Consider the following 144,179-nt stretch of genomic DNA (forward strand, 5'->3'; position numbering starts at 1 on the left):
CCTATTGTCCTTGTACTTGACCACCAGCAGGTCAAGTAGGGATTTGTAGAGTGGGACGCTGGTATAAAAGTTATCAGTGTAGAGGTGATGACCTTCATCCAGCAGTGGGTGCACCAAATCCCACACAATTTTCCCACTCACTCCCAGGACAAGAGGACACTCAGGGGGTTCAATCCTGGTGTCCTTTCCTTCGTAGACTCTTAACCTGTGGGTTTACCCCGAGGTACTCTCACACAGTTTGTGGAGTTTGATTCTCTACCTGGCCCTCTTACTGAGCAGGTATTGATGGAATCTGAACCTGCCCTGAAAATGGATTAAGGACTCATCCACGCTGATGTCCCTTTGGGGCACGTACACTTCAGTAAACTTTTTGTTGAAGTGTTTTATGACCGGCTGAACTTTGAACAAACTGTCAAAGTTTGGGTCATCTTGTGCGGGACATTGTGCATTATCGTTATAATGCAGGAATTTGTGGATGGCCTGAAAACGCGTCCAGACCATGACCATTTGGAACACTGGAGTGTTGTATAAAATATCAACTTTTTTGTGAGTATGGTGCTTGGTTGTACTTTATTTATAACTATGTGTATGTGTGGGGGAGACTAGTGATTGGTGCAAACTATTTTGAAAAGAAAAAGCTAAAAGGAAAAAAAGCAAATAGGGAGAAAAAATACCTGTGAAAAAAAAGTCTAAAACAGCAGGCCCTAGATCTGATAAGTGAATAGCGTCACTTATCAAAATTTGACAGCTGCTAGATGTGCGCACAGGGGTGGCGCAAAGGTGGGGGGGTGAAAAAGAAAAATGGAAAACATCCGGCCCGAGCTTTGATAAGTGAATTGCATCACTTATCAAAATTAGGCGGCTGCTAAATGTGCACACGGAGGTGGCGCAAAGGGGGGTGGAGGGAGGTAAAAAGAGTGGGAAGGGGGGATTGGGGTGGATGAAGAGAGATTGGGCAGGGATCAACAGTTAAGGGGGTTTTACACTAAGCGATATCGCTATCAATATCGCTAAAACGTCACTGGTTTTGTGACGTTATAGCGATATTGCTAGCGATATCGCTATGTGTGATACTTACCAGCGACCGGCTGTCCATCGCTGATCGCGCGAGAATGTCCGGCTCCATTTCTCGTCGGGCGCTTCCTGCTGGGCTTCCTGCTGTGATGTCCAGGGACGCGTGGAGGCGGGCGGGAGGACGTCTGGATCGCTGTGTGTAAATGGTAAGTATCGTGCGCTGCGTCGCTGCTGCATCGCTGTGAGGTCTTTCTGTATGAAAGCTCACTAGCGATCATTTAGCGATGCACCAGCGATCCTGACCGGGTCGGATCGCTGGTCGGATCGCTGGTGCATCCCTAAATGTAAAAGGGCCTTTAGGGTTGTAGTTAGGTGGCACAAAGGGGGGGTAAAAAAATGAAAAAAGGCAGGCACAAGCTCTGATAAGTGGCGCGCGTCACTTATCAAAGTTTTGCAGCTGCAGGATGTGTGTGCAGAGGTGGCGCAAAGGGGCTGGCGAAAAAAAAGTAAGCACAAGTGTTGATCGGTGTACTGCGTCACCAATCAACGCTCGGCGGTTGCGCACGTAGGCGGCACAAAAGGGGGGGTGGAGGAGGGTAAAAAGGCGGGAAGGGGGGATTGGGGTGGATGAAGAGAGATTGGGCAGGGATCAACAGTTAGGGTTGTAGTTAGGTGGCACAAAGGGGGGTGAAAAAAATGAAAAAAGGCAGGCACAAGCTCTGATAAGTGATGTGGGTCACTTATCAAAGTTTTGCGGCTGTAGGATGTGTGTACGGAGGTGGTGCAAAGGGGGCTGAGGAAAAAAGTGAGCACAAGTGTTGTTCGGTGAACTGCATCATCAATCAATGCTCGCCGGCTGTGCACGAAGGCGGCGCAAAAGGGGGTGGAGAGGGGTAAAAAGAGGGGGAAAGGGGAGATTGGGGGGATGAAGATAGATAGATTGTGGGTTGAAGATAGATTGGGCAGGGGATCAGGGATCAGGTAACAGTTACAGTTGTAGTGTATCTTTATTCTTTCTTCTTTTTTCTTTCTTCTGTATTCTGCAGGGATTGTGGTGCTACAGGCTGCTTTGGCACCACAATACCCGGCACAGGAGCTCTTAGCTAGAGTGAGGACCCCTGCAGAGAAGTCAGACAGGTCACCTACAGGTCAGAGGCAGGTAACAGAGTGGTCACACCACTGCTGTGACCTGTCATTGGTGGGATCGAATGATTACATCGAGCCCACCAATCCCTGCAGGCCCTGGTGACCATAGCAACTGCCTATGGGCCGCCCTCCCAGGGCTGTGGGGTACTCGGTACTGGGCCGGTCTCTCAGAGGGGGTTGTCACAGCAGCGGTGACCCGGTCCGTGGCCCTGGGCACCCATGTAAAAGGTGTTAAGTTAGGAATAGAGTTTATAAGTGATTCGTGACGCCACCTGTGGTGTTCGGCAAGGGAGGTGTTAAGCCGACGCTGTAGACAGATCCTCTAGGACAGATGGTGTAGTGCAGCAATGATGTTGTAGCCCTCCACAGGTAGGGCTGTTGTCCCAGGGCAGTGTAGATAAAGGGTTAGGAAGAAGGTGCAGTGTTTGGCACAGCGATGTAGTAGTGCTGAGGATGTTGCAGGAAGGAGGCAAGGACACAACAGGGGGCTGTTTCTTTACCTTTACATGGCAAACGCAGTCCAGGGTCCTGATTACAGATGGCACAAGAGCAGGCTAGCCTGGAAGCAACTCAGGGATCTCTCTATCAGATGGGTTGTGTAGACTCTTTCCTAGCGCTGGCTTGAGGTACATGCAGTACTTTGTTACACTGAAGTTCCTCCTTCTTATCTTCTCTTAGAACTACCTCGTATGGCAGACAACTGTAGCCCTCTAGCTCTCTTGGCTCACCCGTCGCTGTTGTGCCTCCGAGTCTTAGTTGGGAATAGAGCATTTACAGCTTCCTATTCCTCTGGTTTCTGTTGCAGGACCTTCAGTATCCGTACAACCGTGGAGACCAGACTCCAGATCATGCGCGCTCGCTGTGAGGGAGCTCTCTTTCCTCAGCTCAACCTCCAGCTTCTCTCCACACATCTACACTCGTTTCCCTCCTCACTCTAACTAACTATTTCCCCTCCTGGCCCTCAGAGCGCGCTCCTCCCCCAATCCTGGTTCAGAGCTCCCTCTGCTGGCCTGGAATGGGAACTGTGTTGAATGAAAATGATTAACTGTCAGAGAGACCCTTCCTTGCTTCCAAGCATGACATCACCCTCCCTGGAGGAAGGCAATGCCATTGTGGTGACCATACTCCTTGGGGTGCCACATTCCCCCCTAGTGCAAGTCAGCACTCCAGGGCCGATGAAAAACATATAAATAACATATAACAAATGACAAATAAACAATTATGGAGATTACTAGATTTTGAAAAATGAAAAATGTACAAAAACCACATGCTCCAAAAATAGTCCTATGATGATAAGTCCAAGCATCAATGTCCATGGGCCATTACTGGGCAAATGGTGAACTATTTACAAGGTTGGTGACCACACAAGTCCTGTGGTCCAATGTCCATAAAACAAAACTGGCAAATTCCAAAGGAAACTCTTACAGATTACCTGTAGGTACAAAACTTGAGAACAGTTACATATATACACAATTTCAACATTCACATAAACTTAGCTATATAGGATATCTGATGGGTGGTATACCTTGTGTAGTATGGGTAGACCTGTGTTACACTGGTTGTCTGGGGCTACCTACTGGTGTAGTGTGCAATGTACTGGATACACTACTGGTGGTTCTGCATGGCACAGGGATACTAGATTGTCTGTGAACTCTTAGACTCCCTATGGGTATAACAGATTCACCACTGGCAGGGAGAGGACTCTCCGGCTCCACTGCTGGTGTGGCATCTGTTGCCTGATTTTCCTGATCTTCAGGATTTTCTTGAGTCACTTCTTCCTGCGCTATCAGCTGGGGAAAGGTCAACATTGGCACTATTACTATACTATTGCATCATTTACTTTAGTCCAATTTGCAGGGAATTCTCCAAGTATGGTGCTGACCTTTTCTTCTTCTATGGGTTGGATGTTATCTTGTTCTTCCATTCTTTCTTTTAACTGATCAGGGCATAATTTCAAATGATCCCTTGATACTGCTGTTGAGGTTTCTCCTTCATCTTTACTATTAAGGCACACCTTGGTATTGTCAGAGTTTGAGGGTAGAATGGTGTAGGGTTCAGCTTCCCATTGATCGTCCAGCTTATGCAGTCTTCTTTTCCTCTTGAGGACTTGTTCTCCTGGTGACAAGGGAACTGCAGGTGCATGCTGATTGTAGTGCCTTTCTTGCTTTTGTCTTGCCTGGGCTAAACTCTTCTCCACACACTCTTGTACTCTTCTGTACTGTTGCTGCCTCTCTGTGTCCCAGTCAGCATCTGGTGACGTCACTTCAGGTGTCAGGACTCCCATGTCCAAATCAATAGGCAGTTTACCAGGCCTCGCTCTCATTAGGTAGGCTGGAGTACAGTTGGTGGAATTCACAGGAATGTGGTTGTAGAGATCTACCAGATCTGGCAACTTTTCTGGCCACAGATTCCTCTCCTCCAAAGGCAAGGTCTTCAGTAAGTCAATCACTACCTGGTTCATCTTCTCACACATGCCATTGGTCTGTGGGTGGTACGGTGTTGTCCAGATCTTCTTACAGCCATAACAGTTACAGAATTCCTTGAACACTTCTGCCTTAAAGGCGGGACCTTGATCTGTAAGCACTTGCTCAGGATATCCATGTGGTCTACAGAAGTGCTGTTGAAAGGCTCTGGCTGCTGTCCTGGCTGTTTGATCTTTGATAGGCACAACTACCAGGAATTTTGATTAGTGGTCCACGATAGTAAGAGCATAGATGTAGCCCAACTGGCTTGGGACCAACTTCACATGGTCCAGGGCAACCAACTCGAGTGGCTACTTGGTCACTATTGGCTGCAGAGGAGGCCTCTGGCTGTTTCGATCCTTTCTGCGCAGGTTATATTGTGCACACTCCCAGCACCACTTTTCAACGGCTTTCCTCATACCAGCCCAGTAGAACCTCTCCCGGAGCAAGACCTTCAACTTCTTCCATCCGAAGTGTCCAGTTCCATTGTGGTATGCTTCCAGGACCATTGATGCCTCTCTCTTTGGGACTATCACGTGCCAAACCAGCTCATGATTGCGGGCATTGATATTCCTCCGACACAGCTTTCCTGCATAGATGAACAGCCGACCTCTTTCCTTCCACAACTGCTGGGTTTCTTCAGGAGCATCCGACTCTGGGCGTGAGTCAGCTTGTGACAGTAGCTCCTTCACCAGGTGGACTGCGGGGTCATTATCCTGAGTTTCTGCCCAGTCATGATGGGGTAATGGATATAAGGTGACCTCTTTCAAGCCAGACCGTCTGTTTATCACTCCTTGGGCACGTTGGGCAGCGGTTGGCCGGTGGAAGGGAGGTAACTCTATTTCTTCAAGAGCCTCAGGGTCTTCTCCTCCATCTGGCAGATTAGGCATTCAGGACAGCGCATCGGCATTGCCATTCTTGTGCCTTGCTCGATACTTGATGGTAAACTCATAGTTAGACAGCCGAGCCATCCATCGCTGCTCCAGTGCACCCAGTTTTGCAGTGTCCAAGTGAGTCAACGGGTTGTTGTCCGTGAAGAAGGAAAACTTGGCTGAAGCTAAGTAATGCTTGAATCTTTCAGTCACAGCCCAGACTACGGCGAGGAACTCCAGCATGAAGGAACTGTAGTTGTCTGGGTTCCTTTCAGTGGGATGAAGCTTCCTGCTGGCGTAGCAGATCACCCTTTCTTTGCCATTCTGTACCTGCGACAGTACTACTCCCAGTCCCACGTTGCTGGCATCCGTATACAACACAAATGGTTTGCCATAATCTGGGTAGGCCAGAAATTCATCTCCTGTGAGAGCCATCTTCAGTCGAGTGAAGGACCTCTCCAGCTCCTCAGTCCATTCAAATTTGGAATTCTTCTGTTTGGCTTTCTTGGACTGCCCCACCAGAAGATTTTGCATAGGAGTGGCTATTTCAGTGAAGCCTTTGATAAACCTTCGGTAGTAGCCTACCAACCCGTGGAATTGGCGTACTTCATGGAGGTTGCTGGGCTTCAGCCAGTCCCGGATGACTGTGACTTTGTCCCGATCTGGTGCCACACCTTCTGCATTCACTACATGACCGAGGTACTGTACCTTGGGCTTCAGGAGGTGGCACTTGGAAGGCTTCACCTTTAGGCCAAAATTGGACAAGGCTTCAAACACCTCAGCCAGGTGCTCCAGATGGTCTTCATAAGTCTTGGAGAAAACAATGACATCATCAAGGTACAACAGGACTGTCTCAAAGTTCATGTGTCCCAGGCAGCACTCCATCAGCCGCTGAAATGTTCCTGGGGCGGTGCAGAGCCCAAATGGCATATAATTGAACTCACAGAGACCCATTGGGGTGGTAAATGCTATTTTCTCCTTGTCTGCCTCTGCCACGGGAACCTGCCAATACACACTAGTGAGATCTAAGGTGGAAAAGTAGTTAGCAGTTTTAAGTGCAGCTAAGGATTCTTCAATTCTGTGTAATGGGTAGGCATCTTTATGTGTAATGCTGTTAATTTTCCTGTAATTAACACACATTCTCATGGTACCATCCTTTTTCTTTACAAAAACTATTGGAGCGCCCAGAGGCTACAACTGTCTCTGATGACCCCAGCTTCCTTCATCTCTTTCAACATACCCTTAGCACATTGGTATTGTGTGGGGGGTATAGGCCGGTACCTTTCTTTAATGGATGGATGATCTCCAATGGGGATATGATGTTGAACCCCTTTTGCCTTCCCGAAATCTAGGGGTTGTTTACTGAATACCCATATTCCTGGGTCACCCTGTAAACCCCATTTTTCTGGTATGAAGGTGTAGAGTCAGTCCCCACCTGCAGTTGCTGGCACCACTCCTCCAGTTGCTTGACAGAGCCATTGTCCTCGACCTGGTCAGATGAGACCAAGGGCTCTGCTGCCAGCACTGCATTGTTACTGACAGTGATCAGCTTAGCAACTGTGGCATATCGAGGTATTGTGGCCTCCTCCTCCCCACAATTCAAAAGGCGTACAGGTACTCTCCCCTTTCGTACATCAACTACCCCTCTGGCTGTCAGGACAGTGGGCCTGCTATCAGAGTATACCGGCTCTACCAATGATTGGTAATCTTTTCCTCTGAGGCCTATGGCTGCCTGACACCAAATAAACATTTCACATCTGGGGGTATTGCAATGGGGAAAGCATCACTCACTCTGACACTGCCAATTTCTCCGCCAGAGAGTTCTACCTGCTGTCTTTGCATCAGGGCCTTGATCTCCTTCTGCTCCTTCTGCAGGACTCGTTGTTCACTGGAAACAGCAGTCTCAGACACCTGTTGCAAAAAGACAATAACCTCGGAAAGACAATTTTCAATTACATTTGTACCTAGAGTCATCATGGGATTACATTCACGTCGATCAATATCCACAACTATCAGACCTTGAGATTTTAACTCCACCCTCTCCACTTTAACAGTAATTTCTTTACATCCCACTTGTGGTAAAGACTGACCATTACTGGCAACTACTGTTGGTTCATCAGTTGGGCCACAGGTGAGTTCAGAGTCAGCCCAATACCGCTTGTAGAGGATATAGGGCATAGTGGTCACCTCGGAGCCAGTGTCCAGTAAAGCATTCATGGGGATGCCGTCAATCACCACAGGAAGAACCGGTCTCTCTCCAACATACTTGGCTCGCCAGTTCCTTGGGCCTTGTGGTCCTACTCCTGGGGGTAGGCCCTCTGCCAGAGGGGTTGCTCGTTTAAAGGACAAAATCTTGCAAGATGACCTGCCTTATAGCAGCGACGACAGATGGGACATCCGTCCTGGTCATAGCGATCTTTGTTCCTCCCTCGGAGTGGTGAGGTTATCCTCTTCCGGAGCCACGGGACATCCTCTGGACTGGAAGCAAGCTGGATGTTCTCTTTGGAGGACACCTGCAGAGACTGCATGGTTTTAGTAAGTGCAGCCATACCTTTGTTCAACTCCTGGACATGAAGACGCAGATCTTCTGTAGGATCTTTTTCCAGAGTCAGTGCATCAGCCTCCTCAAGGATGGAAGGGAAAGATGTTGCTTCCTGGTGGTAGGTGATCGCTGGGCGCCTAGGGGGCGCTGGATGGCTGACAATTGATTCCTGCAGCACCCTGATAGCCCTGTCCATGAAATCAGCAAAGTCCAGGTCAGGGTTTTGTAGGGTTATGATGCGCAGCTGCGCTCTGTGGGTGCTGGATAGGAGTCCTTCGATGAACTGCTCTTTTAACAGTTTGTCTTCCTTTTTCACACTGTCAGGATCAATTTGCTTGACAGCTCGCAGCGCCTCCTGCAGGTTAAGAGCATAGTCCCTTATACTGTTCTGTACTTTCTGTTTACATCCAAAGAACCTCATCTTGATTTCAGCGGCAGTGCAGGTGTCAAAGGTGCTCTTTAGCTTGGCCAAAAGCTTTTTAACAGTCACTTTGTCAGTATCCCGCCAGGCTTTTACTTCTCTCTGTGCTGTACCTGTTAGCTGCCCAATAAGGATGTTCACCTTCTGGCTTTCAGATAGATGATACACCTCAAACAAACTGCACAGTCTCTCTTTAAATTCACTCAGGATATGGGACTCACCCGAGTACTGCGGTAGCCAGGCCGCTCCCGGTATGTAGGGCATAGACAGCAACATTATGGGGACCGCTGCGGTGGGTGCTACCGGAGTCGCAGCCACTTTGGGCACTGCAGCTTGCGGCGCTGAGGGGCTGACGGGGGTGTTCGCCACTGCATCGGCGCTTGCCTGAGACATCCTCCTTCCCCCCTAGTTAACGGTTGCCAGGCCCCGGGGTTGAGCGACTTACCGGCTGTAGGCCTCAGCTCCTCCCCTTCTCGTGCACTGTCCCCTCTTCCCACGCGGCGCTTCACTTCTTTGCGCTCTGCGGCAGGTTCCGCCCACGAAGGCCTGCCCCTTTTCTTCCCGTGTGTGCCAATCAGCGGGATAATGGCAGCAATGGTGCCAATTTCGCACACAGTCTAGGCAAGGACACAACAGGGGGCAATGGAGGAAGGAAATGCCATTGTGGCGACAATACTCCTGGGGGTGCCACACCTAGGATCACAGCCAGGTCACTAGCAGGGCACAGAGAGGTCACAGCGTGACCACAGCTGTGCCCTGTGGTTGGCTCGATCGATGATGACATCAATCGCTTCAACCACCTCCTTCAGGCCCTGCTGGGTCTGTTCTAGGCCCCAGCCTAGGATTGGTGCTATTACAGCACCAATCTGGGCCGGTACTGAGAGGACACAGTGGCAGTATACCGCTGCTGTGCCCTGCGACTAGAGGGATCAATTAGATTGTCGATCACGCCAACCCGGGGTCTTTTCGCCAGTGCCTGGCGTTGCCAGGCACCGGCCCTAGGATAGAGTACTTTGGTACTCAATCTTAGCCTAGGACCTCATTGTTTCAGCCAATCTGATTGGCTGAAACAGTGAGAAGTGCTGTGATTGGCTGTTTGGAATTGAACATCCAATCACAGCACTCAGGGAGGCGGACCAGGGAGGAGACAGCCCGGGATGCCTAGGCCATCTACCCTGAGGTAAGATGGCATTGGCATTTTAATGCGATTGCCGGGACTTAAGTCGCGATGTCGCATTAAAAGAGGCATGACGTACTCTTCTGTCCATTGGACAGTAGGTCCCATGTCACATGGACGGAATAGTATGTCCAATGTAGGAAAGGGGTTAATAGAGGTAATTGTACATGTTTGGAAAACGTTCGCCATCTCAAATTCGGCATGAATATAGCACATTCAAATTTGTGTTTGCTTCCCCGAGCATTTTTACTAAAACCCGGCAAAATTCGGCAAACAATATCACTTCCAATAATGCTTTTATTATTACTTTGGCTAGGATAGCACTGCTGTATGATGAACGGGTGGGGATTGGGGGACATGTTTGATGAGGGGAGGGGGTGTGGACACATTAGAGGAGCATCTGAAGAGATTACAATAGTGGTGCACGCTGTTTTTTTTTTTCCCTTAACTTTATGTGTGTTGATTCCAGCAACTCTCATGGTGCAGAAATCATCCACAACGTCATGACACAAGGTCTTCTGTGATTGGCTGCCAAAGTCCCATGTCCCTGGCCATAAAAAAGCGGACATCTTGTTTTGCTGGCTCCATTGTCTCAATATCATAGTGCAGAGAGGTCAGCTCCTGCACTAGTGCTGCTGTTGAAAGTGAACTTGACAGTGAAATAGATAGGATCTTGTCCTATGTTAAATCGATCTTCCAGGATCGAATTAGATTGTGCAAAAACCGTGTGGCAGTCTCCGGAGGCCCCATTTGCTACTCCAAATCATTTGTGCTAAAACTAGTGTTGAGCGATACCACCCGATATTGAAAAATATCGAATCGGATTGGATCGGCCGATATGAAAAATATATCGGACATCGCCGATTCCGATCCCGGAAGTCCCATTCAAGTCAATGGAACAGAAATATCGGAATTAAAAAAAACCCTTTCTTTCCTTGTAGTTTAATTCTACATGAAGAAAAACAACTAAGAATAATGTAGAATGTATTGGTGGAGGTGGAGAAGACATTAAAGGCATAGAGGTTTAGCCCAATCAAATGGAATAGCAGGAATAAATTTTGTTTTTAAAGATGTTCGAAGTTACAAAGATATTGACTATGTTAAAGTCTTTAATATTTTGTCAGATATGTATGTTTCACTACTTCCATGCTCTTCACCTTTTTTACTTCTCCCACACTTTCTCCTTCATCATCCTCAGCAGCATCTTTTTCATCAACTTCTTCACATTATTCATCTTCTTCTTCTTCTTCACCTTCTTCCTATTATTCTTTTCTTTTACATTCTTCATATTCTACATATTTTTTCATACAGAATATGCATTTTTCAAGTGATTGTATTGGAAAAAAAAGTCTCTTTATGTGGCTTCATAAAATACTGAAACTTGATATACACTTCTTATCATACTGAAATAAACATGTAAGTGACAATCTTTTTTAACTGAAATGCCATGTAACATGTAAGTGATAATCTCCTGTGACTGAAATGCCAAGTGCGAAGAAGCACACAAAACAGAATCCAGCTATTGTGCTGGAAAACATCAGTAATTAATACAGACAATAGTGGAAATAAACTTGAATGCTTTAGTATTTCTCCATTATTATTTTTCTTCTACAATAAACTTTGACCATACGAGCAAACAAATGTCATGCTGGATTTTCTATATTGCATTGTATTGCAAAGAAGTATCCACTAGAGATAAGTGGATCTGAAGAGATACCAATTCACCAAATTGGACTGATTTTTTAATCAAATTTATTCTCCACCAATTGAATATCTTTTATTAGGCTTATTAGGCTTGGGTTCTGTAGAGACTCCAGGACATAATACACTTAAGATGTAGAAAAAAAAATGAAAACAATTAATACTTTCCTACCCACTTACCTCTACAGCCACCTACACTTTTCTCTGTCCATCATCCTCTGCACATCTTCTTAATGCTGCTCCATACTACATCTTCACACTATGCTACAATGTGCATGGTTGGTCCATGGCTAGTACAGCCTAGGGTAAAAATGCAGAGTATGACAGTGGTAAGAATGAGAACCCTATGGGAGAGAGGGAGCAGTGCAGATGGCCAGAGATGTGAGCGACAAGGTGGGTATTCGATTTGGGGGGGTTTGTAAACCTTTTGACAGCCCTCTATGGTTCATTAAAATGGTGGTCATTCGGCTGCCATTTTGATGAATTCACATGGAGCAAATTTCATAAAATTCAGCATGCTGGAGACTATGTAAAATTTGACTAGACTTAAATTTCACTATTAAATGTGCAAATCTCTAACATCTACTTATGCTGACAGTGAAACGCTTGGAAAAAATCATGCTGGAAATACCATGTAAATTATTACCAGGGGAGGAGTCCTGAGGAGAGAATTTGCATATTTGCATATTCACAGAGCATTCTGGGATAAGGGAAGAGTCTCCGCGAGCTCGAAGAACACTGGATATTGGCCATTGCAGCTGAAAGGAGGACGTAGGTAAACTTTTGGCACATTTTTCACCACTTTGATATCTCTTTAACCCCTTTCTGATATCAGATGTACTATCCTGACCACAGTACCCGGGTTTGCATGATCGGGGACGGGATAGTACATCAGCGCGATCAGCAGCGCTCACGAGGGGAGCGTCGCTGATCGCGGCCGGGTGTCAGTTGATTATCACAGCTGACAGTGCCAGGGGTGGTCACGAAAGGCCCCCGGCACATTATCGCAGTGTACCGGGAGCACAGGGAAGAATCACGCAGGGAGGGAGCACCCTGCATGCTTCCCTGAGACCCTCAGAGCATCGCGATGTGCTGATGCTGCTCCAAGGGTCTCCTCCCTGCAGGCCCCTGGATCCAATATGGCTGCAGGGGCCTTTCGGGTCCTGTAGGGAGGTGGCTTTCTCAGTGCCTGCTTATTTTTTGTAAATAAAAAACAATAAAAGTACACATATTTAGTATCGTCGCGTAAGTAATGACCCACCCTATAAAACTGTCCCACTAATTAACCCCTATAGTGAACGCCTTTAAAAAAAACTAAAAAGCAAAGCAAAAAACAATGTTTTATCATCATACTGCTGAACAAAAAAATGCAATAACGTGTGATCAAAAATACCAAAATAAATAACCATGTTACCGCTGAAAACGTCATCTTGTCCCGCAAAAAACAAGCTGCTATACAGCATTATCAGCGAAAAAAAATAAAAGTTATAGCTCTCAGAATAAAGCGATGCAAAAATAATTATTATTTATTTAAAATTACTTTTATTGTATAAAAGCGCCAAAACATAAAAAAATATAAATGAGGTATCGCTGTAATCGTACTGACCCAAAGAATAAAACCTCTTTATCAATTTTACCACACGCGGAACGGTGTAAACGCTCTCCCCCCAAAAGAAATTCATAACATGCTGGTTTTTGTTCATTCTGCGTCCCAAAAATCAAAATAAAAAGCAATCAAAAAATGTCACGTGCCCGAAAATAACATAGTAACATAGTAACATAGTTTTGAAGGCTGAAGGAAGACCTTATGTCCATCTAGTTCAGCCTATTTTTAGTGCAGCTGTTCTGCATTGTTGATCCTGGGGAAGGCAAAAAACCCACAGAGTAGAAGCCAATTTTCTCCATAGGGAAAAATATTCCTTCCCTTAAGCTGGGTCAACCATCTACCTATAATATTATGTTATTCGTAACCTTCTATACTGTTACTCACAAGAAAAGCATCCATTCCATTATTAAATTCATTCAGTGAGTTGGCCATCACCACTTCCTCAGGAAGAGAATTCCAGGGCCTCACTGCTCTTACCGTGAAGAACCCTCTTCTATGCTTTTGCAGAAGTTGTCTTTCTTCCAAACGAAGAGAATGCCCCCTTGTTCTTGTCATAGTCCTTGGAACAAACAGTTCATTGGAGAGATCTCTGTATTGCCCTCTGATATACTTGTACATATATATTAGCTCTCCCCTAAGTCTTCTCTTTTCTAGAGTAAATAGACCTAATTTTGATAACCTTTCTGGGTATTGTAGTGAACCAACTCCATTTATCATTTTAGTAGCCCGCCTTTGAACCCTTTCAAGTTCAGTAATGCCTTTCTTGAGCACCGGCATCCAAAATTGCACACAATACTCCAAGTGTGGTCTAACGAGTGATTTGTACAGAGGGAGAATTATGTTAAAAATGGTACCTATAAAAACGTCAACTCGTCCCGCAAAAAATAAGACCTCTCATGACGCCGTGGTCAAAATATGGAAAAATCATTGCTCTCAAAATGTGGGTTAGGGATAGGGTTAGGGCTATGGTTAGGGCTAGGGTTAGGGTTAGGGCTAGGGCTGGGTTAGGGCTAGGGTTAGGGCTGAAATTAGGGTTAGGGTGTGTTGGGGTTAGTGTTGGAGTTAGAATTGGGGGGTTTCCACTGTTTAGGCACATCAGGGTCTCTCCAAATGCAACATGGCATCTGATCTCAATTCCAGCCAATTCTGCATTGAAAAAGTCAAACAGTGCTACTTTCCTTCCAAGCTCTGCCATGCCCCAAAACAGTGGTTTACCCCCACATATGGGGTATCGGCCTACTCAGGAAAAATTGCACAACAACTTTTTTCTAATTTCTACTGTTACCCTTGAGAAAATAAATAATTGGGGGAAAAAATATAATTTTTGTCGAAAAAATATGATTTTTTTTATTTTTATGGCTCTACGTTATAAACTTCTGTGAAGCACTTGGGGGTTCAAAGTGCTCACCACACACATCAAGATAAGTTCCTTAGGGGATCTAGTTTGCAAAATGGGTTCATTTGTGGGGGGTTTCCACTGTTCAGGCACATCAGGGGATCTCTAAATGCGACATGGCGCCCAATCTCAATTTCAGCCAATTTTGCATCAAACGGTGCTCCTTCCCTTCCGAGCTCTGCCATGCACCCAAACAGTGGTTTACCCCCACATATGGGGTATCAGCGTACTCAGGACAAATTGCACAATAACTTTTGTGGTCCTGTTTCCCTTAGGAAAATAAAAATTGAGGGTGAAAAGATCATTTTTGTGGAAAAAAATATGATTTTTTATTTTTATGGCTCTACGTTATAAACTTCTGTGAAGCCTTTGGGGGTTCAACTTTCTCACCAAATATCTAGATAAGTTCCTTGGGGGGTCTAGTTTCCAAAATGGGGTTACTTGTGGGGGAGTTTCCACTGTTTAGGCACATCAGGGGCTCTCCAAATGTGACATGGCGTCCGATCTCAATTCCAGTCAATTTTGCTTTGAAAAAGTCAAACGGCACTCATTCCCTTTCTAGCTCTGCCATGCACTGAAACGGTGGTTCCCTTCCCATTCCTTTTCCTCCCTTCCTACCTTCCTTCCCTTACCCTGTTTAATTACTAAAAACCAATAAAATTATTTGAAAAGAAACAGTGGTTCCCCCCACATATCAGGTATCAGCGTACTCAGGACAAATTGCACAATAACTTTTGCTGTCCAATTTCTCCTGTTACCCTTAGTAAAATAAAAAAAATGGACCTGAAGTAATTTTTTTTGTGAAAAGAAGTTAACTGTTCATTTTTTTAAAACATTCAAAAAATTCCTGTGAAGCACCTGAAGGGTTAATGAACTTCTTGAATGTGGTTTTGAGTACCGTCAGGGGTGCAGTTTTTAGAATGGTATCACTTTTAGGGTATTTTCTATCATATAGACCTCTCAAAGTGACTTCAAATGTGATGTGGTCCCTAAAAAAAATGGTGTTGTAAAAATGAGAAATCGCTGGTCAACTTTTAACCCTTATAACTTCGTAGCAAAAAAAAATCCAAAATTGTGCTGATGTAAAGTAAACATGTGGGAAATGTTACTTATTAAGTTTTTTGTGTGCCATATCTCTGTCACTTAAGGGCATTAACCCCTTCACCCCCAAGGGTGGTTTGCACGTTCATGACCGGGCCAATTTTTACAATTCTGACCACTGTACATTTATGAGGTCATAACTCTGGAACGCTTCCATGGATCCCGGTGATTCTGACAATGTTTTCTCGTGACATATTGTACTTCATGTTAGTGGTAAAATTTCATTCAAATAACTTGTGTTTATTTGTGAAAAAAATGGAAATTTGGCAAAAATTTGAAAATTTCGCAATTTTCCAACTTTGAATTTTTATGCCCTTAAATCACAGAGATACGGCACACAAAACACTTGATAACTAACATTTCCCACATGTTTACTTTACATCAGCACAATTTTGGAACCAAAATTTTTTTTGTTAGGAAGTTATAAGGGTTAAAAGTTGACCAGCGATTTCTCATTTTTACAACACCATTTTATTTTTAGGACCACATCACATTTGAAGCCACTTTGAGGGGTCTATATGATAGAAAATACCCAAAAGTGACACCATTCTAAAAACTGCACCCCTTAAGGTGCTCAAAACCACATTCAAGAAGTTTATTAACCCATTAGGTGCGTCACAGGAATTTTTTTGAATATTTAAAAAGAAATGAACATCTAACTTTTTTTCACAAAAAAAATATTTCAGGTTCAATTCTTTTTATTTTACCAAGGGTAACAGGAGAAATTGGACTGCAAAAGTTATTGTGCAATTTGTCCTGAGTAAGCTGATACCTGATTTGTGGGGGGGAACGACTGTTTCAGCGCATGGCAGAGCTCAGAATGGAAGGAGCGCCGTTTGACTTTTTCAATGCAAAATTGGCTGGAATTCAGATCGGACGCCATGTCACGTTTGGAGAGTCCCTGATGTACCTAAACAGTGGAAACCCCCTACAAGTGACCCCATTTTGGAAACTAGACCCCCCAAGGAACTTATCTAGATATGTGGTGAGAACTTTGAACCCACAAGGGCTTTACAGAAGTTTATAACGTACAGCGGTACAATTAAAAAATCATATTTTTTCCACAAAAATGAACTTTTCACCCCAATTTTTATTTTCCCAAGGGTATCAGGACCCTAAAAGTTATTGTGCAATTTGTCCTGAGTATGCTGATACCCCACATGTGGGGGTAAACCACTATTTGGGCGCATGGCAGAGCTCGGAAGGGAAGCAGCGCCATTTGACGTTTTTGGCTGGAATTGAGATCTGACACCATGTCGCGATTGGAAAACCCCTGATGTACCTAAACAGTGGAAACCCCCCACAAATGACACCATTTTGGAAACTAGACCCCCTAAGGAGCTTATCTAGATGTGTGGTGAGAACTTTGAACCCCCAAGGGCTTCACAGAAGTTTATAACATAAAGCCGTACAATTAAAAAATCATATTTTTTCCACAAAAATGATCTTTTCACCCTCAATTCTTATTTTTCCAAGGGTAACAGCACCCTAAGAAGTTATTGTGCAATTTGTCCTGAGTACGCTGATACCCCACATGTGGGGGTAAACCACTATTTGGGCGCATGGCAGAGCTCTGAAGGGAAGCAGCGCCATTTGACGTTTTTGGCTGGAATTGAGATCGGACACCATGTCGCGATTGGAAAACCCCTGATGTACCTAAACAGTGGAAACCCCCCACAAATGACACCATTTTGTAAACTAGACCCCCCAAGGAACTTATCTAGATGTGTGGTGAGCACTTTGAACCCCCCCAGTGCTTCACAGAAGTTTATAACGCCCGGGCGTGAAAATAAAAAATTCGTATTTTTTCCACAAACAAGATCTTTTAGTCACCATTTTTTTTATTTTCCCAAGGGTAACAGGAGAAATTGGACCCCAAAAGTTGTTGTCCAATTTGTCCTGAGTATGCTGATACCCCATATGTGGGAGAAAACTACTGTATGGGCACACGTCGGGGCTCGGAAGGGAAGTAGTGACGTTTTGGAATGCAGACATTGATGGAATGGTCTGCGGGTGTCATGTTGCCTCTGGAGAGCCCCTAATGTACCTAAACAGTGGAAACCCCCCACAAATGACCCCATTTTGAAAACTAGACCCCCTAAGGAACTTATCTAGATGTGAGGTGAGCACTTTGAATCCCCAAGGGCTTCACAGAAGTTTATAATGCCAGGGCATGAAAATAAAAAAATCGTATTTTTTCCACAAACATGATCAATTAATCCCCAATTTTTTTATTTTCCCAAGGGTAACAGGAGAAATTGAACCCCAAAAGTTGTTGTCCAATTTGTCCTGAGTACGCTGACACCCCATATGTGGGAGAAAACTACTGTATGGACACACGTCGGGGCTCGGAAGGGAAGCATTGACGTTTTGGAATGCAGACTTTGATGGAATGGTCTGCGGGTGTCATGTGCGTTTGGAGAGCCCCTGATGTACCTAAACTATTGAAACTCCCCACAAGTGACACCATTTTGGACACTAGACCCCCCCACGGAACTTATCTAGATGTGTGGTGAGCACTTTGAACCCCCAAGTGCTTCACAGAAGTTTATAACGCTCGGACGTGAAAATAAAAAAATCATTTTTTTCCACAAAAATGATATTTTTGCCCCCAATTTTTTATTTTCCTAAGGGTAACAGGAGAAATTGGACACCAAAAATTGTTTTGCAATTTGTCCTGAGTAGGCTGATACCCTACATGTGGGGGTAAAACACTGTTTGAGCGCATGGCAGAGCTTGGAAGGGAATGACTTTTTCAACTCAGAATTGGCTGGAATTGAGATCAGATGCATTGTTGCATTTGGAGAGCCCCTGATGTGCCCAAACAGTGGAAACCCCCAAATCTAACTCCAACCCGAACCCCAACACACCCCTAACCCTAATCTCAGCCCTAACCCTAACCCTAGCCCTAACCCAAGCCCTAACCCTAGCCCTAACCCTAACCCTAGCCCTAACCCTAACCCTAGCCCTAACCCTAGCCCTAACCCTAACCCTAATGGAAAAATGGAAATAAATACATTTTTTTTTATTTTATTATTTTTCCCTAACTAAGGGGGTGATAATGGGGGGTTTGATTTACTATTTATGGCGGTTTTTATGTTTGGCAGCTGTCGCACGCTAAAAGACGCTTTTTATTGTAAAAATAGTTTTTGCATCACCACATATTGAGAGCTATAATTTTTCTGTATTTTGACCCACCGAGTCATGTGAGGTCTTATTTTTTGCAGGACGAGTTGACGTTTTTATCGGTACCATTTTCGGGCATGTGACATTTTTTGATCGCTTTTTATTCCGATTTTTGGGACGCAGAATGAACAAAAACCAGCGTTTCATGAATTTCTTTTGGGGGACTGCGTTTACACCATTCCGCGTGCGGTAAAATTGATAAAGCGGTTTTATTCTTCGGGTCAGTACGGTTACAGCGATACCTCATTTAGGTCGTTTTTTTATGTTTTGTCTGTTTTATGCAATGAAAACTATTTTATATAAAAAATTATTATTTTTGCATCGCTTTATTCTGCGAGCTATAACTTTTTTATTTTTTTGCTGATGATGCTGTATTGCGGCTTGTTTTTTGCGGGACAAGATGACGTTTTCAGTGGTACCATGGATATTTATATGCGTCTTTTTGATCGCGCGTTATTACACTTTTTGTTTGGCGGTATGATAAATCATTATTTTTTGCTTCGTTTTTTATTTTTATTTTTTAAGGGGTTCGCTAAAGGGGTTAACTAATGGGACAGTTTTATAGGGCGGGTCGTTACGGATGCGGCGATACCTAATATGTGTACTTTTATTGTTTTGTTTTTTTTATTTTCAAAAAATGAATTTATTGGGGAATATTTTTTTTTTTTTACTAATCTATTTGGCGATTTTTTTAAAATTATTTTTACACTTTTTTTTATTTTTCGCTGATCTGTCACATTACAGATCACTGTGACAGATCAGCGATCTGTCACAGGCAGTGCCGAAGGCTTCCTCATGCCTGCGCTTTGCAGGCACTGAGGAAGCCAGCTTCCTGCAGGCCCCCGAAGGCCCCCGTTGCCATCTTGGATTCGGGGGCCTGAAGGAAAGGAGCCCCCCGCAGCAGCGCTGCACATTGCGCTGCCGTGGGGGGCTCAGGGAAGCACGGAGGGAGCCCTCTCCCTGCCGATGCTTCCCTTTAACTCCCAGTACACTGCGATCATGTTTGATCGCGGTGTGCAAGGGGGTTAACGTGTTGGGGGTGGTCCTTGACCGCCCCTGACACATTGTGCCGGGTGTCAGCTGTGATAATCAGCTGACACCTGGCCGCGATCAGCGGCGCTCACCACGTGGTGAGCGCCGCAGATCGCTGAGATGTACTATCCCGTCCATGGGCATAGGGGCCCAGGTCCCATGGACGGGATAGTACGTCGGATGGCAGGAAGGGGTTAAAATTCAATCTTGGAAAATTGCGAAATTGTCAAAATTTTCATCAAATTTCCATTTTTTTCCACAAGTAAACGCAAGTTATATGAATGAAATTTTAACACTAACATAAAGTAAAATATGTCACGAGAAAAAAAATGCAGGAATCACCGGGATCCATGGAAGCGTTCTAGAGTTATTACCTCATAAAGGGACAGTGGTCAGAATTGTAAAAATTGGCCCGGTCATTAACGCACAAACCACCCTTGGGGGTAAAGGCGTTGACAGTAAGAACAATTAAGGAAGAAAACTAATAATGTAGGAATCACTAGTCAAAGTGAACATATAATCCCTGTAAAAAACAATTTTATTTAATAATATTAAAAAACACCATTTTCCCATTGAAAAAATAGTGGCTAATGCCACAATGTAGAAAAAAGACCTAAACTGAGATGCTGCACAACCCTAGATTAGGTCTCTCTCATACCTTCCTATCCGTGGAGGTTGGCACCCTAAAGATCACGATTTTTTGGCGCCCCAATTCAACGAGGACTGTCCCTCGCGCCCATATTGGTCCCTGATATCACAGGTGTGAAAACAATATCCGCATAGTAAAAGAGCCCTGGATATAATGCAAACAATCTCAGAAAAAATACACGCCAATAAAAACAGATTACCACATCATGATAATCAGAGGTCCACCATGTATCTGCATTAAATTAGACATGCCCTGACAATGGAGCATCCATAGAGAATAAAGATTAGAGAAGTGGCCACTTATCATGTATGGTGTCACCCCAACGTGTTTCCCCGCACCAGCGGTTCATCAGGAGGCATAGAGGATAGGTATGATGTCCGTCATGTCAGATACCATGATGCAAAGTGATGGCTACAGCGGTCAGGAGAGGCCAGACTTATAAAGCCCCCAGCAAATTGCTACAATGAGCCCCGCCTACCTAATCGCAGGCATTTTAATCACAGAAAAAAACTCATGGCTGATTCCACAACTGCCGAAATAATCACTCACATGGGTGTATCCGGATGTTCCATGCGGTCGGGACCCAGCGTGCGCTCCTTTGAGGAACGCAAACAAAAAGATGGCCGCGGGAGCTTCCTGTCACCAGGACACGTCACCTCCAGGTTGCGCATGCCCGGAAGCCAATACAATGTGCACATCACCATGAAGCGAGAAAAAAAGATGGCCGCGGAACTTCCGCTCCCGGATACATGTCATATCCAGACTGCGCATGCCCAAACACTTACAACTCATGCGCATTACGCAGAGCCTCTGATTCACCAGGCATAGATAGTGATATATATAGCTACCATAGATGGGCGTTTAAAACCGGCGCACACACCGTATAGTACTTATTAAATGTGTATGACCTTTCATAAAGGGCACACATATTATTATCAAGATAGACAATATGACTATGACGGAGTGAAAGTGGAACCATTAAATTAAAAAACAAAACAGATATTTAAGAACCAATATATAGATAACGCCATGCAATATGACACATGTATCAAACATGCTCTAACAAGCCATTGTGATCCCCCATATAACTCAAAGAATTTTTGGGCATAGTTAATCAATCAGGGAATATTATATGAAACAGGTATAAGACATGCACTCATTCATCCCATCTGGGGAAAGGGACTGTAATCTAAAGATCCATTCACATTCACGTCTCAAAATGATTTTATCCAAGTTCCCTCCCCTCACTCTTGGTTTGATTAACTCAATCAGATTGAAGGTGATCTCATTCAGGCGGCCCCCATGGACAGCGTTCATGTGTCGTGCAACCGGGGTATCCCGTTTGTTGTTGATGTCCCCCAGGTGCTCGCCCACCCTCGCTCTGAGCTCTCTGGTGGTTTTACCCACATAGTCCATAGGGCACGTGCATGTTGCTTTGTACACCAAACCTGTTGATCTACAGTTTCCAAAGTCCCTTATATAGAAGATCTTTCCATTGGTCGCACTGGTAAATGTTTTACACTGAGTCATTACATTACATCTGGAACAGTTGCCACATTTAAAGAAGCCCAATGGCTTCCTATCCAGCCAGGTACCTGCTCCAGTCGGCCTCTGACAGAGACTGTGCACAAGTCGATCTCCTATGGATCTTCCCTTTCTATAGGTGACACTTTGTTTCTGTGAGAAAAGGCCTCTCAGATTGCGATAAGCCAACAATATACCCCAATGTTTTTTGATAACCCGATGGACCCTGTCCGACTGGCCATCAAAAGTACCAATAAGTCTAACCAGACTATCATTGGCCAGATCCTGCGTCCCTTTCTTTTGAAGAAGGGAAGATCTCTCAACATGAAAGGCCTCATTGCGTGGTCCATTTAGAACATGTGCGGGGTAACCCCTCATTCTAAACTTGTCATAGAGGTCATTAGCCTGTCTCCTAAAGGTACCTAGGTCGGACCAATTTCTCCTGATCCTGAGAAATTGGCCCTTTGGTATTCCCTTTTTGAGTGGTACTGGGTGATGGCAAGTCCATCTCAGCAGGCTATTTGTTGCAGTTGGCTTCCTAAAAGTACACGTGCTAATACCACCATCAGGCCTCTTTGATATAGTCAAATCCAAAAAGTTTATATTCATTACCTGGCATTAAGACGTAAAACTCAGACCAATGGAATTAATGTTCATGCTCTCAATGAAACGGTGGAAGTCAGCCTCTGAGCCAGACCAAAAAATCAAGATGTCATCGATTTATCTGGCCCAGAGGCTTATATAAGGATTCCACCATTCCTCCTCTTCCCCAAAAATATAGGTTTCCTCCCACCAGCCCAGGAAGATATTTGCATATGAGGGGGCACAGGGGCTCCCCATCGCAGTCCACCTGAGCTGGTGGAAGTACTTAGAATCAAAGAGGAAATAGTTCCACGTTAGAACAAATGTAAGTAGTTTTACAACAAACTGATTATGTGCCCGACACGCCACTACTCTCGTTCATAGAAAATGGGTCACAGCTTTCAAGCCGTAATCATGTGGGATACAGCTATACAGTGCTTCCATGTCAATAGATGCCAATAGTGTGTTCCTTTTGACCGTAACCCCATCAAGGATACTCAATAGGTGTGAAGTGTCACACATATATGAGAGTAGCGAGATTACAAAGGGCCTCAAAATTTTATCCAAATAAATGCCACTGTTCTGGGTTAGGGAATCGATCCCACAGACGATGGGACGACCCTTCAGTGGTTCAAGCCCCTTGTGTACCTTGGGAAAAGAATAAAAAGTTGCTATAACCGGGAAATTTGGCATTAGAAAATAAAATTCATTGTCAGAAATTAGCTTGTCATCCCTCGCCCCATTCAGGGTTGACCACAATTCACCTTTGTATTCAACAGTTGGATCGCTACACAAAATTTCACATGTGTCCTTATGATTTAGAAGGGACTAACACATCCCACGATATTTTTCATGATCCATGAGCACTAGATTACTGCTCTCATCAGAGGCCTTAATAATAATGTTGGCATTTTTTTCTAGCCTCTCCAAAGCGAGTTTTTCACCGGGTGTGAGATTGGACTGACCATATGGATCAGCTCGCGGCATCTTACGCAAATCTTCCTCCACCATTTTGATTGAAAATATCCACGCTCGTAACCTCCTTAATGGGTGGCATTCTAGTTCTCTTATTCTTCAAATTTGTGAACGGGCCTATTCCCCGCTGTTGTTCATTCTCCCTCAGGAGACCAGTCAGGGCTTCCAGGCCCTCCATGTCTTCCTCTGATAACCCCAAACGGAGACATTGTTCGCGGTCATGTTGTTTAAAAAAGAGTTTCCACTTTAGATTACGTCCAAACAGGTTAACATCTTTGACCCATTATCATCCATTATCAGTTTATGCTTCGAACATACAACACTGCCCTTCACCTCTCCAAACAAACCTATTTCAACACCCTCATCACCTCACTGTCCAATAACCCGAAACGTCTCTTTGACACTTTTCATTCTCTACTCAACCCAAGAGTACAGGCCCCAACCACGGAGCTCCGAGCTGACGATCTGGCCAATTACTTCAAAGAAAAAATTGACCAGATCTGACAGGAAATTATCTCCCAATCACCTCATACCATGCACTGTCCTCTCTCCCCCACTGCATCTAGCTCACTCTCTGATTTTGAACCAGTCACAGAAGAAGAAGTAAGCAGGCTCCTTGCATCTTCTCGCCCAACCACTTGACCCATTTCGATCACATCTCCTCCAGTCCCTTTCCCCTGCTGTCACCACTCACCTAACTAAAATATGTAACCTCTCTCTCTTCTGGTATCTTTCCCTCCTCATTTAAGCATGCCATCATACATCCACTACTTAAAAAACCATCCCGCGACCAAAACTGTGCCGCTAACTATAGACCTGTCTCTAATCTTCCCTTCATCTCTAAACTCCTGGAACGCCTGGTCCACTCCCGTCTTATCCACTATCTCTCTGATAACTCTCTTCTCGACACTCTCCAATCCAGCTTCAGCGCCTTACACTCTACTGAAACTGCCCTCATTAAAGTCTCTAATGATCTACTAACAGCTAAATCTAATGGTCATTACTCCATGCTAATTCTCTTGGATCTCTCTGCAGCATTCGACACTGTGGATCATCAGCTCCTCCTCACTATGCTCCGTTCCATTGGCTTCAAGGACACCGTTCTCTCCTGGTTCTCCTCCTATCTCTTTGACCGCTCCTTTACTGTATCTTTTGCCAGTTCCTCCTCCTCTCACCTTCCCCTTACTGTTGGGGTTCATCAAGGATCAGTCCTAGGCCCCCTCCTCTTCTCCTTGTACACTGCCCCTATTGGTCAAACAATCAGTAGATTTGGTTTCCAGTACCATCTCTATGCTGATGACACCCAATTATACGCTTCTTCTCCTGACATCATGCCAGCCTTTCTAGAAAACACCAGCGATTGTCTAAACGCTGTGTCTAACATCATGTCCTCACTATACCTGAAACTGAACCTGTCAAAGACTGAACTCCTTGTGTTTCCTCCCTCTACTAATGTACCTATACCCGACATTGCCATTTCTGTGTGTGGCTCCACTATTACTCCCCAGCAACATGCCCGCTGTCTTGGGGTCATACTTGATTCCGAGCTTTCCTTTGCCCCCCACATTCGATCACTGGCTCGCTCTTGTCATCTGCACCTCAAAAACATTTCTAGAATTCGACCTTTTCTTACTTTTGAGTCTGCAACAACTCTTACTGTTTCTCTTATTCATTCTCGTCTCGACTATTGTAACTCTTCTAATCGGTCTCCCTCTTACCAAACTCTCCCCTCTCCAATCTGTCTTGAATGCTGCAGCCAGGATCATATTCCTCACCAATCGTTACACTGATGCCTCTACCTTGTGCCAGTCATTACACTGGCTACCCATCCACTCCAGAATTCAGTATAAACTTATTACCCTCACCCACAAAGCCCTCCATGGCTCAGCACCACCCTACATCTCCTCCCTTGTTTCAGTATACCACCCTACCCGTGCCCTCCGTTCTGCTGATGACCTGAGGTTAGCATCCTCAATAATCAGAACCTCCCACTCCTGTCTCCAAGACTTTACACGTGCTGTGCCAATTCTTTGGAATGCACTTCCCAGGTCCATACGATTAGTCCCCAATCCCCACAATTTTAAGCGTGCCCTGAAAACGCATTTATTCAGACTGGCCTATTGCCTCAACATATTAACCTAATCTATCCCTGTGTGGCACAGCCAAAAGTTTTACCATAACCAGGTTCCCCGCATCATGTTCCCACATGCTTTATGCATCCATTAGCCCTCTGTGTCTGTACTGATACCCACTTAACATTATGGCTGGTTCATACAACCAGGGCAACAGTTACCACCCACCTTTCGTGTCACACCTTTTTTTTTTTTCCTCATAGATTGTAAGCTTGCGAGCAGGGCCCTCATTCCTCTTGGTATTTGTTATAATCTATGTGATTATTGTTATGCTGTAATATCTATTGTCTGTACAAATCCCCTCCGAAATGTAAAGTGCTGCGGAATATGTCGGCGCTATAGAAATAAAATGTATTATTATTATTTGACCCAATTAAAGCAGTTATAATCATTAGTGGGCACAAAATTAAGCCCCTTCTGTAAGATGAGATATTCATCCCCAGATAGCACATGTGATGATAAATTAATTAATTGTCCTTGGTCTATCACTGCCTTTTCCTTAGGTCATACCCCACCGTTGGACCCTTGTCCAAAAAAGATTGTTGCACTGATGAGGAAGGACCCGGGGATGATTGTTGAGCACCCCTTCCAGCACCCTTTTGCCTGTACTGATTTCTCTGTGGGTGCCATCTCGTTCTATTATGCCCACCTCTCCCCCGAAAAACACTTGGATTATCAGTGCGTTCAGTATCAGAGGTGTCGATGTCAAAAGAAGACACCTCTGTAGAATATCCCACGTGATATTCGTATGCTCTGTTGTCTTTAAACTCAGCAAGGTCTCGAGTAAACTGAGAATGCTTTCTGTCCTTTAAATTGATCTGAAATTTCTCCACTGATGTTTGAAGATTGGTTTCCCTTTTCACAAACTCAGGGTCAGATTTAAATTTTTGGACTTTTTCAATCAAGCAGTTTAATCTTTTCGTGGAGTCCTCAAAAAGCTTTTTTTCTTCAATGAGAAGAAGTTGCATAAAACGGATAGATGATTCAATGGACTCTTTTGTCCAGGCCGTCAATAGGTGGGAGTTTGCAGTCCTAGGCGAGGGCTGTATATTAATATGTAGGCCTTTGGGTACTATTTTATTTTTAATGTAACTCTCTAGGCCTCGTATTTCCCACCAGGATTTAGCATTCTCCTTGTATACGAGATAAAGTTCCTTGACAAGACTATACCTACAAAGAACAACCTTTTACGTCCTCAGAGTCCTCCTGGATAGAGAAAGAAAAATGTTGTGAAGAAGAAACGGAGAGTTGTGGTCATGGGGGATTACCCGTTGAGAGGAACATAGGCTGCTATCTGGAGACCGGATATACAGTGGGGAAAAAATATTTACTTGAAAAAAAGGGCTGCGTGGCACTCCAATGGGAGGGGTGCACAAATAGGATACCACTCCAGAAATATAGAAAAAAGAATTTGGCACTCCCAGTTGAGAAGCAAAAAACAATATATTTTTATTGACGTAGGTGTATCCACAATTTATCCACAATTTTTGACGTTTCAGCCAATACTAGGCCTTTATCAGAATTACACTACATAGAAAATAGAAACTAAAGAAAAATATTCTTTCTATATACAATAGAAATGTAACAAGGGAATTACACCATATTATATACTAGTTACAACAATATACACTCACTGGCCACTTTATTAGGTACACCTGTCCAACTGTGTGTTAAGACTTAATTTCTAATCAGCCAATCACATGGCGGCAACTCAGTGCATTTAGGCATGTAGACATGGTCAAGACAATCTCCTGCAGTTCAAACCGAGCATCAGTATGGGGAAGAAAGGTGATTTGAGTGCCTTTGAACATGGCATGATTGTTGGTGCCAGAAGGGCTGGTCTGAGAATTTCAGAAACTGCTGATCTACTGGGATTTTCACGCACAACCATCTCTAGGGTTTACAGAGAATGGTCCGAAAAAGAAAAAAAATCCAGTGAGCGGCAGTTCTGTGGCCGGAAATGCCATGTTGATGCCAGAGGTCAGAGGAGAATGGGCAGACTGGTTCGAGCTGATAGAAAGGCAACAGTGACTCAAATTGCCACCCGTTACAACCAAGGTAGGCAGAAGAGCATCTCTGAACGCACAGTGCGTCGAACTTTGAGGCAGATGGGCTACAGCAGCAGAAGACCACACTGGGTACCACTCCTCTCAGCTAAGAACAGGAAACTGAGGCTACAATTTGCACAAGCTCATCGAAATTGGACAGTAGAAGATTGGAAAAACGTTGCCTGGTCTGATGAGTCTCGATTTCTGCTGCGACATTCGGATGGTAGGGTCAGAATTTGGCGTAAACAACATGAAAGCATGGATCCATCCTGCCTTGTATCAACGGTTCAGGCTGGTGGTGGTGGTGTCATGGTGTGGGGAATTTTTTCTGGGCACTCTTTGGGCCCCTTGGTACCAATTGAGCATCGTTGCAACGCCACAGCCTACCTGAGTATTGTTGCTGACCATGTCCATCCCTTTATGACCACAATGTACCCAACATCTGATGGCTACTTTCAGCAGGATAATGCGCCATGTCATAAAGCTCGAATCATCTCAGATTGGTTTCTTGAACATGACAATGAGTTTACTGTACTCAAATGGCCTCCTCAGTCACCAGATCTCAATCCAATAGAGCATCTTTGGGATGTGGTGGAACGGGAGATTCGCATCAGGGATGTGCAGCCGACAAATCTGCGCCAACTGTGTGATGCCATCATGTCAATATGGTCCAAAATCTCTGAGGAATGCTTCCAGCACCTTGTTGAATCTCTGCCACGAAGAATTGAGGCAGTTCTGAAGGCAAAAGGGGGTCCAACCCCTTACTAGCATGGTGTACCTAATAAAGTGGCCAGTGAGTGTACATTGATATGAGAGATACAGTGATTAGGCTCTACCAGGTATGTGATCAATATAAAGAAATTTAGATAGGACATCATAGGTAGACCACAACTATGAGACTCAAAATGAGAAAACAAATCCAGAAAATCACCTTGTCTGATTTGGCAAGATTTATTTTGCAAATTATGATGGACAATAAGTATTTAGTCATTAACAAAAACTCATCTCAATAATCTCTTGTTGTCAAATGTTTTCTGTAAGTTTTCACAAGGTTGGCACATACTGTTGGTGGTATGTTTGGCCCATTGCTCTATGCAGATCTCCTCTAGAGCAGTGATGTTTTGGGCCTGTCGCTGGACAACATGGACTTTCAAATCCCTCCAAAGGTTTTCTATGGGATTGAGATCTGGAGACAGGCTAGGCCACTCCAAGACCTTCATATGCTTCTTACAAAGCTACTCCTTCGTGGCCCTCATGGTGTGCTTGGGATCATTATCATGCTGAAAAACCCATCCACGTTTCATCTTCAATGTCCTTGCTGATGCAAGGAGGTTTGCACTCAAAGTCTCACGATACATGGCCCCATTCATTCTTTCATGTACACGGATCAGTTGTCCTGGTCCCTTTGCAGAGAAGCAGCCCCAAAGCAAGATGTTGCCAACCCCATGCTTCACAGTAGGTATGGTGTTCTTTTGGGTGCAACTTAGCATTCTGTCTCCTCCAAATATAATGAGTTTTGCTTCTACCAAACAGTTCTACTTTCATTTCATCAGACCATATGACATTCTCCCAATACTCTTCTGGATAATCCAAATGCTTTCTAGCAAACTTCAAGCGGGACCGAACATCTACAGGCTTAAGCAGGGGGACACGTCTGGCACTGCAAGATCAGAGTCCCTGGCGGCGTAGTATATGGGAAATCTTGAAAAATGAGATTCTCAAAGCACAATGATTAAGAATTCCAAAAAGAGGGAAGAATACGAAGCAGTTAAAGAAACCAACATGGATGAACACAGAACTTAAACACGTGAAAAAAGGAAGAAAGAAGTGTTTATTAAATGGAAAGAGGGAGGCGTATCTAAGAAGAATATAATGCTTTCTGTAGAACCTGCAGGGCATGATTCAGTTTAGCTAAAGCTGACAATGAATTAAGGCTTGCAAGAGATGTCAAAAGCAATAAAAAAGGATTTGATGATATGTCAAAGTAAAAGAAAAGTCAAAGATACTATAGGATTTTTACAGGATGAAAATGATGAAATGGTAAGAAAGGAAGTTTAGAAGGCCGAACTTTTAAATTCATATTTTGCATCTTTTTTCTCTCAGAAAGGAAATGTAACATCAACTGATCTTCACTGTCTATTAAAGGAATAGAAGAATCCAGGCTATTGATAAACATAAAAATCATGAGGAAACACTTAGCTAACATAAATGAATTCAAGTCTCCAGGTCCAGATTAATTACACCTCAGAGTACTGAAGGCGATAGCAGAAGAAATTTTTGAACCACTCTCCATAATCTTTGAAAATTCTTGGAGAACAGGAGAAATCCCAGAAGACTGGAGAAGACCAAATATTGTTCCTATCTTCAAAAAGGTGAAGAAGGTGGACCAAGGGAACTATAGGCCGGTAAGTCTGACTTCTATACCAGGAAAGATCTGTGATTAAATTATTAAACAACATGTATGTAAGTACCTGGATTAGAATTAAGTGTTTAACCAGAGTCAGTATGGGTTTGTAACTAATAAGTCATGTCAGACTAAGTTAATTTCCTTCTATGACAGAATCACTGACTAGTAGTGTTGAGTGATACCGTTCGATACCCAAAAATATCGTATCGGATGGTATCGCACGATACGAAAAAAATATCGAGTATCGCCGATTCCGACACCGGAAGTCCCATTCAAGTCAATGGGACTTCCGGTATCGGAATTTAAAAAAGCCCTTTATTTCCTTGTTGGCTAATTCTACATAATTGAAAACAAATAAGAATCATGTAGAATGTATTGTGAGAGGTGGAGGAGACATTAAAGGCATAGTGGTTTATTCAAATCACATGGCATAGCATTAATTCCAATTTTTTTTTCAAGACGTTCGGAGTTAAAAAGATATTGATTATGTTAACTTTTTTATATTTTGTCAGATATGTATGTTTCACAACTTCCATGCTCTTCACCTTCTTTTGTACTTCTCCCACACTTTCTCCTTCATGATCCGCAGCAGTAGCATTTTTTTCATCAACTTTTTCTTCACCTTATTCATCTTCTTCTTCACCTTCTTCCCATTAATTTTTTTTTTCCATTCTTCATATTCTTCTTATTCAGCTATTATTAATTTTCATATGCTATTTCTTCATCTTCTTCCTATTCTTCTTTTTCTTCATTTTCTTATGGTGACAGGCATTCCTGTAGTACTTATCTATAAAAGTTATAAGATTACACCTTACGTTCTGCCTGCCACAAAAGATTTACAACAGGATTTGTCCGCGTTCAGTTTGGCCTGCAGCAGCAGGCATTTTCCAGGGGCACCACGAGGAGGAACGGACTCACCTCCATTTACTGCTTAGTCTTCTTCTGCTTATAATTTTGATTTCTTCTATGATGATTTTTAGTCTTATGCTTAATGTTCTTCTGCTTCTTGTTCTTCTGTCTTTTGTTCTGTATCTTGGTGGTTGTCTTCATGTTCTTTGTCCACTTGGTCATATCATTTAGGGTCATATTTCTGGTCTTCTTTGGTGTGGTCTTCAGGGTTGTCGTCATCAGGGTCGTCGTCATGGAGATCAATAAGGATTACCAAAGACAATTTCAAAAAGCTTGATCTTGGAAATGTAGCAGAAGGTACAAGAAGGCTGAGAAACTGGCGAGAACCAGCTGACAGTACTGGAACCCCTAGTGGCGGCAGAAGGAACAATAGCCAATGGCACTGCTGAGGACCAAATGACGGTGCTGGACCACGGTTACTAAGCAGAAGGTACCTGTGCTAAAAAGCACTACCAAGGACCAGCTGACAGTGCTGGACTTCGGATACCGAGATGGAGGCACCTAGGCCAAAGGCTCTGGCGAGAACCAGCTGACAGTGCTGGAACCCGGATGGGTAGCAGAAGGAACAAGAGACAATGGCACTACCGAGGACCAACTGACGGTGCTGGACCACGGTTACTAAGCAGACCTGTGCTAAAAAGCACTACCAAGGACCAGCTGACGGTGCTGGACCTCGGATACCGAGATGGAGGCACCTAGGCCAAAGGCTGTGGCGAGAACCAGCAGACAGTGCTGGAACCCGGATGGGTAGCAGAAGGAACAAGAGCCAATGGCACTACCGAGGACCAACTGACGGCGCTGGACCACGGTTACTAAGCAGAAGGTACGTACACTCACCTTGAGGAAGACACCTTGTGTGTCGGAACGCGTGGGTTTCTTTATGCCACCTGATGGGCTGCCTGTCTGACTGCTGACTGGGATGACTGGGTGACCGGACTCTGATACTTACCCTGATAGGGAAATGGTGATGTATAGCTATACTTTAATCAGGGCTAGTGCATCTCTCAGTATTTCACTTTTGATCTGCTAGAGCCACTGACTACTAGGATTAAACATTTTCTTTGTGTGGTCATTTATTCAGGTATTATGCTTGATATGATATTACACTCTACCTGAGTATACTATAACCACTGTGTATCAGGTTTTGTTTTACACAACCTATGGTCTTACCTAAATGGAACAACCAGCAGCATACAACTACTAAATAGTAATTTATATGTGATTTGTATACTGTCCAGGCAGTTGGTGGACATATTGTGGACTATGGGACCTCTTGTTTGTTATAGTCCCTTGCCTTGTTTTTAAATGTTTTTATTGTGTGTAGTGTTTCATGACCTGATGTACAATAAAAATTCATGATTTTTTCACAATTACTAGTTATTAGTGTGGTGATCCTAAATTATTTCTTTGCATAGTCTTTCAACTATTTAGAAACTACCGAGGAACAGCTGACGGTGCTGGACCACGGTTACTAGGCAGGAGGTACCTGTGCTAGAAAGCACTACCAAGGACCAGCTGATGGTGCTGGACCTTCGGATACCGAGATGGAGGCACCTAGGCCAAAGGCTCTGGCGAGAACCAGCTGACAGTGCTGGAACCCGGGTGGGTAGCAGAAGGTACCCATCCAAAGCAAAGTAGCCAGGCCGCAAGCTGGCCGCAGTTACCGAAACCCACAGTCCTACAGGGGGTCCATGTCCGATTGGCACTACGGATCCAGCCTTCAGTGCCAGTTCCTGCAGCCCACATAGGAGTCACCTAAACTGCAGGCACCGTAGAGTCGGCTAACCCGGCCGCAAGACAACAGGACAATGGATTGGTGGCATAGTGACCTTGACACTACCCGGAAACAGCAGGCGTGCTGAAAACAGGCTGGGCAACAGGGAGTACCCGTGCCAAAGACACTGCCGAGAACCAGCTGACGGTGCTGGAACCCAGATGGGTAGCAAAAGCTACAAGAGCCAATGGCACTACCGAGGAACAGCTGACGGTGCTGGACCACGGTTACTAGGCAGGAGGTACCTGTGCTAGAAAGCACTACCAAGGACCAGCTGACGGTGCTGGACCTTCGGATACCGAGATGGAGGCACCAAGGCCAAAGGCTCTGGCGAGAACCAGCTGACAGTGCTGGAACCCGGGTGGGTAGCAGAAGGTACCCATCCAAAGCAAAGTAGCCAGGCCGCAAGCCGGCCGCAGTTACCGAAACCCACAGTCCTACAGGGGGTCCATGTCCGATTGGCACTACGGATCCAGCCTTCAGTGCCAGTTCCCGCAGCCCACATTGGAGTCACCTAAACTGCAGGCACCATAGAGTTGTCTAACCCGGCCGCAAGACGACAGGACAAAGGATTGGTGGCATAGTGACCTTGACACTACCCGGAAACAGCAGGCGTGCTGAAAACAGGCTGGGCAACAGGGAGTACCCGTGCCAAAGACACTGCCGAGAACCAGCTGACGGTGCTGGAACCCAGATGTGTAGCAAAAGCTACAAGAGCCAATGGCACTACTGAGGAACAGCTGACGGTGCTGGACCACGGTTACTAGGCAGGAGGTACCTGTGCTAGAAAGCACTACCAAGGGCCAGCTGACGGTGCTGGACCTTCGGATACCGAGATGGAGGCACCTAGGCCAAAGGCTCTGGCGAGAACCAGCTGACAGTGCTGGAACCCGGGTGGGTAGCAGAAGGTACCCATCCAAAGCAAAGAAGCCAGGCCGCAAGCCGGCCGCAGTTACTGAAACCCACAGTCCTACAGGGGGTCCATGTCCCATTGGCACTATGGATCCAGCCTTCAGTGGAAGTTCCCGCAGCCCACATAGGAGTCACCTAAACTGCAGGCACCGTAGAGTCGGCTAACCCGGCCGCAAGACGACAGGACAACGGATTGGTGGCATAGTGACCTTGACACTACCCGGAAACAGCTGGCGTGCTGGAACCAGGCTGGGCAACAGGGTGTACCCGTGCCAAAGACACTGCCGAGCACCAACTGACGTTGTTGGAGCCCAGGGACAATCATGGTGTAGGCCGAGGCCTACTTGGTGGTAGTTTTACATTGTTTGTAGGCTACAACAGACTGTCAACGTGCTCCAACTTGGCATCTGTCTCCACTCTGTTTCCAGGATTTCACCTGACCACCAACACCGCCAGTTTATGCGTACAGTAGCCGTCTGCCCAATCCACACGTGTTTCTGTGTTACTGGGGTTCTGTAATGTCAGCAGATCCCCTGATGTGTGTCTGGCAATGTCTCCTGCTCTGTCCACATTCCCACCACTTGTAGTGGGAAGGTGGACAGCGCAGGAGACAGTGCCGGACACACATTGGGGGATCAGCTCACGTAACAGAAAACCAGGAACACAGGAACAAGTGTGGAATGCGTGGATTGCAACTTTGAGCAGGAACTGGCGGTGTTGGAGGTCAGGGGAAATACTAGAGACAGAGTGGAGACAGAGGCCAAATCAGAGAATGTTTAAATCTGAAGTAGTTACAATTTGGAGGCAGCAGCAGTTTGCCCTCCACACAGCAGGGGATCAGCTGACGTTACCGAACCCCACTTTCACATGAACGAGTGTTTTTTTCTGTACGGACAGCACTTCCGAGCACCAACTGGCGTTGTTGGAGCCTAGAGACAATCATGGTGCAGGCCGAGGTCTACTAGGAGCCAGGTGTAAATCGGAGGTATTTTGACTTTGGAGGGAGCAGGATACTTTGCCCTCCACACAGCAGGGGATCAGCTGACGTTACCGATCCCCACTTTCACATGAACAAGTGTTTTTTTCTGTGTGGACAGCACTTCTGAGCACCAACTGGCGTTGTCGGAGCCCAGGGAAAATCAGGTAGTAGGCCGAGGCCTACTTGGAGCCAGGTGTAAATCAGAGGTACTTTGAGTTTGGAGGGAGCAGGACACTTTGCCATACACACAGCAGGGGATCAGCTGACGTTACTGAACCCCACTTTCACATGAGCAAGTGTTTTTTTCTGTGTGGACAGCACTTCTGAGCACCAACTGGCGTTGTTGGAGCCCAGGGACAATCATGGTGTAGGCCGAGGCCTACTTGGTGGCAGTTTTAGCTTGTTTGTAGGCTACAACAGACTGTCAACGTGCTCCAATTAGGCATCTGTCTCCACTCTGTTTCCTGGATTTCACGTGACCACCAACACCGCCAGTTTATGCGTACAGTTGCCGTCTGCCCAATCCACACATGTTCCTGTGTTACTGGGGTTCTGTAATGTCAGCAGATCCCCTGATGTGTGTCTGCCACTGTGTCCTACTCTGTCCACATTCACACCACTTGTAGTAGGAAGGTGGACAGCGCAGGAGACAGTGCCGGACACACTTTGGGGGATCTGCTCACGTAACAGAACACCAGGAACACAGGAACAAGTGTGGAATGCGTGGACAGCAACTGTGAGCAGGAACTGGCGGTGTTGGAGGTCAGGGGAAATACTAGAGACAGAGTGGAGACAGAGGCCAAATCAGAGAATGTTTAAATCTGAAGTAGTTACAATTTGGAGGCAGCAGCAGTTTGCCCTCCACACAGCAGGGGATCAGCTGACGTTACCGACCCCCACTTTCACATGAACGAGTGTTTTTTTCTGTGCGGACAGCACTTCTGAGCACCAACTGGCATTGTCGGAGCCCAGGGAAAATCAGGTAGTAGGCCGAGGCCTACTTGGAGCCTGGTGTAAATCAGAGGTACTTTGAGTTTGGAGGGAGCAGGACAGTTTGCCATACACACAGCAGGGGATCAGCTGACGTTACCAAACCCCACTTACACATGAACAAGTGTTTTTTCTGTGCGGACAGCACTTCTGAGCGCCAACTGGCGGTTTCGGAGCCCAGGGAAAATCAGGTAGTAGGCTGAGGCCTACTTGGTGGCAGTTTTCGATTGTTTCTACACTACTACTAACTGTCAACGTACTCCAATTAGGCCTCTGGCTTCACTCTGTTGCGAGTATTTCCTCTGGCTTCCAACCACGCCAGTTGCTGCTCTGAAATGCCGTCTGCACAACCAACACTTGTTCCTGTGTTACTGGGGTTCTGTAACAGCAGCTTCTCCCTAGAGGTGAGTCAGGCAATGTCTCCTGCTCTGTCCACATTTCCACTACAAGTAGTGGGAATGTAGACAAAGCAGGAGACATTGCCGGACTCACCTCTGGAGATGAGCAGATGTTACAGGACCCAGGTAACACAGGAACAAGTGTTGATTGTGCAGACGGCACTTGAGAGCAGAAACAGGCGGTGTTGTAGGCCGGAGCATCCTTTATTATTTTTTAAACCCATTTCCTCTATACTAAAAAATAACTTTATATTTATTTTTTTAGAATTTAACTAAAATTATATATTTTTTATTGGTAAAGAATTAAAATTATGTTTTTACTTTTTTCCCCTTTTTTATAAAGATTGCAATGCTTTCAATGAAAAAAAGCGGTTTGCTGTTTCCATACGATAGTCCACTTGTAAGGTATCCACCTCTAAACAGGAATAAACTCCCCCCTTCCCTTTTTTTTTTTTTGTTTAAATCGTAAATTTGACTTTATTATCTGTTTTGTAAACGAAAATTTAATCAAAAAATCTTTTAAAATACGTATTCTTTTGTAATATATCTTAGGTTAACTGTTAATCATGTGGTGTCATTGAACTTTGACACTGCATCATCTGACTTGTTGGCACTCATTTTTTTGAAATCCAGCATCCTTTCAAACCTATTTATGTCTGTGATACCTGTATGTATTTGTGGTATTTCCTGATGAAGGGGGCATGAGACCCCTGAAACGCGTAGAATAAAACCACTGCAATCATACAGCATTCTCCTGGAATTTGTCTAAAGCGGCAGCGCAGAATATAGCTACATACTCCCTTTGGATTCATGATTTCTTTGGTCGCTGAAGACCTGTGGATCTGCAGCAGCCGCTACCTACACGCTCTTATCTCATCCTAACCAGGTGAGCATATTTCATGATATACTGTCTTTTGTAACGTGGATAAGACCCTATTGCGCTTTTTTGTCTCCCCCTTTTTTTTTGCAATAGTTATCAACTAGCAGGATCTGGGAAAATCCTCCTGGTTCAAGACTGCACAGCAGCAGAGGGTCCGTTACTTTCTCACCTTTTTTTGACTATGGAATACTTTCAGAATCGACTGGCCTCTAGAGAACACCTGATTAAACAGACAATTGGTTGTGTTGAACCCAGCTCTGCTGTGGATCTAAATCAACACATATTTACTGATGAAGAAACTAGAAATCTTCGTAAAACATTTTATAGTTTCAAGGAAGCACTTAAAGAAGAACTTCACTTTCATCTGGATGCTCATTTTCTCTCGATTTATTTGAGAGAAAATATCTGCCCCAGAGGTCTCAGAATAATGCAAGAATCACCTTTTCCGGATGACTGTGAGTTCACAAATGACTGGAATAATATTGTAAATAATTGCATGTCAGAAATGTTAACTGCCCTCTTTAAAAAGAGGTCCCAGCTTTGCGATATAGCAACAATTAAGATCAAACAAATCTACAATAATCTTTTACCGTTTATAGCGCACCCAGAATATAGGAAAATAAATTCAAATGTGACAACATTTATTATGCAGCTAGAAAATGACACGATAATGAAGAAATCCAAAAAATTACAGAGGGACAGGGAAGATTATAAACGAAAAAACAATAATGAGAATAAGAACTTAAAGAGCAATTGTTTAATTGCCTCTACTAAAAATGATTCTGCTTCACTACAGCCTATTAATAAACAGACCTATACTGTATCTCTTACAGAAATAAAGAAATCAAATGGTGATTCGGGTGGATCTAGCCCACAACCCCTCCATACCAAAACTCCTATTACTAATCTGGACAATAATTCTGTCTCCAGTATCCCCCCAGATAATATGAGTACTCCAAAATCCTCTGGCAAAGCTCTTAATAAGAGTTTTCTTAATCACTCCCAAACCCTGCTTGAAGCAAGGGAACACCTTGAAAAGATTAAAATTCAGATTAACAAAAACATTGCTGATAAGGAAATGGAAAAAGTAAAAATGTCCTCCACCTTCAAAAATTCTTGTCCACCCACGAAAGGGGGCAATGTTTCCCTATCGGTATCTTCCCCCCTCCCCATTTCATTACTGGATTTATCTATACATGATACTACACCAAGCATGCTTTTACCCTCTCAACCTTTCAATACTAATGAGCTTGATACTGTGAATATTGCCACAACAAGTGCTATTACTTCCTCAGAAATTATTAATACCATTATACTGGATAACTCTAATGTTTCCAAAAATGGTATTGTGCCTTTTTTACCCTGTGCTCTCAAGAGCACACCTCAAATAGATCAGTTCTTTCTTCCAAAAAAAGGAAAAAGAAAAAATGCTTTAGAGGAACAAGAGGTGGGAGAAAAAAAGAAAGGCAAAATACTACCTTAACAAGTAGTGAGGAGTGTCATGCTTCTAATATTTCTAATATTTTTAATTTATCAGATTATGATCTTACCAGTAGTGAGACAGCCCTTCTCTCCAAAGGATTATCCTTCTGCCCTAATAAGAAATCAAAGGATTTTGACCTCTTTTTGGACTTGCAGATTTTTATCAGAAAATTAACTCTCAAAAGACATTTTGCTAAAAACACCACAAAGGATTCTGCTGAAATGGATGAAGATGTTCATGATCTTTTTCATCTCGATGTACCTTATAAAACTAATTTTTATCCCCTTGAGGACAAAAGTCATCAGATTAATGCCTTCAGCGATATTGTACAAAAAGAGTTTGAAAAAATAACACGGAGGGGCATTAAGGGGGTTTTACACTAAGCGATATCGCTAGCAATATCGCTAAAACGTCACCGGTTTTGTGACGTTATAGCGATATTGCTAGCGATATCGCTATGTGTGATACTTACCAGCGACCGGCTCCCCCGCTGTCCATCGCTGATCGCGCGAGAATGTCCGGCTCCATTTCTCGTCGGGCGCTTCCTGCTGAGACTTCCTGCTGTGACGACGAGCGACGCTGGACGCGGGCGGGAGGACGCAGGATCGCTGTGTGTGAATGGTAAGTATCGTGCGCTGTGTCGCTGCTGCATCGCTGTGAGGTCTTTCTGTATGAAAGCTCACTAGCGATCATTTAGCGATGCACCAGCGATCCTGACCGGGTCGGATCGCTGGTCGGATCGCTGGTGCATCGCTAAATGTAAAAGGGCCTTTAGTAAAAGGAAGAAACCTAATCTTAATAGACAAGAGAAACAAGCATTGAAATCCCTTTCTCTTAACAGTTTGATTGTGATTAGACAGGCTGACAAAGGTGGTGGGATTGTAATCCAAAATCGATGTGACTACATTAATGAAGCTCATAGAATTTTATCTGATACTAGCTACTACATTAAAAGCTCATTTAGCGATTATTCTAAATCTATTACAGCCTATAATGCTTTAATCATCGAGGGTCTTTCCCAGAATATTTTCAATTATAAAGAAAAAAAGTTTTTAAGCATTAAAAACCCAAGCATTCCTTTTTTTTATCACTTACCTAAAGTACATAAAGGTCTTTGCAATCCTCCTGGCAGACCGATAATTGCGGGTATTAACTCTCTAACCTCTAATCTAGCTCATTACATTGATAGGATTATGTTACCACATGTATTTGAATTAAAAAGTCACCTCAGAGACTCAACTCATCTATTGTATCTACTCCAAGAAATCACTTGAAAACCACAATATGTTTTCATTACTATGGATGTGACTGCACTTTATTCTAATATTCCACATGATGTAGGTGTGAATTGTTTTCATCATTTTTTAAAATCTGACATTAGACTTTCTTTGGCTCAAAAGGATTTTATTTTAAAAGGTATTGATTTTATATTGAAAAATAATTTTTTTACCTTTGAAAAAATATTTTATCAACAAGTTAAGGGGACCGCAATGGGCTCAAAGGTAGCACCTACTTTCACTAACCTTTTCATGGGGATTTTTGAAAATTCCTTTATTTTGAATGAAAATTGGAGCAAAAATATTATTTTTTATAAAAGATTCATTGATGATTTATTTTTTATCTGGGACAACTCCACTAACAATGTTGAAACTTTTATTCAGACAATAAATTGTAATGACTGGGATCTTTCTTTTACAGCAGCTTACAGCAGTCTTTTAATTAATTTTTTAGATATTAACCTTTTTATTAAAGAAGACAGAATATGTAGCAAAACGTTTTTTAAAAAAGTAGACACCAATGGCTACATTCATTTTAATAGTGGGCACTACAACAAATGGTTGAATAACATTCCTAACAATCAATTTCACCGGATTAGAAAAAACTGCTCATTGGATACTGACTTTAAAGATCAGTCCATTATTTTAAAGAAAAGATTTTTTTGCCCAAAAATACCCTTCACACTTAATTAAGAATGCCTTTAAAAACTCTCTCAAAGTAAATCAGAGAGCATTGCTGGAGCCTAAAGAGCAAGTAATTACTGATAAGAACTTTTCAATGAATTTTATAACGCAATTCTCCATTGAACATAATGAAATCCGTAGAATTTTTCATAAGAATTGGCATATATTACTGAACGATCCCATTCTGAACAATATCCTTCCTAGGAATCCCGGGGTTACATTCCGTAGAGCCCCCACAATCAAGGATCTAATAGCCCCTAGCCGCCTGAGAGATCATGCTAGCCCCATTAACGGTTACACCCTGAATTCAACTAAAGGAATCTTTAAATGTGGCACGAGGAACTGCTTATGCTGTTCTAATATAAATCATAAAGCTAATTATATAATTTCATTTTCTACTAAAGAGAAATTTATGATCCCTTTTGTTCTAAATTGTAACTCTGACTTTGTCATTTATGTCATTGAATGTCCCTGTGGTAAGCAATATGTAGGGAGGACCACACAACCCCTACACCTCAGATTGAACTCCCATCGGCATAATATTAAAAAAGGCCTGCTTACTCATGGGCTGTCCAGACATTACGCTTTGGTACATGATAAGAATTCGAAATTATTAAAAATTAGCCCTATCGATCATATACCTAAATGTGCACCGAACAGATCAACGAAATTAAATAGAAAGGAAGCCTATTGGATCTACAAATTAGGGAGTCTGAAACCACAGGGTTTAAATGAAATAACTGAGGTTTTTACCTAGACAGTGGAATTTTTGTTCACACCCATATTCACATGCTCTGTAACAAAAAAAAAAAAAAAAAAAACCCTCATGTGTATAGATGGCTTCTGAGTTCTTTGCGATAATTTCTCTTTGTTCTATTTAAATTTAAAATTTTATATGCACTATTTGTGTCAGTTTCCCTTGTTGATAATGTTAACCTAGTTATGCAGTCCCCGCCTTGTGGTTTTTATATATTTTTTAAAGATTTGTTTGCACTTAATGCAATACCTAATTGCAATTTTATATTTATATTTATAATTAATTTTACAATACTGTGCCTCCTTGGTCTAATGAAAAAAATTATTTATGTATTTACTTAAATATTGCTTGTGCGTTAGCTCTAAAAGAGTGTTATATATATGAAAATCCTGTATAGCCTCCTATCAGGTTTAGCTCCTTTTGCCCTTGGGAGCAATCACTTTCATACCTCTGTCTTAAACATTATCTCTGTTAGTTGCATTTTTTGAAGAATTTTTTGAAGAGTTTTTTTTTTTTTTTTTTTTCTTCTTTAATTAAGCCCGGGTAAGCTCTACTAATTCTACTAGTCTGACATGAAAGAATGACCCCGGCTGATAATAGTATCTCATTTCTCCTTTAACTCAGCTCCCACGCATATATTGCCTAGCCATAGAGATTAGTGAACAGTGCAAGAATGTTACTGCCACTCCTTCACAGTGGAAAGACTTATGTGTCACGTGTTGAACACAAAAGCTGCCTGCGATCTTATCTATTAATGAAGCCACCCATTCACTCTGCCACTTTATCCTGCGTTTTTACTTTGAGCAGTAGTGAGCTCCTGCACAGTGTCCTGTGTGTTGCTGCATCTGATATTAACCCCCTTTTTTTATGTGCTTCATGTTAAATCTAAAATTTGCCCATGATCTTTGTTTCAGTGAAGTAATGAATCCATGCTGTCTGTGTTCTCATTCTGAGCAGCGCTGACTGCTGTGCAGCTTCTCGTGTGTTGCTGCTTTTAGCATCCTTTATTATTTTTTAAACCCATTTCCTCTATACTAAAAAATAACTTTATATTTATTTTTTTAGAATTTAACTAAAATTATATATTTTTTATTGGTAAAGAATTAAAATTATGTTTTTACTTTTTTCCCCTTTTTGTATAAAGATTGCAATGCTTTCAATGAAAAAAAGCGGTTTGCTGTCTCCATACGATAGTCCACTTGTAAGGTATCCACCTCTAAACAGGAATAAACTCCCCCCTTCCCTTTTTTTTTTTTTTTTGTTTAAATCGTAAATTTGACTTTATTATCTGTTTTGTAAACGAAAATTTAATCAAAAAATCTTTTAAAATACGTATTCTTTTGTAATATATCTTAGGTTAACTGTTAATCATGTGGTGTCATTGAACTTTGACACTGCACCATCTGACTTGTTGGCACTCATTTTTTTGAAATCCAGCATCCTTTCAAACCTATTTATGTATGTGATACCTGTATGTATTTGTGGTATTTCCTGATGAAGGGGGCATGAGACCCCTGAAACGCGTAGAATAAAACCACTGCAATCATACAGCATTCTCCTGGAATTTGTCTAAAGCGGCAGCGCGGAATATAGCTACAAACTCCCTTTGGATTCAAAACAGAGTGGAGACAGAGGGCAAATCAGAGAACATATTAAATCAGAGGTAGTCAGAAGTTGTAGGCAGCAGGAGAGCTTGCCGTACACACAGCAGGAGATCAGCTGACGTTACCGAACCCCACTTACACATGAGCGAGTGTTTTGTCTGTGCATACAGCACTTCTGAGCACCAACTGGCAGTGTCGGAGCCCAGGGAAAATCAGGTAGTAGTCCGAGGCCTACTTGGAGCCAGGTGTAAATCTTCGGTACTTTGAGTTTGGAGGGAGCAGGACAGTTTGCCATACACACAGCAGGGGATCAGCAGACGTTACCAAACCCCACTTACACATGAACAAGTGTTTTGTCTCTGCGTACAGCACTTCTGAGCACCAACTGGCGGTGTCGGAGCCCAGGGAAAATCAGGTAGCAGGCTGAGGCCTACTTGGTGGCAGTTTTCGATTGTTTCTACACTACTACTAACTGTCAACGTACTCCAATTAGGCCTCTGGCTTCACTCTGTTTCGAGTATTTCCTCTGGCTTCCAACCACGCCAGTTGCTGCTCTGAAATGCCGTCTGCACAACCAACACTTGTTCCTGTGTTACTGGGGTTCTGTAACAGCAGCTTCTCCCTAGAGGTGAGTCAGGTAATGTCTCCTGCTCTGTCCACTTTTCCACTACAAGTAGTGGGAATGTAGACAAAGCAGGAGACATTGCCAGACTCACCTCTGGAGATGAGCAGATGTTACAGGACCCAGGTAACACAGGAACAAGTGTTGATTGTGCAGACGGCACTTGAGAGCAGAAACAGGCGGTGTTGTAGGCCAGAGGAAATACTCAAAACAGAGTGGAGACAGAGGGCAAATCAGAGAACATATTAAATCAGAGGTAGTCAGAAGTTGTAGGCAGCAGGAGAGTTTGCCGTACACACAGCAGGGGATCAGCTGACGTTACCGAACCCCACTTACACATGAGCGAGTGTTTTGTCTGTGCGTACAGCACTTCTGAGCACCAACTGGCAGTGTCGGAGCCCAGGGAAAATCAGGTAGTAGGCCGAGGCCTACTTGGAGCCAGGTGTAATCTGAGGTACTTTGAGTTTGGAGGGAGCAGGACACTTTGCCATTCACACAGCAGGGGATCAGCAGACGTTACCAAACCCCACTTACACATGAGCGAGTGTTTTGTCTGTGTGGACAGCACTTCTGAGCAACAACGGGCATTGCTGTAGCCCAGGAAATAAAGTTCAGGTCATAGAAACATGAACACAACAGGAGACCTGGATCCTGTTGCCAGCCAATTATTTATTCTGGAAGAGGACTGGCAAATTCAGGTGAGATCCAGGCCTTGTTCATTTTCACAAAAGTAAGCCAGTCAACATTATCGGCGGATAGTCGCGTGCGACAGTCTGTTACCACACCACCTGCAGCACTAAAGACATGTTCCGATAATACACTGGCAGCAGGGCAAGCCAGCACCTCCAATGCATACTGGCTAAGCTCTGGCCATGTATCCAGCTTAGAGACCCAATACTTGAACGGGGAAGAGCCGTCTGGGAGTTCACTAACAGGGCAAGACATGTAGTCTGTCACCATCTGACGGAAACGTTGCCTCCTGCTGACTGGAGCCGTCTGTGATGATGTAGCCGTTTGTGGCGGTCCCACAAAACTTTTCCACATTTGGGCCATACTGGCCTTGCCTTGTCCTGCGGCACTGCCTCTGCTACCTCTTTGTGCAGAGCTTCCTCCACTGCCTCTACCCACATGGCAGCTTTGAAAAGCACTACCAGCAACACTTGCGGGGGGAATGGAGAACATGATGGCCTGCACAAGTGTTTCTTGGTACTCCCGCATTTTACGCTCCCGGTTGAACTGTGGTACGAGGCTTTGTAAGTTGTCCCGGTAGCGAGGATCTAAGAGGGTGTACCCCCAATAATCGGACGTGTGGAGAATGTTAGCGATGCGGCGGTTATTTAACAAGCACTGCGGCATGAAATTAACCATGTGCTGCAGACTGCCAACTGGACCGGAAACGCTGTCCCCAGCTTGAGGCAGCATCTCAGCCTGCTCAGCATCACCCCACCCTCACTGTACACACTGACTACTAGAGCCTTGTGTACCTCCCTCCTCTGGAGAGATGTGTTCCTCCTCCTCCATTGACTCCTCGTCATCCTCCTCACTAAGTGTCCCCTGCCTGAGCCATTGTGTGGAAGCACGTTGTGCAGACTTGCCAGAAGCAGATGGCATTTCTGACTCCTCATCCTCGACCTCTTCAAAAACCTCCTCACTTAGTGCTTGTAAGGTTTTTTGAAGCAGACAGATAAGGGGGACAGTCATGCTGACTAGTGCATCATCTGCACTGGCCATCCGCGTGGAGTCATCGAAGGCACGCAAAACTTGGCAGATGTCCCTCATAGTGGCCCACTCAGTGGTGGTGAAGTGTGTCCAGCGCACAGTGCGACTTGTTTGCGCCTGATGCAGCTGGTACTCCATTACTGCTGCCTGCTGCTCACACAACCGCTCCAACATATGTAACGTTGAATTCCACCTGGTGGGGAGGTCAGATATGATGCAATGTTCTGGCAGGCGGAATCGGCGTTGCAGAGATGCAATGCGCGATCTTGCCATGCTGGAACGCCGCAAGTGAGCACACTCTAGGCGAACCTTGTGCAGCAGTGCATCAAGATCCGGATAGTCCCTCAGAAAGCTCTGCACAACCAAATTGAGGTTGCCTAGGCCCAGAGCTGCCACTAGATTTCGGCCATTGTCACTCACTACCAAACCTGGCTGGAGATTCGCTGGCACAAACCACACATCGCTCTCCTGCTTGATGGCATTCCAGAGCTCCTGTGCTGTGTGGCTCCGATTCCCCAAAGAAATTAATTTAAGGATGGCCTGTTGACGTTTGGCCACACATGTGCTCATATCTGGCCTAACAGGCTCATGCAGTGCTGATTCCGAGGAACTAGAGTAGGAGGAGGACTCAATATGTACAGACTGCATTCCTACAATCCTTGGAGTTGGCAAAATACGTACAGAGCCACTCTCCAGATCTGTACCCGGCTCCACAACATTGATCCAATGGGCAGTGAGGGAAAGGTAACGTCCCTGTCCATGGCTACTGGTCCACGCATCGGTGGTCAGGTGGACCTTGCTACTGATGGCGTTTAGTAGCGCATTTTTAATTTTTCCCTCCACATGCTTTTGCAGGGCAGGGACGGCTTGCCTGCTGAAATAAAAGTGGCTGGGCACATTGTATTGTGGAACTGCCAATGACATCAAGTTCCGGAAGGTGTCAGTCTCCACCAGCCTGAATCACAGCATCTCAAGGGCCAGTAGTTTGGCAATGCCGGCATTCAGAGCCAGTGCTCTGGGATGGTTTGCCGAGTATGGCCGCTTTTTCTCCCATGCCTGTGCTACCGATTGCTGGTGAGTGGCCTGGGAGTATGCTGATGACTGAGAATGTGGTTCAGTGGGTGGAATTTCACTGGGTCTCTGGACAACAGTGGCAGAGGTTCTTCCATGGCGTTCCAGTGAGGAAGCCGAACCAGCTGTATGTGAGCTGGAGGAAGAGGCCCCAACATGAGCTGAAGAGGTGGTAGGTGCTGCTGAAGGTTGGCCTACATCTTCAGTGTGTCTGTGTAACTCCACCTGGTGCTTGGTACGCACATGTTTCCACATATTTGTGGTATTGAGGTTGCTCACATTTTTCTCTCGTTTAACTTTCTGATGACGCAGCTTGCATTTGACAAAGCAAATGTCATCTGCAACTGTGTCAAAAAAAGACCACGCACTGCAAGTCCTGGGAGCGCCCATTTTGTGTTTTGGAAGAGAATTGCTCCTCACGGGTGCCAAAGTGGAGGCTACAGGCAACCAAGTCTGCCCCCGCCCTCTCCCTCCTCTTTTGGCCGTTCGGGGAATCTCTTCCACAGAGCTGCTCCCACCACCTTCCTGTGGCTGACGCCATGATGGGTCAAGGACCTCATCATCTCCACTCCCCTCTTCAAGCACCGGCTGGTCCTGGGTTTCTTGCCAGCACCGTACGCACCAGAAATTGGCAACTGAGTCTCATCATCATCAGATGAGTACTGACGTGTGCTGACAATAGGCACTGGCCCACCCGCCTCTTCAGATTCAGAGGGACAAAGCAGTTGCGCATCACTGCATACTCCCTCTTCTTCACGCTCTAGAATGCTGCTTGACTGGCCACCTCTTTCCAAGCCAACAGATTCTGAGAACAGAAGTAAAGATTGAGATGGCTCCTGTCCAGGGCTCTCAGACTGCCTGGGCAATTTGGCAGGTGGTGAAGAGACAGATGGTTGCTCTTCAGTGCTCTGGCCCTGGGAGGATGCGGAAGTCATTGAAGTGGATGCGTTAGCTGCCATCCATCCGACAACGGCTTCAATTTGCTCGTCACGCAGCAGTGGGGTACGGCGAGGTCCTACAAAGCTCCGCATGAAGGACTGTTGCCTGGTAAAAGTGGGGGATGCCGGGTCACTGGTGGCCGCAGCAGACACCGAATCCCCACGTCCTCTCCCTGCTGAATCCCCCCGTCCTCTCCCTGCTGAAACTCCACGGCCACGACCACGTGCCTTACTCCCTGCCTTCTTCATCTTGGTAGACTGATAAAGATAGGTAGAAAAGTAAAAAAGGGGTGGCTTAGTGTTCTTATTCCTGAACACCTGCTAACCAGTATAAGAAACACTAATTTGGCTAAGAGTGTGTGTACTACACTTTAATATGATCTAATGTGGCCTACACAACTCTAAAGTGGAGTGTTTGGTGAACTTTATTTCCTTTTTTTTGGGGGGGGGGGGAAATAAAAGGATGTGACCTAAGTTTGAAAGCTATAGTATCACAAACTTTTTGGAGCGATTACAATGCAGGAAGCTAACCTACAATGCAATTGATGAGGCTCCAAAAAATAGGGTGATACTAGTCTGGCTGGCCCTGAAGGGCACAAGCCAGCAAAAAGGCTCCTCTATCTAATCCTATATAGTGTTTGCAACCAACCAATGACAATGGATGCGGATGGAAGCACACTAATATAGGAGCAAAAATCTGGACAAATTAGCTGCAAAAAAAGGACTATGTATGAGGCAGTGACGCACGCTGAGCGGACTACAACCAGCGGTGGCTGTAAAACACACTGCAATGTGAGCTGCACTCACACACAGAGAGACCTATCAGACAGCCAAAAACAGTGCAGAGAAATGGGCTATAGCACTGAAAGGCTGCTGAAAGGCTCCGCTGTCCACTCCTTTAGTGTTTGCAACCAACATATATGGATACGTATGGAAGCACACTATACAGGAGAAAAAAAAAGCAGCAGTAAAAGAAAAATGTGTATGAGGCAGAGACACACGCTGGGCGGCCTACAAGCAGATGTGCCTGCAGGACACACTACACAGGGTGGGTCTGCACTCACACAGCCCTTGCAGACAGCTATTAAAACAGCACTGCTGGGCTAAAAAAAATGCTACAGTGGTGGATTATGTAGCTTGGGTAGAGCAATAGATTTGTTTGATGATCGCTATTTCTAACTGTCCCTCACAGTCTTCAACAGCAGCCTGTCGCTAACTGAATTCACAGCAGAGTGAACCCGAAATGGCGGCTGCTGCGGTTTTTATAGTGCATCATGACATCATTTCAGCAGCCAATCACAGCCATGCCAGTAGTTAACATGCCTACATGCCTAGCAGGATGTGCCCACACTTCTGAGGATCCCCATTGGCTGAATCAAATCGAGCGGGCTCCTAGCATTATGAGAACTTCTGATTCCAGTATTCGATATGAAAAAAGTATCGGAACTAAGTATCGGAATTCCGATACAGCGAATATCGGCCGATACCCGATACTTGCGGTATCGGAATGCTCAACACTACTGACTAGGTATATCAGGGAAATGCTGTAGATATAGTATATCTTGACTTCAGCAAAGCATTTGACAAAGTATCTCACACCATCCTTATTGAAAAAATGACTAAGTATGGAATGGACAAGGCAACTGTTAGGTGGATTCATTATTGGCTTAGTGATCGGACCCAAAGAGTGGTCGTAAATGGCTGCACATCCAGTTGGAAGAATATCTCAAATGGGGTACCACAAGGTTCTCTCCTGGGCCCTGTATTGTTCAACATCGTTATCAATGATTTAGATGATCGAATTGGGGGTACACCGATTAAATTTGTGGATGACACAAAGCTAGGAGGGATAGCTAATACTAGAGAAGAAAGAGGATTCAAAAAGATATAAATAAACTGGAGCAGTGGGCAGCAACTAACAAAATGGTTTTTAACAGGGAAAAATGCAAAGTACTACATCTGGGCAATAAAAATGAAAAAAGCATGTACAGAAGGAGAGGAATAGGGCTAAGCAAGAGCACACATGGAAAAGACTTGGGTATTCTAATAGATCATAAACTGAACATGAGTCAACAGTGTGATGCAGCAGCAAAAAAGGCAAATGCAATTCTGTGATGTATTAACATAAGCATATAGTCTAGATCAGTGAAGTCATTATTTCCCTCTACTCCTCCTTGGTCAGACCTCATCTGGAATGCAGTGTCCAGTTTTGGGCACCACATTTTAAAAAAGACATCAACAAACTGGAGTAAGTTCAAAGAAGAGCGACCAGAATAAAGACCAGTCTGCAACCCATGTCCTATGAGGAACAGTTACAGGATTTGGGAATGTTTAGCTTGAAAAAAAGAAGAACGAGAGAAGACATAATAGCTGTCTACAGATATCTCTAGGGCTGTCACATTCTAGAAGGATCATCTTTATTATCATTTGCACAAGGAAAGACTAGAAGCAATGGGATGAAATTGAATGGGAGGAAACACAGATTAGATATTAGAAAAAACTTTTTGACAGTTAGGGTGATCAATGAGTGGAACAGGCTGCTACAAGAGGTGGTGAGTTCTCCTTCCAAGGAAGTCTTCAAACAGAGGCTGAACAGACATCTGTCTGGGCTTATTGAGTGAATCCTGCTTTGAGCAGGGGGTTGGACCAGATGACCCAGGAGGTCCCATTCAACTCTATCATTCTATTATTCTATTGATAATTACTGCTATTTTTATATGAAACATGCTAAAAATAATTCCACCACATAGCTTAATAGAGCATACAAAATAACTGTAATTTCCAGTAAAAAAACAAACGTTTTTGATCACTCTGCACAGTACAAGCACCTGCAAACGGACCCCAACACAAGTGATCAGGGCGGATCTATAGTGGGTGCAAAGTTTCTAATTGCTCCCAGGGCCTGAAGTCTGAAAGTTCCTTTGGCCCATATGAGAATCACCGTTATTGTTAAAGACCCATAATAGTTGGGGCCCTGTTTGAAATGTTATATTTGGACCCACAAGCTTCAAGTTACACTATTTCTATTTTCTTATTTTATTGATCATTTTGATTGGCTTTCTTTTAATAAATCAATTGCTAATTTTGTATTGTGTCTTACAGATGACTAATAAGTGGATTTTTTTTAAGTGAGGCTAAAAAGCACTGCTTGATGGACCATGTAAAAAAATTCTATAATGCTTACATAAAAATAAAAAAAGAAATAAACACTGATCTTTTTGTCTAATTCATTTGTATCCATTTAGAAAATCTAAAGTATAAGCCTTATTGTACCGCTCAAAGCCAACAGCCATTTCTATAGGAAGAAATACGTTAAAAAGTCCAACAAGCAGCAGCTTTGTTGTATTATGTGATGCAAAATGTGTGTTTAGATATAAAAATCAAAACTCTCAACTGGACCTTTTATATACTGTAGTACATTTGATGCTCATTGCACATTGCTTCTTCTTTTGCCATCAAATGTTAGCCTCCAGTCTGAGGGCACACTACAAACAGGCAGCTAATACAGTTTTATAATTCCAACATAGTATGTGACAGCAGTATGATCCATGGGGTCCAGCTGTGGTGCAATTACACAGTTTCACAGCCCGTCAGCTCTGGATCAACTCTAATATTGCTGTCTTAATAGATTGCAATAGCTTCCAAATACTAACATTAATAATTCAAGAGGAAGCAATGCAACTTAGAATTTAGATAATCTACAATGGTTTGCTTTAAACCATGCAAGAAATAAAAAAGTCTGCTGTTGAAGTGAAAAGTTAAAACAAATAATAAAAATATAAAAAATGTAAATTGTGTCCCTATAAAATGATATTATAATAATAAGAGTAGCATGGTGGCTTAGTAGTTACCACTGCAGCCTTGCAGAACCGGGGTCCTTGGTTAAAATCCCACCAAGGACAATATCTGCAAGGAGTTTGTATGTTCTCCCCGTGTTTGTGTAGGTTTCCTCCAGGTACTCCAGTTTCCCCCACACTCCAAAGACATACTGATAGGGAATTTAGATTGTGAGCCCCATCGGGAACAGCGATGACAATGTCTGTAAAGCGCCGTGGAATTAATGGCGCTATATAAATGAGTAAAATAAATAAAAATTAAGAGCTATGTTTTGTATTTAAAATGTAGCCAAGGTAGTATGCCAATTTCGGCACAGTCTGGAACTCATTTGCCAAAGTCTCTTAGTTGAATTTAACACATAGCAAGATCTCCTATAAAAGGTATGTGTCATACATGCAGGATTTGATTAATAGCCACAGCAGCTTCCTAGGGATCTGTGTTCATAAGGGGGAAAGAAAAGAAGAGCAACTATGCTCAGGACTTCCACCCACTATTGCACACAGGAGCTGTCAGAGTGGATGGGCACACCATGAGGCTCTGGTCATGAGTGAGGGGATATCAGTGCTGGATAGGTGTCTTATAGAGCTATAGCGCTTGTCACTTTTGTGGTAGAGTGGCCATTCTATTGCTTAGAGTAAGCTGAGCCTGCAGTCTGACCTACTTCTTGAGCCTGGCGCCTCACAAATTAGTGTTTCCTGATTTCAGACTTACATCGCATCATGGCAGCAGAAGCTAATCAGAGGACTACTTTGCAGGGCCTGGTGTTGGCCCACTGGAGGGGACAAGATGGTGGGATGTTATAACAGGCAGCACAGCTGAAGGGCTGATCAGTGATTAACATGGAATTGGGGGAAGTTCAAAACTTTGCTACGTGCCCTGGCTTTTCTAATTATAGCAATGGCGGCATGCTGCGAATGCATCCAATAGTCTGATCACGCGCACCCATACAAGTCTATAGGTGTGTGTGAAACATCATCTGAGTGTAGTCTGATGTAAAAGCAGAAAGACGATGGAAAAGATGAATAAATTAAGTTTTCCATCTTCTCCGCGCCTCTGACAAAGTTTAAGCCAAGTGTCATTAGTATAATCTGACTGCTTCTCTCGCATGAGAGAATATATGCCAAGTGTGAGCAAACCCTAAATCACATTAGTTCTTGAAGGATGATCAATTCGGAATAACGCTTCTTATATTGGTGCATCTTAGGCCACTCCGTTTCTCATTAGGTCACGCCCTGTTTTTGTATTAATTGCAAAGCATTTTGAATAGAATATATGCCACAATGTGTTAATCAAGCACAAACGTATTATCACAATAGTATGTCTCATTCAGGCGTCCGTATAGCATGTACATGTTCTATCCATTTTTTTTTTATATCTAGAAAAATATGGTTCTTTTCACATGTTCATGATTTTACCACCAATCAAAATACTGGATGTTTGTGCCCCCATTAAAGTGAATGGGTTCCAGGTTCGGGTCTGGGTACTCTTCTGGTACCCAAACCAGAAGTTTTTTTTTACTGTTCGGCCGAACCCACCGGACCCCAACATCCAATGATCCGCCTATCTCTACTGATGGCATACTGAAAGTAAAAATGGACACACAAATGATACACTGGTGATAAAAACAGACACACCAAAGATGCACCGATGAAACACTGATGACAAAAATGTACGTATGGATGACACATTGTGAATCATTGCTTAATGTCGATATTGACTTTACATAAAATTGTGGAATAGTCTCTCTTGTTTATAGGATTTATTCATTATTTAGGATTAAAAAATAATTTTCTTTTGCTTTGACCTATGTGATGATTGCATTATATAGGTGGTAAAATCTTCAATATATTTCCTACCTGTATGATGCCTGTATCAAATCTTAAAGTGTTTTGTTTTTCCAAAATTATAAAAATGTTATAAACACCAGGGATTGTGTTACAGAACTATTCCATTAGAATGGCCCATAGGCTTGCCATAGTGAAAAAAAATAAAATCAGAATTACTTACCCTTCTAAGCTCTCCATTTCTAATTCCAGCCTTGGTTAGTAGGCTGCAATGCTGATATCCTAGCTACAAGGTATATGAACCACAGAATACAGATAATCACAATTATATTTAAAAACAAATAAAATACAGTCAGAAAAATTTTTTTTGCTAAGTTTGCCAATAAATTACAAATAAAAACTTGTTTGCAATGCAAAAAGTAAGCCCTTCATTCTGCTCACAAATATAAAATTGCTAAATGTGTGATCTTCAGAATATGGCTACACAAAAGATAATGATTGTAAGTAGAGTTGAGCTAATGTGTTCAGATTTGGTTCAGAATAAGATCGGCAGCGAATTTTGTTTTTACAATATTCATCAAAAACTGCCGAACGTCATTAGAGTCAATGGGATTAGAAATTACCGAATATGTTTGGAACCAGGGTTGTCATTTAAACAAAGTATACATTATAATCAATAGATCTTGGAAGACTAATAAATTTCACTACTTGATGTGTTAAAAGAAAGTGTCTGTGCTGAGGTAATCTTATATATGTGCCCCTGCTGAGTACTAATGGCAGGATCTGACAATGCAACTGCTCCAGGTTTATGTTCTGCACATACCACAGCTCTGATCAACAGATTGGAGGGTATCAGTCAGCTATGATAAGCGAGTATACAGATAAAAGAGCAGAGGCTTGAAGCTACGACTTTCTGGGGTAATTCATTTCCCTGCCTAAGGTAACACAGGAGTGAGTGCTGCATCGTTGAGCTCATCATAAATCAATTAATTCATGTTGAAACTGAGCTTATATGTCTTAGGACCCAGTCACACATAGCGACTCACCAGCGATCCCGACAACGATACGAACGTGTCAGGATTGCTGGTGTGTCGCTACATGATCGCTGGTGAGCTGCCAAACAGGCAGATCTCAGCAGCGATCAGGACAGCGACACGCGGGTGACAAGCGATGCACGTCGCTTAGTTACCCGCAGTGTACATTACACCAGCGCACAGATGCAGGGAGCTGGTAACCAAGGTAAACATTGGGTTTCTAAGCGCAGTGCGGCGCTTAGAAACTCAATGTTTACCTTGGTTACCAGCTCCCTGCACCAGCGCGCTGGTATCGAACCTACACATCAGGTTTCTAAGCACCGCGCGGCACTTAGAAACCCAATTTTTACCTTGGCTACCAGCTCCAGCTCGCTGATCACTGGTCTCCCACCTGTCACATGCAGCAATGCGTGCTGGCCAGCGGGAGACCAGCGATCAAAAAAATGTCCAGGCCATTCGAGCACGATTAGCGATACCCGGCAGGGGGGCCGGTCGCTGATAAGTGTCACACACAGCGATCTCGCTGGTGAGATCGCTGTTGCATCACAAAACTTGTGACTCAGCAGGGATCTCCCTAGAGAGATCGCTGTGTGTGATGGGGGCTTGTGAATGAATTGGGAGGGTGAAAGGACAAAACAGTGTCTTGTAATAAATAGGGGAAATAAGAGGAGAGGACAATGCAGGTCATTTAATGAATTATAGGATGATAGAGGACAAATGACAGGCACTGATAATATATTTAGGGAGGGTCAAAATAGCTAATTAATATGTATATATTGTGTCGTGGAAAAGTAACTAAATATAGTCAATGGCTCATTTCTAATTTTGGGCTCCATATTTGTTTTCAGGAGCAAAAATGTGAAGGATTTTCAATACTGGAGGCAAATGTAAATACATATGAGTTGTGGCTGAAAGATGTCAACATGAAGGTCTGACCAGGTGAAGAAGAAGCAAAGGAAAATGAGATGAGTCTTGTTAGGCGTCGGATTCCTAGGACTGCACAACAGGAATCCAGAGTCGTACATCCAGCGGTCTCCCATTCCACTCCAACCGCTCAGGGACCTGCTCAGCAATCCTGGCGTCCTGCTCAGACTCGCTCTGTGAGCCTGGATGTTGCTGTCACCTCTGGTGCAGCAATGGTAGCGCAACCTGCTCTGCAGGGAACCGCTCCAGAGGCTAAGTCCTCTCGCCGTGCTGCTGGGCATGCCCGCAAGATGACCTCTCAGTGGAGAGCAGGGGTCACATGCTCAGGTTCTGTGTCGGTTCTGATTGGTCCTTCCCAGAGTACTAGAAGGTCCCGAAAGCGCATGGCTATAAAAAGCCCGCATGGCGGCTCGTCCATGCGTTAGTGTAGACTATTATGCTGTGTGTGTAAGGTGATGGATGCATGTGTCAGGTGACTGACTTATTTGAAACCCCCTTCCCTCTGATAATACGAATGGTGACAGAGTGTTGGTTAGAGTCAGCTCCAGTTAGTGGCAAGCTAAGCGCCACTGTGCTTCCCGCACTGTACACTAGCGTCCGACGGTGTCCGGCTTTCCGGCGCCGTCGTCTAGCGGCTATTGTTACCGCAGCGCTGCAGTAACAGCATTGATTGGCGTTTGTGACTGCGACGCCACACGCCAGCTGGTCCTGTGGAGTTAACAGGCCCAGCACTCATTCCTAATTTATATTAGGGCATCTCTTTGGCTTAACAGAGTCCTCCTTCACGCCTCGGGTGACATTAACCTGAGTGCATCACTTCACCTGCTAGCGAGTCTGCCATTGTCCAGCAGCGGTCTTGTCACCTACCGCACGGTGGACCCCGGGCGGCAAACGCACCTCCTATTATTTATATTTGGTGCGTTCCGTCGTCCCTAACAAGTCTAATCAGATGAGACATCTTTGGAAAGTTACTGGATGTGAATATTTATTCCGCAGCTATACTTGAAAGAGATTATTTAAGTAATGCTCTTGCTTGTAAAATAATCTTTCTTATTATGTACAGTTGTGGCCAAAAGTATTAATACTTTTGTCTGGCCCATTTTTGGAGTTTTGTGTGAAATGATCAATGTTTTGCATTTTGCTTCATTCTCTTTTGTGTTTTTTCATTGAAGACAAATTAAATGAAGATAATAATACCATAGAATTTGTGTTTGCAATCATTTTCAGGAAGAAACTGAGTATTATCTGACAGAATTGCAGGGGTGTCAATACTTTTGGCCACAACTGTATACAGGGTGGGCCATTTATATGGATACATAGTAACATAGTAACATAGTTTTGAAGGCTCAAGGAAGACCTTATGTTCATCTAGTTCAGCCTATTTTAGTGCAGCTGTTCTGCATTGTTGATCCTGGAGAAGGCAAAAAACCCACAGAGTAGAAGCCAATTTTCTCCATAGGGAAAAAAATTCCTTCCCCTAAGCTGGGTCAACCATCTCCCTATAATATTCTGTTATTCGTAACCTTCTATACTGTTACTCACAAGAAAAGCATCCATTCCTTTCTTAAATTCATTCAGTGAGTTGGCCATCACCACTTCCTCAGGAAGAGAATTCCAGAGCCTCACTGCTCTTACCATGAAGAACTCTCTTCTATGCCGGTGCAGAAATTGTCTTTCCTCCAAACGAAGAGAATGCCCCCTTGTTCTTGTCACAGTCCTTGGCTCAAACAGTTCATTGGAGAGATCTCTGTATTGCCATCTAATACACCTAAATAAAATCGGAATGGTTGGTGATATCAACTTCCTGTTTGTGGCACATTAGTATATGGGAGGGGGAAAACTAAACAAGATGGGTGGTGATCATGGTGGCCATTTTGAAGACAGCCATTTTGGACCCAACTTTATAAATGGCCCACCCAGGTGCATCCATATATACACAGTTGTGTGAAAAAGTGTTTGCCCCTTCCTGATTTCCTATTATTTTGCATGTTTAGCACAATTAAATATTTCAGATCACAAAGTTTAAGTGTTAAACAAAGATAACACAAGTAAATTTTTAAATGAAAGTCTTTATTATTAAGGGAAACAGAAATCCAAACCTATAGGACCCATTGTGAAAAACCTAATAACTGGTTGGGCCACCCTTAGCAGCAGCAACTGCCAACAAGCGCTTGTGATAACTGCCAATTTTACAACGTTCTGGAGGAATTGACCCATTGATCTTTGCAGAATTGTTGTAATTCTGCTACTTTGGAGGGTTTCCGAGCATGAACTGCCTTCACAGCATCTCAATCAGATTAAGGTCAGGATTTTGACTTCAAAATTCCAAAGTCTTAACTTTGCTTTTCTTAAGCCATTTAGAAGTGGACATGCCAGTGTGTTTTGGACCATTTTCTTGCTGCATAAACCAAGTGCACTTCAGCTTGAGGTCACAAATTCATGGTTCCATTTACCTCAGCAAGTCTTCCAGGTCCTGAAGCAGCAAAACAGCCCAAGACCATCACCCTACCACCAAATTTTACTGTTGGTATGATATTCCTTTTCTGAATTGCTGTATTACTTCTAGGCAAGATGTAGTGGGACATACGCTTTCCCAAAAGTTATACTTTTATCAGTACACAGAGCATTCCCCCAAAAGTCTTGGGATCATCAAGATGTTTTCCTGCAAAACTGAGGTAAGCCTTTATGTTCTTATTGCTCAACCATGGTTTTTGCCTTGGGACTCTGCCATGCAGGCCATTTTTGCCCAGTCTCTTTTTTATATATATAACCTTGCAGTGCTAGGGTTCCGGTTTCATATAACATCAAGTATAATGTCTCCAAGAAATATGTATTCTTTTTCCATGTGTACGTGGGATACTCTTGGTACTTGTCCAACAATCCAAAGATATATGGGTAACTAATGGCAAAATATCTATCTATCTATCTATCTAGAAAAAAAGGAAACAGCACAGTACTTAGCTTCGGGTGCCCAGCCCCTGGCAGAAAGTCCTATTTTCAGCCACAATTTCAATATTCATTCCAAAAAAAGGCAGCACTCCATAGTAACTTTTTTCAAAGTGGTAGGTGAGTTTTATTCAGCCCACATATCAAGGCCTTGATATGTGGGCTGAATAAAACTCACCTACCACTTTGAAAAAAGTTACTATGGAGTGCTGCCTTTTTTGGAATGAATATCTATCTGTCTGTCTGTCTGTCTGTCTGTCTGTCTGTCTATCACAAGCGATCTCTGGAACAGGAGCCAAGACATGAGCTCAATGATGTCAGTATCTACTTCTGTGCCAGTGAGCTGATTGTGAAATTGATAATACAATGTTTAGATCTAAAAATTCATTTCAAGAGGCAAAATATTGGATTTTCAATGTTGTGCACAAGAATGGACTAATTCAGGATAGAGCATACGCTCTTTTCTTCACATTATACTGTCTTTAAAGGCTTTTGCTAGGTTAATAACACCTTGTTTTGCCAAAAATTCCACTCCACTGGAGCATGTTTCTGAAGTGCTTTGATTTGAATGAGGATTGATATAGTTCCTGAAAGGAAAGCATCAGCAAAATGAAACATTTATAACAAAGTAGCAAGCTGAATGTTAAATTCTAAAAGTCACCTGAAAAGAGTTTGAACTCAGCAGAACCCTACAGAACAGATTTCTTTTATAAATTCAGACTGAATAGAACACAAATTTCCACTACAGACACCTCCTGTCTTAAACACTATAATTACAGACTAACATTTTAAGCTTATTTATTTTACAGTTGTAAGTTAATTTAATGTCACTGTTAATTTGTATTTGTACATTAGTTGTCAATTGCTTTTTATTTTAGGTACTGTTTTCTAAGATATCTTAAAAGAAATCAGTCACCAGGTATGTACTAAATCATCTAAGTGCAGCATAAAGTAGGGGTAGAGATCTTGATTCTTGATCTGTGTGTTGTCTGTTAAATACAATTTATAAAATCATTGTTTTACCTGCCTATGGCACTGATTGACACTTAGACAGAAAGCTGCTAATCAGTAGTAGGGGCTAGGTTATACAGAACTCATGAATATGGAGGACTAAGTGGCAGCAAGTTACTAGTCCTCTAGTGGCAATTGTGGCGCCCCTGAGGCTCAGTCGCCACAGAGGTACTGCACCTCCTCCAGAGGTGTAGTATCCCACCATCCAGGTAAGGTGGAGACTCCTGACCACACTCCAACACCTGCACCTCACACCACAAAATAGTGTAGCAAAGCACCTTCGGCGGCTCCCTGCTTGGAGTATAGCAAAGCACCCATTGGTGGCTCCCTGCTTGGAACACGAAACATGCTGGGAGGTGGGTGGAGTTAGTTTACATTACAAGGAGCTGGAAGAGTTTAGGATTAGAGGTCTGTTGGTTAGAGAGTTGGAGAGGAGAAGATCCCCGGAGAGAGGGATGGAAGGATGGAGGTGCTGCAGCAGATCCCTGTGACCTGGGTGTGCTGGCACGGGAGAGGAAGAGAAACGTAGACTGAAAGCCTGATTCTCCATAGAAGGAAAGATTAGCATGGAACGTGAGGAGTAAGAGAAAACAGAGGACATGAGTTAGAAGAGCACCCTTCCTAGAAGTTCTAAGTGCAAGGCCAGGGCCCAGTCCCCGAGGTTGTATTGATACTAATGGTCCTGCAGAAGACACCGGAGGAATAGAAGTAGTGACCACTTTATTCCCACACAAGACTTGGGGGCACAACAGCAACTGGATAGTGAGCCGGGACTTACTAGCAAGGAGTCCCCGAAGCAGGCTACAGCTGTCTGCCGTACAAGTAGAGTTCATAAGAACATCGGACAGGAGGAACTCCAGTGTAACTCAGTACTAGGAGTACTTCATTTAAAGGCGCTATAAGAGGAGACATTCAGAAAGGCACATGTTGGCGGAGTGTTGGAAAGGAGTATTCCATCTGGCCGGGAGGTTGACTGAGTCCCTGATCCGGAGGACATGGCACGGAGGCAGGCACCTGCTTGTACAACAAACTGTGAGTAAAGCTTTGGAACTACATGCTCTGGTATCCTCCACTCATTCCTGCGAGAACCGGCCCAGCACTGCTGCATCCTCTGCGCCTGACCCTATACCATCTGCGTGTCACCTCACCTACACTGCCCTGGGACTACAGCCCTGCCTGTGGAGGGCTATAACATCATTGCTGCACCACACTCTTTGTCCCAGAGGAACTGTCTGCAGCGTCGGCTTACATTCACATTGCCGAACACCACAGGTGGCATCACGAATCACTTATAAACTTTCACTACCACAAGCACACTGAAACATCCCCCTTTTTACAATGGGTGCCCAGGGCCATGGGCCAGGTCACAGCTGCTGTGACATCTCCCATTGAAGCTCATAGGGCCCGGTACCGAGTACTCCACAGCCCTGGGAGGGCGACCCATTTTCTGGTGTTAGGAACAGGATGACGAGACCCAATGCCATCGGGTTCTGTGTGCCTAAGACTCAGACCTTTTGAAAATGTGCAGAAGACCCAATTTAATAGACTGTAAAATGAACGCTAAACATGGCCGCCCATGCAGTGAAGAAGGGAGTGACAACATGGGTGATCCTAAGAATAGAGCGTGGACTGTCATGGGCCTCCCCTGTCTGAACTTCTATGTGACAGCAACATGGCCCACCCCTGACGGGTTCGTATACTGGCTCGGTATGGAGGAGTAGGAAGAAGATGCCGCCCTCAGAAGGAGGGGCGAGAGCCAGTGGCGGGAAGAGAACCCAGGAAGGAGGAAGAATGCCAGAATGCCATAATGGAAGGAGAAGGGAAGAGGCCTGCGGAGCGCGAGGAGGTTGAGCTGAATCTCCCCGGCGCCATGACTGAAGGCTCTGACCCGGCTTCCAGGATGAAAAGCCAGCAGCTGGAGGAGGAAATAGGCCAGCTGATGCACCATTTACAACTGAGGCAGGAAGCCTTATGGACCTTGAATCTGTAGCGCGCCCAGGAGGGGCCTACACCCGCGGTACCCGCCACACCGTTACCTGCCACCACTGCAGCGGATCTCCCCCAGGAAAACACTGTAGCCCCTGAGACGGCGGCAATGACCCCGGCAGCGTCTATGGGCATCTCACCACCGCTGTGGGAAGTTTTGGGAGCTGAAGCAGAGGAAGGAGAGCTCCGTCTGGACCTGACACGGCTGCAAAGGGCCCACAGGACACTCCTGTGGACCAGACAACCACAACCACCACCGCTGCCACTCGGGCTCGCACCGTGCCTGTACCGGGAATGGGACTGCACCACCGGGAGACAACTGGTATAGATCTGGGCCCTCCTATTGGGTTACCCTCCGAATTTACCTTGTCGGAGGCTGGCTTGCTGCAGCTTGAAATGGGGGTGTTGGACAAGCCAGGCGGGGGCAGCAGACTGTCGAAAATGGGGAGGTGGAAGAGGTCCCTACTGAAAAGGGTCCGGCTGGAGCAGGCGCGCACGATTCGACACCTTCAGGGCTTGGAGGAGTCCGCGCTGCTTGGGGATATCAAAATCCCTTGGCCTCAAAGCCCCCGTGTAGCTGCCTACCAATGCCAACAGGCCGCAGTGTCCTTAGATGTCAGGCCACGCACCAGAGCAGCAGTACTAACCACAAGGGAGGAACGGTATCCATCAGTACCGGCTGCTACTCCTACTGAACTCCTGGCAGTAGAGACATCACCACCACTGCTGTACCTCAGGCAGCAGCCATGCCAGATGAGAATCGGCAATTCCTTAACCCAGCTGGACACCCAGAGCATCTCCCCAGGAAGCAGCCCAAGCAATCCGCTTCCAGAAACTCAGGAGGGGATAACCAGCCATAATGTTGATCTAGACTAACTTTTGTTGCCCAGGAGGGTATTAGCAAGTTCTAGTTTTTTTTCTATTTTGGATTATGATGTTTATTTGTTGATCCTGTTTTTGCCCAGTATTTATTGGCAGTGTTTTTCATACTTGAACTGTGGAGATCATGGACACTGAGTGATCCAAAACTGTTCTTGTAAATAGTTTGCACCTCTTTAGGTGCTCTCTCTTGCTTTTACATAGGAACCTTTCCCTTGGAACAAGGACTACCTCGTTATAAGGACATTTCCAGACGTGATGGCCGGCCCCATGTCTATTCTTTGCACTTAGGAATAATGCTTAGTATTTTTGAACAAGAAAATAGGAAATGATAATGTGTAGTGACAGTATTAATGACAGATTTTATAAGGTCCAATTGAGCAAGAAATATAGAGAATGTTTTAATAAAGATGTGAGAATTGAATAAAAGTATGCAGGTGACGGACCAGGTGTTGACGGTTGTCACTCCTTCAGAAAGTAGAAAATGAGACAGATAATAAAGAAAATAAATGTGATGATAGAAAATGTGTTACTCAAGCTGATAGTGAGCTTGCTTACATAGCACTTTAAATTAGGTAGCATAACTTTAGATACAGATAGACAGTTAAATTGTTTGTAACGTTCAAGAAACCATACCTCCCACATTGGGAAGTTTAGTATAAGATATGTTCATTATGCAATATAAAATATTGTATGTTCTTGTATTGCCAACTGTGTTTACCTTGCAGCCCGCGGACGTGTTGTGTTTAATGGGGTGGTATGTGGTACCCCTGAGGCTCAGTCGCCACAGAGGTACTGCACCTCCTCCTGAGGTGTAGTATCCCACCATCCAGGTAAGGTGGAGACTACTGACCACACTCCAACACCTGCACCTCACACCACAAAATAGTGTAGCAAAGCAACTTCGGCGGCTCCCTACTTGGAGTATAGCAAAGCACCCATTGGTGGCTCCCTGCTTGGAACACGAAACGTGCTGGGAGGTGGGTGGAGTTAGTTTACATTACAAGGAGCTGGAAGAGTTTAGGATTAGAGGTCAGTTGGTTAGAGAGTTGGAGAGGAGAAGATCCCCAGAGAGAGGGATGGAAGGATGGAGGTGCTGCAGCGGATCCCAGTGACTTGGGTCTGCTGGCACGGGAGAGGAAGAGAAACGTAGACTGAAAGCCTGATTCTCCATAGAAGGAAAGATTAGCATGGAACGTGAGGAGTAAGAGAGAACAGAGGACGTGGGTTAGAAGAGCACCCTTCCTTGAAGTTCTAAGCGCAAGGCCGGGGCCTGGTCCCCGAGGTTGTATGGATACTAATGGTCCTACAGCAGACACCAGAGGAATAGAAGTAGTGACCAATTTATTCCCACACAAGACTTGGGGGCACAACAGCAACTGGATAGTGAGCCGGGACTTAGTAGCAAGGAGTCCCCGAAGTCGGCTACATCTGTCTGCAGTACAAGTAGAGTTCATAGGACCATCGGACAGGAGGAACTCCAGCGTAACTCAGTACTAGGAGTGCTTCACTCAATGGCGCTATAAGAGGAGACATTCAGCAAGGCACATATTGGCGGAGTGTTAGAAAGGAGTATTCCATCTGGCCGGAAGGTTGACTGAGTCCCTGACCCGGAGGACACGGCACGGAGGCAGGCACCTGTTTGTACAGCAGACTGTGAGTAAAGCTTTGGAACTACATGCTCTGGTATCCTCCACTCATTCCTGCGAGAACCGGCCCAGCACTGCTGCATCCTCTGCGCCTGACCCTATAGCATATGCGTGTCACCTCACCTACACTGCCCTGGGACTACAGCCCTGCCTGTGGAGGGCTATAACATCATTGCTGCACCACACCATCTGTCCCAGAGGAACTGTCTGCAGCGTCGGCTTACATTCACATTGCCGAACACCACAGGTGGCGTCACGAATCACTTATAAACTTTCACTACCACAAGCACACTGAAACAACCCCCTTTTACAATGGGTGCCCAGGGCCACGGGCAAGGTCACAGCTGCCATGACATCTCCCATTGAAGCTCATAGGGCCCGGTACCGAGTACCCCACAGCCCTGGGAGGGTGACCCACAATCTCCTGCTTATAAGTTCCTGCAGTGAGTTTCCACTGCTGATAGTTGTGCAAAGTTGTTGAAATTCTTAATGCAAAATCATGCATATCAGGGGCATAGTCAGAGGAGAAAGGCTGAGCATTTGTTGGGTCGCAGTCGGCAGGGGGGTGCAGGCGGGCTTAGGCAGGTGAGAGCTCTCCCAAGTAACTACATTTTCTGCTCCTCAAAGTGGGATTCGGCCATTCTCTGACCCACATGTCAAGCTTACAGTTGTCTTGGATAAGGTGTAACACGCTGATTTGCTGAGATCCATTATACTTGATTCTTTCAGGTGACAATACAATTAAAGCTCTGTTCTCTGACACTTCTGGGTCAGGGCAACGTTAGCAGATTGATCAGGTCATCTAATCATGCAGCTGACATCACACTCCTGCATCACATACAGTAAGCAGTGAACATCGGTATGGTAAGTGCTCCAGTGGAGCTGAAGAAACTGAAGTTTTATGAGGAGACAGTATAAGGAAAGAGGACATATAGGAGACAGTATGGTTAGCTTGATATCTGTGTGGGTAAATTATGAAGTGCAGGAGCGGATGTATGAGGAAACAGTAAGGGGAATGGGGGAAGAATGTGTGAGAAAATGGTATGGGAAGCAGGGGGGATGTATGACGAGACAGTGTTGGGAGAGGGAGGAATTGTGAGGAAGCGGTATTGGGAGCGTAGAGGGTGGCATGTGTGAGGAAAGCGCTTGTGGAACAAGGTACAAGTGTGAGGAAACAGTAAGGCAAGCAGTGGGAGGGAAATGTGTGAGCCAATAGTATGAGGACTGGAGGGTCACATGTGAACAGACAGTAGAGTGAAGTGGAAATGTGTGAGGAGACAGCATGGTGAGTGTGGGATGGAGATGTGTGAGGAGGCAGTATGACAGTATTGGGAGTGGGAGAATGTCTGAGAAGACAATGTGGGGAGCAGTACAAATTCATGTACTGATGGTAGTTCTGATGATGTTTTCCTGTACTGATGGTGGTTCTGGTGATGTATTCGTGTACTGACAGTGATTCCTGTGCTAAAGTTGTGGCCAAAAGTATTGACACCCCTGGAAGTTTGTCAGATAATACTCAGTTTCTTCCTGAAAATGATTGCAAACACAAATTCTTTGTTAGTATTATCTTCATTTAATTTGTCTTAAATGAAAAAACACAAAAAGAATTGTCCTAAAGCCAAATTGGATATAATTCCACACCAAACATAAAAAAGAGGGTGGACAAAAGTATTGGCACTGTTCGAAAAATCATGTGATGCTTCTCTAATTTGTGTAATTAATCGCACCTGTAACTTACCTGTGGCACCTAACATGTGTAGGCAATAACTAAATCACACTTACAGGCAGTTGACATGGATTAAAGTTGAGTCATCCTCTGTCCTGTGTCCTTGTGTGTACCACATTGAGCATGGAGAAAGAAAGAAGACCAAAGAACTGTCTGAAGACTTGAGAAACCAAATTGTGAGGAAGCATGAGCAATCTCAAGGCCACAAGGCCATCTCCAAAGACCAGAATGTTCCTGTGTCTACCGTGCGCAGTGTCATCAAGTAGTTTAAAGCCCATGGCACTGTGGCTAACCTCCCTAGATATGGACAGAAAAGAAAAATTGACAAGAGATTTCAACACAAGATTGTGCGGATGTTGGATAAAGAACCTCGACTAACATCCAAACAAGTTCAAGCTGCCCTGCAGTCAGAGGGTACAGCAGTGTCAACCCATACTATCCGTCAGCGTCTGAATGAAAAGGAACTGTATGGTAGGAGACCCAGGAAGACCCCACTTCTTACCCCGAGACATAAAAAAGCCAGGCTGGAGTTTGCCAAAACTTGCCTGAAAAAGCCTAAAACGTTTTGGAAGAATGTTCTCTGGTCAGATGAGACAAAAGTAGAGCTTTTTGGGGAAAGGCATCAACATAGAGTTTACATGGTGACAGTTTATTAAATACCACTGTGTCTTACGCTAGAGATTTGCAGCGAGCTGGCCAAGTATTGATCATCTTTGGTCCTGCCTGGCTATAGCTGTGTTTTTTCTGTCAAAACAGAAAGACCAATTCCATTAAAGCACGCTGCTTTTCCCACACTAACCCACTTAGTAATGTCTCAGAAAAGATGAGAGGTCTGTCAAATACTGAAGGTATTGCATACCCCTGCCTTTGCAACAATTTATGTTATCATAAATTCTTAACCCTTTAACCTCATAGTTGCTGCTGTCAATACTATCAGTGCAATCTAGATGGTTAACCCCAACGTTACTCTCGGTTTCCAATGATTATCATTGCAACCCCAAAGCCAGGTAATTCCCTTGGGATGTGACTGCTATTTTACATTGTAAATGTAGCAAAACATAAAAAAATTTAATTTGGTATTGCTGTGCTCACACTGACCCTATAAATAAAGCCATTTAATTAGTGTTATGGGCTTGCGGAACGCACCAAATAATAAAGATGGAATAAGGTGCATTCGCAGCTCGTGGTCCACGGTGCAGAGATGACAAACTGCTGCTCAGCAATGGCGGACGCTATAGGGAGTAGTACTAACTAACACCGGCAGGTAACCACTGGCCCTGTGTGAAAGGAAGCGAGCTCTGTTACCTCACAGAGCCGCACTACCACTCAACGTAAGTGCTAGAGCCTGTTAACCTCACATGACTCGGCAAGGTGAACACTAGTTAAGAGACACAGGACTCTGCCCCAAGGACACAGGGTTAGAGTCCCTCTAGTCCCACTAGCATTCCACACCGCAGGAAACTCTGCAGCTGCAGAGGAATGGGAGACCGCAAAGGACATGGCTTGAGATTCCACCTGTGCAGTGTGGGAAACTTGATGCCTAACAATTAGCTATACCGCATGGTGAATTAAAAAAAAAAATTTAAAATAAAAGCTATTCTTGTATTTCTGTTTATTTGCTCATTCTTTCTACCAAAAATCATTATAAGTCTCTTTTCACATTTATCCTGTGCTCTCTGTTGAGTACTTATCTGGAATTTTCCCCAAAAAACATGACTCACACAAAACTCCTGACAAAACCATTCACTACATTAAGGCAAATGCAGTCACTTTGGACTCCATATGGCATCTATTCCGGTGGTGTCCCATCATTTATTGTGGGTGTGTTTTTAACACAAAAAGTGTCATTGGTTGCATTTTAATGCACCTGTAATAGGACAAGACACCACTAGAACAAAATCAAGACAGAGTCCAAAGTGACTTCATCTGCCTCACTATAAAGAGTTCAGGCAGGGGTTTAATCAGAATGTCATTTTCTTTTGAATTAGACAGAAAACCTGATATAAGAGTTTGACGTAGAGAACATGATAAATATGAACCTAGCTGTGGAGACACTGGGGTCGGTACACACCCCAGTCCGCTAGTCGAAACCGCATGGACCAGGGATCGTTCCACCACATGCCTGCTTTCTCTTTAAGCATGGGCATAACGCTACTCAGACAGCACAGGGTGAGGGTAAAATAGTGTGGCAATGTGTTACTGAACTACAAAACAGGCAGATAATATGTAGAAAAGTTCCAGCAAAATACCCCAAAATGGTGAACAATACAGAGTCTTACCCTTGCGCTGACTAATCAGGAAAATGACAACTGTTACTTCAGAGCTTCCAGGGTTGACTACTCCACCTATGGTGCACACACAGAGAGGAGGTAATGACAAACTTAGGAAGATGACAGTCCACTGAGGTACAAGGCCAGTTCACCTGAGGGTCACAAAATTGGCTTCTCCAAACATCTCCATGGAGCCAGGGGACCGATGGGTCCAAATCCTTTCTTCAAACGTATCCATGGTTCAGCGATCATCAATGGAGCAGATCTGTATTCTTCCAACCAGGGCCAAGGTTTCCTAGGTTGTTTTCTGTAGAATGATAAATCCAAGTTCCTTGTGATGTAGCCATGATGTCTTGGCTGTTGTCCTGTCTCTGGTCCTCTGGTCTCTGGACTTTTGGATGTTTTGATGTCTTGGCATGAATCTCTGTCTCATTGTCTCTCTCTCTCTGTCTCTCTATACAGAGTACAGAGGCATGTAACCTATTTTTATATTTAACATGTGTCCTTCATTCAGTATTTGCATAAAGGGTAACAATGGATATGAGATCAAGTAGCTTTGCTTGATTATTTTATCTGATTGCATAGTTTTTCCTCCTCTCTTTTTGAAGTCAACAATCTGGCCTACAAGATGCATAATTAGCATATCAGTAAACATCACTAGTCATCAAGGATAAAAGCACAATATGTTATATCAAATATCAGCTTACAAGTCAATATTAAAGGCTTAAACAAGCAAAAGTCTATTTTCTTGACCAACCAGAAATCAACACTTAAATTTAAAAGTCAATAGTTGACTTTAGATAAATAATAGTCTATTCTTCCTGGCTTGCTAAAAAATAGTCATCTGGTTAATTAAGATACAATGCTGTGTCTCCACACTATCCTTATACTGAAAGCAAACAAAAATGTTATGTACCCAAAATAGTACCCTTAAAAATGTCAAATAAACCCCCTAAAGCAAGCACCCACTCAAGTCCATCATCTATCAGCTGAAAAATAGGATGTTTCCACATTAGTGGCAGTGCTAGGGCTCTAGAAAAGCATCATTACTTGCCCCCCCAAAAAAAACAATCCAGCAGAATCTGTGCTCCCAAATCCAAATGTCCCCTTTCCTATTTTGCATCCACATGTGAAACATGGCATGACTGTAGTGAGAAGAACCCATTTTATTTACGGGGTTCATTTCTCTGGAATCACAAGCTGGACACAATAAAGTGGGCATTAAGCAGCCATATTGAATATGCAATTTTCAATTTGCATCATCTAGTCTATACATTTTACTGGAAAGCTACCATGAGAACAGAATAGTCATCCTTCAATAAATTTATTAAAGTGGGGTCATTTTGGGGTATTTTCTGGTGTTTTGGTATCTCGGGTTCAAATTTATACCTGGAATCTATTCTAGCAAAATCTGTGCTCCAAAAGTCAGATGGCACTTCCTCCCTTCCAAGCCCATCTATGTGGTCAAACAGTAGTTTCAACCAATTATGGGGTATCGCCACATTTAGAAGAGATTGTGAACCAAATTGTGGCGCCGCTATGAAAATTGTCCAAATAATATAATGTTTTAGTTATAAAAATGTATTTTTTATTGTCACAGCACAATGTTATAAAATTCAGTGAGGCACATGTGAATTCAAAATACTCATTACACTAATGTACGTCTTGTTTGTCGTAGTTTTCAAAATTTGGTCACTTCTGGTATTTTTTTTACTGTTCTGCACCTCATACGCTATGCTAATGTGACATGTTGTCATCAATCTATCTCGGCCAAAATTGCTCTTCAAAAGTCAAATAGTGGTCCTTCCCCTCCAAGCCCACCCTACAACCAAAAAGTTATATCAAGCTACTTATTGTGGTATCATTGTGTTCGGAAGAAATTGCATAACAAATTTTTGGGGTCCTCTTTTTACTACTATTTCTTTTGAGAATGAAAAAGTTTAGGAAAAAATTGACATTTTAATGGAAATAAGGTAATTTTTCATTTTCATAGCAAAACCATATACAATTCTGTGAAGTACCTGTGTGTTAAAAATGGTAGATGTATTTCTTGAGGTGTTTAGTTTATAAAATGCAGTCAAATGTTGAGATTTTCTGCTGTTTGGGCACCTCAGGGGCAAATGTTATGCGGTGTACATAATTTGCAATCTGCAAATTTTTAACCCCATATGGGATATTGCCACATTCAGAAGATATTGCGTAACAAATTAGGGTTCTAAGTTCTTCCATTATACTTGTGAAAATTAAAAAAAAGATGCAGAAAACCAATCTGGTGTCGGTGCTCCCGAAAATTATATCATGTGCTAAAAAGGCTTTTTGAAAAAAGTTTTTTAGTCTACATATACCAAATTAAAACAATGCATTTTGGCTTGAAAAGAGCAAAAACCTTCATCAGGTGAATTATACAACCATACTGAAAAGATAGTCATGTCTTTTTTAAAACCTTTTTTGCAAAGGTAAAGGGAGGGGGTTTTCTACCAGCACGAATACTCCACTTGATTGGCTTACTCCTCTTGATTGGTTTAATTCCTAAGTACAAGTGGATAAGGGGTGTAGTTCACATCGAGGCAAAAGGAATTTATATGCAAATATGAACCATATATCTTAAAAGGTTAAACTCTGGTAGAAGGTAATCATACATTATGGGGCCAATATGGTCTATCACAAAAAACATTAAAAAAAGAAATAAAATCATCATAAAGTGACTGAAAATACCTAATTAAATTTTAAATAAATAAAATTTTAAAATAAAAAGAAATATTTTTTTTTAATAAAAATAAATAAATAAATAAATGAAATAAAAACCAAGTGTCACAGGCAATATAGAATCAATATTGTAAGTACAACAGTTATAAAAACAAGAAAAATAAAAAGTATAAAAAATCTATCCGCTAAATTGATAGTTATAATGTCACTAAACTTTCTTAATCACATCATTCAATCCGTTCGGGTGCAGCATCTGTTAGCGAAATATCCAAAAAGATTCCTTCTTGTTTTATATTTGATTACGATTCAACACTCGAGAAGGTATATTTTCTACTTGTGTAACCATTATTTGAAATTTTTTAAGATACTTTAATAACATATGACGTGACAAGCTATGCTGATGGAAGACGATTTTTGTGTTGTGACAGTGTCCATTCATTCTAGGTCTGACTGTTTGTGTACTACGGCCAACATATTGGAAGACGCAGCAACACGTGACTACTAGTGTTGAGCATTCCGATACCGCAAGTATCGGGTATCGGCCGATACTTGCTGTATCGGAATTCCGATACCGACTTCCGATATTTTTTCAATATCGGAATTCGGCATCGGAATCGGAAGTTCAAAGTTGATTGACAGCCTGACATCATCATGATGCGCGGTGTGTGCGCATCATGATGCGCCGTCATTTCGGGCCTTCCGGGGGTCTCTGCCGGCCTGCCGGGGGCTGTGTGGACTGCCCGGGGTCTGTACCGGCCTGCCAGGGGGCTGTGCCGGCCTGCCGGTGATCTGTGCACCCTGTGGGGGTCTGTACCGGCCTGCCGGGGGGCTGTGCCAGCCTGCCGGTGGTCTGTGCACCCTGTGGGGGTCTGTACCGGCCTGCCGGGGGGCTGTGCCGGCCTGCCGGGGGGCTGTGCTGATGTCCGGGGGTCTGTGCAAGCATCGTCCGATGGGACTACAAGTCCCACCTGGCGATGCCTGCTACCATGACAGTGATTGACACATTAGCTAATGATGGGACAGTAGTAGTCCCATCATCCGGCTAATGTGTTAAATGTTAAAAAAAAAAAAAAAAAAAAAAAAAAAAAATACTACATTCATACTACATACATACTACATGCATGCTACATACATACTACATGCTACATACATACTACATATATACTACATGCATGCTACATACATACTACATGCTACATACATACTACATATATACTACATGCATGCTACATACATACTACATGCTACATACATACTACATGCTACATACATACTACATATATACTACATACATGCTACATACATGCTACATACATACTACATACATACTACATACATACTACATGCATGCTACATGCATGCTACATACATACTACATACATACTACATACATACTACATGCTACATACATACTACATATATACTACATACATGCTACATGCTACATACATACTACATATATAGTACATGCAATGCTACATACATACTACATATATACTACATGCATGCTACATACATACTGCATGCTACATGCATACTACATACATACTACATACATACAACATGCTACATACATACCACATATATACTACATACATGCTACATGCTACATACATACTACATACATACTACATACATGCTACATGCTACATACATACTACATATATACTACATGCATGCTACATACATACTACATATATACTACATGCATGCTACATACATACTGCATGCTACATGCATGCTACATACATACTACATACATACTACATGCTACATACATACCACATATATACTACATACATACAATACATTCATACAATACATACATAGACATACAGTACATATAACATAGAGTAACATACTTACCAATACTTGTCACATTGTTCCCCGAAGCCATTGTCTTTTCCGGAATAAATATTAACATAACAAACCACAAAAATACTCACCCACGATCCAAAGCAGTCCACGAGTGTGTCCCACGACGATCTTGGGTAGAGAACTGCAGCATCAGATGATGCTGCCGTTCTCTACGGGCTGCAGGAATCCAATGACGGAAGGTAGGTATCCTTCCGCACTGTATTCCTCCGCCACTTAAAAAAAAAAAAGTCCCTAGTCTCACTTTATGCCATTGCTGTGTGGGAAATTCCCACACAGCAATGGCTTAAAGTGAGACTAGGGACTTTTTTTTTTTTTTTTAAGTGGCGGAGGAATACAGTGCGGAAGGATACCTACCTTCCGTCATTGGATTCCTACAGCCCGTAGAGAACGGCAGCATCAGCTGATGCTGCAGTTCTCTACCCAAGATCGTCGTGGGACACACTCGTGGACTGCTTCGGATCGTGGGTGAGTATTTTTGTGGTTTGTTATGTTAATATTTATTCCGGAAAAGACAATGGCTTCGGGGAACAATGTGACAAGTATTGGTAAGTATGTTACTCTATGTTATATGTACTGTATGTCTATGTATGTATTGTATGAATGTATTGTATGTATGTAGTATATATGTGGTATGTATGTAGCATGTAGTATGTATGTAGTATGTATGTAGCATGCATGTAGCATGCAGTATGTATGTAGCATGCATGTAGTATATATGTAGTATGTATGTAGCATGTAGTATGTATGTAGCATGCATGTAGTATGTATGTAGTATGTATGTAGCATGCATGTAGTATATATGTAGTATGTATGTAGCATGTAGTATGTAGCATGCATGTAGTATATATGCAGTATGTATGTAGCATGCATGTAGTATATATGTAGTATGTATGTAGTATGTATGTAGCATGCATGTAGTATATATGTAGTATGTATGTAGCATGTAGTATGTATGTAGCATGCATGTAGTATATATGTAGTATGTATGTAGCATGTAGTATGTATGTAGCATGCATGTAGTATATATGTAGTATGTATGTAGCATGTAGTATGTATGTAGCATGCATGTAGTATATATGTAGTATGTATGTAGCATGTAGTATGTATGTAGCATGCATGTAGTATATATGTAGTATGTAGCATGTAGTATGTATGTAGCATGCATGTAGTATGTATGTAGCATGCATGTAGTATGTATGTAGTATGTATGTAGTATGTATGTGGTATGTATGTAGCATGCATGTAGTATGTATGTAGTATATATGTGGTATGTATGTAGCATGTAGTATGTATGTAGCATGCAGTATGTATGTAGCATGCATGTAGTATGTATGTAGTATATATGTAGTATGTATGTTGCATGTAGTATTTATGTAGTATGAATGTAGCATGTATGTAGTATGTAGTATGAATGTAGCATGTATGTAGTATGCATGTTGTATGTATGTAGCATGTATGTAGCATGTAATTTTTTTTTTTTTTTTTTACATTCAACACATTAGCCGGATGATGGGACTACTACTGTCCCATCATTGGCTAATGTGTCAATCACTGTCATGGTAGCAGGCATCGCCAGATGGGACTTGTAGTCCCATCGGACGATGCCTGCACAGACCCCCGAAGCCTGCACAGACCACCGGCAGGCCGGCACAGCCCCCCGGCAGGCCGGCACAGCCCCCCGGAGCCTGCACAGACCACCGGCAGGCCGGCACAGCCCCCCGGCAGGCCGGCACAGCCCCCCGGAGCCTGCACAGCCCCCCGGCAGGCCGGCACAGCCCCCCGGCAGGCCGGCACAGCCCACCGGAGCCTGCACAGACTACCGGCAGGCCGGCACAGCCCCCCGGCAGGCCGGCACAGACCACCGGAGCCTGCACAGACCCCCTGGCAGGCCGGCACAGCCCCCCGAAAGGCCCGTACAGACCCCAGAGAGGCTGTACAAGGCAAAAACAGGGTTTTTCTTATTCCGATACCGGAAGTCCCATAGACTTGAATGGGACTTCCGGTATCGGAATCGGCGATACCGATACTTTTTTTAAAGATCGGCCGATCCATTCCGATCCGATACTTTGAAGTATCGGACGGTATCGCTCAACTCTAGTGACTACGTAATTAACATAGTCACTGTCGCAAGACAGATGTTGCTTAATCTCAAAGGTCTCACCAGTACTGTACGAAGTGATCGAGCGAGCCCTATGTTGTATAATGTTACATTTGTAGCAATTTCTCATTCCACATTTGCACACGCCCAGGGGTGAATTTTTGGTGACAACTTTTAAAGACCCACAAATAAAATCTATGAGTTTTTTAAAATTATTGAGCGCTATCAAATTTCTTATGGTGCGACCCCTCTTAAAGATTATACCAGGTATTATCAGCAGCAAATTCTTTAAAATGTGGTCTTTAGGTAAAAGATACCAAAATTTTTCAAAAATGTCTCTAATTTTATGGTTGCCACTATTAAACTTGATGATAAAATTAAAACGACAGGGATTTGTTTTTATTGTTTGGTTCTTTCTCAAAGGACCACAAGATTTAGCCTCTCCCTTGCTCAGATTATTACTAGTCCCATTTTCTAGGGAGAATACTTTTTTCCGATTATTCAGTGATAAGTAGAGATGAGCATCTTTGCCTTTTTCAGAGTCGAGTCGGGTTTCATGAAACCCGACTTTATCAAAAGTCGAGTCGAATGAAATCGGACGACTATTGGGAAAAGTCGGAGATCCGACTCAAACACAAAATCCAATGCAAGTCAATGGGGAAGCAAAGTTGGCAGGGAGTGGAGGACAGTAAACACACCTACATGCCGGACCGCTTTTTTAAAGTGCGTGAAATCTCTCTCTCTCTCCCAGGACGCTGCATACGTCATCTCGTTGCCTGCAGTGTACGTCCTTGCTCAGTGGCTGAAAAAAGTCATGTGCAAGCATTCTGGGAAATCCAACTTTGGCACTCGTTTTGCCGACCGCATTGCTGACTTCAGGCTGTGATCGGGTTTCGGTCGGCGAAACCCGACTTTGCCATAAGTCGGCGACTTATGAATCTGGCCAACCTGTTTTGCTCAACTCTAGTGATAAGCAGTCAACCTGAGTTTTTATCAGATTCTTTTTGTATGTGCCTTGTACTAATTTTTAGGATATTATTTCCACAGGATCACTAAATCATCTATATAGCGTTTATAGAGCAAAATTTTTCTTTGAAAAAGGCTCGGATAACTCAGATAAGGACTCAAATTGCCCCATAAAAATATTAGCAAAACTCGGGGCGACCTGCGTCCCCATTGCGTTGCCGAACCTCTGTAAATAGAGTGAATCCTGAAAGGTAAGAAAATTATGTTTTAAAAAAATCCATACCCCTTAATAAAAACTCACACTGTAGAGGTATTCTTTTGTTTTCATGGAGGTAAAAATCCACAGCTGCCAGTCCCCATGTGTGACCAATGTTGGAATATAAACTTGTGAGGCATAGGGTTCCTGTCGCTGCACAGCGGGAATCCCGAGCCTTGCTTCCAGCGGTCTCCCATTCCTCTCCAGCCGCAGAGGAGGTTACTCAGCAGACTCGTCGGTCCCGGCGCTCTGCCCAGACTAGCTCTGTGGGTTTGGTTGCTGCTGTCACCTCTGGTCCAGCTATAGCAATGCATGCTGGTCAGCAGCGAGTTACTCCAGGGACTAAGTCCTCCTAAGCGTGCCTGTGGGACGATCTCTCATTGGAGATCGGAGGTCACATGCTCAGGTCCTTCTCCATCTCGGATTGGACCATCAGAAAGGTCAGGAAGGTCCCGGAAGGACACGGCTATAAAAAGTTCGCAAGGCCGCTCGGCCAAGCGCTAGTATAGACTGCATTACCAGACTATGAGGAGTGAGTGTCATATGCAAGTATGAATGTCTCTGGTGACTGACTAATTTGAAACCCCTACCCTTGTCACGCATTTGTTGTGCAGCCTAGCCTGTTAAGCGCCCAGGCTTAGGTGCAGGTAGAGGCAGAGTCTGAGACTAACATCAGTGTCCACCGGTGGCTCTGCACTCCACAGTGCACGTGCTCGACACTCCACCTTAGTCAGCAGCTATAGTGGCGTCTGCAGGTGTAACGCCGCATGCTCAGTAGGTCAAGAGGGACTCAGACCTCGTGTCCTTGGGGCTGAGTTCTGTGACCGCATACTGAGCGCTCTCTTGCCGAGTGCTGTGATTTTAACAGGCTCCGGCATTTATGTTCAGACGTGGCGCGGCTCTGTGTCGTAACAGAGTTCGCTTCTGTTCACACTGGGTGACGTTAACCCACGTGTGACCTCTTGTATACCGCTTTATACTTCCGCCATTACTAAGCAGCAGCTTACCACCCCTGCACGGTGGACCCCGGGCTGCGAACACACCTTAGTATTATTTTATTATTTGGTGCGTTCTGCCAACCCTAACATAAACCCACTACATGTAGAGTAATAAAAAGAATACCCTTATATGATTTGGAATATAAAAGGTAGCTAATACTTTTTGATATTTTAGTCTATTGATATTGCCTTCCACCTTGCAAATGTTTCGCACACCCCCATACTGAATGTAACCCCAGACCATGATCTTTCCACCACCAAATTGAACTGTTTTCTGGGTGTATTTTGGATCCATACAGGCTCCAGTACGTCTCCTGCAGTATTTGCGGTGGCTGTGGTGTAATTCTGCTGAAGATTTGTCAGAGAAATCCACCTTCTGCCACTTTTCCAGCATCCATCTGTTTAGCAGGCTGCGGGACTTTGCAAATGCCACACTTTTTTTATTTGCCTTTTGATAAGTGCTGGCTTCTGGGTGCTGATTCCACCATGGAGGCCATTTCGAGACAGAATCCTACAAACTGTTCTAGTTGACACAGGGACTTGTGGTGACCAGGCCTGTTGGAGCTCTGCTGCAGTGGAAGAGGGGCTTGCTTTGGATTTTCTAACCAACAAACGTTCCTCCTGAGCAGTTGTCTTGTGGGGTCTGCTGGACCTGGGCTTGTCAAACACATCTCCAGTCTCTTTGAATCTTTTTTAATTCTTTGTACTTGACGCTGAGACACATTAAAGATGCCAGCCACCTCTGCAGTGGATCTGGTCTTCAGCCTCTTGATAATCCAGGCTTTGGTCGCAGGGTGGATTTTTGGCATGTTGTCAGAGCTCAAGTTGCAGCTCAAGTGAAGGTCTGGGGTGCTGTTTTTTTTATACACACCAACTAATTAACCGATCATTTACTGAGCACAGGTGAGGACGTAAACTAGGTTTGGTTGCATTATATGACCAGGCGACAAAACTTTTGTTTTGCCAAAATCTGACCATTCTGTGTCCATTAAATTATCAATATCACTGCATTGATGTCAATTTATTTTCTTAACTTAAACAACATTTCGGAGGGTTTCAGCTTTCAAAAGAATAATTTATACAACCAATGGATGAATTTAATGTCAGGTTATAAGCTTTTATCTGCATAACATGGATAAGCGACATAACTTCTGTCAGGGAGTGTATTTTGCATGTGACAAGATGTGGAGTGCTTCATTTAAATAATCCTCTCTGTTCTGGATCATGACCTCACCCCCTTGTCTGCTTCCCTAATAGCCAAATCTCAATTTTTCCTCAGAGAATCCAGAGCCTTTTTCTCTGCATAGGTGATATTTGTCCAATTAGTCTTTTTATTAGCTTGATGTATATTTTTTCGGCTGATGTTAATATAATTGATGTTCCTGAATTCTTCTGCAACTAGTGCAAAGTGTGTATCTACCGTATGTGGTTCCCTCGATGGTGTATGGGATTCAACGTAGAAATTGAGACTACATCTTTATGGACAAACGGATCATTATCTGGTGGTACTAAAGGGGTTAAATGGACATTTGGCCCACAGGTAAGTTCTTGTAAGACAAAATGTCGACCAAGGGTTTATTTTCTTGTAAAGGAGTTGAGGTCCAGAAACAGTTGAAATGGATTAATGTTTTGTCTGTGTCGGACAGAAACTGAGGCCCTTAGAAAGGACCTTAATTTCAGTGGAAGACAGCACATGCTTAGATAAACTAAAGATTTTTATAGTAGACCCATTGGATAATCCCCCATTATCACCAGTGGGTATAATTTTGGAAGATGTATCTTTAATAGATAATAAAGAAACAGAATCTTGATTTATTGTATTTTTAAATTTTTTGCTGCCCGATTTTCTACCCCTCCCTCTTGTACCTTGGGGCCTCCTTTGCGTTTTCTAGTGGAGTCCTCCTGTAACCATGGAAAAAGTTGGTGATGACACTTTGCGACGGGGAACGCAATTGATTGGTAATTGGGGGAGGCTTTAACTGTGCAAACTGTGATTCTGTTGTTAAAGGTAATATGGTGATTTCCCCGGAAAGTGTCCTGGTGGGACGGATCGCTAAAAAAGAGATATTGGAAATGGTGGTTGGAGATAGAGATGAAGCTTGTAATACCTTAGTGAAAATAGAATCAGGTTCTGTAGTTTCATGTGTTATAAGTAAGCTGACATTTAATGAGCAGTCTGGAGACTCCCCTTTACTTTCGTTATTGTTGTTGAGGCATATAATGTCAACCTGGGGGTGACACTTACCGCTGTTACTTGCATCATCGTTTATGTCTAAAAGGGGTGGTAGAATGCGGTTAGTTGTTAGTAATGATTGAATCCCCTTTTCCATCTCAAGTTTTCCCTCCTTTGAGAGTGAATATCCTTTGTTGAAAGAGGGTCACCTGAGTTTTGCTAATCTTTTTATTGTTCAATTAGAGTCCCTATCAGCGTTATCCGAGCCTTTTTTCAAAGAAAAAATTTTGCTCTATAAGCGCTATATAGATGATTTAGCGTGATCCTGTGGAAAGGGTCCACAGAACAAGCATGGGAACTGATAAATAAACTAAATGCTAATGAATGGGGGATCACTTTTACTGCAAATTTAGACAAAAATGGAATCACTTTTCTAGACCTTGAAGTTAGCCACAAAGACAGTCGCATAGTGACAAAGTTATTTTTCCAAAAAGTGGATTGTAATGGCTTTTTGGATTTCCATAGTGCATACTATTGCAAACGGAAGCAAAATATCCTGCAAAGTCAATTTCTGTGCATTCAAAAGAATTCAAATAGAAATAGAGAGAAATAGCCAGCTCACCAGAGATCAAGCGCAGAAACTCGGAGCTCCGTGCGGACCAACGTCATAAACCATGGAAGGAAAGTTCTGCTCCAGCTGCTATTAAAATCTTCTTTAATGAAAAGCCATTAAAACATACAATGGTGAAGACTCTCCATGTAACCACACCACAACAGAGATGACAGGCTACGCGTTTCGACCAGACGGTCTTTGTCAAAGCCATGTTTGAAATTTGCCTTAGATTAGACATACAGTATATATGTAGCTTAGCGAATAAAACATCATATAAAAATCACATGATCACATGAGCCAATCCAATTGGACACATGTAATTAAATACAAAATCTACATAGAAGGAAAGAAAAAAAAAAAAAAAAAAACAAAGTTTTTTTTCCTCTTTTGAGAAAAAAAAAAAAAAGAAATTCAACAATAGTGCAACAATAGATCGTGTCTCTTATTGAGACCGTTTGGATGTCTAGTATTTAAATGGTATATCCAAAATGCTTCCCGAGTAAGGAGACATCGCCTGATGTCTCCCCCACAGGATGACAGGTTTACTTTTTCTATTCCCTGAACTTTAAGGTGCGATGTATTGCAGGCATGGCAATCAATAAAATGTTTTGAAACTGCTGAAACATTCCGTATAAAATTATTTGTATTGCTAATATCATTTAAATGTTCCCTTATTCTTATTTTTAGCTGCCTCGAGGTGCAACCAACATAGGATAAATCACATTGTTCACAATTAATTTTATACACTATGTTGCTAGAATTGCAATTGATATAATTTTTTATTTTAAAACATGAAGTATGATCATTATTAGTGAATTCCTGAGAAATTTGGGCATATTTGCATATTTTACAAATGTTAGCACCACATTTGTAAAAGCATTCACCGTTAACCATTTTTCTTTAGGCTTGTGATGTGTTAGTGAAAACATGCTGGGGGATAATATACTCCCTAAAGACGGTGCCTTTCTTGATACCACATTGATTCCTGATGATAAAATTTTAACCAATTCATTATCCTGGTGCAGAATGGGTAGAAACTTGTGAACAATATTTTTTATAGATGTGAATTGCGGGCTATACTGGAAACATATATAGGGTTTTTTTCCCATAGTTATTGCCTTTTTTTTCCCTTCTGTGCTTGATGCCAGCAAGTCATTTCGATCTTTGGTTTGCACTATTTTTTGTGCTCTAGTTAGGGTCCATTTTGGATAATTGGGATTTGTCAATTTATTGGTAACATGTGCAAATTCCTCTTGCAAGGATTCTTCTGAGCTGCAATTACGTTTAACTCTGGTGTATTCACCAACAGGGACTGACCTGATTGTATGTTTTGAATGACTGCTCCTTGCATGTAGCACCGTGTTCCCACTGTATGGTTTATGGTGCGTTTTGGTATGAATGACCGCACCATCTGTGCCACTCAAATACCAAATCCAGAAATGCAATACTGTTAGAACTGTAGTTATATGTGAATTTGATATTGTAGTTATTAGAATTAATATATTTTATGAAATCTGGTATGGCAGAAATATCTCCACCCCAAATGATGAGGGTATCATCGATATATCTACCATACCAGATTAATTGCTTAGAAAAAGGGTTGGCAATGGAATATATATATTCCATTTCCCAAAATGACATTACAAGATTTGCAAGGGAGGGTGAGAATTTAGCTCCCATTGCAACTCCTCTAAGTTGCAAAAAAAATTCTCCATTGAACGTGAAGAAATTATGTGACATAAGAAATGCAACTACTTGTAGAATATAATTTTGCAGCTCAGATGAAAAATTGCTATATTTGACAAAATGGAATAGTAATGCTTGTATGGCTATATCATGGAAAATGCACGTGTATATTGAAATTACATCACAAGTTAGCCAACTATATTTGGATGACCAAGTTTTTTTGGAGAATGCCCCCAAAACCTGTTTGGAGTCCCTGATGTATCCCGGGGTGCGCTGCACTAAAGGTTGTAACAGCGAATCTACCCACTAACATAAATGCTCATTATTTGAGCCAATGCCCGATACTATTGGGCACAAAGGTGGAATACCCTCAGATTTATGGATTTTGGGGACCCCATGTATTATTGGCAAAATGGGATTTTTTACCTCCAAGTATTCTGCTTGACTAGCTGTTAAAATCCCCAAACTGGAACCTTCCTTTATTAGAGCACTACTTATTTCCTTAAATCTTATTGACGGGTTATGCGGTAGTTTTTTTATAGATGGTACTATCTGATAATAATTCCATCATTTTTTGATAATAATCAGTGGCATTCAATACCACTACCACTCCTCCCTTGTCTGAGATTTTAATGACTAAATCAGCATTGTTTTTCAAATCCTGCAGGATTTTGTGCTGATAATTTGAAAAAATTTTTTTGTTGTTTAATTTGTCTGGATTTCATTTGATCATATAAATAGAGCAAATCCCTCTCTACCATATCCTGAAATTGTTCCATGCAACTAGATCTCGTTTGCACTGGGTAAAAATACGGATTTTTTGTCTCAAAAGCATGTGTCTGTTCACATTGATCATTGCTGGAAAGGGAATGTTCATCTAGATCCTGCAGAGTAACCAGTGCTAACTGTTCCTCAAAATTCATGTCCACAAACTCATTGTTAGCATCTGAGGGGTGACTAGATAGAGGGGCACAATCTGAATTATCAATGTCAAAAAAATGTTTTTTAACTGTCAAGTTGCGAATAAATTTATTAACGTCCATAATGGTGGAAAACAGATCAAAATCTCGATCAGGGACAAAATTGAGACCCAATGATAATATTTGGGTTTGTTCTTTGGTTAGGATAATTGAAGATAAATTGAGGACATTATTGCAGCTTTTTATTGGTGCCAATATTTTTTTCTCCGAGTTGTAATTCCTTGTGTTCCTCCGGTGTTTTCTGCCTCCACGCCTCTGACTTTTTTGAATAATGAAGATTACGTCTGGACGCACCTGGAGTGATCTCATTAGACGAGACATCAGATATGCTTGAAAAATTGTCAGAAGAATCCAACTCTGATGAAGTAAAGGAAACATGAGATCTTGAAATTCTGGTGGAGTTTCTGTGCTTATTGTGAACATGGCTTTGCTTCAAGATAGATTTTGGGGTTCTATTTAGACCCTTCCATTTTCCCCATTCATACACCATATTGGTAGAATAGTCATTCAAGTCTCTTGTGAACTTTTTTTTCTTTCTATCCATAATTTCATCTTCCAATGTTGACACATTTTTGTTCACAGCGGTCACTAAAGAGTCAAATTGTGGTAATGTTTTGTATTCCACCATTGAAATGTTCAATAGACTCAATTCCTCTTGTATTTCCTTCAATTTCTGATCTTCATATTTTATTATTAATTTCATTAAATTTGCCGAACAATTGCTCAATATAGCATTCCATTCATTTTTAAACTCATCTGAGTAAACAGTAGTAGGCAGTTTTCTTATACGTAAACCTCTTGGTATCATGTCCTTTGCAATATAGTTATTTAAGGTGGCATGATCCCACCAGATTTTAGTTTCCAATATAAGCAGCTTATCAAATTTGTTGAGACTCTTGTCTAAGTCTGCCACCCCCTGATTAGATGGATCAGAGAACACCTGCGCAACCTTTCTGGATCGGTCTCTAGCAACATCCATGTCTATGTTGCATAAGAATATAGCACATATAATCTGTGAGTGGTGGGTTGTAAATATTTCTCAATCAGAGTGGAGATAATCAATGGGAGCACGGCAGTCCAAAACTGTCCAAATAGAAATAGAGAGAAATAGCCAGCTCACCAGAGATCAAGCGCAGAAACTCGGAGCTCCGTGCGGACCAACGTCATAAACCATGGAAGGAAAGTTCTGCTCCAGCTGCTATTAAAATCTTCTTTAATGAAAAGCCATTAAAACATACAATGGTGAAGACTCTCCATGTAACCACACCACAACAGAGATGACAGGCTACGCGTTTCGACCAAACGGTCTTTGTCAAAGCCATGTTTGAAATTTGCCTTAGATTAGACATATATATGTAGCTTAGCGAATAAAACATCATATAAAAATCACATGATCACATGAGCCAATCCAATTGGACACATGTAATTAAATACAAAATCTACATAGAAGGAAAAAAGAAAAAAAAAAAACCCAAAGTTTTTTTTCCTCTTTTGAGAAAAAAAAAAAAAAGAAATTCAACAATAGTGCAACAATAGATCGTGTCTCTTATTGAGACCGTTTGGATGTCTAGTATTTAAATGGTATATCCAAAATGCTTCCCGAGTAAGGAGACATCGCCTGATGTCTCCCCCACGGGATGACAGGTTTACTTTTTCTATTCCCTGAACTTTAAGGTGTGATGTATTGCGGGCATGGCAATCAATAAAATGTTTGGAAACTGCTGAAACATTCCGTATAAAATTATTTGTATTGCTAATATCATTTAAATGTTCCCTTATTCTTATTTTTAGCTGCCTTGAGGTGCAACCAACATAGGATAAATCACATTGTTCACAATTAATTTTATACACTATATTGCTAGAATTGCAATTGATATAATTTTTTATTTTAAAACATGAAGTATGATCATTATTAGTGAATTCCTGAGAAATTTGGGCATATTTGCATATTTTACAAATGTTAGCACCACATTTGTAAAAGCCCTTCACCGTTAACCATTTTTCTTTAGGCTTGTGATGTGTTAGTGAAAACATGCTGGGGGATAATATACTCCCTAAAGACGGTGCTTTTCTTGATACCACATTGATTCCTGATGATAAAATTTTAACCAATTCATTATCCTTCTTTTCATTAAAGAAGATTTTAATAGCAGCTGGAGCAGAACTTTCCTTCCATTCAAAAGAATTGCACCAGTGAAGCTGACTAAGTGGAACAATTAAAGATTCTAAAGGCCAGATTTCTGGAGAAAAAATATCCTGAAAAATGAATACAGGCCGCATACAAAAAGAGTCTGATAAAAGCTCAGGTTGACTGCTTATCACTGAATATTCGGAAAAAAGTCTTCTCCCTAGAAAATGGGACTAAAGGTACTGTCACACTTAGCGATGTACCAGCGATCCCGACCAGCGATATGACGCGGTCAGGATCGCTGGTACATCGCTAAGTGGTCGCTAGTGAGCTGCCACACAGGCAGATCTCACCAGCGACATCGCTGGGGACGGGGGTCGCTACTTACCTGTCACACCGGGCGATCCTGCGTCCTCCCGCCCGGCTCCACGCGTCGCTCGTCACCACAGCAGGAAGCACCGCAGGAAGCTGACGATGAGAAACAGTCCAGCCTGTTCTCGCGCGATCAGCGATAACCAGCGGGGGAGCCGGTCGGAGGTAAGTATCAGACAGCGATATTGCTAGCGATATCACTTAGTGTAACATGCCCTTAACAATAATCTGAACAAGGGAGGGGATAAATCTTGTCGTCCTTTGAGAAAGAAAGAAACAAACAAACAATAAAAACAAATCCCTGGTGTTTTAATTTCGCCACCCAGTTTAATAGTAGCAACCATAAAATAGGAGACATTCTTGAAAAATGTTAGTATCGTTTAACTAAAGACCCCATTTTAAAGAATTTGCTACTGAAAAAATCTGGTAGGGGTTGCACCATAAGAAATATGATTGCGCCCAGTAATTAAAAAAAACACAGATTTTATTTGCTTGTCTTTAAAAGTCATCTCCAAAAATTCACCCCTGGGCGTGTACAAAGGTGGATTGAGGATTTGCTACACATGTAACATTATACAACATACGGCTCGCTCGATCACATTGTGCAGTACTGGGGGGACCTTTGAGATTAAACAATCTCTTTCTTGTATCAGTGACTGTTATTTACGTAGTCACGTGCTGCTGCGGCCTCAAATTTGTTGGCCGTACTACCCAGTCAGAGCTAGATTGAATGGACACCGTCACAACACAAAAATCGTCTTCCTTCAGCATAGCTTGTCATGTCATGTGTTATTAAAGCATAACAAAAAATTTCAAACAATGGTTACACCAGTAGAAAATATACCTTCTCGAGTGCTGAATCACTTTAAATGATGTGATTGAGAAAGTTTATTGATATTATAACTATCATTCTAGCAGTTAGATTTCTTATACTTTTTATTTTTCTTGTTTTTATAACTGTTGTACTTAGAATCAATATTATATGTTGCCTGTGACACTTGGTTTTTATTTTTTTTATTTTTTTTTTTATTTCAATTTTTTAATTTTTTAAATTTTTTTTATTTTTTATTACATTTTTATTACATTTTTTAAATTTTTTATTTATTTATTTTTAAATTCAGTGATGTATTTTTGGTCACTTTATGTTGGTTTTATTTCAGTTTTTTAAGTTTTTTGCAATAGACCATATTGGCCCCATAATGTATGATTACCTTCTACCAGAGTTTAACCTTTAAAGATATATGGTTCATATTTGCATTTAAATTCCTTTTTCCTCAATGTGAACAACACCCCTTATCCACCTGTACTAAGGAATTAAGCTAATCAAGAGGAGTAAGCAAATCAAGTGGAGTATTGGTGCTGGTAGTAAACATCCCTCCCTTTGCCTTTGCAAAAAAATGGTTTAAAAAAAAATATGGCTATCTTTTCAGTATGGTTTATAATTTACCTGACGAAGGCTTTTGTTCTTTTCAAGCCGAAATACGCTGTTTTTACTTTTATCAATAAGCCTTTTTAGCACATGATAAAATTTTCGGGAGCGCCGGCATCAGACTGGTTTTCTGCATCTTTATTCTCCCACCTGTGGACGATTGAGGATCGCCTCATGGACCAGGAGCAGTGTAGTATAACCTGGACCTTGGTTGGGATTCTCCCCAGGTTCAATACGATGTTCCATAAACCTAAATCTGGTGAGCGCATCAGATTTTCACTTTTATTTGTGGTATTTTTAATTTTGTGCTTAGATCCTGTGCGGCGCTATCCCCTTTATAGTTCCTATCCTCCGTGTATTATATGAATAACTTGTGAAAATGGAAAAGTTTTAGGCTAAAGCAAAAATGTGGAAAATATTTAATTTTTCATTCCTTGAGAGGTATAGGTTCCAAATAAGGTAATTTGTAAGGGATCCTATTGATACCTCAGGGATTCTGGAAATGCAACATTGCATCTGCACTTTATTGCATCCAAAACTTTTCTCCAAAAAAAGCGAATGGTGATCCTTCTCTTCTGAGCCTTACCTCGTGCCAAAATAGTAGTTTACAACCCCATATATTTCTGCAATTGAGAGAAATTTCAAAAGATTTTTTTGGTTAATTTTGTCCTATTGCCGCTTGTTAAAATTAAAAATGTGTTAGTGGAGTTCATTGTAGTGTTAGCCATCAGCCATTAATCATTAAGTTATACCCTATCAATCAAATTGAAGATAGCTTCTTTTTTTTAGCGGGATAACCTTTTAAGTAGGTGAGAGAAAGAACAATTAAATTGCAGCATTTACCATATTTTTCAGACTATAAGATGCGCGGGACCAAAAGACGCACCCCAAATTTTGGGGTGGAAAATAGCAGAAAAAATTATTTTTATAAGATGGGGGTCCGTTTTATTGTCCGAATTTAAGGTATCTTGCCTGAGGGCTGGCGTTGGTACAGCAGGATCACAGGAGGCATGGTCCCTTCCTCAGGATAAGAGAAGTGGGGCAATGCTGCAGTCCCAGGGTCCGGTGTTGGCGGTGCGGCAATGCTGATGTTCGGTGTGGGCAGCGTGGAGTGCACCTTAGCAGGGTCATTTTTTTTGGAAGCCAGAAATGTGGCAATGCCACAGCCTGGTGTCCACAGGGGGTTGTGGCAGTGGTGTGACAGTGGCAGAGGTTTGTTGATGCTGAGGCATGGTGGGCGGTACAGCATGCACCTGGGCAGGTTCCCATCCTCACTCTGCGAATTCGGCTTCAGGAAAATGGCCGAAGCATTCTCAATCTGCGAACACGTAGCCTCCTGCGGCCATTTTCCTGAAGCCCCGGGAAGCAGAGAACTCAATCTGCGCACGTGCAGCCTCTCAGGAAGATGGCCACCGCTACCGAGAAACCCATGATTCACCTGGCTCTGCTCTCCGTGTACACCGGACCGTGGCATCACCTCACTTAAGGAAGGGACCGTGTTCAGGTGCACGCCATACCACCCACTGTGCCTCATCATCACCGCACCACTGCCGCAACCCCCCGGTAAGCCTGAATTTGCACTATATGATGCACACCCCATTTTCCTGACAATTTTTTTGGGGAAAAAGTGCGTTCTATAGTCTGAAAAATATGGTAAATAGTGGTATGGGAGATAATCTGAATATCATGTGTCCACTATTTATCCTATCACAAGCTTTACAGTAATTACAAAGGTGTCCACCGTTACTGTCGATTAAATTTGGCTAAGGTGTCTAATTTCTCATTAAATAAATTATTTTCTAGAGAAGGGCGGAAATCTGGATATTCTGGTCCGGAGAGTTTAGCTGAACAGTTACAAAGAGTTTGGGTTCGGGTACCAAAACAGTACCTGGACCTAAACCCGAACCCGGACCCCATTCACTTCCATAACAGCATGGCAAACACCGCTTCTGATTGGCGGCAAAATCATCACTGCCGGTCAGACAGCCATGGATCCCAGCACGCATCTGTGATCGGAGGTATAAAGTTTACCTCTGGTCAAATGTGTCAGCTGATGGTACTACTGCTTCCATCAGCCGATGCCTGCTACCGCTAATAACAGCGAAAGCCGGCAGCGTCTGATGACAGTATTCACCAGTTTTGCACCGTAAATACATAATAAGAAAAAATGGTGTGTGATCCCCTGTATTTTTGATAACCAGCCAGGCAAAACTCACAGCTGGGTGCTGAAGCCCTCAGCTGTCAGCATTAGCAAGGTTGGTTATCAAGAATAGAGGGGTCCTCACTCCAATTTTTTTAAGCACCAGCCTAAAAGTGGCATCCCGCAGCTGCCCAGAAAAGGTGCATCTTTTAGATGCACCAAGAATAGAGGGGTCCTCACTCCAATTTTTTTAACCACCAGCCTAAAAGTGGCAGCCCGCAGCTGCCCAGAAAAGGTGCATCTTTTAGATGCACCAATTCTGGCGCTTTGCCTGGCTTTTGCCACTTGCCCTGTAGCGGTGACAAGTGGGGTTCATATTTGTGAGGTTGATGTCACCTTTGTATTGTCTTGTGACAGTAAAGGAGAGGCTGGTTAGTAAAGGAGATGCGTCTATAAAACACCTATCCATTACTAATTCTATAGTTGTATTGTAAATAAACACACAGCCAGAGTAAAGTCCTTTCTTTGAAATAAAACAAAATACACTTTTCCAATTTAATTTATTAATAACAAACACAGTTATAGTCACTTAACGCCCACTACATTGAAGCCCTTGTCTTCTGTAATAAAACAAAAATAAAAAACAACCATATTCATTACCTGCCGTCACTCTATACCACAGGATAATCCATGTGGGATTCATGAAGTCTGGGAGGCTTTAAAGTCTGTATCTGGGCATAGACAGACTGTCTCCAGGATGGTTGTAGATAAAGAGGGGCTTAATGAACTTAGTCTATTCTTTAACAGATTTAATCACACACTGGCTGCTCCTGCCCCTGCATACCATTCACACCTCTCTGCTACAATAACCTCACCCCCTGCTGCAACTTGTCAACTGAGCCAGGGTCTGTTCTTCACAAGTACCCAGGTTGCAAAAGAACTGGATAAGATCAAAGTTTTGAAGGCTGCAGGTCCTGACGGCATCAGTGCAAGGCTAATCAGAACCTGCAGGCACCAGCTGAGTGAGATCATTACATATCTGTTCAATATGAGCCAGAGAATAGGTATAGTACCACAACTGTGTAAATTATCGTGTGTGGTACCAGTTCCGAAGAAACCTTATCTGAAAGACCTTAATGACTATAGACCTGTAGCATTGATATCACACCTGATGAAGGTACTAGAGAGATTGGCTCTCACACGTCTCCGTCCTCTAGTGAGCTTGGATATGGACCCTCTCCAGTTTGCCTACAGGCCGGGCATTGGTGTGGATGATGCCATTATCCACCTTCTAGATGGGACTCTCTCTCACCTGGAGAAACCTGGGAACACTGTGAGAATAATGTTCTTCGATTTCTCTAGTGCTTTTAATACCATACAGCCAGGTCTACTGAGAGACAAGCTGGGCCTTGTTGGCGTGGACCTCCAACTCTCCACCTGGATCCTTAACTACCTCACGAACCAACCTCAGTTTGTAAAGGTTCGGGACAGTGTGTCAGACACGGTGATCTGCAATACAGGGGCACCTCAAGGTACAGTTCTTGCCTCTTTTCTCTTCACACTGCGGATTTTAAGTGCAACTCATCTAGCTGCTACTTGCAGAAGTATTCTGATGACTCTGCAATAGTAGGCCTCACCACAGGAGGAGATGAAAGAGAGTACAGAGATACTAACCAAGCTTTTGTGGAGTGGTGTCAGAGGAACCACCTTAGGATTAATTCCGGGAAGACCAAGGAGTTGGTGGTGGACTTTCGCAAGGGAAAAAATCCACCAGTAGTGGTGAACATTCAGGGAAATGACATTGAGATAGTCGACACCTATAAGTACCTTGGTGTGATCCTCAATAATAAGCTTGACTGGGCCCATCACTTGGATGCAATGTACAGGAAGGGCCACAGTAGGCTTTATCTGCTCAGAAGGCTGAGAGCCTTCGGAGTTAGGGGGGCACTCCTTGCATCCTTCTTCAACTCTGTTGTGGCATCAGTCATCTTCTTTGGTGTGGCGTGCTGGGGTAGTGGCATATCAACCAGGGACAGGAATAGGCTGGACAAACTGATTAGAAGGGCCAGCTCTGTCCTGGGATGCCACCTTGATCCAGTTCAGGAAGTAGGCGACAGGAGGATACTGGCCAAGGTGAGCTACATGGTGCAGAATGATTCCCATCCCATGCATGAGACCGTGACAAAGATGTGCAGTACTGTCAGTGACCGGCTACTTCATCCTAAATGTGAGAGGGAGTGCTATCGAAAGTCCTTCCTTCCTGCTGCAGTTAGGCTGTATAACCAGCACTGTCCAAAACGGAGAACGACCCAAACAGTGAACTGATAGATCCAAAGTTGTGATAGTCCGGTTATATCTTTTTTTTTTTTTTCGTATAGGTACCTACCTACTGTCAATGTAATGCCTTTATGCATCTGTATCTGTACTTGTTCCTGCCTTGCTGCTCTAATGCTTTGAATTTCCCCATGGTGGGACGATTAAAGGATTATCTTATCTTATCTTATGTCTGGGGGCTAAAGAGCTTTCAACCTGACAACCACAAACTGAGAACAACTGGGGAATGAACTGCTGCAAGCTCAGCTTCAATGACTAGCGGTGATATAATCGAGGTTACTGCTGGTCACAGAGGCTACGTTCCCAGCCAGCATATGAGCTGCGGTGACTTCGGTGAGATCACCTCTACCACAGTGAGAAAAAGGGAACATATAGCAAGAGGTGCTCATAGATCTGAATAAAAGACAATACTTTTTTTCAAATTTAAATAAAAAATAAAAGCTTATGGGCCAAAAAGATACATGGTGGTGAGCCAGAACCTAAGTGATTTGGAACCTATGAAATACAAACACTGAAACTAAATATAGGTAGTGATGAGTGCATGTCCTTAACTCATTTTAAAGGGCATAGTGCTTGTAAAGAGAATAGGACGTAAATAGTGCTGCAATAGGAATAACAGGATGTTTACCTGACCATGTAATGCTGCCACTGCCCCTACGTGCATTTGGGCAATGTGCCTTTGTCAAGGGGAGTTCACTGCTGTTCACGGGGAGAATTTAACTGTGGTGATTTTAAACTGAGGTGAACTTGACTCTGTAACATGAGACTTTTCCTCATTGTGCTATCAGTAACCTCACCAAGGTCACTGCAGTTCATTTGCCGGCTGGGAATGCAGCCTCAGTGACCTGCAGGAACCTTGATGACGTCACCACTAGTCACTGACACTGAGTTCAGAGCATCTCATTCCCCTTAACTGTTAAGGTTCCCCCATCTCTATTCATTACAATATCGCAATGTGCTAGTGAAACTATACACAAGACATAACTCACAATTAAACTTGCAGCCTAGCACAGACAGATATATCATAAACATCTTGTGACAAAGCACCGAGCAATCATGTTTATCTTACCCCAGTCATATCTAGAAATATTCGAGCCAATAGAAAATACAATTTAATCCAGGATGACTTGTAAAAATTTTTGTGTTTGCATGTGATGATTCAAGCACCTGTTTTGCAGTAAGATGGCAGATGTTTTCAAGTGAATGTTGTTGAATTAAGTATATAAGTTCAAAGCGATTTACACTATACTTACACTATACTACATCTAAATTATGAAAAGCCTGTACATGAATCCTTTTATAGTCTTTCCAGGATTTTAAACATATAGTATAATTAGAAATAAGCAAATTTCTTCAAAACAAATTGCATTTGCCTCAAACTTTCCCTTGAAACAATGTTTTATCATTCATTTTAAGTAAAATAAACAAAATGGCTGCCAGTGGAGTGCCATTTTGATGAATTGTAGATGGCCAGGAAAGGGATAAAAAGCATAAATTAATACTCACTTAGACACTTACCTGTCTCGATCAGCCCAGTAATCGGTTATCAACTTGATCTGGACTCCTCTTTCATCCATCTCAGACACACCACCTCCTCATTGTTCATCTACACCAAGTCGGTGCTGCAAGCCTCAGGTGGTGCACTTCATTACATTTTGAGATCTATTTGCTGTCAGAAGCTCTGGAACCAAGCAAAAGTTGTCCAAATAGGATATCCCAAGCTGAAGAAAAAGGACCCATACAGAGCAAAAGGACAAATGGCAGGCAGCAGATGATGGAAGGACAGGTAAGCGGCAATATGATTTTTTTTTTTCACTTTATTATGGACTGGGATTTGGTTTTACCCAAGAGAATAATAAGGACCATTTGATTCAAATGGAATAACTTTGATGTGAGTCACATTTCTTTGCCAAATTATTGAGATTATTGAGTTCAAATCTTGGCATATAGGTTCATCTTTTCATTTTATATAATTCATGGTTTGGTAGGAATACATGCAGATATTAAAACTCCTCTTTTTCCTGATCTACAAGTAACAAAATGAATGGATAAGTGTACAACTACAATTATGCCTAGATCTAGGTCCTCATTTAGCAAGTAATTTTGTCTGTAAGGCTGGATTTACACATCCATGTAATGCACTGGTGGCAGGTTTCCTGACCAAACTTGACAGCCTTAATGTTGTCAATGAGACTGTTGAGCTTGGATTGAGAGACCAGAGGAAGGTTCAAGATTCATAAACCATGACACTAGGATGACTGAATGCTGCCTAAGTCCTCATTGACATGTCCATGTTTGTTCACGTACGCCAAAATATTGTACAAGTTGCCTCAGTGTTCTTATCAGTGTTTATTCAGTGTCAATTTTAACCATCAGTGTTTCATCAGTGATTTTCATGTATAAATAAATTGCGAAGCTTCTCCTATCCTTTGTAAGGTTAATCATGGACTGCACATGACCTTCATATGGCTAGCGTCTGTGTGCTTCAGAGCCCCATTCTCAGAATCAGAGGGGATCTCAAAAGTACAACTCAGCATGATCAGCAAGTTATTACCACTTATTGAAAAAACAGTAGTATTAATAACATGTATGTAGTGTACTACATTAGTTATCCGCTATAATTCCGAAACACGTTGGACAATTTTGGCTCCCATTGTACTCCGTAACTGCCTTCTGGGCACCACGTGACCGTGCGAGTCACGTAACCTGAATATGTCACGAAGGTCCTGTCAACGTTCATCGCGGGCACCCATGCTTCTGCGTCTGGCAGAGTGAGTGCATGTCACTGGCCAGGACAGCGCTCCAGGATTCACCCTAACCTCGGAGAACTTACAGACTTGATTTAAGCTAAGTACCAATTACCCACCACATCGATTGGACTCAAATCAGTTAATTTTGCTATAGGCATCAGGCTTTTTTTGAGTACTCTCACTTTAACAGACCACGTCTATAGTCATATTCAGCACCAACTTCTAGCACCTCAGTGTGATCAATATATGCTTATTTGGACAGCTCTCTCTATGTACTTAGTTAGTTATTATATTCACTTACCCCATTAAGGAACTTTTTACTTAGAGCGCAAACTCTTATAAATGTGCTTTATTAATCCCCTCCTCTTTTTAATCTAGTTCACCAACTAGACCTTACATCTGATTTATCAACCTGCACTACGTATATGAAAATCACCCACTCTCCAACAGGTACTTAATACTGATCAGTATTGAATCCATATGTCTGAATCATAGCACGAGTGCACTACATATATGTATATTTGCTATAACTTGAATACCCCCTAGTGGTAGGGGATTGTACTTGCAGCTGATTCAGCTTTTATATACAAATGCCGCTATATCATACCTTATTAGTATTAATAATATGTCATGTAAATATCATGTGATATCACATCAAAGAGCCCTACTATAGAGTTTGTATTGGAACCCAGGAACCTTTTGCGCAGTTGGTCAATAGTATAACAGCCTAAGACAAAATTTAGAATGTATAGTACAAATTGATAGAGGAAACTCTGCTGGATGTAAAATAGCTTTGTGTTTGGAATTGCAAAAAAAAATTCCAAATGAGAAAAAGCTGTTAAATAAAAATGTTTAAGAACATTCTGAATTTGTTTGTGACATGTAGAATTCACTGCATAAACTAATGCAAAATCAAATCAAACTAGGCAATATTTTAAAAAATTCTGAAAGTTAAAACTAATGAACTGTGTTCTTAGCTTGCAGTGAAATGGGCTTTGATAGGATGTTTTTCGATATTCCAACAAAAGTATTTTTAGACTCACAAGGTGTACTAAAATCTTCTTCCATCTGACAATTTAGATACTATTCCTGCTGTAATGCATGCATAAATGTTTTGCTTAAAGCATACTAATCATTCCTTTTATTTTGTCTAAATATTTTCAAAATTTGGTTTTGCATTTTCATTTTTTGCTCCTCTTCTTCTCAGAGCCATAACTTTCTTATTTTTTTATCAAAATGGCTATATGAAAGCTTCTTTTTTGCAGGATGAGTTGTACTTTTGAACAACACCATTGGTTTTACCATGTTGCTTAACATAAAATGGGAAAAAAATTCCAAGTGCGATGAAATTGCAAAATAAAGTGCAATCTCACACTAATTTTTTGTTTGGCTTTTTTACTAAGTACACTAAATGCTAACACTGAGCTGCTATTATGATTCTCCAGGTCATTATGAGTTCATAGACATGAAACATATCTAGGAAAAAAAATTCCAAACTTTGAAAAAAAATAAGTTGCCATTTTCCAGACCCGTAGCATCATTTTTTGGGATCTAGGCTTGGGTGAGGGCTTATTTTTTGCCTGCCGATCTGATGTTTTTATTGATACCATTTGGTGCAGATATGTTGTTTTGATCGCCCATTATTGCAATGTTGCAGCGACAAAAAAAACTAATTCTGTCATTTTGATTTTTTTTCTCGCTATGCTGTTTACCGATTGGATTAATTATTTTTATATATTGATAGATCGGGTGATTCTGAATGTGGCAATGCCAAATATGTGTATGTTTGATTTTTTTTTATTGTTTTATTTCGAATGGGGCGACAGGGGGATGATTTGAACTTTTATTTTTTTTAATTTTTTTTAATATTTTTAAAACTTGCTTTTAACTTTTTACTTGCTTCAATAGTCTCCATGGGAGACTTGAAGCTGCACTGGTCTGATCACCTGCGCTACATAGAGCAGAGCTGCAGTCCTGCTCTATGTAGCAGATATTCTCACTTGCTATGAGCGCCAACCACCAGGCAGCACTCATAGCGATCCAGTAATGACAACCACAGAGGTCTTCTCCTGACCCCAAGTTGTCATGCCAACCCATCGGCGACCCGAGGTCATGTGACACAGCACCGATGGTAGGAGGTAATGACACACTTCCTGCTTTTGCATGTTAAATGCCGCTGTCAGAGTTTGACAGCGGCATTTATCATGTTGACAGCCGCGGGTGAATCGTCTTTTCCGGGCACATGTCAGCTGATCAGATTGCTGGAATCTGCACCAAACAGGGGGAGGTGTCCAATGACAGGTGATTTAAAGCGATGACATGAAAGACTAGGCTCTGATAGATTCAAATGGGTTTGAAAGAAACAAGGGAAAAATGGGCTAATGGATTGAGAAATTAAAGAAAATTTCAAGTTCAGTGGAGGAAGCCTGATGATATGGGGATGTTTTACTGCCAAAGGCTTTGGACACTTGACCAGGGTCGATGGTGGTCTCAATGTTGATCTATATGTGAGTATCCTACAAGATGAGTTACTTTGTACATTCAAGTACTATGAGCTTGAAAAGGATGACAAAGTGATCCAACAGGACAAAAACTAGAAGCATACATCAAGTTTGTTGGAGAAATGGTTCAATGATAATGAAGTAGAGGAGCTGGAATGGCATGCAATGTCCCCATACCTCAATCTAATCAAACACTTGTGGGTAGAATTGAAGAAAAAGCTCTATACATACCCAAGTGAGTCAACCAGTATGCACCAACTTTGAGAAAGTGTAGAAGAGACTTAGGCTGGGGTCACACTTGCAAGAGACTCGCATGAGTCTCGTGTCTCAATACCTGGCACTGCCACCGTCACTCGGACCGGAGTGCTCAGCTGCATAGAAATACATGCAGCCACACACTCCGGTCCCAAGTGCCAGCGGCAGTGCCGGGTATTGAGATGCAAGACTCGTGTGAGTTTCTCGCAAGTGTGACCCCGACCATAAGTTCAAATTTCGGTTTGAATCCGACTGAGAGCATGCCCAGAAGGATTCAGGCAATGTTGTAAGCCGAAGGTCCATTTCCAAATGACTAACAAAATAATAAAAATTAAAATTTAGATTTTTTGGAGAAAAATAGTAATAATGCAGTGACATGACAAGAATCTGCATAACTAATCATATGCTATTTGTAAGTCAAATTTAAGTATGAAATATCCAAGATGATTGTCTATAAAATGATAGCAGTCTTAAATTCAAAGCAGTACTGAATAACGAGCTATGAAGCCTGAAAGTCAAAAGTTCAAAACATTGATAACCTCTGCATTGTATATATTAACTGACGTGTTGGGACATGATTTTGTGGAATTTTCTATTATACAGGTATGACACGTTCTCGTGCTCTTGTTAAGGCAGCTTTCTTCACAGACTGTACAGCTGTCCAGTCCATAAAATGACTCTTGGAGGAGGAGCATGTGACCAGTCGTGTTCATCAGTTACCTCTAATAGGAAAACAGATTCCTCATATGTGATTTCCTATTGGACAAATCTGATGGACAGGTTTGGTTATATGCTCCTCCACCGACAGCCATTTTATGGACTATAGAGCAGTCCAAACAATTTTGTTGTGCTTTTCAGTGAAAACACATGACATTTGTTTATTGACTTCTTCTATTAGTAGACCACCCCACTAGAAGACTATTTTTAAATGCAATTTTAAGTGGGTTCCTGAAAGAGATTTCACTATTCGTGTCGGATGCAGGCCAAAAGAATGTTGTGATTGGAGCCTAAAATGATTCTCAGATTCATCCAGAATATGGTAGCTGTTTTTGGATAGATACATTTAAGAAGACACAGCTGCAGTAACTATGGAACCATGATTGCCTGAGAGACGTGACTGTTTTGTGTTTGAAAGCTCCATACCTACTGCTGAGCACAGATGCTAACTTGGCTCACATAATTATTTGGCAGAGAAGACTTTTTAATTATCCATCTCTCTTTTGCTTAAAAGCAACCCCACTTGATATCGCATTTATTTGGAATCCAGTGAAGATCTTATGAAGTTGATTTTCAATAAAAAAGCAAAAATAATGAAATAAACAAAAAGCTATAACATTATATGAAGCATTATTTGCAGACAAGTTAAGGTTTCACATTCCATAAAATATTAGTCCATGGAAAAGAAATGAAAAAAATTCCACAGCTACAACTTAACATGTTTTCTGGGCCCTTTGCCTTTTGATTTAGCTTCAACTCAAATATTGTTGAAACTTGTAGGTTGCAGTTTAGTAGAAATAAAAAATGAATATCGCTTCATTTTAAGATTGCATGGGCTGTTCACAGCCACCTAGAGTAACACAGAAGGAAATCTTGATGGAACATCAAGGCATTCTCTGCTGCTTTCTCAATGACCCTTGTGATCTTTGTAGGAGTAAACATTTTTCTTCTAACCCACAGTGAACTGCATTCTTCTCTGCTCAATGCTAGTTAAATAGATCACAGTTCAGGTGAAGGGGTACATTGCTCCTATCAGTGAACCCTAACAGCATGTTGGAATTTCGTTAAATGCAGCTCCAAAGAACAAAGAATTTACTTTATTTTATAGTAAGAGTGAGTTTCATGATGTTATGATGTTAAGCAAATGATAAATTTGTGATGCTCGGCACTTCATTCACACACTGTAGATGTGAACACATCTTAATATTACAGAATATATTTTCTAAGAATGATTACCTTCATGTGTAAATTATAGGTATAATGCCTATAAACTGTATACAGTTACGAGTAGAGTTGAGCGATACCGTCCGATACTTCAAAGTATCGGATCGGAATGGATCGGCCGATCTTAAAAAAAAGTATCGGTATCGCCGATTCCGATACCGGAAGTCCCATTCAAGTCTATGGGACTTCCGGTATCGGAATAAGAAAAACCCTGTTTTTGCCTTGTACAGCCTCTCTGGGGTCTGTACGGGCCTTTCGGGGGGCTGTGCCAGCCTGCCAGGGGGTCTGTGCAGGCTCCGGTGGTCTGTGCCGGCCTGCCGGGGGGCTGTGCCGGCCTGCCAGTGGTCTGTGCAGGCTCCGGTGGGCTGTGCCGGCCTGCCGGGGGTCTGTGCAGGCTCCGGGGGGCTGTGCCGGCCTGCCGGTGGTCTGTGCAGGCTTCGGGGGTCTGTGCAGGCATCATCCGATGGGACTACAAGTCCCATCGGGCGATGCCTGCTACCATGACAGTGATTGACACATTAGCCAATGATGGGACAGTAGTAGTCCCATCATCCGGCTAATGTGTTGAATGTAAAAAAAAAAATTACATGCTACATACATGCTACATACATACAACATGCATACTACATGTAACATACATACTACATATATACTACATGCAACATGCATACTACATACATGCTACATTCATACTACATACTACATACATGCTACATTCATACTACATATATACTACATGCAACATACATACTACATATATACTACATGCATGCAACATACATACAACATATATACTACATGCATGCAACATGCATACTACATATATACTACATGCTACATACATACTACATATATACTACATGCATGCTACATACATACTACATATATACTACATGCATGCTACATACATACTACATATATACTACATGCATGCTACATACATACTGCATGCTACATACATACTACATGCTACATACCACATATATACTACATACATACTACATGCATGCTACATACATACCACATACATACTACATACATACTACATGCATGCTACATGCATGCTACATACATAACACATATATACTACATGCATGCTACATACATACTACATGCTACATACATACCACATACATACTACATACATACTACATACATACTACATGCATGCTATATACATACTACATGCTACATACATACTACATGCTACATACATACTACATATATACTACATGCATGCTACATACATACTACATGCTACATACATACCACATACATACTACATACATACTACATACATACTACATGCTACATACATACTACATATATACTACATGCATGCTACATACATACTGCATGCTACATGCATGCTACATACATACTACATACATACTACATGCTACATACATACCACATATATACTACATTCATACTACATGCATGCTACATACAATACATACATAGACATACAGTACATATAACATAGAGTAACATACTTACCAATACTTGTCACATTGTTCCCTGAAGCCATTGTCTTTTACGGAATAAATATTAACATAACAAACCACAAAAATACTCACCCACGATCCGAAGCAGTCCACGAGTGTGTCCCACAACGATCTTGGGTAGAGAACTGCAGCATCAGCTGATGCTGCCGTTCTCTACGGGCTGCAGGAATCCAATGACGGAAGGTAGGTATCCTTCCGCACTGTATTCCTCCGCCACTTAAAAAAAAAAGTCCCTAGTCTCACTTTATGCCATTGCTGCGTGGGAAATTCCCACACAGCAATGGCATAAAGTGAGACTAGGGACTTTTTTTTTTTTAAGTGGCGGAGGAATACAGTGCGGAAGGATACCTACCTTCCGTCATTGGATTCCTGCAGCCCGTAGAGAGCGGCAGCATCAGCTGATGCTGCAGTTCTCTACCCAAGATCGTCGTGGGACACACTCGTGGACTGCTTCGGATCGTGGGTGAGTATTTTTGTGGTTTGTTATGTTAATATTTATTCCGTAAAAGACAATGGCTTCGGGGAACAATGTGACAAGTATTGGTAAGTATGTTACTCTATGTTATATGTACTGTATGTCTATGTATGTATTGTATGTAGCATGCATGTAGTATGTATGTAGTATATATGTGGTATGTATGTAGCATGTAGTATGTATGTAGCATGTATGTAGTATGTATGTGGTATGTATGTAGCATGTAGTATGTATGTAGCATGCATGTAGTATATATGTGTTATGTATGTAGTATGTATGTGGTATGTATGTAGCATGTAGGTGGTATGTATGTAGCATGTAGCATGCATGTAGTATGTATGTAGTATATATGTGGTATGTATGTAGCATGTAGTATGTATGTAGCATGCAGTATGTATGTAGCATGCATGTAGTATATATGTAGTATGTATGTAGCATGTAGTATGTATGTAGCATGCATGTAGTATATATGTAGTATGTATGTAGCATGTAGTATGTATGTAGCATGCATGTAGTATATATGTAGTATGTATGTAGCATGTAGTATGTATGTAGCATGCATGTAGTATATATGTAGTATGTATGTAGCATGTAGTATGTATGTAGCATGCATGTAGTATGTATGTAGTATGTATGTAGTATTTTTTTTTTTTTAACATTTAACACATTAGCCGGATGATGGGACTACTACTGTCCCATCATTGGCTAATGTGTCAATCACTGTCATGGTAGCAGGCATCGCCAGATGGGACTTGTAGTCCCATCGGACGATGCTTGCACAGACCCCCGGACATCAGCACAGCCCCCCGGCAGGCCGGTACAGACCCCCACAGGGTGCACAGACCACCGGCAGGCCGGCACAGCCCCCCGGCAGGCCGGTACAGACACCGGGCAGTCCACACAGCCCCCCGGCAGGCCGGCACAGCCCCCCGGCAGGCCAGCAGAGACCCCCAGAAGGCCCGAAATGACGGCGCATCATGATGCGCACACACCGCGCATCATGATGACGTCATTTCGGCTGTCAATCAACTTTGAGATTCCGACTTCCGATATTGAAAAAATATCGGAAGTCGGTATCGGAATTCCGATACAGCAAGTATCGGCCGATACCCGATACTTGCGGTATCGGAATGTTCAACACTAGTTACGAGATAAATTAGTCTTTGGATTCTATGATTTTAAGTAAAACAGACATCTGGTCCTAAGGAGGTCTAAAATATAGCCTCTGATGCACAACAACACTTGACAAATTACAGCGTGTCAATATGTATTTGTAAGGAGGTGGCGGAGAACCTCACTGTCTCCTTTATCTCCTTTGTGCTGGGCCCATGCATCTTATGAAAATCCACCAACTGGAGACTAATTAAAGCCCCAAATCACAAGAGCATTATACTCAAATATGTTGATAAAATTTCATTTATTTGTAATATTAAAAATGTGACATAAACAAATTAAACAAAGTGCAGGAGCAAAAAAGAAAAAATGACGGAAAGACTCCACCACAAATTGCATATATTGCTGAATGGTAAGTGGCCTAATACACGCTAAGCTGATGAAAAATGCAAATGTGTACAAATACATAAACTAGCCTCTGAATGTATATCGCCCCGTGAAACACAATAGCCCAATACAACACACTAGAGACTTGCTAAATGTGAGAAGCATCTTCTTAACCTAGACCACTGCCACTAATAGCTGGAAACACCTCTACCTAGAGGCATGTAAAAGCTTGCAAACATGGCCAGGGAGTTAGTGTCAATAATCCAGTTAGGGCCCCATCAAACATAGCGATCTCGCTAGTGAGATCACTGCTGAGTCACAAGTTTTGTGACACAACAGCGGTCTCACCAGCGAAATCGCTGTGTGTGACAGCGATCAGCGACCGCACCCCCTGCCAGTATCGCTGATCGCTGTAGGAATGCCCTGGACATTTTTTTGGTCACTGGTCTCCCGCTGACCAGCACGCATCGCTGCGTGTGACAGGCGGGAGACCAGCGATCAGCTCGTAACTAACGTGCTTCCCTTAGATACCCGATGTTTATGTTAGCTACCAGCGCGCTGATGCAGGGAGCTGGTAACTAATGTACTCAGCGACGCTGCGCGTTCGGCGTCGCTGTGCTGATCGCTGGTGGTGCTGTCTGTTTGACAGCTCACCAGCGATCACAAAGTGACTTACCAGCGATCCTAACACGTTGATATCGTTGTGGGGATCGCTGGTGAGTCACTACAGTCATGGCCAAAAGTTTTGAGAATGACACAAATATTATATTTTCTCATGATCTGCTGGCCTCTGGTTTTTATGTGTGTTTGTCAGATGTTTTTATCACATACAGAAATATAATTGCAATCATATTATGAGTAGCAAAAGGTTATATTGACAGTTAGAATGAGTTAATGCAGCAAGTCAATATTTGCAGTGTTGACCCTTCTTCTTCAGGACCTCAGCAATTCTCCCTGGCATGCTCTCAATCAACTTCTGGATCAAATCCTGACTGATAGCAGTCCAGTCTTGCAAAATCAATGCTTTTATTTTGTCTGAATTTGAAGGTTTTTGTTTGTCCACCCGTCTCTTGATGATTGACCACAAGTTCTCAATGGGATTAAGATCTGGGGAGTTAACAGGCCATGGTCCCCAAATCTCTAAGTTTTGTTCCCTGAGCCATTTAGTTATCACCTTTGCTTTATGGCAAGGTGCTCCATCATGTTGAAAAAGGCATTGTTGATCGCCAAACTGCTCTTGGACGGTTGGGAGAAGTTGCTCTTGGAGGACATTCTGGTACCATTCTTTATTCATAGCTGTGTTTTTAGGCAAGACTGAGAGAGAGCCCATTCCCTTGGCTGAGAAGCAACCCCACACATGAATGGTTTCAGGATGCTTGACAGTTGGCATAAGACAAGACTGGTGGTAGCGCTCACCTGGTCTTCTCCGAATAAGCCGTTTTCCAGATGTCCCAAACAATCGAAAAGGGGATTCATCAGAGAAAATTACTTTACCCCAGTCCTCAGCAGTCCACTCCCTGTACCTCTTGCAGAATATCAGTCTGTCCATGATGTTTTTCCTGGAGAGAAGTGGCTTCTTTGCTGCCCTCCTTGAGACCAGGCCTTGCTCCAAGAGTCTCCGCCTCACAGTGCGTGCAGATGCACTCACACCTGCCTGCTGCCATTCCTGAGCAAGCTCTGCACTGCTGGTAGCCTGATCCCGCAACTGAAACACTTTTAAGAGACGGTCCTGGCGCTTGCTGGTCTTTCTTGGGCGCCCTGGAGCCTTTTTGGCAACAAGGGAACCTCTCTCCTTGAAGTTCTTGATGATGCGATAGATTGTTGACTGAGGTGCAATCTTTATAGCTGCGATACTCTTCACTGTTAGGCCATTTTTGTGCAGTGCAATGATGACTGCACATGTTTCTTTAGAGATAACCATGGTTAACAGAAGAGAAACAATGATGCCAAGCACCAGCCTCCTTTTAAAGTGTACAGTGGTGTCATTCTTACTTAATCATGACAGATTGATCTCCAGCCCTGTCCTCATCAACACCCACACCTGTGTTAATGGAGCAATCACTGAAACGATGTTAGCTGGTCCTTTTAAGGCAGGGCTGCAATGATGTTGAAATGTGTTTTGGGGATAAAGTTCATTTTCTAGGCAAATATTGACTTTGCAAGTAATTGCTGTTAAGCTGATCACTCTTTATAACATTCTGGAGTATATGCAAATTGCCATTGGAAAAAATGAAGCAGTAGACTTTGTAAAAATTAATATTTGTGTCATTCTCAAAACTTTTGGCCATGACTGTATGTGTGATGGGCCCTTAGTCATAAGATAGTAAGCAGCATGTGAAGTAAAAGGAACACATTACCTGGATCCTAACAGCATAAAGGGTAGAGTGGGAGTCCCGTCATTCAGACCCCGACGCGCACATTTCGCTCTGCTTCCTCGGGGGGCGTGTCTGAACAATGGGTGTGCAACCTTAAATATGAGCATTAGCCAATAGAGATGCTGCCTTATGCGCCAGCATACCATATGGGACAATTAAGGCAGCATCTCTATTGGCTAATGCTCATATAAAAGGTTGCACACCCATTGTTCAGACAGAACAAAGATCAAAGGCATTGATGTGGTTGTTTTGAATTCTAGGGGTGGTGATTTAGGAAAGGAATTGGCCAAATTGGAGTGCAGGTGGATTTTTAGTTTGGGCACACTTAGCCCACGTGGTCTAAATGAAAATTCTGGTTTCGGGGCATTTTTATAGAAGCCTCAGGATTGGTGCATTATTTGGCTTTTATTTGTGTGTAAATTTTTTATTGACTGTTTTATTTTGTGTATTTTTTATATGTGTGCTTTCAGTTATATTTACTTGTTTTTTTTATTTTTTGATATGGGTTGTGTTGAGCGGATTATTCCATGGTGATGTGCCTTATGGGAGAAAATCTTGGAGGCTGGTTTATTCTAAATACAAGACAAGAAGAACATCCCTTCAAGACACCTTTATGGGAGAAAATTTATGGTTTATCCCAAATATAAGACAAGAAGAAGAAAAAATTTGTTCTTGGTTGGAACTAGGTCCTTTCCTGGGTCATCAAGAGAGAGAAAAATCCACCACAGTCACAGATTCTATTTTATATACATTGTCTAGCGATATATTGTGGTGGAGTATTTTTTCACTTGATATAGCAGAATTTTTGGGAAATCTTATTTAATCTCTTTGTGATTGGATCAGAAAAATTTAGTTTGGGCTGCCATGAGAATTAAAAATCTAAAAAACTAAAAATCTAAAATTCAAAAATTTGAGGGTTTAAGATGATATTAAGACATCTCTGGTCTGTAGTGTTTTAGAGGTCAATTTGGCATTTTTTGCCTGGAAAAGGAGTTATAGTAAATTAGTCTATATCTTTCTTGGGATTTATTTTTTTTTCTCTTATTAAAAGGAGTGTTATTTATTTGCACATAGTCACTTTAGCCACTTAGAGCACTTTATCGTACAATTTCACTGTATTTTGTATCTTTATCTTCATCGACAATACATATATATAGGTTAGATATATCTTTATATCTTTTTATATAAAGTCAACATACACTGTATGCACATTGGTCACTTTATTCTATTTATAAGAAATATATCAGTTTAGGTCTTATTTCCATGAGGCAGTTGCACATTATGTGTTCACATACACTTAGTAAGGTATTGTGTGTATATCCCCTTATTCACTCTGGCTTTCAGCTCTTATTTCCATAGAGTAGTTGCACATTATGTGTTCACATACACTTAGTAAAATATTGTGTGTATATCCCCTTATTCACTCCGGCTTTCAGCACCATTTGGTCCAGTGTGCATGCGTGGGCTTGTGTGTACCCGTGTCATTCAGACGATGGTCTTTACGCTGGCTCCACACATTCTGGCCGCGTCATATTACGCAGTGTCTGTGGGAGGTCCACCGTGACCACGTCTGCATGCCGCCATTCATAGGAGCTGTGCTCTGTCGGCGCGCATGCAACAGCTTACCATATGGGACAATTAAGGCAGCATCTCTATTGGCTAATGCTCATATTTAAGGTTGCACACCCATTGTTCAGACACGTCCCCCGAGGAAGCAGGGCGAAATGTGCGCTTCGGGGTCTGAATGACGGGACTCCCACTCTACCCTTTATGCTGTTAGGATCCAGGTAATGTGTTCCTTTTACTTCACATGCTGCTTACTATCTTATGAGTAACTGGATTATTGGCGCTAACTCCCTGGCCATGTTTGCATGCTTTTACATGCCTCTAGGTAGAGGTGTTTCCAGCTATTAGTGGCAGTGGTCTAGGTTAAGGAGATGCTTCTCACACTTAGCAAGTCTCTAGTGTGTTGTATTGGGCTATTGTGTTTCACAGGGCAATATACATTCAGAGGCTAGTTTATGTATTTGTACACATTTGCATTTTTCATCAGCTTAGTGTGTATTAGGCCACTTACCATTCAGCAATATATGCAATTTGTGGTGGAGTCTTTCCGTCATTTTTTCTTTTTTGTTCCTGTACTTTGTTTAATTTGTTTATGTCACATTTTTAATATTACAAATAAATTAAATTTTATCAACATATTTGGGTATAATGCTCTTGTGATTTGGGGCTTTAATTAGTCTCCAGATGGTGGATTTTCATGATAATTTCTTGAGTAAATTTTTTTATATACTTGGCAACTTTATGTACAACCCATGCATCTTATGTGGTACCCGGAATGTGTACTTGTTTATTAAATGTCTTGATGTGTTCCTGCATTATGCTTATAATGTCTTTATGCTTTGGTTGCTCTGTTCAAATGTTCTGTCATTGTGCTGTATAATGTCTCTAGTGCAGGGTTAGATAAGGGTTAAGCTTGTGGGCTCGACCAGCTACCTAAAGGTAGCAGGAAGCTCCGGCTTCCAGTTAGCTAGTGCCCCGGGGCAGGCTTGCTTGTGCAGGTTCTCCGAAGTGATCGGGAGCTTTCCATACCCCAGGAGGGGGACAGAAATTGCTGCCCTGGGACCCACGGGCAGTGAAGTGGGCACCAGGACTGAGTAGAGCCCCGCCGAGGACTATAAGCTTCCAGAAATCAGCTTGAAGACTGTGACTATAGCAATTGCTGCCACTGATATGGCAGTGAAGGATACTAGGGAAAGTGCAGGAAGCTTCATTCCATTTGCTGCATTGACTTTTTCTACCTCTTTTTTCTACAATAAGTTGCTTCCCTGTTGGATTACAACTGTGTTCCTGGATCCTGATTGCCTGTGCTGCAGTGTCAGTGAAGAAGAGGTAAATCACCTGAGGTTGCTTCTGTCCTGTCTGTTTTATGGGCAAGGGGCCGGGGTGCTTATGGACTGTTGCTTTAAGTAAACTTGGTCAGGACTATCACCCCGTGCCACCTCGTTACATACTGCCCGACTAATTAATCTTTCTCCTCACTACACTCTTTGCAAATCCCTACACTGGTTCCCAATTTCCCAGTGTATCCAGTTTAAACTACTATCACTGACCTAGAAAGCCATCCATAACCTTTCTCCTCCGTATATTTCCAAACTAATCTCTCAATATCTTCCCTGACGTAATCTCCAGTCCTCTCAAGACCTCCTTCTCTCCTCCACACTTATTCGCTCTTCACCCAATCGCCTCCAGCACTTCTCCTGAATATCCCCCATCCTCTGGAATTCTGTGCCCCAACACGTCCGGTTATTCACCACATTTGGATCCTTCAAACGGAACCTGAAAACCCATCTCTTCAAAAAAAGCTTAAAAGCTGTAATGACCACACGGCCACCTCAACAAGAGCTACAGCAATCCCTGACCTACTGTCTCCTTCCCCATAATCCTGTAGAATGTAAGCACGCAAGGGCAGGGTCCTCTCCCCTCTGTTTCAGTCTGCAATTGTTAGTTTGGTTGATATTTGTATTTTGATGTAACCCAATTCTAATGTGGAGCACCATGGAATTAATGATGCTATATAAATAAATATTAAATAATGATATAGAAGGGTTAATGGTTTGCCTTTAACTGCCTTTAATTATTTAATTGCCTTTTGTCTTTCATTGCTAGAATTTATTCTCATGACACAGCAGTCTGCCAGTCTCCTCTTCAAGGAAACTATGCTTCTTATCATATATGTTCTCAATAGTCAGCCACAATGTGTTCTGGGTACATGGTAAATAAAGAATGTTCCTGGGAGCGGTGGGGGCTACATAAGCTACCATAAGCTACATAGAGTTACATTTGTTGTAAATGGTATAAAATATTGCCTTGTGTTTTTAGTAGATCAGATAAAGTGACTTGCTCACAACCTGTGTGCAGTTTCCTTTTTCTCCAAGCGCTTGTAAATTAAGGACGTAATCTTCTAATTTGGCCTCACTGGTGATCTGGCATGCCTGACTTTTGGTCAGAACTAAAATCGCTACAACAGTTTTGGCACCCAACGTGGGGCCGTGGTGACCAGCCTATTCGGAATCTGTATGTGGGAGCTTCCTGGGAGGTTGGACATGCAAAATCCAGCTGCAGCAAGGTGAGAAATTTTATTCTTACACTATTTTGCACTTGCAATCTATCTGGATGTCTCCATATCTCTGGGTAAAGGCTGTACAACATGGTTAAAAAGAACCTACATCACCAGTGAGTATGTCCGTATGAGAGTTGAATAATAGAGTAATAAGATAATAATTGTCATCTGTAATTATCTGTCAATATACTAACTGGTTGTGTACTGTGTAGCACAGAGCTGGGATAGACTCTGTGAAGTCTTGGTATTTTGGTCATTTTGGATTGGCAATAAGTCATATGAGGCTGTATTTGGTATAGGGCTGTGGTTTTTGGTTTTTGTTGTGCTTGTTGTTTAAGAAGTTGGCTTTGGTGTTCTCAGAGTGTCAGTGGACATTGCTGTAGTTTCATAAGTTGTGTTAATTCCAAAGTGCAAAATAGGCAGGCTGTGTGAATCCTTGAATGTATGTCTATGAAAACCTCTGAATGACATGAGAGGTGAGTGATTGAGTATAAGGGATATAAATAAGTCCCTGATTGATGAGGGATTCCGTTAGGTGTGGCCCTCTGTATGTGACAGAGGGCATTATTCAACTCACATTGAGCTTAATCATGTGGAGTGATTGCGATAAGGGATTTTGTTCTCTTCTTTCTGTATAATCAACTGACCACTGAAAAGTAAAAGAAAAAAAAATCCCTGAATAAGCACGTATGAATGACATATCATTTAGTGTCAAGAGATGGTTACCTTTCCAGTTCTTGTGGGAGATCCCAGGCAGATGCGTTATAGATATTTCAAATCTACATCTGAGACTGAATGAATTGAGTGATGATATAGCTTGGGTTATATGTGGCATGACATTGGAAATATTCCTGGATACATTTGGCCAGAAAAGGGCATTACTCACATTATACAGTTATTTGCCCCTACAGTGAAGTCTTGTGGTCACCAGAGATTGATGAGGGTTTTGCAGAGATTGATTTTGATTAAGTATAAAGAACTGTTGCATTCTGTTACTGTGTGAAGGACACTAAATTTCTAAAATTCTGATGGGAGGGGTAAACTAAGCCGCTGTGTGATTGCTTATGTGTTTCTCCTCTCCTGTCTACACTGAGTGCCTAATGGGAGGGGGCATGGAGCTGTCCTCAAGATTCTCTGTATTTCTGTTCTTTGTGAGGTACGTGCTGGGAGATCTATGGTTTGTTTAACCCCTTCACGACCAATGACGCCACATAGGCATCATGAAAACTGGTACCAATCTGACCAGTGACGCCTATGTGGCGACATGACTTTAAAGCCCCCCTGCGGGTGGGGTGGCCTAGGTCATTGAAAGGTCACCTGACCCACAGATACAGGGGGCTTTGTACTTCACCATGGGGGCATGGCTTCGCCCCCACGTGGCTACGATCGCTCTGATTGGCTGTTAAAAGTGAAACAGCCAATCAGAGCGATAGTAATATTTCATCAATGAAAATTGATGAAATATTACAATCCAGCCATGTCCGATGCTGCTGTAGCATCGGACATGGCTGGTGACAACGATCCGACCCCCTCACGGTTAACGGGGGTGATCTGCCCCCCGCCACTGAATGACAGCGGCGATGTGCCGCTGCTGTTATTATCTGCCCCCCCACCTTCCCTCCGCTCCCCCGCCTTCCGATCACCCCCCTCCTATTCACCGAGTGCCGCTATGGCTCCTGGTGTCCCGCGGTCCCGGACCATGGGTGCCGCCATATTGGAAAATCTCGGGCGCATGCACAGTGCGCCCGCCGGCTGCAATTTCCTTTCATTCATTTTGATCAATGTGATAAACTCTCACAGTGATCAAAATAGAATGAAAAGTAAATAAACCCCACGTTTATCACCCCCATAGCCAGGAACATAAAATAAAGAAATTATTTTTATTTTTATTTTTCCATTAGGGTTAGGGTTGGAAAGAGGGTTAGGGTTAGGGTTGGAACGAGGGTTAGGGTTGGAAAGAGGGTTAGGGTTAGGGTTGGAAATAGGGTTAGGGTTGGAATTAGGGTTAGGGTTAGGGTGGAATTAGGGTTAGGGTTGGAATTAGGGTTAGGCTTGTGGTTAGGGTTATGGTTAGGGTTGGGATTAGGGTTAGGGATATGTTGGGGTTAGGGCTGTGGTTAGGGGTGTGTTGGGGTTAGGGTTGAAGTTAGAATTGAGGGGTTTCCACTGTTTAGGCACATCAGCGGGTCTCCAAACGCGACATGGTGCAACCATTGATTCCAGCCAATTTTGCGTTCAAAAAGTCAAATGTTGATCCCTCCCTTCCAAGCCTCAACGTGTGCCCAAACAGTGGTTTACCCCAACATATAGGGTATCAGCGTACTCAGGAAAAATTGCACAACAACTTTGGGGAGTCTAATTTCTCTTGGTACCATTGGGAAAATAAAAAATTGGGGGCTAAAAAATTGTTTTTGTGGAAAAAATTTTTATTTTTATTTTCATGTCTCTGCATTATAAACTTCTGTGAAGCACTTGGGGGTTGAAAGTGCTCACCAGGCATCTAGATAAGTTCCTTGGGGAGTCTAATTTCCAAAATGGGGTCACTTGTGGGGGGGTTCCACAGTTTAGGCACATCAGGGGCTCTACAACCGAAACGACGACCCCAGACCATTCCATCAAAGTCTGCATTTCAAAGAGTCACTACTTCCATTCCGAGCCCTTATGTGTGCCCAAACAATGGTTCCCCCCATATATGGGGTACCAGCATACTCAGAACAAACTGGACAACAACTTTTGGGGTCCAATTTATCATGCAACCCTTGAGAAAAAAAAAATTGCTGGCTAAAAATCATTTTTTTGAGGAAAAAAAATATTTTTTATTTTCACGGCTCTGTGTGATAAACTTCTGTGAAGCGCTTTGGGGTTCAAGGTGCTTACCACACATCTAGATAAGTTCCTTAAGGGGTCTAGTTTCCAAAATGGGTTCACTTGTGGGGGGTTCCACAGTTTAGGTACATCAGGGGCTCTGCAAATGTAACATGATGCCCGCAGACCATTCCATCAAAGTCAGCATTTCAAAATGTCACTACTTCCCTTCCGAGCTCCGACGTGTACCTAAACAGTGGTCCCCACCCACATATGGGGTACCAGCGTACTCAGGAACAACTGGACAACAACTTTTGGGGTCCAATTTATCCTGCTACCCTTGTGAAAATAAAAAATTGCGCACTAAAAAATAATTTTTTGAGGAAAAAAAAATATTTTTTATTTTCACAGCTCTGCATTATAAACTTTTGTGAAGCACTTGGGGGTTCAAAGTGCTCACTATGCATCTAGGTAAGTTCCTTATGGGGTCTAATTACCAAAATGGGGTCATATGTGGGGGAGCTCCAATGTTTAGGTACACAGGGGCTCTCCAAACATGACATGGTGTCCGCTAACGATTAGAAGAAATTTGCATTTCAAAAAGTCAAATGGCGCTCCTTCCCTTCTGAGCCCTGCCTTTCGCCCAAACAGTGGTTCTCCCCCACATATAGGGTACCAGTGTACTCAGGACAAACTGGGCAACAACTTTTGCGGTCCAATTTCTCCTGTTAGCCTTGTGAAAATTAAAAATAGCGCGCTAAAAAATAATTTTTGAGAAAAAACAATTATTTTTTATTTTCACTGCTCTGTGTTATAAACTTTTGTGAAGCACTTGGAGGTTCAAAGTGCTCACCAGGCATCTAGATAAGTTCCTTGGGGGGTTTAATTTCCAAAATGGGGTCACTTGTGGGGGGGTTTCACAGTTTAGGCACATCAGGGGCTCTGCAAACGTAACGACGACCCCAGACCATTCCATCAAAGTCTGCATTTCAAAGCGTCACTACTTCCATTCCGAGCCCTTACATGTGCCCAAACAATGGTTCCCCCCATATATAGGGTACCAGCGTACTCAGGACAAACTGGACAACAAGTTTTGGGGTCCAATTTCTCCTGTTAGCCTTGTGAAAATTAAAAATAGCGAGCTAAAAAATCATTTTTTGAGAAAAAACAATTATTTTTTATTTTCACTGCTCTGTGTTATAAACTTTTGTGAAGCACTTGGGGGTTCAAAGTGCTCACTATGCATCTAGATAAGTTCCATAAGGGGTCTAGTTTCCAAAATGGGGTCACTTGTGGGGGCGCTCGAATGTTTAGGTGCACAGGGGCTCTCAAAACGCGACATGGTGTCCGATAACGATTGAAGCTAATTTTCCATTCAAAAAGTCAACTGGTGCTCCTTCCCTTCCAGACCCTGCCGTACGCCCAAACAGTGGTTTATGACCACATATGAGGTATCCATGTACTGAGGAGAAATTGCTCAACAAATTTTAGGATCCATTTTATCCTGTTGCCCATGTGAAAATGAAAAAACTGAGGCTAAAAGAAAATTTTTGTGAAAAAAAAAATCCTTTTTTTTTTTACAGATCAATTTGTGAAGCACCTGGGGGTTCAAAGTGATCATTATGCATCTAGATAAGTTCCTTGGGGGGTCTAGTTTCCAAAATGTGGTCACTTGTGGGGGAGCTCCAATGTTTAGGCACACAGGGGCTCTCCAAACACGACAAGGCAACCGCTAAATATTCCAGCATATTTTCCATTCAAAAAGTCAAATGGCGCTCCTTCCCTTCTGAGCCCTGCCGTGCGCCCAAACAGTGTTTTATGACCACATATGAGGTATCAGTGTACTCAGGAGAAATTGCCCAACAAATTTTAGGATCCAATTTATCCTGTTGCCCATGCAAAAATGAAAAAATTGATGCTAAAAGAAAATTTTTGTTGGAAAAATTAAAATGTCCATTTTTTCTTTCCACGTTGCATTGCTACCTGTGAAACACCTGAAGGGTTAATAATCTTCTTGAATGTAGTTTTGAGTAGCTTGAGGGGTGCAGTTTTTAGAATGGTGTCACTTTTGGGTATTTTCTGCCATATAGACCCCTCAAAGTGACTTCAAATGTGAGGTGGTCCCTAAAAAAAATGGTTTTGCAAATTTTGTTGTAAAAATGAGAAATCACTGGTCAACTTTTAACCCTTATAACTTCCTAACAAAAAAATATTTTGTTTCCAAAATTGTGCTGATGTAAAGTAGACATGTGGGAAATGTTATTTAGTAGCTATTTTGTGTCACATAACTCTTTTAACAGAATAAAAATTCAAAATTTGAAAATTGCAAAATTTTCTAAATTTTTGCCAAATTTCTGATTTTTCACAAATAAACGCAAAAATTATCGACCTAAATTTACCACTAACATGAAGCCCAATATTTCACGAAAAAACAGTCTCAGAATCGCTAGGATCCGTTGAAGCGTTCCTGAGTTATTTCCTCATAAAGGGACACTGGTCACAATTGCAAAAAATGGCCTGGTCATTAAGGTCAAAATAGGCTTGGTCATGAAGGGGTTAAAGCAACAGTGCTGTAGAGAAAAAAAAAGGAGAAACTCTGCCATTTCTGAACATCCAAACATCCACACTCTGGCATTTTTGCCTTTTTCAGTACTGGTCCCACATCTTTCACTGCTTCCTTTCCTTCTCTGTCTTTTACAATCTGCATAGCTGTCTTGGATCCCATTGGGGGCACCGATTGTACCCAGAACAAGTTGCCCTGTTCAGGCGCCAAAACTGTGCCTATTTTAAAGGAAATTTGTGAAAGATTGTTTGATCTTCAGTGTGATTGAAAGATTGGTAAAAGATTCACCTGCTTCAACTTAAGTGATTGATATGTAGCTAATTGTGGATCAACAAAGGAGGTAGCCAACTGTACGGCTGATCTAGTAGGCTAGAGGCCTATCACATCTGGGCCTTCTTACTTTAGTCAGTGGGTTATTTTGTTGTGGGTGAGAGGCAAGGGCAAGGAGCCTTCTGGCTACACCTTGGCAGGCTCGCTCTGACTTGCTACATGTGGCCTGTAAGACAAGGTCCAGGAACACTAGTAAGGCATTTCAGAATAAAGGTGAGCTGTCTAAGTTGAAGCAGCCTTCCCACGTTCCATGGAGCTGGGCTAGTAATATGAAGGCCTAATCCTATTCTAGCCAGCTGATCTAACGGGTGGGAGGTAAAGAGCCTTCCCGTTACATCCTGTTGGTCTACCGGGTGAGAGGCAAGGAGCCTTCTCGCTACACCTTGGCAGGCTCGCTCTGACTTGCTACGTGTGGCCTGTAAGACAAGGTCCAGGCACACTAGAAGGGTATTTCAGAATAAAGGTGAGCTGTCGGGAGAATAAGTTGAAGCCATGGGCAACTTGTTCTGTGTACAGTCGGTGCCCTCAATGGAATCCAAGACAGCTATGCTGGTTGTAAAAGATAGAGAAGGAAAGGAAGCAGTGAAAGATGTGGGACCAATATTGAAAAAGGCAAAAATGCCAGAGTGTGGATGTTTGGATGTACAGAAATGGCACAGTTTCAGAGAGGAGAATAGAGGTTGGATAAAAGACAAAAGGAAAGAGCAACAAGTGAAAAAATGGTATCGTGTGGTGGAGGAAATACAACAGTAAGGAAGTAAAGAGACTACAGTGGGACGTAAGGTGTATTATGACTGTTTTGATGCACTAATACTAGGCATGTGAGATCACACTGACTTTTCCTTTGACAATTTATTCCTCACATGACATCCATTCCATACTCGTGCAAGTTCAACCAAACATCTGTCTATGGCCAGAAAGCTCCAACTTGAATGTGCTCTACTAATTCCTGAGTATGTCACCCTCAAAAGATGTAACATTCTGAATCCAGCCACCCTTCTGCCTGTGGATTCAGAAAAGGGGGAATTGGTGACCGTATTAGCAAGTGAGGAAGAATACTTTGACATGACGCATGAACATGACTGCATAGAACTGATGAGTCAGGAGACAGTGGGCTTTGCACACATTCATAAAAATCCTGTTACTAATGCAGATTTTGAGTTTTTTGTAGATGGCTCCAGATACCATCAGGATGGAAGATTCTACACTGGATATGCAGTAGTATACTCACATGAGGTTATCCAAGCTGAACCACTACCTCATTACATGTCGGCACAGGAGGCAGAGATGAAGGCACTCACTGAGGCGTATAAAGTCGCTGCAGGTAAAAGTCACTAATATTTACACAGATTTGATTTATGCATGGGGAATAGCCCATGATTATGGCCCTATCTGGAGAAGCAGAGCATTTCTTACATCAGCCGGTAAGCCCATTAAAATGCAGAGCTGGTGAAACAATTAATGGAGGCATTGATGTTAACAGTCCAGGTTGGCATTGTCAAGATAATAGCACACACGAACGGTGACTCGTTGGATGTAGAGGGCAACAGAAGGGTGGACAAGGCTACTAAAGTAGGAGCAAGGTGGCCTAGGGAGCAGTGGACGGTGGCGGGGAGTCAGCATATTCCAGCCACACTGAGCCTAGATGTCCTGAATCTCTCCAGCAACAGGCTGCCCAAACAGAGGAACACTGGGGGAAAATGGGAGCTGAGCTGAACTCAAATGGAGTATCGGAGAATAAGGATAAATTGTGTTTACCAAAATCCCTGCTCCCAATTATGGCGCAAGCAACAGATGGCCCCACTCACGCCTCAAAAAGTCACATGTGTGCCATGGTAGATGCCTTCTGGATCGCTCCTGGTTTCAGTTACGCAGCCGCAAAACTTGGACAATCATGCCTCATCTGTGCTGTGCACTGCACAACCCAGGTAAAACAGTAAAAGTCCCTAAGAACGTGACATCTAGGCCTCTCTACCTGTTTCAGAGACTGCAGATTGACTACATACAGCTACCCAGGGTATGAATATGTCCAAGTATGTGTAGATCTCTTCTCTGGTTGGCCGGAAGCCTATCTGGTAAAATGTGCAAGTACTAAAACAACTGCAGGCAAACTGATGAAAGAACTGATCTGCAGGTATGGTATCCCAGAAACCATAGAAAGCAATAGGGGTATACACTTCACAGGAGAAATAATGAGGGAAGTCATGCAGGCCTTGGGTGTACAGCAAGCATTTCATACACCATATAGGCCACAAAGTAGTGGGAAAGTGGAAAGACTAAATGGGACACTTAAACTGAAAATTCAAAAGGCCATGGCAGAGACAGGAAAGAGCTGGGTAGAGTGCTTGCCTCTTGCACTCTTTTCAGTAAGACACACTGCAAATAGAAAGACAGGCTTGTCTCCTTTTGAAGTCCTGTTTGGTAGTGCACCAAAGACTGGTCTGTACATCCCACAGGTGCTATAAATGCAACACTGTTCTATGACAGCCTATGTCCAGGCCTTACAGGAAAGACTTAATGTGGTACATAAACATGTGTTCTTATCCATTCCAGATCCTAATGAAAGTGTGATGTGCATCAGCTGAATCCAGGCAATTGGGTTGTTGTACGCAGACACGTGAGAAGGAGCCTGGACCCACGATTTGACGGACCCTTCCAAGTCCAGCTGACCACATCCACCTCAGTAAAACTTGAGGGAAAGCCCACCTGGATCCACGCCAGTCACTGCAAGAAGGTCCTTTCAACAGCAGAATGACTGTTCTCCTTATCACCTTGCTGGCAGTGACAGGGTTACTGCACTCTACAGAGACACAGGACAAACTCTTAAATGCTGACTGGGACAACAAACTTATTCAACATCATACTCCTCTTATAAAGGACACGGAAGGACAGAAACCGAAAGACTGTTGGATCTGTACACACAGCCCAGTATCTGCAAGGACTCTGCAATACTTAGCCTTACCTCTGGAGCCATGGAAGGATTTAACCCCACACTGCATACACAATGAGACTTGGACTCAATCTAGGTTTTGGGGAAAAGATGTGCCCCGTGATATATCTGCCAACATTGGCTATAATCGGATGGGCCGCTAATCCCTGGTTTCAGTTTAATATAACGCGGCCTAAGGTACAAATCTTGTGGCGGGAATGTGATTTAGACGTTGGAAATATAGTTGCCAGGAGGAGGACTGAAATCCCTCACTCAGACCCCATTCCCAATGATGGACTGTGGTTCAGTCTTCAACACACTGGAGCAAATACCTGTGGTGAGGACAATAATTGCTTCCATATATACACTCATAATCAAACACAGGTTAATGAGACGGTATACCAAGATGGTGTTGAAGGCTGTAAAGCATCTACGGATAAAATAATAAGTAAAGAAATGGGTAAATGTGCATTTGGTATAAACGGAAAACAAATGAACAATACTTGGTGTGCCCATAAGCCTATGTCAGGACTTTTGAGTTTATACTAATGTATATAGACCCCTGGTCACGTTTGTGTTCTCCCAGAAGGAGTATTCTTAGTGTGCAGACATCGTGCCTACAGGTGGGTGAGCCGAGACATAAGAGGGGTTTGCACTCTTGCCAAACTAATACCAGCCACTTTCATAGTTCCTCATAGTAAAATAGACACAGCAGCAGTTCCAATTCATACTTTGTATAGAAGGGCTGCAGACAATAAGCCCCGTCCAAATGGAAGGCCGCATCTAGTAGAAATGGGGATAACAAATAATACGATTTTCCAGATTCTTGAAGTTCTTAATGAAACTAATAAAATACAGAGACAATTAATCGTATTTACTAACCAACATACTATAGTACTAGTTTACCTGACAGCAAAAGAAGGAGGAATGTGTCAAATAATTGGTCCCACCTGTTGCAACTATATCGACCCTGCTGACAATCTCCAGTTCAGGGCCAGTATAGACAAAATAGGTGAACTTAGAGACCAATGGTTAAAACAACACAGTGCAAGCAGAGACTCCTGGTGGGGTAACACATTCTCTTTTTTAAATCGAGCAAATTGGTTTAATGGCCTAGCAGGATGGATTTTTGGGATTGTACAGACTTGTATGCAAATTTTGTTGCTTTGCTTATTGTTTTATGTAGCCATAAAAGCGCTAATATATGTATTACTTAAGCTACTGAATAATGTATGTGTGAAAAAGGAATCTAAGGCTGAACTGTTGTGAATTCCCTTTCTGGAATACCTCTGGTGGCTATTAAAGGTAGAGGAGCTGGTCAGAGTGACAAAGGTGCTGCTAGTTCTATTTCTGGGTTCAGTCTGGTGGTTACTGGAGGTAGTGGAGCTGGTCAGACTGACAGAGGCTTGCCACCTGATAATGATGATGATGATTGGAGATCTGGGGTTTCTGACTCGATTATTTAAGACAGCTGACCTCATTCCATCCCTGCTGGTGATTTTCTTCCTGTGCATTCTGAGGTCTGATGTCTGATGTCTCCTGCTATGTTCCTGCATGGTTCAGCTAAGTGGCTCATTTGCTAATCTTTTTGCATTTGATCTGGTTTTGCCTGTCTCTGCTTTGTGCGGGTCAGCTTGCTCCTGCTGGGGCTGTGCTGGATCACTGCCCATATGTTACTGCTTGCGTCAGTTTGTTTTGTCCCCTGTTATATTGTTCTCTTTTTGCCTTGCTCTCAGTATATACCAGAGTGCTGATATAGTGGGGGCGAAGTCGTGCGACTTCAGTATTTTTGTGCATCAGACTAGAGTTGAGCAAAACGGGTCGGTAATATTCAAAAGTCGGCGACTTTCGCTGAAGTCGGGTTTCATGAAATGAAACCCGACCATAGCATGAGGTCGACCATGAGGTCGGCGACCAAAGCGCCAAAGTCGCGTTTCAAAAGATGCTTCCAGCGCCCTTTTTCAGCCAATGATGGAGGATGCACACTGTGGGCAACACGATGACATAGGTATCGGTCACCACCATCTTTGAAAAGGGCATGCAAGTGATTGGCTGGCATTGTGTGGCATCACAGGGTCTATAAAAGGGCGTGAACGCCGACCGCCATCTTACTTATGCCAATCTTAGCATAGGGAGAGCTGCTGCTGCTGCTGATTCTGTAGGGAGAGCGTTAGGCAGGGAAGAAGAACCAGAAAACTGCTTCTGCTGTTAGCGATTTCCACTTACAACGCAACACTTTGTGTGCAGTGACAGGGGGGCTCTATTTTTGTGCATCAGCTCTGTTGGTTTTTAGGCTGCCTTATAAGGCTCCCTGATAGCTGCATTGCTGTTTGCACACTGCTGTGCAAACTGCTTTTTTAAAAGCAAAAATCCTTTTCTTCCTATTTTCTGCACAGTTACCAAGCATTCATTTTTCCACACTTTTTTGTGCAGCAGTCCAGCTTATTAGGCTGCCTGTGTCCATACTTGGCCTGAGAGCATCAATGTCAGCGCCCTGAAATCTATAGTGAGATCCACATTCTCACCAATCCTATAGACACCCTCAACCTTGTCATACACCATCCAATTTCAGCCTGTTACAATGAGGTGTAATCTCTACTGGGCCTGAGACAATAGTTCTGCGTCCTCAAATCTATAGTGACATTCAAAATCTCACCAATCCTATAGACACCCTCCACCTTGTCATTCACCATCCAATTTCAGCTTGTTACATTGAGGTGTAATCTCTACTGGGCCTGAAACAATAGTTCAGCCTCCTCAAATCTATAGTGAGATTCAAAGTCTCAAAAATCCTATAGACACCCTACACCTTGTCATACACCATGCAATTTCAGTCTGTTACACTGAGGTATAATCTCTCCTGGGCCAGAGACAATAGTTCTGCATCCTCAAATCTATAGTGAGATTCAAAATCTCACCAATCCTATAGACACCCTCCACCTTGCCATTCACCATCCAATTTCAGCCTGTTTCATTGAGGTGTAATCTCTATTGGGCCTGAGACTATAGTTCAGGGCCATCAAATCTCTAGTGGGATCCAAATTCTCACCAATCCTATAGACATCCTCCACCTTGTCAAACACCATCCAATTTCAGCCTGTTACATTGAGGTGTAATCTCTCCTGGCCAGAGACAATAGTTCTGCATCCTCAAATCTATAGTGAGATTCAAAATCTCACCAATCCTATAGACACCCTAAACCTTGTCATGCACTATCCAATTTCAGTCTGTTACATTGAGGTGTAATCTCTACTGGTCCAGAGACAGCAGTTCTGCGTCCTCAAATCTATAGAGATTCAAAATCTCACCAATCCTATAGACACCCTCCACCTTGTCATTCACCATCCAATTTCAGCCTGTTACATTGAGGTGTAATCTCTACTGGGCCTGAAACAATAGTTCAGCGTCCTCAAATCTATAGTGGGATTCAAATTCTCACCAATCCTATAGACACCCTCCACCTTGTCATTCACCATCCAATTTCAGCCTGTTATATTGAGGTGTAATCTCTACTGGGCCTGAGACAGTAGTTCAGCGTCCTCAAATCTATAGTGAGATTCAAAATCTCACCAATCCTATAGACACCCTCCACCTTGTCATTCACCATCCAATTTCAGCCTGTTATATTGAGGTGTAATCTCTACTGGGCCTGAGACAATAGTTCAGCATCCTCAAATCTATAGTGAGATTCAAATTCTCACCAATCCTATAGACACCCTACACCTTGTCATACACCATCCAATTTCAGTCTTTTACATTGAGGTGTAATCTCTCCTTGCCAGAGACATTAGTTCAGCGTCCTTAAATCTATAGCGAGATTCAAAATCTCTCCAATCCTATAGACACCCTACACCTTGTCATACACCATCCAATTTCAGTCTGTTACATTGAGGTGTAATCTCTGCTGGGCCAGAGACAATTGTTCTGCGTCCTCAAATCTATAGTGAGATTAAAAATCTCACCAATCCTATAGACACCCTCCACCTTGTCATTCACCATCCAATTTCAGCCTGTTATATTGAGGTGTAATCTCTATGGGCCTGAGACAATAGTTCAGCGTCTTCAAATCTATAGTGAGATTCAAATTCTGACCAATCCTATAGACACCCTACACCTTGTCATACACCATCCAATTTCAGTCTGTTACACTGAGGTGTAATCTCTACTGGGCCAGAGACAATAATTCTGCGTCCTCAAATCTATAGTGAGATTCAAAATCTCACCAATCCTATAGACACCCTCCAACTTGTCATTCACCATCCAATTTCAGCCTGTTACATTGAGGTGTAATCTCTACTTGGCAAGAGACAATAGTTCTGCATCCTCAAATCTACAGTGAGATTCAAAATCTCACCAATCCTATAGACACCTTTCACCTTGTCATACACCATCCAATTTCAGCCTGTTACATTGAGGTGTAATCTCTACTGGGCCTGAGACAATAGTTCAGCGTCCTCAAATCTCTAGTTATATTCAAATTCTCACCAATAGTAGATACACCTTCTACCTTGTTTTACAGAACCATATAGCTGGTGGTATTTTGGGTGCATTTTCACAAAAATGAGGAAGTATGGTGGAAGACGCCATGGAAGTGGGCGGGGATTGCCAGCTGGTTCCGATGGTGGTGGTAGTGGTGTTGCATCTGTTGCTAGTGGCAAAAGCACAATAGCACATAAGGAAGGACGTGTTGAGCCTGCATCATCGTCTGGCTCCACAAGGCCTCGAAGGCTCTCTTTTCTGGGAGTAGGTAAACCACTTTTAAAGCAGGAGCTTCAGGAACAAGTTTTGGCTTACATTGCTGACACAGCCTCCAGCTCTCTTGCCTCCTCTTCTGAAGTTTCAAAAAATAAAAGCACCGAGTCGTCATTGGAGGCTCCTGGTCAGGAACAACACCTTTCCTTGTGTCCTTCACCCCTACCAAAAGTGAAGTATGTGGCAGGCCAAACTACCGATTACTCCATGGAGCTCTTTTCACATACCATGCCTGGGTTAGCAAGTCGAATTGTGAATTCCCCAGTCCAAGATGAATCTGACATGGAGTGCACTGATGCACAGCCACTGATAGATTTTTCTGCTGGTACATTCACTCAGAGCGCTACATTGTCCTCGCAGTGTACTGAGGCAGAATCAGACCCTGATGAAACTCAGGTGCCCCTTCCCGCATACTATACCATCTTACACTGTCACACAGAGGAAGGTGCACATGAAATTGAAGAGGAGGTGATGGATGACCCAGTTGTTGACCCAGATTGGCATCCATTGGGGGAAGAGGGTGCCGCTGCCAATTGCTCAGAAGAGGAGGAGGAGGATCCGCAGCAGGCAATGACATCGCAACAGCTGTTATCTGGCAGGACCGTAGCAGTCCAAAAACGGGTTACAAAAACCAAAAGAGTTGCAGGACAGCTTGGCCGGACGGTCAAATTAGCACTGCGTGCAAGGTCTCAAAATGTCTTCCGTAGTAGGAAGAGTGCACTGTGGCATTTTTTTGAACAAAATCCTAATGATCAGGCAAAAGTTATCTGTAAGAAGTGCGCAAAGACCTTTAGCCGAGGGAAAAATCTGAGAAATTTGAATACCAATTGCATGCTTACACATTTAACCACCATGCACTTGCAAGCGTGAACGGACTACCAAACCTCACGTACCACATGTGCACCTGCTCCGAATGAAGGTAGTCAGCAATGCTACATCGCTTCCCCCACTGTAAGCCCACCGGTTAGCACACCACCAGCAGCAAATGTCGAGGTGTCCTCGCAAGGGCAAAGTAGTCATGGAATCACAATGTTATTGCTATAAAAGACTGAATCTAGGCCATCAGCAACACCACCACCAACACCATCACCAACCCTACCAGAGACTCTGAGTAGGACAAGAAAGTACTCATCCTCTCATCCGCGTACACTGGCTTTGAACGCCCACATTGTCAAACTAATCTCGTTAGAGATGATGCCCTACCGTTTGGTTGAAAGCAAAGCTTTCCGCGAACTCATGGCCTACGCAGCACCACGCTATGACCTACCCAGTCGGCACTTCTTTTCGCGAAAAGCCTTCCCAGCCCTCCACGTGCATGTGAAAGACTGCATTGTCCATGCACTCAAGCAATCAGTGAGTGGAAAGGTGCACCTCACAACAGATGCATGGACCAGCAGGCATGGCCAGGGCCGTTACGTGTCCATCACTGCGCACTGGGTTAATGTGGTGGATGCAGGGTCCACAGGGGACAGCGGTGGTGGGACAGTGCTGCCTAGCTCACGGTATAGGAAACAGTTGGCTGTAGGCTTTCGACCATCCTCCTCCTCCTCCTCCAGAAGCGAAAACTCGTCCACAGAGAGCAGTCGCACGAGCACTCCATCCGCAGCTGCCAGTGTTGCACACGAGGTGTCCCACTATCGAACAGCTAGTGGTAAGTGTCAGCAGGCTGTGTTGAAGATGATGTGTTTGGGAGACAACAGACACACCGCGGAGGTACTGGCCGATTACTTTCAGCGACAAACTGAGTCATGGCTGGGGACTCTACATCTTGAGGCAGGCAAGGTAGTTAGTGATAACGGCCGGAATTTTGTGGCAGCCATAGCCCTTTTAAAACTCAGATGCATACCTTGCCTGGCTCACACCTTGAACCTGGTGGTGCAGTGCTTCCTCAATAATTGTCTGGAGTTAACACCCCTGCTCGATAAGGTGTGAAGACTGTGCTCGCACATCCGCCGGTCGCCCGTACACTCCAGTCATATGCAGAAGCTGCAGCGATTGCTCCACCTTCCCAAGCACCGCCTAATTATCGACGTTGCAACAAGGTGGAACTCCACCCTGCACATGGTTCAGAGGCTGTGCGAACAGAGGCAGGCTGTAATTCATTTGTGGGAGGATACACGGGCAGGCAATTTGCAGGCAGACATGGAGTTGTCTGATGTGCAGTGGTCGAAGCTGAAAGACCTCTGTAAAGTCCTTCAGAGTTTTGAGGAATGCACATGGCTGGTAAGCACAGACGACGCCATCATAACCATGAGCATCCCACTTATGCGTCTGCTCATGCAAACTTTGATGCACATAAAGGAACAGGCATCTGCAGCCGAGGAGGAAGAGGAGGAGGGAAGCCTTGATGACAGTCAGCCATTGTCTGGTCAGGGAACTGTCGTGGATGAGGTGGAGGAAGAAGAGGAAGATGAGGAGGAGGATGAGGGGGATGATTATTTTGGGGAGGAGGATGCTTCTCAGGGGGCAAGAGAAAATGTGGGCTTGCCAAGGTCAGGTACAGTGTTTGTGCGTGATTGGAGGGATGTGGATTTGCCAGAAAGTGTTCCTCCACCCACCACTGGCAGTGCAGCATTGACACCTGGAACATTGGCCCACATGTCTGATTATGCCTTGCAGATCCTAAAAAGGGACCACCGCATTGCTAAAATGATGAACAATGATGACTACTGGTTGGCCAGCATCCTGGATCCATGCTATAAAGGCAAATTCCAAAACATGCCACAGGAGAACCTAGAGCTAATATTGGCTAACAACCAAGCAACTCTGGTAAACCGTTTGTTTGAGGCATTCCCAGCACACAGCGGTGGTGATGTTTTTCCAATGAGCCGTAGGGGGCAAAATGGAAGAGGTGTTCGTGGTGCACACAGCCGAAGTGACGTTGGACACAGGGGTTTCATGACCATGTTGTGGACTGATTTTTCAAGTACCACTCACACGACTGGTAATACTGCATCGATCGAAAGTGACAGGAGACAGCAGTTGTCAACTATGGTAACAAACTACTTCTCCTCCCATATCGATGTTCTCCCTCACCGGTCATTCCCCTTTGACTATTGGGCCAGTAAACTTGACACCTGGCCTGAATTAGCACAATACAGTCATGGCCAAAAGTATTGACACCCCTGCAATTCTGTCAGATAATACTCAGTTTCTTCCTGAAAATGATTGCAAACACAAATTCTTTGGTATTATTATCTTCAATTAATTTGTCTTAAATGAAAAAAACACAAAAAGAATTGTCCTAAAGCCAAATTGGATATAATTCCACACCAAACATAACAAAGAGGGTGGACAAAAGTATTGGCACTGTTCGAAAAATCTTGTGATGCTTCTCTAATTTGTGTAATTAACAGCACCTATAACTTACCTGTGGCACCTAACAGGTGTTGGCAATAACTAAATCACACTTGCAGCCAGTTGACATGGATTAAAGTTGACTCAACCTCTGTCCTGTGTCCTTGTGTGTACCACATTGAGCATGGAGAAAAGAAAGAAGACCAAAGAGCTGTCTGAGGACTTGAGAAACCAAATTGTGAGGAAGCATGAGCAATCTCAAGGCTACAAGTCCATCTCCAAAGACCTGAATGTTCCTGTGTCTACCGTGTGCAATGTCATCAAGAAGTTTAAAGCCCATGGCACTGTGGCTAACCTCCCTAGATGTGGCCGGAAAAGAAAAATTGACAAGAGATTTCAACGCAAGATTGTGCGGATGTTGGATAAAGAACCTCCACTAACATCCAAACAAGTTCAAGCTGCCCTGCAGTCCGAGGGTACAACGGTGTCAACCCGTACTGTCCGTCGGCATCTGAATGAAAAGGGACTGTATGGTAGGAGACCCAGGAAGACTCCACTTCTTACCCCGAGACATAAAAAAGCCAGGCTGTAGTTTGCCAAAACTTACCTGAAAAAGCCTAAAACATTTTGGAAGAATGTTCTCTGGTCAGATGAGACAAAAGTAGAGCTTTTAGGGCAAAAGCATCAACATAGAGTTTACAGGAGAAAAAAGAGGCATTCAAAGAAAAGTACACGGTCCCTACAGTCAAACCTGGCGGAGGTTCCCTGATGTTTTGGGGTTGCTTTGCTGCCTCTGGCACTGGACTGCTTGACCGTGTGCATGGCATTATGAAGTCAGAAGACTATCAACAAATTTTGCAGCATAATTTAGGGCCCAGTGTGAGAAAGCTGGGTCTCCCTCAGAGGTCATGGGTCTTCCAGCAGGACAATAACCCAAAACACACTTCAAAAAGCACTAGAAAATGGTTTGAGAGAAAGCACTGGAGACTTCTAAGGTGGCCAGCAATGAGTCCAGACATGAATCCCATAGAACACCTGTAGAGAAATCTAAAAATGGCAGTTTGGAGAAGGCACCCTTCAAATATCAGGGACCTGGAGTAGTTTGCCAAAGAAGAATGGTCTAAAATTCCAGCAGAGCATTGTAAGAAACTCATTGATGGTTACCGGAAGCGGTTGGTCGCAGTTATTTTGGCTAAAGGTTGTGCAACCAAGTATTAGGCTGAGGGTGCCAATACTTTTGTCCGGCCCATTTTTGGAGTTTTGTGTAAAATGATCAATGTTTTGCTTTTTGCTTCATTCTCTTTTGTGTTTTTTCATTTAAGACAAATTAAATGAAGATAATAATACCAAAGAATTTGTGTTTGCAATCATTTTCAGGAAGAAACTGATTATTATCTGACAGAATTGCAGGGGTGTCAATACTTTTTGCCATGACTGTATGCCTTACAGGAGTTCGCTTGCCCTGCTGCTAGTGTGTTATCTGAACAAGTCTTCAGTGCTTCTGGATCAATCCTGACAGAAAAAAGGACCCGTCTGTCGACCCAAAATGTTGATGAACCTTCATTAAAATGAACCATGCATGGGTTTCGAAGGACTTTGTCCCACCCTCCCCTGCTGACACGTAGGCTGCCAGAAAAATGTCTTGCTTTTGTCCTCCTCTTCCGTGGACTTCTCCAATTACTCCATTTGCAGCTGCTGAATGTCCAACATCAACATATGCCAATTTTTCCACCTCCCTAACTGGGCTGCCTCCCCCCACAGGGATGGGGTCACCGCCTGGCGCACGCTCCCGTGCGAGTGCCGTTTCCCTGGACAGGTGGGTGGGCACACTCTTTGGCAACGGCACTAGCATAAAGGTCCCTCATAGTAGAATCAAGTGTCTCTGATGGTGGGGGTGCACACCCGCCGTCAGACACACCAGCGTACTATGAGGGGCCCTGTGTCAGTACCGCCGCCCATGAGTGGGCCCCCCTGCTTGCTCAGGGCACCAGCACTTTCAATACTCACCTCTCCCTGCTCCACCTCTGTGTAGTCTGGCCTGTTATATACTTCACTGGGACTGACAATACAAATTTGGTGAAATGATAGATGATGGTTAAGACGTAGCTATGCCCTGTCCTGCTGGGCTCTATCTTTAGATGATCAATGGCTTCCATTTGTTATGGACATCGACTCACAATGAGATGCAGTGGTGGTTTATCATCAGCTTTCACGGTTTTCCGACTCACAGACGTGTGACATTCCTGCCCACATTTTTAAATGTGTCCTCTCATGCCAATCCAATAGAATCGCCTACGGCCTGTGGCTTGTGTCTTTTGCACTCCAAAGTTACCTGACAGATCATGATAGGCAGTGAGGACAATGTCTACATCTCTCCCTGTGATCACAATTTGATGGAGATGAGTAACGGTGATGGGTTCCACGGTACTGCGATACAGCAAACCTTTCTTCACAAGAACTGTTTTCACTGTCTCCACAGACAAAGTAATTGAGGGTCAGCATCGCCTCTGAGAATTCTCCCGGGAGTTTTTACCGTGATTAGTAATTCCAAAATTTCTGCAATCAGTCGGCTTTCCGTCTGTACTTGTATCCATCTTGTTTCCTCTTGCGGAGAGTCTTGACTGTCTTACTGAGACTGAAATATATATGAAGATTGAAAAATACCCCAACAGTGTATACTGGTGTACGCTTCGAATACATAACCCTTTTTCTACTTTTTAGATTCTTGTCTAATCCATACTGAGGCTGTGAGTGTCTTTGTTGGACTCCAGAAATATACACGCAGATTTTTAATGTTTAAACTATGCTATATATACCTGGTATCTGGTGATACTGTACCCTTTCTGCCAGGAAGTCCTCCTCCACCCACCACTCTAAGTGTATCATTGACACCTGGAGCATTGTCCCACATGTGTGATTATTTCTTACGGATCTTCTTGTTATATTGTGGTGTAATCCATCCTGAGCGTGTGAGAGTCTGTGGGTTACTCCTGTAATTTATATGTAAACTTAAAATTTACCCCAACACTAGTGTATACAGCTCTACGCTTGTGATAAATTACCCATTTACTGCTATTTATATTCTGGTCTAATCCAAACTGACCAAGTGAGAGTTATTTTCTGACTGTGGAAATAAATACTGAGATTTACAACAATGACCCCTACACTGTGTGCAGCTGTACTCTTCACATCCATTACCGTTTTATGGCTTTTTATATTGTGTTGTAATCCATACTGAGCCTGAGAGCGTCTGTGTCTGCCTCCTGAAATATCTACGGAGATTTAGAATGTTTAAATTATACTATATATACCTACTATCTGATGATACTGTAACTTTTTCTACTTTTTATATTCTTGTCTAATCCATACTGAGCCTGTGAGCGTCTCTGTGTGACTGATGGTATACACCGTGTGCAGAATTATTAGGCAAGTTGTATTTGAGAGGATTCTTTTTATTATTGAATAACAACTATGTTCTCAATCAACCAAAAAGTCTCATACATATCAAAGCTTAATATTTTTGGAAGTTGGAGTGGGTTTTTTTTTTTTAGATTTGGCTATCTTAGGAGGATACCTGTTTGTGCAGGTAACTATTACAGTGCAGAATTATTAGGCAACTTAATAAAATCCAAATATATACCCATCTCACTTGTTTATTTTCACCAGGTAAACCAATAGAGCAGCACAAAATTTAGAAATAAACATTTCTGATATTCAAAAACCAAACAAACAAAATCAGTGACCAATATAGCCACCTTTCTTTACGATGACACTCAAAAGCCTTCCATCCAAAGATTCTGTCAGTTGCTTGATCTGTTTACGATCAACATTGCGTGCCGCAGCCACCACAGCCTCCCAGATACTGTTCGGAGAGGTGTAATGTTTTCACTCCCTGTAGATCTCACATTTTATGAGGGACCACAGGTTCTCTATTGGGTTCAGATCAGGTGAATAAGGGGGCCATGTCATTATTTTTTCTTCTTTTAGACCTTTACTGGCCAGCCACACTGTGGAGTATTTGGATGCATGTGATGGAGCATTGTCCTGCATGAAAATCATGTTTTTCTTGAACAATACCGACTTCTTCCTGTACTACTGCTTGAAGATGGTGTCTTTCAGAAGCTGCCAGTAGGTCTGGGAGTTGAGTTTCACTCCATCCTCAACCCGAAAAGATCCCACAAGTTCATCTTTGATGATACCAGCCCATACCAGTACCCCACCTCCACCTTGCTTGTGTCTGAGTCGGAGTGGAGCTCTCTGCCCTTTACTGATCCAGCCTTGGGCCCATCCATCTGGCCAATCAAGAGTCGCTCTCATTTCATCAGTCCATAAAACCTTAGAAAAATCAGTTTTAAGATATTTCTTGGCCCAGTCTTGACATTTTATCTTATGTTTCTTGTTGAAAGGTGGTCGTTTTTCAGCCTTCCTTAGCTTGGCCATGTCCCTGAGTATGGCACACCTTGAGCTTTTTGATACTCCAGTAACGTTGCAGCTCTGAAATATGGCAAAACTGGTGGCAAATGGCATCTTGGCAGCTTCACACTTGATTTTCCTCAATTCATGGGTAGCTATTTTGCACCTTTTTTATCAACTCGCTCCTTGCGACCCTGTTGGGTATTTACCTTGAAACGCTTGACTGTTCGGCGATCACGCTTCAAAAGTTTGGCAATTTCAAGACTGCTGCATCCCTCTGCAAGACATCTCACAATTTTTGACTATTCAGAGTCTGTCAAATCTTTCTTCGGACCCATTTTGCCAAAGGAAAGGAAGTTGCCTAATAATTAAGCATACCTTATATAGGGTGTTTATTTCATTAGACCACACCCCTCCTCATTACAGAGATGCAAATCACCTGATTTACACAGTTGGCAGTTGGCTTTCAAGCCTATACAGCTTGGAGTAGGACAACATGTATAAAAAGGATGATGTGATCAAAATACTCATTTGCCTAATAATTCTGCACCCAATGTATATAGGGAGATTGACAATCATCCTTTGACTGTACAGAGCTGTACGCTTCTGATACAGTACCATATATCTGATGTTATTTTGGGTTCATTTTCTGCAACATTTTGAAGTTTGGTGGAAGAGGCCGCGGACATGGGTGTGGGGGGGCAGCTGGTGCTGATGGTGGTGGTGCATCTGCTGGTAGTGGCAAAGGCACAATAGCAGCTAAGGCAGGAGGTGTTCAGCCTGCGTCATGGTCTGGCTCCGGAACACCTGGAAGGCTACCTTTTCTGGGAGTAGGTTAACCGCTTTTAAAGCCGAAGCATGTGGAACTGGCATTGGCTTATATTGCCGAAACAGACTCCAGCAAATATGCCCTCCTCTTCTGAAGTTTTAAAAAATGCAAGCACTGAGTCATCAAGTGCTGGCCCCTGGTCAGGAAGAGCCCCTTTCCTTGTGTCCTTCACCCCCACCAAAAGTGAATGATGCAGCAGGCCACACTTCACATTAGTCCAGGTAGCTCTTTCTATCATACCATGACTGGGTTATCAAGTCAAATCGGAAATTCCCCAGTCCAAGATAAATCTGACATGGAGTGTGGTGGCCAGCCAGGGCAGTGGGGTTAATCGGTACCGGGGGTGTCTCAGAGGGATGTGTCACGTTGGTGGTGGTGACCCATTCCGTGGCCTTGGGCATCCTTGCAAAGGGGTGAATAGCATTTATAGGTGAATGATACGTGACGCCACCTGTGATTTCTGATCAGATTGACCCGCGCTGCAGTGTCGCTTCTCTGGGACAGATGTTGTGGTGCAGCTAAGATGTAGAAGCCCTGCACAGGTAGGGTCGTAGTCACAGGGCAGATGAAACAGTTGGTAGATGGTGTGCAGTGCAGGATGTAGCAGAGCCGTGCGCCAGGCGCAGGAGAAACATGACAGACACAGTCGTGCAGTTCCTTTACCTGTACTTGGTTAGTGTCATCCAGGACCCAGAGTACAGATGGAGAAGGAGTTGATCAGCCTGGAAGCAAATTTGGAATTCTCTCTCTGCAGATAGGTAGTGTGGCCTCCGTTCTAGTGCTTATCTGAGGTACTCGCAGTACTGAGTTCACTGAAGTTCCCCCTGTTGACTCTCTTTTGGAACTTTCTCGCATGGCAGGCAGCCATAGCCTTTTCCTTCTGGCTCACACACGTCGCTGCTGGGGCTTCTGACAGTGCATTTACAGCTGCTACTTCCTCCGGTTTCTGCTGCAGGACCGTCAGTGTCCCTACAAACTTGGAGACCGGAATCCAGACCATGCCCTCCAGCTAGGAGTGAGCCTTAGCTCTGCTCATCCTCCAGCTCCCCTTCTCAAGTCCACACACTTCCCCTTCCCTTCACAGACTGCCCTAACTTCCCTCCTCCTGACCACAGAGAGCAGCTCCTCAGCAGTCAGGTTCAGAGGTCTCCCTGCTTGCCTGGAGTGGGAACTGTGTTGTGTGTTGGTTTAACTGCTAGAGAGATCCTTCGTTGCTCCCAAGAATGACATCACACTCCCTAGAAGGAAGGTAATGCCACTATGGCGACCGTACTCCTGGGGGCGCCACAAGTGCACTGATGCCCAGCCACTGCTAGATGATTCTGCTGGTACATTGACCCAGACCACTACATTCCCCTCGCACTCTACACAGCCAGAATCTGACCCTGATGAAACTCAGGTTCCCCTTCCCGCTTACTATACCAACTTACAGTGTGACAAAGAGGAAGGTGCAGATGAAAGTGCAGGTTCCTTGAGCAGGTGGGGGGGCATACTCATGGGCGACGCACTGGCACAGGGCTCCTCATAGTACACAAAAGTGTCTCTGCCGGTGTGAGGGGCCCACCCGGTGGGAGGGGCCCACCCGCCATCAGGCCCACCCGCCATCAGGCCCACCCGCCATCAGACACACTGCCACACTATGAGGGGCCCTGTGCCAGTGCCGTCGCCAATGAGTGGGCCCCCCTGACTTGCAAAGTTGAAATACTTACCTCTCCCTGCTCCACCGCCGTGACGTCTTCTGCATTTCCTGACAGTGACATTCTGGTCAGAGAGCGCAATGACATCACATCTGTATGCCCTCTGCCTAAACAATCTAAGTGCATTGAGACGAAAGATGGGGACGACGAGGAGTCCAGACTAGTACAGGGATTTCCTAGCGAGGAGACTTATTTAATTGTTTTCAATGTTGGGACAGCTATTTTTGGGGAGCACTATACTCTGGAGAATGATATATGAGGCCTACCATACACTGGAGCATTTCAAAAGTGGACATCAGACACTGGATCAGCATTTACAGGGCCCATTATGCACTGGAGCATTAGAAATGGGGCCCATTATATATGGAGCATTATTTGGGCCAATAACACAGTGGAGATTCATCCATGGGGAGCTCATCATATACTGTTTCAAACATTATATGGGACCAATGATTCCGTATGGAGAAATATATGGCCCTCATTACTCTGTATAGCGCACTATGCGGTGGCCATAATACTGTATGGAGTAATATACTGTCCGTTTTTGGAGCTATTGGAGAATTTAAAATGGATATCAGTCATGAGATGTAAGAAGTGAAGTATTTTTCATTGTACCATACTGCTATTTCTCTGCCGTATCAGAGGATCATGAATTGTGGCATGTGTTAAAGGAGCCCATTGACACTCTTTGGCCCTGGACCCACGAAAATCTGGAGCCAGCCCTACCTCCCCCCACAACTTTAGCCAAATAACCCCCAGTTTTCAATGCCTAACTATTATTATAAAGTAAATTAAGGTTGACAAGCTTAAGTAATAAGAATAGATGTTTTTGGCATTAAAATGGGCACTGTAGGTGTGTTTCCTGTCCTCCACTCACTGCCGACTTTCCTTCCCCATTGACTTGCATTGGGTTTCGTGTTTCAGTCGGCCTTCGACTTTTCACGATAATCAGCTGATTTCGTTCGACCCGACTTTTGAGAAAGTCGGGTTTCATGAAACCCGACTCGACCCGAAGAAAAGCAAAGTCGCTCATCTCTACATCAGACGTGTTGAGTTTTTCAGGGTTTTTTGCGTGATTGCAGACAGTGTCTTTCCTTTCCTGTCCTGTCTAGTCAGTTTGGGCCCCATTATTTGCTTAGTCTATTTATCTGCCTGCGTATGTATTTTCATCTTGTCTCACCGACAATATATGTTTGGGGGCTGTCTATTCCTTTGGGGTCTGCTCCGGGGCAGTTTAGATTTCACCTTTCTTACTTTAGGCTGAGTGTTCTCTGGCTGTGCCGAGGCATCTAGGGCATCGTAGGTACGCTCCATGGCTACTGCTAGTTGTGAGGATAGGATCAGGGGTCTGCAATACGCTTAGTTTCCAACCTCTCTGGTTTTCTGTGGCTTGGCCTTGTCCTGTTATCCTCCTCGGTGACCCGTCCATAACACTAAACCTTCCATAGTGTATCATAGACCCCAGATAGCAGTTGCTGAAGGGGAAAGTGAGTGTCCACACTGAGGGTGGATGGGCGAAGCAGGTAGGAAGCCACCTTATGGGTACTAGACCCATGAGACAGTAGCTCCTTTGTGGACATCAGCTGACCCTGTGGCAAAGGTTATACCATTTAAAAAAGGGGGAAATTGATATAGAAGGTACTGTATAATGGTTAGCCTTTAACTGCCTTTAATTCTTTAATTGTCTTTTGTCTTTCATTGCTAGAATTTATTCTCATGACACAGCAGTCTGCCAGTCTCCTCTTCAAGGAAACTATGCTTCTTATCATATATTTTCTCAATAGTCAGCCACAATGTGTTCTGGGTACATGGTAAATAAAGAATGACCTTGGGTAGTGGTGGGGGCAATATGAGCTACATAGAGTTACATTTGCTGTAAATGGTATAAAATATTGCCTTGTGTTTTTAGTAGATCAGATAAAGTGACTTGCTCACAACCTGTGTGCAGTTTCCTTTTTCTCCAAGCGCTTGTAAATTAAGGGCGTAAACTTCTAATTTGGCCTCACTGATGATCTGGCATGCCTGACTTTGGGTCAGAACAAAAACAGCTGCAACAATAATAATAAAATTTACCCCAAATTAGTCTAAAATTCAAATGCAGTGTGTGAAAAATTAAGAACACATTTACTACTTTCATAGAAATTAAGAACATAAGTAGCACCAATTGATACACGAAGTCTGTCAGTAGCTAAATAGGACTGCCTACAGGAGTCAAATGCATGCAAAGACAAGGGTTTACCAAAATCTTTACTCAAAAACTGTATATCAATCTGAACAGTTCTTCCTGCTCTCTCACAGCCGCCTGCAGATCAGATAAAATTTTCAAATAACAGGTTTCCTTTAAGTGCCACAGATAGCATTTAAAAAACATATATGCTTACTTAACTTCTTGATGAAGTTAAGTAAGCATACATGTGATGTTGCAGAAGACTTCATACTTCCATCAGATGGAATTGTTCTGTCTGATAGAGATGTTAGTGCTGCAGCCCATCAGCAGCCACCAAAAGGCTGCTGCAGTGCTAACATGACATAACCATGCCATATGAACACTGGGAATCACAACACCAATATTGCAGTACTGGCACTAATCTGGCAGGCAAGAATATATATTTTTTAAGCAAAACAGGACAGTTATGAAGGGGTTGTCTAGTAGTGGACAACATTTTTAAAGGTTTTTAAAACATTACATTCTTCGTTTTGAGTTATTTAAGGAGTTTTTAGTGTAATTCAGGTTTGATTCATCAACTTGAAATGTCACAATTTTTTTGAAATTCAGAGATAACAAAAAATGTTGTGACTTTTGCTATGGACCATGTATGCTGGTCTCAAAAACTCATTGCTTTTTCCCCATATTGGGAAATTTCCTAGAGTTAATTGAAGTGCGAGTTGAAGTGACGTGAGGGATTTGAAGTGTCATCGGTTTGGCAACAGAAGCAGAGGTGGTAAGCACAGACATATATCCAGTCAGATTTTTTAATCACAAACATGTTTTAGATGCACTTTTACAAAACATTGGCCCTGATTCATCAAGACTGGAGCTTTTCATGCCGGCCTTGATTAGTGGACGCTTTGGAAAATGAGGCTACTTATTTACTAAGAGCTGCATGTCTCTCAATGAATCAGGCAAGGCGAGAAGTAACATGTGCGTCTTTGTGTACTTTGCCATGAACTTATCCAAGTTGAGGACTGGAGTAAGATTTGAGGCATGGAGAACGCCTGCACTCAATTGACAAGCAAGGGTAGCCATTCCCTGTCATGCTCACATCCCATCCTAGTTCTGCCCATTTTGACAGAATTGACAAAAAATATCCTGAAAATACAAAACTCACTAAATTTGGGAGCAACATAGCATGGTGCAAAAATTTAGCCACTTATCAAAGATTTTTGCATTAGAATTTTGAAAGCAAAATGTGATGATTTGGAGGCAATGAGCTGTGATGTAAAATTCAATGAAGGATTCCATAAGTATAAATTGTTGTTCCTTTCAGGAAATATATTGGTTTGGGGGTATGGTATAATTTTTTTTGTATTATAATTAAACTTTTAGTTGTGTTTGTCACATGTGTGAAGATAGCAACCACAAAACATCCTCAAGGATGATAAAGCTAAACAGTAAATATGAACCAATATACAGTAGAAAAGGAAGGAGCTATGATCAATAGGATTAATGTAAGAAAAAATATTTATTAAAGTATGATAATGTAACATCAAAAATTAAAATACATATAAAATAATAGTTTGGGAAAAAGGGAAAACAGACAGTGATGCCAAGAACTATAAAACAGACAGACAGATAGGACTAAATAAATCATGGGTGTTAGTAGCCTCAGTCAGTATATCTGCTAAGAAGTCAGGTATTTCACATAATGTATAGGACCATAATTATTCATATCATTCATTTCACCTCATGACAAAACTGCAGAGGTGGTGAAACGCGCGTCAAGGTGTTTACAGCAGTGTAGCTGGTTCCATGACCATGACCACAGGTAACAAGTCAACCTTTTAAACTTTTTATATTACATACACTATATTACATTCATGTTTAGTGCCATATACAGTGCTTTATGGTGTGAGATTGAGTACATTGTTGCATACAGTGGGTCATTTATGCTGCTATTTTAAACTCTGTTAAATTGCTCCATCTCCAACATGCACTGTGATTTGTGTGTATGCAGCACAGTATATTAATGATTATGAGCCTATACATTATGTGCAATACCTGACTTCTTAACAGATATACTGCCTGAGGCTACTAACATCCATGATTTATTGAGTCCTGTCTGCCTGTCTGTTTTATAGTTCATAGCATCACTGTCTATTTTCCCATTTTCCTGGACTGTTATTTTATAAGTATTGCAATTTTTTATGTTTTATTATCTTACTTTAATAAATATTTTTTTTCTTACATTGAGCATAGCTTCTTCCTTTTGTTCTATATTGGTTCATACATGTGTGAAGATTGAGTGAGAAAATAGGGAAAGAGAAGAAAGCAAATTGTGTGTTACTTGAGGTGCACTCCGAAACTGTTTTGGACAGACTGAGAACACAAATAAGTAAAGTTCCTTGTTCAAAGTTGGAATTGGACTGTGTCTCTGTTTTTGCCAAAAAAAGCAGAGAAAGGTGCGCTGCGACCTGGAGAAGACCCTGAGGGTGAGAAGAATTGAGCTACAGATATACTGACAGAGAGCTGTCATGTCTATGTGAGGGAAGGCCAGGACACCGTTGCCCATGAGCCCTCGGCCATGAACTACGATCCTGGCCGAACCTTACACTTACACTACCGAAAAATCTTTTTAGAAGAAAATAACATACAGTAAATGCTATTGTAAAGGTATAAAGTTATTTTCTGAATGTTTAGTCCAGTGGAGGTACAATTGAGTTCAGGAAGGGAAGATAAGATTTTTGGAGTTGACTGAATCATGCATTGTGGTTGCACATATACAGTAATACCTCCTTTTATCATTTCCCTTCCCTTGGTTGACCTTGATGTACTTTTTTGTAACTGTATTAGCTATATACAGTAACTATTTAACGACCGTTTAAAATCTTCTATAACATTAACAAAGCTAAATCCCAAAGAAGCAGGTTTTTCTAAAATGTCAAATACAACTAAACACATCTAGAGCTACATTTATGTATATTGGGCTTATCGATAAACCGAGCTCAATAAACACTGTGTTAATTATATGGGCAGCTTAATTTCTGCTCCCACAGTGCCTCTACTTATGAGTAATAATCAAAGATCAGCTTGTTAACCGGGCAACATTAGTTAATTCTCTAACACAATACTGAATTGATTTGCCGTCAGAACATGTTTTCTTGCCGTGAGGCAATACAAGACTTACATGAAGTAGGAGCTGCTACAGATATCCCAAAAGGAAATGTGCTTTCATTCACTGATGCAACAGCTTGTGTTTGAACTATTCATCCTAATGCAAACTCATGGATCTCAATAAATAAAAATGATTTTATTTTGCTGATGATGTATTCACTATATAAACAACTTTCCTGGCAACAAAATGAATATTTCAAGGAAATCCCAAATAGAAAATATTGCTTTATCACAAGTTAAAATTATTTAAAAAAAAGCATGCATTGAAACACACACACACACACAACAAACACACAAACACACAAACATGCACACACATCGCCAGTATCAGCCTGCCTGTATGTCAGCCGTGCCCGCCAGCATCAGCCTGCCTGTATATCAGTCATGCCTGTCACGACTGCAGCCGCAGACGCGGCCCAGCAGGCGCCTCCACGCCGACGGCGAGGGGCGGGCATCCCCCGGGGACGCAATATGGACCCTGTATACCACAGAGGGGGACCTGGGCCTACCCGAACTAGGGAAGGGCAGCGACCGGGATCTGTGGCAGCTGAGCATGTGGACAAGGACACGTAGGACTTGATGACACAGCACAACTTCAGGTATAAATAAAGTAAAGTTTACTTAAAGTAAAGTTACAGTACATAGACAAAACCAGGACACACGAGGTCATCAGGACATTAGGGTACACAAGGTCATCAGGACATCAGTGTCACCCACAGGACATCAGAGTCACCGGCAGACATCAGACGGGAGTCGTTTGGTTCCGGACATCCAACACGACCTACAGGCACCATTGCAGTCATCAGCTCCAGGCTCCAGGCAGCTGTCATCAGGTTCCAGACTGCGATCATCAGACTCTGGGCATCGGACCTAGGAAGGAACTCAAGCGTGATGGTGCTAACACCACAGGATTGCTGGGCCTGTATGGAGCTAGCACCACATGGTAGTCAGAGCACAGCATAGTAGATGCTCAGCAGGAACACCGGTTACAAGAGTCTCAGAGTCACTGGGTGCAGGGCTCCAAACACAGAGAGATTCCAGGAACACAACAAAGCAGACAGATCAAACATGGTCAGGTACAGGACAGGTGCAGGATCAAGGATTCAAGCCTTGATACACAGCCTCCAGGCCAGGGCGAATTTAGACTGGGTCAGGTACAGGACAGGTACAGGATCAGGGATTCAGGCCCGGATATACCGCCTCCGGGGCAGGGCGAGGGAACAGGACAAAGCAGGAATCAAGGCAGGGAATTTAGCACCATAACCAAGACAGACGAGGTCCACAGACACAAGACACACATGGCAAAGTCCAGGAGCTTTGTGAGTTGTTAGTAGCTCTGGCCCCGCCCATAGGGCAGGGTCAGCTTATAAAGGAGCTGCCCCTCAGCAATTGGCTGGGGACAGCATTTCAAGTACACACACTAACCCTGATAAAAGCAGGGAAGGTGTGGCTGCGCACGCCCTAAGCACACACAGAAACCACTGCAGCACAATCAGTGCAGGAACTGCAGCTTAGTGCACCTGGCCATGGCTGCCAGCCAAGACACACGTGGAAAGTGATGCACCAGCTGCAAATGACCTCACAACCCGCGGACAGCTTCCACAGCGGAGACCAGGGACCGCACATGTGAATGGTCAAGCAGCAGAGCAAAGACCTAACACCACATGTATAAAAAACAAATCTGAACTGAGAAAAGTAAGTTAATGTGTATGCACAATGTAAGTGCATTTTAACACATGACCATTAATCAGAGAAAACAGAAAGCAAAAAACACAATTATCCTGAACTAAAAGTAAAAAATATACTGCAAATAATGCATAAAGGTAATAATAATAAGGGTATTTAGTAAACATAATTTTGATCAAAATAATGTACAAGCCATCCCGCCACGTCACGGCAACCCTTGTGGGACAGTCCCTACTCTAGTATTTAAAACCTTATCACTTGCCAAGTGGCGTGAATGTGAATAAGGGTCGAGCGGCTGAACCACTTGTAACAGCTTAGGCCAGACTGGATGGCTTTCCCAGCTCAGAAAAAGGGCGGTCACACCCCTATATGCACTGAATGCACAATGAAATGAATAAAAAACAAATCTGAACTGAGAAAAGTAAGTTAATGTGTATGCACAATGTAAGTGCATTTTAACACATGACCATTAACCAGAGAAAACAGAAAGCAAAAAACACAATTATCCTGAACTAAAAGTAAAAAATATACTGCAAATAATGCATAAAGGTAATAATAATAATAAGGGTATTTAGTAAACATAATTTTGATCAAAATAATGTACAAGCCATCCCGCCACGTCACGGCAACCCTTGTGGGACAGTCCCTACTCTAGTATTTAAAACCTTATCACTTGCCAAGTGGCGTGAATGTGAATAAGGGTCGAGCGGCTGAACCACTTGTAACAGCTTAGGCCAGACTGGATGGCTTTCCCAGCTCAGAAAAAGGGCGGTCACACCCCTATATGCACTGAATGCACAATGAAATGAATAAAAAACAAATCTGAACTGAGAAAAGTAAGTTAATGTGTATGCACAATGTAAGTGCATTTTAACACATGACCATTAACCAGAGAAAACAGAAAGCAAAAAACACAATTATCCTGAACTAAAAGTAAAAAATATACTGCAAATAATGCATAAAGGTAATAATAATAATAAGGGTATTTAGTAAACATAATTTTGATCAAAATAATGTACAAGCCATCCCGCCACGTCACGGCAACCCTTGTGGGACAGTCCCTACTCTAGTATTTAAAACCTTATCACTTGCCAAGTGGCGTGAATGTGAATAAGGGTCGAGCGGCTGAACCACTTGTAACAGCTTAGGCCAGACTGGATGGCTTTCCCAGCTCAGAAAAAGGGCGGTCACACCCCTATATGCACTGAATGCACAATGAAATGAATAAAAAACAAATCTGAACTGAGAAAAGTAAGTTAATGTGTATGCACGACCCTTATTCACATTCACGCCACTTGGCAAGTGATAAGGTTTTAAATACTAGAGTAGGGACTGTCCCACAAGGGTTGCCGTGACGTGTCGGGATGGCTTGTACATTATTTTGATCAAAATTATGTTTACTAAATACCCTTATTATTATTATTACCTTTATGCATTATTTGCAGTATATTTTTTACTTTTAGTTCAGGATAATTGTGTTTTTTGCTTTCTGTTTTCTCTGGTTAATGGTCATGTGTTAAAATGCACTTACATTGTGCATACACATTAACTTACTTTTCTCAGTTCAGATTTGTTTTTTATTCATTTCATTGTGCATTCAGTGCATATAGGGGTGTGACCGCCCTTTTTCTGAGCTGGGAAAGCCATCCAGTCTGGCCTAAGCTGTTACAAGTGGTTCAGCCGCTCGACCCTTATTCACATTCACGCCACTTGGCAAGTGATAAGGTTTTAAATACTAGAGTAGGGACTGTCCCACAAGGGTTGCCGTGACGTGGCGGGATGGCTTGTACATTATTTTGATCAAAATTATGTTTACTAAATACCCTTATTATTATTATTACCTTTATGCATTATTTGCAGTATATTTTTTACTTTTAGTTCAGGATAATTGTGTTTTTTGCTTTCTGTTTTCTCTGGTTAATGGTCATGTGTTAAAATGCACTTACATTGTGCATACACATTAACTTACTTTTCTCAGTTCAGATTTGTTTTTTATTCATTTCATTGTGCATTCAGTGCATATAGGGGTGTGACCGCCCTTTTTCTGAGCTGGGAAAGCCATCCAGTCTGGCCTAAGCTGTTACAAGTGGTTCAGCCGCTCGACCCTTATTCACATTCACGCCACTTGGCAAGTGATAAGGTTTTAAATACTAGAGTAGGGACTGTCCCACAAGGGTTGCCGTGACGTGGCGGGATGGCTTGTACATTATTTTGATCAAAATTATGTTTACTAAATACCCTTATTATTATTATTACCTTTATGCATTATTTGCAGTATATTTTTTACTTTTAGTTCAGGATAATTGTGTTTTTTGCTTTCTGTTTTCTAACACCACATGTGCAGCTACGCAGCATAGCAGGGAACTGAACAGGCTCCACACAGGTAAAAGCCAGCAGTATCCCAGCTCAATTAAGGGGAAAGGAGTAAGGGGTTAAAGCAAACACATGCATTGTCACGCCGACAAGCAAATACAGACAGAACGGCGTGACAGAGCCCATAAGCATCAGCTTGCTTATATATCAGTCATGCCCACCAGTACCAGCCTACATTTGCCTGTGCCCTTCTGTATACCAGTCGCACCAGCCTGTACCTGCCGTTACCAGCTGTACTCTCCTTCCGGGCCATTCCAGCTACCTGTCTCTTTGGGTCAGCTGACATGCGTCCAATATCTGCCCTGGTGTAGCACCTGGTGTCCATCTGGAGCCAAGTGTAAGCTCACCATCAGGGGCCCTAGTGAAGAATAAGGTGTTTAACTAGTTACACCCCTCCAGGCTCTCCTCGGAAAACCGCTCCCGTTACAATAGATAGGTACTCCACATAAGCAATGGGCTACATGACCTCAGTCGTGACTGCTCATGCCTCACCATAATGCCTAGCAGCTATCCCATCACATGGTCTAGAACAGCAAATCAACTGGGACTTTGACTGGAACTATACAGAATGAAACAAGGGAAAACAGTATCCGTTTTAGGATGTTATAGCCTAGGAATAGGAGGTTAGCGTGCACAACTCATTTTTAGAATGTGAGTCCTTCACGCTTCTCTCCTCCCCCGGCAGGGATGCTGACTCACTCACTGCCGCAGCCCCTGTCCCGCACTTCCTCCTCCTCCTGCTGCTTCCTGTGGTTTATGGATAGCTCCTAGATCCTTGGGCACTGTGCTTAGGGGTGCACACACCCTCCTTCTTAAAGTACAGGTAGTAACTTCCTAAAGTGTCCCCAGCTAATGGCTGGGAGACACTTATTATTTAATGCATTTCCTCCTAACTGGAGGTGCCACATGTATACTCTGCTTATTTGCATGCTTATTAGTTCTCAGGTCCACTGTTCTAGTTTATCTTCTAGCACCTGCTTGTACCTGCCTGTTCCTACCTATGTCTGAAACCGAAAAATTATATATTGAGGGCCGAGCCCCACTTAGTTTACAGCCCAGAAAACAAAATAGACACAAACAATATATACTTTAATGATAAAGTTAAAAACTCACATATCTCATAGACATTTAAAATATTAGAAGGTGTATACCCATATATGCATAATCTATCAAAGCAAAATATACTAGTCAAAAAAACAATTATGTAAAAACAGGAAATAATGTGCACAGCTGTCACACCCTGGTACTTCCTAAAGGAGTCCCTGCCTATCACCGCAGGTTGTTACCCTAATTTGAAACAGTATGGCATTCCACTTTAGTGCTATGTGACAATTATTTTTGAAATGTGCAGATTCAAAGTTTGGTCTTCATCTGGGGGGGTTTGCCTGTAGCAGAAGGTTCGTCAGAGGCCTATTATGCTGTTTCTATCCTGTGGAAATGTATGCCACTTTTGTGCTGTGTGACAATTATTTTTTTGACATGTGTAGACTCCAAGTTGTGTCTCCATCTGGTGGGTTGCCTGTGTAAGTAGGGCTCCCAGACAGGCAGGCTTGCACTCACTTTCAGTCAAGTACCTGTGTTTACTTTCCTTACATTTTTCTAAAATTAGTACTGTATGTGTGGCACCCCAGGTGTCCGATTGCCACAGTGGCATTGCCTCCCTCACAGGGAGTAATGTCATGCCTGGAAGCAAGGAGGGGCCCCCTTACCCTGTCAGTAGGAGAGAAGTCGAGCAGAAACTGGGGAGTGGAGCTGTGATTAAACTCGCCCCAGAGCTGAGCGCTAGGAACCGGATATCGGAGTCCGTAGTTGGGCGGGTACTGAAGTCCCGAAAGCAAAATCCAGAGGGCAGGGGACTGCAGGTCTCCTGACCCGATCTAATATCTGGTGGCACAGCAGCATACCAGAGCCTGGAGCCGACACAAAGGAGCGGCACCTGTGATAGGCTCAAACTGCCTGCCATGCGGGCAATGGTTTGTTTTTTAAAATGGAAAGAGACAGTTAGCAGCAGGAGGATGAGCTGTTAGGCAGCAAGGAAAAAGGGAGGACAGCACAGAAGGAAGGGCTCCATACCTACCTAGCCAGGTGTATCCAAAATTGCTTCCAGGCTGCCCGGCTCTCCATCACGATCTGTTACCAGTGCCCCGGTCTGTATTATCAAACATTAAGTAAAGGAAAAGAAAACTAAAGTCCTTGTCTCCTCCAGTGATCTCTTGCACCCTTAGTCCTGCTACACAAGGTACACTAAGCCTGACATAAACAGAACCGGTAGCCCTGGGGCCCCGCTCCACTTGTGGGGGCAGAACCATCCCAGCTGCATCACCACCAGCCACAGCGGTCTCCCTTAGCAGCGTCGGCCATCTGTAGCCGAATACCACAGGTGGTGTCACGTTAAATCCCATATACATATTTCCCATTTTATGGCACAACCAACACCACAGAGTCGGCTCACAGCCCTGTGACTTCCCCAAAGAATTGTCCGACCCAGTTCCGAGTACCCCACGGCCCTGGTGGGTGTGCCATGTGAATCTGATGCTTGTGCCATTTGAGTGTGGCTGGAATAAAAATAAAACAAAATGGAGGTGTTGCATGAGATATCAGGTCTCCCAGCTAAGAAGGCTTACGCTGCTCCCTTAACCACCAGGTCCTCGTTGAAACTTCAATTCCAAGCTGTAAATGCTGGTCCAGACCCTGTCTCAAGCATAGCCCATGGCTGACTGCTGCGCCATTATAAAATTTCTACTGTGGGTCAATTGATACCACTTTTCATGGTGTCTGCTCCTAATTTGAGATTTTTGGGCAGCTTTTTGCCATCCCTGAAGGTGTTGTCTATGCATTTGATTTTGCCTCCCATTGAATTCAATGAGGTTCGTATATGTTCGACAAACTGTTCGGCGAACTGTTTGGTGAACATTGGTCCGTTCACTGAATCCGAACGGAAGAGAACCTTAAAAGTTTTGCTCATCTCTACTGTTAAGCTCTGCAGTCTCCCTGCACTACCGCTCTCTGTTCTGAAAAATACTGGTCACGTTAAGCCTGTAGTGTACAGAAAAGCAGGTTGATGCACTGTGTGAGGTGGAGGCAATGTGGCACAACTTCACCACATTGGGAATCTGACTTCCTGTAATGAATTCAACACGTTGGTCTGCCATCACTTTGCCACTGTCTGCTGGTGGACTGGTTAGTATTAAGGTACTGTCACACTTAGCGATGTACCAGCGATCCCGACCAGCGATATGACGCGGTCAGGATCGCTGGTACATCGCTAAGTGGTCACTAGTGAGCTGCCACACAGGCAGATCTCACCAGCGACATCGCTGGCGTCGGGGGTCGCTACTTACCTGTCACACTAGGCGATCCTGCGTCCTCCCGCCCGGCTCCATGCTCGTCGCTCGTCTCTCCACAGGAAGTGCCGCAGGAAGCTGATGACGAGAAGCAGTCCATGACATTCTCGCACGATCAGCGATAACCAGCGGGGGAGCAGGTCGTAGGTAAGTATCAGACATAGCGATATCACTTAGTGTGACAGTAACTTTAGAGATGAGTGAACCCCTGGATGTTCGGGTTCAGTGAACCATTAAAAAAATCGTTCGAGAACCAGAACAGTACCTGAGGCCAAATCTGGATCTCATTCACTTGAATGGGGGGGGCAGAACATCCAGTGTTTGCCACACTGTCATGTGCAGCAAACAATGCCTCTAAACAGCGGTAAGATCATTAACACCAGTCAGAAAGTTACGGTTCCCATGCTGTCAAATGACAGTATGACCATGAAGCTGTGATCAGAGGTAAAAAGTTTACAGCCCTTCACTGGTGTCAGCTGATGGGACTACTACTTCCATCAGTCAATTCCTGCTGCCGCTAATAACAGTGAGAGCAGGCAGCGGCTGATGGGAGCATTCAATAGCTGGCACCTGCGCTCTAAATAAATAATTTAAAAAATAAAAACGGTGTGATTTCCCCTGTATT

The sequence above is a fragment of the Dendrobates tinctorius genome, unplaced genomic scaffold, assembly GCF_039654945.1.
Source record: "Dendrobates tinctorius isolate UK_male_01 unplaced genomic scaffold, ASM3965494v1 ptg000015l, whole genome shotgun sequence".
In the NCBI taxonomy this organism is placed as follows: Eukaryota; Metazoa; Chordata; class Amphibia; order Anura; family Dendrobatidae; genus Dendrobates; species Dendrobates tinctorius.